The sequence below is a fragment of the Excalfactoria chinensis genome, chromosome 3 (assembly GCF_039878825.1).
Source record: "Excalfactoria chinensis isolate bCotChi1 chromosome 3, bCotChi1.hap2, whole genome shotgun sequence".
Classification (NCBI taxonomy): Eukaryota; Metazoa; Chordata; class Aves; order Galliformes; family Phasianidae; genus Excalfactoria; species Excalfactoria chinensis.
This window is the reverse complement of record NC_092827.1, coordinates 28,768,553-28,882,278: the sequence shown is the minus strand read 5'-3', so window position 1 is coordinate 28,882,278 and position 113,726 is coordinate 28,768,553. Positions and strand designations below refer to the sequence as shown.

General features: G+C 38.2%; 1 protein-coding gene across 4 annotated transcripts; it reads right to left on the bottom strand.

Annotated features, from left to right (window-relative positions):
* Positions 1-5,618: 5,618 nt before the first annotated feature.
* On the bottom strand, positions 5,619-102,291 carry MYO6 (myosin VI). 4 transcript variants are annotated; one of them, XM_072332161.1, is made up of 35 exons: positions 102,190-102,291; positions 77,510-77,648; positions 71,887-71,956; positions 67,181-67,254; positions 65,027-65,156; positions 64,118-64,223; positions 62,480-62,535; positions 60,017-60,114; positions 59,072-59,236; positions 53,346-53,426; positions 50,646-50,826; positions 49,057-49,201; positions 43,940-44,097; positions 42,829-42,920; positions 42,299-42,371; positions 40,853-40,980; positions 39,686-39,781; positions 38,681-38,854; positions 35,016-35,054; positions 33,932-34,025; positions 32,545-32,675; positions 32,362-32,439; positions 31,324-31,453; positions 30,415-30,505; positions 28,251-28,401; positions 26,342-26,550; positions 25,874-25,952; positions 21,124-21,284; positions 18,657-18,686; positions 18,183-18,221; positions 15,376-15,479; positions 13,950-14,081; positions 12,096-12,122; positions 9,813-10,031; positions 5,619-8,141 (listed from the first exon to the last, which is right to left on the bottom strand). In XM_072332161.1, exons 2-35 carry the CDS (start codon positions 77,624-77,626, stop codon positions 7,942-7,944), a joined length of 3,858 nt encoding a protein of 1,285 aa, XP_072188262.1. In that variant the 5' UTR covers positions 77,627-77,648; positions 102,190-102,291; the 3' UTR covers positions 5,619-7,941. The 4 variants fall into 4 exon arrangements, with proteins under 4 accessions (XP_072188262.1, XP_072188263.1, XP_072188264.1 ...); XM_072332162.1 differs by lacking the exon at positions 12,096-12,122; XM_072332163.1 differs by lacking the exons at positions 18,183-18,221; positions 18,657-18,686.
* Between the last annotated feature and the right edge of the window lie 11,435 nt (positions 102,292-113,726).

Genomic DNA, 113,726 nt, shown 5'->3' with positions numbered 1-113,726 from the left:
CAGTGCCAAATCCATAGGTTCTCGAGCACTTCCAGGGATGGTGACTCCACCAGCATTCTGAGCAGCCTGTGCCAATGCATCACCACTCTTCTTGAGAAAATTTCCTAATATCCAACCTGAGTTCTATACAGAGAAAAGCTCATTTTTCTTTGGAAGCTTAATGGGACAACAGCAGCAGTCATTTAAATATGAAGAAGGAAGGAACACCTGAAAGAAATTTGAAAGTTCAACAGAAATACAAAACAAAGGGGGAGTTTTAATAGGAATGATAGATTGTTTAAAAACACAGCTTAGTGCAGTGCAAACTGTTAGAAGTGAACTGACACAGCTCTCCTCAAGATCTGGTCATGGAAACGAATTTAGTTGAGAAGTTAGGCAACTACATGGAATAAACAAATAATTAGAAGTATTTGGCCATTTTTTCACCATAAGTAAAGTTCAAAATGAGTATCCACTTCAGAAGCTTTTGGTAGAATATGCTTTTAATGATTGGGAAAAAGATGACAGAGAAGTGGGAGGAAAAATAGATGTAGAACACAGCTTTTGTGAGCTGAAACTAAGAGCATCACTTCAAGATCACTTCCAAGCTCCTTTTGAGGGCACGATTTTAGAACAGAATATGGCAGTCCAATCAAATTTTCAGGAAGAGGTGGATATATAGAATTTTTAAGCCAAACTGAAAATGGCAATTTTGATAATGTTGTTTTGCTTAGCATTGCAATGTGTAAGAAACGTGTTTCGTGTCTCTGTGAAGAACTGGCTCTTCCTTTTCTGAGCTCAGAAGAGTAGAAATCCTTGCAAGAGGGTGACAATGGCAGGCAGCACTGTGCATGGTTAGCGCACTGGGAACACACTGCCTGTCTTGCTCAGCAAGCAGTCATATGAAAAATAAAACAACTGTGAGTCAAAGCAGAGTGTGACAACGAGCTAGAATGGGTGCATTCAAGAGGATGGGCCCCTTCAGAATGAAACAGCAAACGTCCTGAGAAAGTGATCCTGTTGACCTGATTTCTCTGCTGCCTACTTCAGTGTGGCATGTGCTCTTTGTTCCTTAGAGATGAAAGGTGAAAACACGAGCTCATTCAAAATGCAACATTTCTCTCATTTCTCTTGTAATACCTCCTGTCCCTGATGCTGCTGAATTTCCTTTGTTCAGCCACAAGGGTGCTGAAAAGTAAGACACTGCTTTCAGCTGAAAGAGTATTACCTCCAGCTGTCTGTAACATCTATTGTTTTTCAGTTGATCTGTCAAATGCTATTCTACCAACGTATCATTTATTTGTGATCATACACAGCACTTGGGGATGAATAAGCTTCATTTTCAATGTGTTATCTGGAAAAACTCAGTAATGGATATAACCCCAAAGACAAAAAAGAAAAAGAGATGGTACTAAATCCAATTCACATGGATACAGATGACTTATTTTGATGCAGTGCAGATCAAGCTTAATAGTCATTATAGATTCCCCCTCAGAAATATATCAAATGCCATTCTTTGCTCATCAAAACCAGTGACTGTCATGCAGCATCATCCACTGCAAGAGTGACTCTCAGGCACCAAGATGACTGAAATCACATTTGATTAGAAAACAAAGACTGCCATTTATTTTATTCACATGTCAGTCACTTGGATGATCAAGCAGACAGTACTCTGGATTAAAAAGGTAATACAGCACTTCAAGTTTGAGCTCCCCATCAGTTTCACAGGTCAGTGTTTCATTATCGCAATCGTGAGACCTGAAGCACCAGAGATGGATGAGCTGGACTCTCAGTTCACGAGTACCAGACATTAGGTTTCAGAAACATGTGAGTTTGCTCAGCACTGCAGCTGTTCTTACCCCAAACCAATGCTGACAAAGTAAACATCCCAAATCATAATTTATTCCAAGCGAGCTGCAATTGTGAATCCTGTAAACCCTTTAGCTAAGGCTTCTTTTGCAGCACACTATGCTGAAAAAATGCTCACAAGTACATCCTTCAACTTATGATGATATAGTCAGTATTTGTTATACACACACAAACACAGCATTGTCACACCAAGGAGGAAAAAATCATTAATTCTTCTCTATGATTTAGTATGTATAATAACTTCAGGTGTAGGACCAACTTAATTCTCCTTAGAAGGAAGTGTAGATGATCTGATATAAGATTTAAGTGAGTTCCTCACCATGAGCAGTAGTTAAATTACGTATTTTGAAATTCAAAATGCTTCTTAAATATCTTATGAGAATTTCTTTTGCAGGTATTCAGAATAAGGAGGTCTGCATTATTCAAGACTGGAGTTCAGGTTGATAACGCGTAACAAAAACAATCTGAGGATTTCTAAAGATGCATCACTTCCCCTTTCAAATCACTACACATTAAACACGTCATGTCATTACAGAAAAACAGCTTGACCTTGTTGATCAACTATTTGACCATGTCTAAAATTTGCCTGGTAAGAAGTAACCTGTGTTAAGGTGCGCACAGTATGTATATATCTTAATCCGACTTGTAAGAGCCTAGTGCTAGAAACAGCTTTTGCTCAGAAGTGACACTTTTTTTTGCAATACTGTATCATTACAACCAGCCTGGTAAAAATGCAGACAAAACTTTAAAGCAGACCTCCACCACTTTATTAACCTTGCTTAGACACACCACAGCAAAGCAAGTGGCAAACATGGAAATAAGAGCTGTCACTAGCAGCATTCTTAACTCTTACCAAAGGCTACATTAAAAGCATTTGGGAATGTTTTCATCCTCTCCCTGCAATACTCAGACCAGAAATCACACAGAAGTTGTAGTTGTTTTCAAGGGCTTCCCTGAATTTAAGGTTCTTGTGTCTCTGCTTATAAAAGTATACATATGTACTTATAATACTTCACCGGTTAATTCCTGGTGACAGAATCCCATCACGGCTGAGGCTGGCAGGGACCTTTGGTTCACCTGGCACAACCCCCACACAAGCAGGGACCCAGAGCAGGGTGCCCAGCGCCACGTCCAAGCGGCTTCCGAAGAGCTCAGGCCAAGTGTCTAATCCAAGCACTTCAAACTTTCTGAATAGGTGAAATGCTTGTAGTTTTCTTCATCCTTTAAGATCACGGGATTTACATTCCCAACTACCTAGGAAATAAATTACAGTCACGCACAAACATACTTTAAACTCAGTACATACCAATCATATTGAGAGGTTACTGTTAGTTTATCTAGAAGACAGACAACGAGTGCCCATTAATTATTTAATAGGCTTAACAATTCATGCTCTATGAATCCATAATCCTGATTCAAACAGGAGCATTACTTTACCTGGAACATTGTTTTCTTGAGTATTTCCATAGATGCGTGCCACCCCAGTGCTGTGTAACATTTAGTCACTGTTTGCTATTTGGCACAAATCAGAAGTTGTATTTACAGCTCAAAGTGAGCTTCTGCAAAGTTCATGGCTATACTGCTTGACAGCTCCTCATTCAGATGTGAAACTTTCGTGTATTCAGGACATAGCTGATTTCAACTTTAATTCTTTCTAGCTTTCAGTACCACACAGTTACCACAACAAAGAATGAACTTTACCTTCTTATACATCCCTGACAGTGTTTATAAATTCCAAATGACGGCACAAACAGGTCTCCTTACAAAACCAACAGAACTGGTGATTAGGTACAAATGAAAGCAACGCACCAAGAAAACAATATTAGGATTCCACAGCTGAAATTGTATTTTTACTTCCTCTATTTAACTAGGAAACACTTTAAAACAAAACAAACCACTAAAGACGCCGTTTTACACAGTAACTTCAATATGAAGCTCACTTCAAAAATACTTCTTACATGGCGGGGTGATGTCCCACGCCAACAGTGTTAGCTTTTTACAATTACTCGTGTAAGTTAAGATGCATTAAGAATGCTAAAGGCATTCTTTCCTTCTTTTTTTTTTTTCATTGCAAATGTATTTTTGTATGTGTTTAGCATCTCTCTCCCCGTGCCCATTATTATTAGTTTAAAAATTAAGTAATTTTAAGTTGCGTACTTTAATAATGATTGTTCATAAATGCATTTATCACTCTTAACTATTAATTACCAAATTTATTTGCTGGATGTAAGCCTTTTGTATTTCAATAAATTATAATAAAACCATCTCCTTGAAAATTTTGCTGGGATTGAACTGGTATTTAATCTCACACTAAGGTGCATCACGTTATCTTTAACATGATGTTAAACTATACTTTAACGGTAGTTCCAACCACAGCATAAAGGTACCAACATAAAGTTACGCCTAAAAACTATCAAAGACTGAATTTCTTCAACTGTATTGAATTGAAATATAACACTCTGATTCAGCCCTTAAAAGAGGCAAGTTTAATAGCCTTTTCTTCTTTTTTCTTTAACTCCAAACGTCTCACACATATATACGCAGCATATAGTTTCACTAGTCGCTGTTAAGAAAATGAAGCAGATGCAAATGGTAAATAGCATAGAAAACAATGTTTGCATTGATTACAATAAAGCTCTCACAGTAAAGCAGCAAAGGTTTAAAAAAACAATTGCAATACAAGGATACTGGTTTTAGAACAGAAGTTTTTCTCATACCTTCTTCTCATACCTTAATTTACCCTTACTTACTCCACTTAACTTTTTTAAAGCAGCAAGAGAGATACAAGTGAGGTTTCAACATGGAATGTATTTTATTTTCTTTGTTTAGATTTTCAGTACAGTATTAGGAGGTCATTTAAATACTTTAAAAATATTTCAGGGGGAAAAAAAAAATCAAAAAAATAAACAAAAAAAAACCAACCAAACAAGGGCTTCAATGACAAAAAGAAAAACCAATCTCAACAGTGGGTAATAGGCAAGTATGTAATGACCTTATGATCCATGAGTAGCACTCTCTAGACTGGTTACTAGTCAGGAACGTAGCCCAGTGATTCTCTTCCTCTCCTTATTTTCTGGAGTGTTTCACAAAGTTCTCAACTATAATGGGCAGCTGCACTGACAGGCAAGAGGAAATGTTTATATAAATGAGACACACAGAATCTCATTTTCCTTCAAAAACAAATTTTTTTTCTATTCCACAGAGCAATAGATCAGAAGGGCATTAGATAACATCACAGTCCCTAAGACCAGAGACTGGTTGTTCCAAATCATCTGACAGCATCACTATCTGACACAGTAGATGAGATGACAGAGAAAAGCTGGAGGAGTAGATGAATATTTTTCATTTGAAAATAATAATAAAAAAAAAAAAAAATAGAACAACAACAACAACAAATTGTTGCACAAAAAGACTGACAAAAACTAAAGTTGCATTGTTTTGATACAGAATGAACAAAGGCATGCTACTGTGCAAACTAGGATACCCTGATTTATGGAATGTATTTCTCAAGCACACTGCTCAACCAATGCAGAGATGGGGAATGCGCAAACTGAACACATCCAGCCACCAGTTCCTCTTCCACAACATTACAATCCGTTTTATTTCCCTCACACTTAATATTCATTTATCATATAACTAACACAAATTCCCATACACTCAATTCAGGCAAATAGCTTCCTTTCAATACCAGCCTGTAGACAACTTATTGTCAAGAAACAGCCTCAGCCAAGGAAATACTGGCATAATGAAAGGAACAGACTGGAAAAATTAAGTTAACAATTTTATTTAGAGTTCCCCAAAGTTATGTTTACAGACATTTATATATACACACAGATACATACTTAAGCATTTAAGTATATATATGTGTATATACATACAAACATACACACACACACTTAAGTACTGAAGTTCTTTGCTTAGTGTTCAGTCTTGTTAAGATCTGTTTTATAAATATAAGCAGAACCTGAACGCACTAAGTAAAGAATTTGAATCCAGATAGAAATAAATATAAGATGGGGCTTCTCGGCCATATCAATTCAGTGATTTTCTTCTCCTTGTGTCAAATATAAGATCAAAGCATTTGCAGTTTTAAGTTTCTGGAAACTGGAAGTTCTGAAACCTTCATTCCAAATTCAGCAATGCTTCATAAGGACATTTAAAGTCATGTAATATTGTGTAGATCTGCACACAACTTGCAGTCAACAGTATGATTCAATTCTCCTTTTATCATCCGGCCAAAACTTACTGCTTCAGTGAAAGGGGCATTTTCAGCAAAATGAAAACACGTTTGCCAGTTTGCAATCACATAATTAAAAAGCAGAAAGGGTATGCAATGGAAGTTGAAGTTCCCTGTTATGGCAAATTCATACAGAGTTAATGTATTACTCAAATACCTTCACATGTATTGCAGTAAGGAGTGCATTTGTAATAATATTTAGACATATGAATGCAAGCATAATTTATGGTCAGCGAGGACATATGTATCACGAGCTTCATCTGTGCTACAAAACTGTACCTCCTGGAAGTCATTAATGACATATTTATGTAGTTATAAAGTTTATGAAGGTTCAAAAGGTTTCAAACATTGTAAACTGAAAGGAAATTATTTTGTACTGTGAGCAAGCTCTCAATTTGTAGAGCAAGATTTCATTTTTGAATCAGGTTGAATAAGTAACAGAATATCAAGTTACTTATTATTTCCAGTTTTTAACAGAGAAATAATATATAATTAAGCCTACTTTGTTGAAATAATGGTCAGTGTGGTGAAACAATCACATAAGTAAATGGGATTCATCTTAAAACTGAATGAAATTAGTGATTTATATCCAAAAAATCTCTCACTGCTTAATTAAGGAACTGTTACAAGTTAGGACACTGACAAAGGAGATCAAGATAAAGATCAGTGTTTGAATGAGTACAATATTCTAGTATACTAAAATTTGTAGCTAATTCTTCAGCACGTAGATGATGCTTTATGTTAATGGCCAAATTTTTACAATATCTAACCAAAGGTACAGACTTTGTGCATCTCATTACAATTAAAATAATCAGGTCTCAGTGTTAAGTTATATTACCATCCAGGAGCTGACCAGATTTCCCTTATGCTATCCTTATCTGCCTCCAGATACAAGTCTTGGACAATTTTGCATGCTATATTTAAGTTACACTAGATGGATAAGTGAGCTGCCCAAGAATGGACATATTTTCTTAACAGAAATTTGGTCCCAAAAAGAAAAAAAAAAAAAAAAAAAAGGAAAAAAAAAAAAAAAAAGATTTGTATTTAAAGAAAAAATAAGGAAATAAACAGAAATAGGTGGTATAAGCTATAATGAACAATTGAGCAATATACTGTTTGTGTACAATATTACTCAGTATCAACATACATGAACTCTCTTCTCCGAATGCACAGAAAAAAAAAAAAAAATGTTTCTCTTAAACCAAAACAGAGAATGCAGTAGGAACAGTAACAGAACAGTAACAGAAACAGTAGGAGGTTGAGTCTGAAGTACAGAAGGATTTCCCATCACTTTCAGAAAAAGTTAGCAAATACAGACACTAACCAATTTTCAAATCAGGACATAAAATATCTCAGATTATATAAAAGTACACTCCAACTTCTCCAGAACAGAAGTCAAAGCTAAGGCCCCACAATTCCAGTTATGAGATACAGCATAAACTCTTGACTAGGCCACCACTTAAAGCCCACTATTTAGTATTTTGAAGAGGCAATTTTATAAAAAGATGGTTGCAATGCCATTCTTTGTACTACGTACCCAACTACTGATAGATCATTTATAGTTGTCGTAACAGAAACTGCTAAGAAAAATGCAGTGTATAAACATAATGCTGCAACCTACACTGACTGAAAATTCTTCAGGGTTCTCATACCTAGTAAAGCTGACTACACAAATTAAATATAATAGGGTACAAATTAACAAACCACATGATTAATAAAATCTGTTCACTTTATATTAAACATCTCTAATATGATTATAGAACATTTACGCCCTCTGTTGCACAGAGGAGCTCTTCCCTTTGTATCGTGGGCAAGGTTTCTCATCTTCATTGCTACTGTGCAAAATGACCATTTATTTATTTCAATAGGTTCTGCAGCATAGCCGTAGCATACGTAGGACGAGCTTGTCTGCTTTCAATTGCATTTTGAAGGTACTGGATACCTCCACAGCGCTCCCAAATTTCTTCAAACTGTCTCGGCAAAATTTCAGCACCTCGCTTTCGAGTTAAACCAGTCTCTTCAAGATTAAGCTCACACATATCCATATCATCCTTACCTGTAGATGTAGAGCAAAAAAGAAGAATCTTTGTAAAACATTTACATCATTTAAAGATCACATTAGCAAAATTCATATCTTTATTAAATATATTTCCTCTGTCAAGCTCTGGTTTGTTAATAGACTTCATAGCTTATAAGAGAACCATTCTTCAGACAGATTTCTACTCACAGGACAGAAAAGCAATATCAGAATAAACTACTTTTAGATGCTGAAATTGACAAAATTGTGGTTTAAAAATAAAAATTAAGCAAAAAGGAACAAAACCAAGACACCAAGAAAGATCAGCATCTCGATATACTCTCCTGAAATCCACTACAGGATGAATTTGTTTTGCACATACATACAGTTTTGCCAGTCAACTGTTGCTATAGTTTTGTTTTTTAAACAAAGCAAAGTGACTTGGAACTTAAGGCTTGATCAAATTGCCTGTACCCTTAATCTGTCAGCCTCCCATGCTAAACAAACTGGAAGTACCAGATGGTGCTTGCCCATGTGGAATCCAATGAAATGATGAATGTAGCTCACTGGCTGTATTTTGATCTTTCATAGGCGATCCACTAAATGCAGTATTCATGACAGCACTGCTACTTTTAGATAACAGCTTTGAAACTGAGCAGACAAAGATGGTATAATTAATTATATTAAAAATAATTAGTAGAAAACAAAGGAAGTTTGGTTGCTAGTAAAGCAACACTTTGTAAAACTAAACCAATGGATTACAGCCTTCTCATCAGTTCTGAAGTCAAAGACAAGAACTCAAAACACTAAACTGTAAACCAGTAGTTTTTTGCCCTTTTCATTATCCACCAGAAAAAGACAACACAGGAAAGCCAACAGTATCACTGGCTACATCAAAGAAAAAGCATAACTGGAAGCTTCAGGAAGGTGATTCTCCCTTGCTTCTCTGCTCTTATAAGACTCCACCTTGAGTACTGCATCCATCATTGGGGCTCCAGTATAAGAAAGACATGGACCTTTAAAGCAGGTCCAGAGGAAGGCTGTGAGGATGACCAGAGGGCTGAAACACTTCTCCTATGAAAACAGAATGAGATTTTGGGTTGGTTCAGCCAGGAGAAAGCTGTGGGGAGACCTTATATCAGCCTTCCAGTACCTAAAGGGACCTACAGGAAAGGTGGAGAGGGACTCTTTGCCAGAGAGTATAGCAATAGAACAAGGGTTAATGGCTTTAAACTGGAAGAGAGTAGATTTAGATTAGATATAAGGAAGAAAATCTTCACTATGAGGGCACTGGAATGGTTGCTTAAGAAAAGACATGGATGCCCCATCCCTCAAGGAGTTCAAGGCCAGGTTGAATGCAGCCCTGAGAACTGGATGGTCTTTAAGGTCCCTTCCAACAGTTCTATAATTAACCATCCACTGCCACATCCAGTTTTTATTTCAAATATTTAGGATTAAAATCCAACTTTTCCATAGCAGGCAACACAAACATTGTAAAAGCATTAGTTTGCTCCTAGCACCACCCAAATAGTATTTTGTGACATTTGGTCACTATCGACAGAAGTCACATATCTTCAAATTCTGCCCAGACAGGAACTGCTGCTGACAAAATGAGGATGCAACTAAGAAAACTTTAATTATGTGACTTTTTCTCTAAAATAAGTTGTCAACTCTGAACTTTTTCAACTGAACTCTGCTTTTGATACCAACCAGCTACAAGGAGAATGGGTGCCTTGTCAGGATGGAGTTCCATCTGTCGAGCAATCCATGGCCCATCAAAATGTGCATACCACCAACCCTTCTTCTTGTTCTGGGGATCTTTATATTGGTCCATGGGACGGATGAAGGGAATGCGGAAGTAACGCTGTTGTCTATTTATTTCAATCTCCTGCTGCCTCATTGGTAGCTGAGCTGTTGGGTTCTGTTGAGCTATTGCACAAAACAAAAGCCAAAAATAAGCAAGAAAACCAAACAAATATTATGATTTGCTAAATTAATTAGCAAAAACAATAACAACAAATCTGAGAGTCTCTCTGAATACAAATCTAATCAAACCTTATGCTTTGCCATCTCATATAATGTGTGTTCTTTCAGCTACTCTGACTACAGCATTGGTGAAGAAAGGACCATTTTAACTATTATACCTACATGTAAAACAATTGGTCAATGGCCTGAGGTAAGTTTAGAAGAAAGCAAACAGAATACAGCATTCTGCTCTAAATTAGTATTTAAAGTATAAATTTCTATGTAAAATTTCTTACCAACCAGAAACATTAATCAGTAGCTGTTCCAGATCAGTCTATTTCTTTGTAAATTAAGGTCACTGTGCAAAGTAGCACTTTCAGTTACAAAAATACAGTGCACCACTCAAAGACTTTTCTTTTGACAAACAAGGGTGTGTAACAGTGTTAGAAATCACTAGTTTGTTAATAGAAATTTGAGAAATAACTGCTTACTACACCAAACAGTCTTCAAAAATAACTTCCTAGACCGCTGCATACTGAACTCTGGCATTAGAACTACTCTCCGGCTGCTTTCTTTTTTAAAGGAACTGGTTATATCTGACTATTAAAGACAATTGATTGAATTCCTCTGGGAAATATGTTTCTGATAAGCATTTATCATGTGTGTTTTTGGAATCCCAAACATTTACTTGTATTTCAGACTCAGGAGAAAAACTTTCTTTTGAACAAAAGCAAATACTCTCTGTTAACACATCAGTGGATCAACCTTCTTAAAGTTATGTATACAATACAAATCAGTTTTAAATAGCAGATGCTTTTATAAACAAGATTCTTTCCATTAATAACTGCCTCTTTCAAAATTTTATTCATTTAGCTTTAGTGGCTTACAATAAGTACTCTGATTAAGAAATTCTGAATGTGAATCTATGTCATCTATACAAAAAGACATGAATATTAACAGCTTAGTGCTTTAGCATAAACAGAATAATTAAAAGTGAATTCCTTTTTTTGTATGTGTATATTTCCACTATATATGAAGAAGCAAATCTGATTTTTGAGTTAGAATTTAATATATGAAATTGATGATGACTTCTAGTAATGCATTTTTACATTTATGAACAGGACTGACAAGTGTACCTTGAAATTATATTACTTTTTCTTGAATCTGAGTATTTCTAAATCTGAAGAGAGGAATTTTGAACAGAAATGTATCACACAAACTACACCCCCATTTTTTTTGCCCACGTCTACATAAACACAACAAGAAAGCAAAAATGTATGTAATAGAAGAATGCTACTTTTATACATTAAATTTGAAAAAGCACATTTTATACGGGGATACAGGCTACAGGACACTGCTAATTGTCTGAACATCCAACAATATAATTTGAACATCACACTAAAGATCAGTGCTTTAGTATTGTCAAATACTTTTTGTAGTGTAACAGTAGTTGCTAAGACTTACTTCTAACCCTTTGCATACTTAAATTCAAGAGGAAATCTAGAGGCTGGAAAGCAGCCAGTAAAGACTAACTTTCAGCACTATGGAAAGTAGATCTTTACTCAAATGAAACCACCACCTGATAGTTAGTATGCTAGGAAAATAGCTGTTATATTAAATTGATTCCAGAGTTTTGCTACAAAATAATAATAATAATAATAATAATAAAATGTGCAGACAGTAAAAAAATGCTATTGAAAAAAAAGACTTATTTTGTAAAAAAAATAAAAATAAAAATTATATCTTCAAGTAATGAACAACAAAAGATTTCACTCTCCCTTCTTACAACACTTGAAATGGGAAAGGATTGCATGAAATAAACAGTAAAGTACATTAGAGTAAGTTATTACAATACCACATAATAACCTGCAGTTGAAGAAAATTGCAAAATAGTAAAATAGCATTTTACTTGAACAATTGAATTCCATGTAGATGTGTAGCAAAACACTGGAGTAAATAATGTTAGTACAGAGCTCTTGAGTGTTCCTAATCTTCAGAGTTAGCTAAAGTAACCATCTCCCCACTTACTTGAGTTGTTCAAAAAGGGTGCAAAATCTGCAAACAAATATTACATGTTGAACAAAATGCAGTAGTGCTGACCTTTAAGTTACAGTTTTGTTACCTATTTTTCACCAATTATGATATTAGACAAACAAATTATAATTTAAAAAGTATATGTGGAGCTATTTCTATTTATTTTCTGCTCACTGGCATAAATAAAATGTCTTCTTTGTTCAGGTTTCATAGATACCTAATTGCTTCTAGTTTCATCAGGATTTAATATAGAAACTGATTACTTTGCAATACTGTATGAATTCATCAGTACAGACTGCAATAAATGACCTCAAGTTAACACAGTGCTTCTAATTTTTTGTATTTCTGTTATGAAAAAAAAAAAAAAAAAAAAAAAAAAGGAAAAAAAAGGAAAAAAAAGATTAATTCCCAAACCTCTGTCAATATCAAAACTGATATTGATTTGATCTTTGATAAGGTCCTTTCCTGGAGTCCAGATCTCCCCTCCTCTCTCTTCAGGGAACAAAAGTTCTCTGAAAAGCCCATTCTTGGGTAATGCTCAAGTAATGCCTAACTCAGGAAATGAATCAAAAGAAAGGAAATGTTTTTGTATAACGACTGATACTGGCAATAAGCAATACACCTGGGATCTACACTGCCCATGTTCCAAGACAATGCCTTGTACCTAGGCTAATGGGACTCAAAAAACATCACCTCCTGATCTGCTCTCTTCTCTTCTACTCTCAATGCAGCCATGATCAAAGGATGAGAGGAAAGATCTGGCTGAATTATTCCATCAGTTTGTTGCATTTGTGTTCATTTCTTAGGTTCCTATCATAACAGATGACTGTTGGAAAAACAAAACCAAATCACCACTACCAAATTTAAACCACTCCATAAACTGGACACCTAATTTTCAGGTTTGGCAATTTCACACATGGTAACTCCTACACATTCTCATCAAATTTAAAAATCAGTCATAACACTTTGCTCTAGCAAATAAGCTCTGTATAAAAAGCAGAATGACAGCCTAATGAAAAAGCAGAAACCATGCAATATTTGTCATCCTCTTATTAAAAAATGCAGTATTTGTAGAATTCATGAAAGGAAAACATAATTTTATATGTGGAAGGTTTAAAATAACTTAGATGAGGAAATAATTAGCTCCTCTTAAAAACTCCCTAACTACTTATCCATATCTTAAGAAATGATAAAAGCACAAGAAACCACCAAGGTATCTTGTCTTGTCTGGACCTTAATGTAATAGTACAAATACACAGAACATGATTCCTTTCTACCTTGTGGTTTTTTTTCTAGCCCCTATAAGCCATACAGACTATTGGACTACTTATGACACACAGGACTATTGTGTTTAGAATCTCTAATCTACCCTTAGAGATAGTTTAAAAATATACCTATCAGAACTCTCCTTGAAAGCAGTATTTTATCTACAAAGGTCAGAATTAGTATGAACAATCTTCAAAACAAAGTCTCAAAAGTCCCAAAATGCAAACTGGAGCTTCGTAAATGGAAAATCTACCTTAGTCTTTCTTGTACAGCACAGCAATGAATGTTTCATAAAAATGCCAGCAAATGCATTACCAAATGAAGAATTGTTTTTAATTTTTAACAAATGCGAGTTGTTATCGAGAACGTATGTATTTTCATCTTCAGGAAGCATTCTATCTTCTGCAAAGTATTTGCCAGTTCAACCTTTTCAAAATATTCACCCTAATTCAATATGAAAATACTCTTGGGAAAAAAATCACCTTCAACATAACAACAGAAAATTTTCCTAGAAACATTTTCTCTGGAATATTCTCTGATAAATACTCTCTGTATTGTAAACACACAATTATCTCTTCTCACCATAGTCTGTGACTGATTTGGGAGCACGCTGTTCTGTTTCTGCATTGCGTTTCTTGTTCTTGGATTTCCAAGCATGATATACCTTTAGCCTTCTGTGAAACTCTTCTCTGCAAGCCGCCAGTAGTTCAATATCTGTCTCAAAAGCAAGAAAGGAAGAGAGGAGTAAGTAAAAAAATTGGAAGAACGATGATGCTAAAAGCACAGTATTTCCACAACTAAGGACAATTTCTTAAAATACTTTCTAGCACAGCTTTTGATTACTGATATGGTATTAAAGATACATACCTTGTTCTTTATAGAAACAAGGACCTAGCCTTATGGCCTAAAAAATCCCTTGCAGTAATACATATACTTTTGTCCTTAGAGATAAGGCAGTGCTCAAAGTAGCAGTGAAATGCTACGTTGACATTATTGCAAACAAAGTAGTAGAGAGGCAAATAAAATTTCACCCGTGAATTTTATTTCTGAAATTAAAAACAATAATCTTTTAGATCAGATGTAGATGCCTCTTTCACTTTGACATCTGAATTCTTTGTCTGCTTTATTAAAGATATTTTCATTGTATTGAATTTCATGATGCTAAAGACTGAACGATCACAAGATCACAAGAGTTCTTCATTAGTTATCCAAGAGGATCTGGACTGCATCCATTATAGATAAATACACATTAGCACCATGTATTACTGAACCTGCTATTTGGTTGAAACACATCATTGCAGTTCTGCATATGTAAATACAGGGACACAAAACTTGGAGCTAACTTTGCGGGTTTAAATACAAATATGGAGGATGGATTTCTTTCTGCATCCAGGGATTAATTCTCAGTTATCTTAAATCCCAAAAGAATCCAACTCTTCCGATCAGAAGTAAGATAAACTTTAAAATTTAATCAAGAAATAGCTCATAACTGTTTCTGTAGTCATAAAATCAGAGAAAAAAGGTAATTAATGTTACAGTTATGGGCTTCACAAACTGTTGCATCTTTTCAAAAATAAAGAATAATTTGAACATTCAAGACGTGAAGTATTTTAAACTGTGCTTTACACACACTTTTTGCTAACAGCAAGAAAATATAAAAGAAGAGTTGTTAGAGCCCATAAATTCTAGATAAAGCCTAGAAAATATTCCCTTTTTTGAACTGCATAAGAGAGAAATTATAAAAATTATGACATTTTATGGCTCTAACAGCTTAATATACTTAGCATATAATTAGTAAAAAAGGTAACAAAGCAATTTCTGTTTCCTCAGTATACATAGCAGCAAGCTAAATTTCTTTAGAGAAACAAAATATTTTTAAATTAACTTGATGTTAATTCAAACCTGCATAACTTCATGACCATGTTTTTATCTTTATTATAGGATGTAACACCTTTCATATAACTACAATCTGACGACTTTTCCTCTCAAATGAGAAGAAAAAACCTACCACAAGATGTGTTGATGGTATCACGAAGCTCTGCATATTTCCATTTACTCAGATCGTGCTTCTTTGCACCAGCAGCAGCTTTTGTAGCTTGAACTGCAGGACCTCTACAATTATTAAAAAAAAAAAAAAACAAAAAAAAAACAAACCAAACAAGCATATTTAAATACAAATGTAATTTTTACAGGACAGGTAAGTATAGAACAGGAATTGCTACGACAGTACGAAAAGAGTCTATAAGCAACACTGCCGCATTCTTACAATAGCAGGACTGATTCAGAAGGTAGTTAAGAAATTACTTTCATGACACTGCAAGTATGAAGAAAAAAACAGAAGCATTTTTTATGTACAAAATCTTTCTGTAAGAATAATCTGGTTAGCTGCCCAGAAATCAAGAGAAAGTGCCAAAAATATCTAGTGTTTATGTGTAAGAAAACACATTCTGTGCATCAGTATTGTCATGGTTTTGCAATGTTGTAATTTTGCTATCAGTATTCCACATATGGGTAACCTGTGACAAGTATGTCTGTACATCCCCCCTCATTTTCCTTGGTACTAGTCAAGATGCAGAACACAGACCCACATTAGCCATACACATTTTCGGTTCCATTATAAAAACAGACAAGGAAGGAAAAACGTTTCTGAAGTAGACAAGAAGGCATAGAAGGCATTTGTGCTGCTGTTTAAGAGTTGAAGTAAACCTTTGTTCAAGAACCGTAAAAATACTCCATGCTTCTGACAGAAGTTTAATTTGAGAAATCTATTTAATTATCTACTTATTTTATTAGGCTGCAGAGGGAAGAAAAAAAACCAAACATAATTATTTGTGGAGACACTGAGGAATAAAAACCCCTCTTGGAAGAAATGCTGGCCAGTACTAAAAGGCCCAACCAGAAACAGTCTTTCAAAGACAAATGGTATCTGTCATGTAAGTACTGCACAAGGAAGTTAACAGCATGTGAGAGACTATTACTAACATTTCCAACTTCTTAGCAGTACAAATAAATCAACTGTTTAACAAGCAAATGGTTCATACATATAAGAATAAACCTGAAAAATACCATTTCATTTTACCTTAAAAATGATGTAGATAAGGAGTGGAAGGACACTCCTGTAGGAACAGCCCAATGGACTGGAACAATACAAACCAAGATGAAAACACTACAGCATTTGGTGAAGATCAGAACACTTGTGTCTGCTGTTGAATTCTGTAGTGTTTAACTTGATTTTACCAACTTCTACCAACACCAATGAATAATAATATGAGGTAATTGTCTTTCTGTCTCTGAGAAGACTCATTCAGAAGACATTATTAAATCTTTAACAGAGCAGCAAAACCCCTGATGCAACATTTCACATTACAAATTCACAAGAAACAGTGGAAACCACAACTCTTTAGTAAAATTCTGTTTGTGATGCAGTATCTTTGTGGGGCTATTTTATTATCATTTACAAATCAATGAATATTATTTCAAGTTTATTTTTCTGTAAAATCTAAAGGTCTCTCACAAGAAACAACACTGCACATTTATGCCATATTTTTCCTTTTTAGTGAAGAGGATATAAATATATTTTCTATGAAAGTTTTCTCTGTATAGATATAGCAGTTCTGAATCTGGAGATAAAAAACACTTAAGTGATAGAATAAAACATCTGTTTAGGCAAATGTATTTCTTAATAGCAATTGATCCATCTCTTGAAATGTAATTAAAACTACAGAACCTTCATGTTTGTTGCAGCATCAGTTTAATTATGCCAGCTCACACAATTAATCTGAGCTGACACACGGCTCCCAGTTTACACAAGAAGTTTGACTGAAAAACTACCTCATCTTTTTATCAGTACAGAGTTAAAAGGCAATAACACTTCCTCATCCTTAGCACTATTCATGATTAACATCAAAGAAAACGTTAAACAGACAATTCCTTTCAAAAATCTCTGTGTCAATGTTTTGTTATTGTTAATATGCCAAAACATTAAAGGATTGCTACTAAATGCAATTTCCATTACCTGGCATCTAACCTTGTTGAACAAAGGATTTGACAAATCCTGAGGATTTTCCTTATTTAGCAACACTACCCACCACTCTTAAGTGTTTGCAACATAATTTAGAGCAGCAGAACTAGGCCATAAGATCTCTGGTTAAAGCAGCAATCTTTAAGAATGCTAATCCAATTGAGGGGCTTAGCTTCCCCTTTACAGTACTACTCTGCACGCTGCAGATCAGTGGTTTTCTACATGACTTTACATGTAACAGTCTAGCAGTAGGAAGAGAATCATGCTTGACAGTCATTCTTCACCACTCAATCTGACAACATTACATATCATAAACTGTATTTATAGATTTCATCATAGTCAAAAGTTTTGAGTATGTGAATATAAAAAATAAAGTAAAATTAGTCAAACAAGCATGCAGAAAGCATACAATTTTAGATCAACCATAACACAAAGCCTCTGATTTTGTGATTGTTTTAGATATTAAGGTTTGGTCATCATCATTGGAATTACAGCCATATATACACAATACAATCTGACCCTCTAAATTTGCAGTCTAACAAAATACCAGGGTTCTGAAACTTCTTTTTAATTGTTGTTTATATAATCAAGTAAATTAGCATCTAAAAATTACTGCAAAATCAGGTAATGATTGTTAATTAAAAAGGTGTTGATAAAGGAAACTTATCTGAAACAAACTGTTCGCTTATCTGCTTAAGACTTAAAAAAAAAAGATTCATTATTTTTTAACACATTTCATGTGTGATTTCTTTCCATTAAGTGTTTTATTCATTCAATATTTTCTTCTCACCTACCTAGACAACATTTCTGACATTTCTTTGGCCATTTGTTCCCTATAAAGAAATTGACATATAAGCATAAACCACATATATCAAAATTTTTAAAAAGCCCTTATTAACTGTGATAGTCTCTTGCCAGCCAAAGCTAATTCAAATGCAGAAGATAAACAGCAATTTATTTACAACATCCATTCTAATGCATAATACACACACGATTCTTTGTTAAGAGCAAATTAATCATATAAGGCTGTGAAAAAAATGGCTGTATGTAGAAAAAAATCAAAATAATTATGATCTTTAAATAGATGTTAGGTTATTAACATGTTTATTAGACAATTAGGGGATATGTGGATTTAAAGTTTACAGATGTGTTCTAATGAAGATTATTACAAGGTATTAGTAAATAGGAAGACTAAATCAATTTCCTTTGAATTAATTATTGTTACTTTTTTTCTGTTAAAGTATTCAAATGGAAAAAAAGTGCCATACGCAGTCATTTGCAGCTTTGTTCCATTGGCTCTGCAAACAGAAGATACTTTTGTTAGCCTATTTGCTTAGTTATCTTTCTAAGAATCTGAAGCAGGAAAAGGTGAGCCATGGTAGCCACTCCCATAATTCATCTTTTCTTCTTTTTTTCTTCAGAATTTTTTTTATGAGGTTAGATTAAAATAATTTAACAAAAAAATAAGAGGCAAACTACTTGTACATTTTATGTCTGGATAAACACACCACAAGAAATAACAACAATCCTTATTTAGCTGTCCTGAAAAGAAGATAGATAGTTTCTTCATGCAAGCTGTGAAAAGCACTGCACCTAAATACCACAGTGAAGATGTCCTTCCCATACTTACAGAAAAGTGATAGCATTAGATATGCTACAAATCAACAACTACTTGGATTGTTGGGACTATCCACACAGAATAGATATATTCATATGATCTTCAGTGACAGAAACGACAGAAACTTTTTTTGGTGCTTTGTATTATACGTTTCACTAAGACACATAAATTAAAGCATTCTGCACACATGAAATCAGGTCCTTAATTGATTTTTGTCCAAATGCTAAACACTTCAGGTAAGTTCCACTTATGTGCAGTAAACCCCTTGTAGACATATTTGCAAACTGTGGGATGAATAATAAAAACGGGTGAAGCTAGGAGAAGTCCTGCTCGCTCAATACAGAATAAAAAGCTGAGTCTACTGCCTTAACAAACAAAAATTCTTTGAGAGGAACCAATCAGTATATTTCTAAAAGGAACTGCTAATATTTTGGAACCTGAAAATATCTATGAAAGAAAGATGTTGAGAAAAAAAAGAAGTAAGGCAGGGGCTACCTGTTTTCAAACATGCCAACACCTAATTGTCACAGGTGCCTTAAAAAAATGAGCAAAGCACAGATGTACGTTTTAACTTGTACAGAGACATCACCCTGCTCTTATTAATTTCATACTATGAGTAGCACAACACTGAAGGAAATAATCTTTTCCTCATGCCAATGTGCAATGCTGGAATGACTCTTCTAATTTTATGCCCACACAGATAAAGGGAAAATTCACATGGGTAGAAAAGTGTCTACTACGTTGTTGTTTTTTTTTACAGATTTATGCCTAATTCTTCAAGAAAGGGTTTATGCTACTAAGTAAATTTGCTCAGACTACCCTGTACTTTCTCATCATTTCAAAGAGTCTCTGACCAATACACAGTAGAAAGAAAGCAGAAGTTTCAGCTATCAGTATGATTAGTCTACCATCCGTTCCTGGATTTCACAAGACAAATGATAGCATCACCTGTAAGCAGTAGGAAATACTGTGGCAAATGGGGCTTTGCTGAACTCAAAAAGTTTCTGAATTCTCTGAGCCCTTCTTTACCAACCCCTCCCTTCTTCCACCTTTGAGAGAAATCTGCCAAGTTGTAACACTACATGACTTTGGGTTTACCTTCACGGGGAAAGCATGAAAATATCCAGAGTGCTGTCTGTGAAGCACTTAATTTGGATATTCAATTGAGCATATTAAAGTCTTGTCTGAGACAATACTATAGCAGCTGTAAAACATCTGAGGGCAAAACCACAGTAATTTGAATCAAGGCATCTACAAATTAATACTGTACATGACAAAAAAACCCTACCTAGGTACGACACGTAGGCATACAACTATTAAAAGTACACATCTAAAGGAAATTTGATTAGCAAAGAGAACACACCTAGGAGCTTTAAATTTCTTACACAACCTTCTTTCAACTACAGCAAACCAATAAAGGTGGTCACATCACTAAGCCAGTGACATGATCATACTGCTGGGTTCTACATACAATTTGACCCATCAGTATCATTTTTACTGGACCTTTATGCCAAATTCTCACATACATTTTCTGGCTACAAAGCATCTTTAGAAGGCAAGAGATACCTTGCTTTGCAAGCAGTGTGGATCTGTACAGCAAAAAACAAGCAATTCCTATGACACACCCAAAAAATCAGACAGAAGACATTCAATTTTCAAAGCCACCCATATTACATATATTCATTCTGCTTTAAAGAAACAACCAATCAACAACAAGACACAGATATAGCTATTATTTCTGCCTTCAAAGAGGGCTTCTTGTTAAAATAAATTAAAAACATCAAAAAGAAGCAAAATTAAACACACAGATTCCTAATATACTACTGGAACCATGAAGTACTAAAAAGAGTACATTATTTCTACTTGCCATCAAAGAAGTTCCATTCTCTACTTTAAATAACTCATAAAAATCATAACTTAAAATCCTTGCCATCCTTGCCGAAATTCAAGAAATAAGTGAAAACTTCATTTCTATTTAGAAATACCTACTATATTAGCAACAGCAGTAAGCAAAGCAGAGAAACTCTTTAATACAAAAACAGATAAAAGAAGCAGGAGTTTAGTATTCTCAAAAGGATGAGGCCAGTGAGAAGAAATTTAAGTCTTAAACTCCATACCTGCACAATCCTACATCAAGTTTTGTCTCTTCAGTGCTGAGTTCTGCCCCAGTTTGGGCAATTCTCATTGCAAGTTCACGATCACGACGTTCCTGTTCAAGAATTGCCTGGTGCTGGGTTTCCTCTTCTCGTTCTCTAGCTAGCTGAGCCTCAATTTCAGCCTGTATTATGAAAACACATATAAAAACATACATTGAATCTTATCCAATCAAAACACAACGTAAGCAAATGAATAGCAAAAATACACCTAGTATATTTACAGCTTTAAAATACACTACATTTAGTGAATTAATGGTGTTAACAGTACTAGTATTTGCTCGACTCAAGAAAAACACAAGCTACAGACTGCTATCTCTAGATTCTCATAAAACCTGTCAGATCATTAATGTATTATCTATTCAGATTGAAGTGCAAAAAACATTCTTTAAAAAACATTACAGCCTTTCATATACACATATAATTTAAAAATATAATTAAAATTTGCCTATAATCATTAAAATTCTGATGATACAGATCCCTATGTTTATTCTCCACATCACTAACACCATATTCCTTTGATATTATGCAGTTAACACTGTAAGACTTTGCAACAGGTACTGCCTTGCACATCAGTCTGGGGGTTCATTTTGAAAAGAGATGAACGCAGGAATCTCTGCGGACTTGATCTGGGTTTGAATTTAAATGAACTGCCAAATTTCAACTTACTGCAGTGGAAAAATAATTCAAATACAACACCTCTGCAGCACAAAGCTGTAATTCCAGCTTATCATCTTTATTTAACAAAGGGTCTTGCGCACATAGTAAGAAAATGTGACCATTCAATTCCAAGTTCTAGAAGTCACATATGCCAGCTGTTAGTTGTGCCTTCCTTGGTGTCCAAGTTAACACAGGAGACAAAGTCACTTCCCACTCAGCATCACAAATTTGCACCAGAAAGGGAGTACAGAAACACCAGTAACTTTCTGCTATGAATCCCATTTTGAATTATCTGATAGTAACTACCACAAGAAGGAAAGATAATGAATAATTAACTATGTGGAAGAAATAAATGCCCTACTGGATCGTATGTCTGCTTAGTATCCAAATGCAACATTTTAAAGTGTAAATTGCATTCTGCAAACATCAACATCTCAGAAACAGAAACACAAATAAAGATTATGTCTAGAGAAGCTTATAGTGCTGGCAGGCCAGGCTTTTAAACTTTCTGCCAAGAGTCCTGTTTGCTTCCTGAGTGGACCCATCCTTTATGCTTCAAGATTAGCCAAATAGCATCTTGCTGCCTCTTTATGTTTAACTTCTAAAAGCCAGATTTGCCTACTCTTCTAATACTGGCAACAGCCGCAGCCACACAGCAAAGATCCATTTTTCATCAGTTAGGCTGCAGTGCTGGTGGTAAAAACTGCACATATCTTACACAGAAGTAGCTGAAAGGCTACTTGTAGCCTCTCACTACTACCAATATTATGAAGATGTTTACAGATAAGCTGAGGCCAAACACAGCCTCAGACCACATGTGACTTCTAATTAAAATAATAATAATAAAAACAAGAAAAAAAGAAAAAGAGCAAACTCACCCGGAATGCAGTATCAGCAAAAGACTCCTAACTCTAAACTCTGATTCTCAAGTGTTATATACTGTTAAAAGTCATTTAAAAACAAGTAGACCTCCAGTCCAGTATATCTGACCTTGCATGTGGACTAGAAACAGGTGGTTCTTTTAGCGATGTGCTAATTATGATATTCTCTTACGTTTACTACCAAAATAAATGACCAGACTGTCAAAGTTTTAACTGCTTACAGAATTTCTCTCATACAGATAAAGTTACAAGAACCACTAGGACAAGTTTTGTAACATGCTATTAAACCCAAATTCCTCTACTTTGCTGTTATGTTATCATGGAAGAATTCCATGCAGTTTTGGGCAGTGCCTTTGAGTACCACAAAATAAATAACCCCAGTCATTTTTATTCATAACATTTTCTTTGGTTTTCGTTTTCTTAGCAGCTTTCACTGATTTGGGCAGACATCTTGTCTTACTCCACAACAGCAACCAGAATACACTACTAGTTTCAGCTCTGGAATACAAAGAGCTGACCTGACAGACATGATAAATGCTCGCATTTCTTCTCCCATTTTCCTCTACCATAAGCGCACTGCAGCTAAGGCCTAGTTAAAAGGTTACTCTTCTACAATAAGCACGTGCTTCTTCTCTTGAAAAGTCTGCACGAGAAACTGAGCAGTATTAAGCCGCTTGAAGGCTTTCAATTTCAAAAAATATCCCTATTTTTTAAGGTATTAAGATGATTACTCCTGTCCCAAGTAACAAGAATGTAGCATATGGTGTACCACAACCAACAGCTTAATGCATATCACTACACAATACCTCTGTGAACAGAAAATAAATGAATAGCAAGTGGCAAACAAAATGAATTCAGTTTTAGCAATAACTACCCAAAATAGACATCAAAGAGTGATCTATAAATGGTGAGGTTAAAGAATGTTGCTAACACCTCTTCTTCCTGAATTTTCTCCCTCTATCTACCAAATCAACTCATTATAGCTACTTAAGTTCCATCAGGAATCTAGCATGCTCCCAATGCACAAACATTCTCCTTCTTGATGTCTTGTCTTCTTGACGATGAATCCATTACCCATTACTGAAGTTATCTAGTACATCCACAGCTCTCTTTTTTTTCATCTCTGGGCTCTCTAACACTGCACTCACATTCTATGACATGCTGGACATGCTATTTCCCTCTCACGCAGTCCAGGATGCCATTGGCCTTGTTTGTTGAAAAAGCCCATATGTTCACCATAACCACAAGGCCTCCTCTGCAGAGCTGCTTAACCAGGTTCCCCCAGCATGCCTCTATGCATAGGGGTTATTCCTTCCCCAGAGATAGGTTGTTTTTTTTTTCTTTTTAATATCCCTTTGTTAAACTTTATGAGATTCTGGTCAGCTAATTTCACAGAATCACAGAATCACAGAATTATAGGGGTTGGAAGGGACCTCTAGAGATCATCGAGTCCAACCCCCCTGCCAAAGCAGGCTCCCTACACCACGTCGCACAGGAAGGCGTCCAGGCGGGTCTTGAATATCTCCAGAGAAGGAGACTCCACCACCTCCCTGGGCAGCCTGTTCCAGTGCTCCGTCACCCTCACCGTAAAGAAGTTCTTGCGCACATTCGTGCGGAACTTCCTATGCTGGAGTTTCAGCCCATTGCCCCTAGTCCTGTCCCCACGCACTACTGAAAAGAGACCAGCCTCGCCACTATAGCTCCCACACCTTAGGTATTTATAAACCTGGATCAAGTCCCCTCTCAGCCTTCTTTTCTCAAGGCTAAACAGACCCAGTTCCCTAAGTCTCTCCTCATAGGGGAGATGGTCCAGGCCCTTCACCATCTTTGTGGCCCTCCACTGGACTCTTTCCAAGCCTTTTCTCTAGCCTCTTCATCATCTCTCTGAATAGTAGCACATCCATCTGGCCTATGGAACAGTTTTTTATCATCTGCAAACTTGCTAATGGCACAGCCAGCTTCATCATCCAGATCGTTAATGAAAACGTTACACAGTATTAGCCCCAGTATTTATCCTTAGAGTACAGCTTAAATGACTGGCCTCCAGCTGGCCATCATGACCTTTGAGCCAGTTTTCAATCCACCTCATTGTCCACTTACCTAACTCATACCACATCTGTTTTTTCTATGAAGACATTTGTAAGAACAGTGTTGAAAGCCCTGCTAAATTTGAGTTAAGTAACATTTGCTGCTTTCCCATTACCCACCAAGCTAACCACCTCATCAGATAGGGCTAGTGGATTAGTCAGGCATGACTTGCCTTTCATAAATCCACACTGACTACTCCCAACCACCTTCTTGTCCTTCACTATTTCAGAAAGGCTTCCAGAATTATTTGCTCCCATGCCTTCCCCGCAATTGAGGTAAGGCTGATGGTTTCCCAAATCCCCCTCCTTGCTCTTCCTAAGCCTGGAGTAGCACATGTCTTCTTCCAGAACTCAACACCTTCCCTGACTGCCATGACCCTTCAGAGGTCATCAAAAGTAACTTTGAAGTGACACTGGTCTGCTCCTTCAGTGATTGCAGGCACATCCCATCAGGTTTTTGGACATATGTGGATCCAGCTTAAATGTTCCCTAATCTGTATTTTATTTACTTGCTGCATATTTTTGAAGAAGATTCAGGGACCTGGAACTCCTGAGGGCAAGTTTATAAGTAAAAGCAAAAAATCCTTCTGCTACTTTTTTTTTTAACTTTGGCCTTATTGTCCTCACTATTACAACTGTAAGATGCCAAACAAATTTTTCTCACATCTTATTCTGCTCTCTATTCCCATTCAACAATGTCAGCAAACACTACCAAAAGAATTTTAGTAACAGTAAACTTTTAAATATTATCCTTTTAACCCTCTCTTATGTCTCGAGGAAAATATATGTGCTTAATACAAACAATTCCCAAGCAGAATCCTCTTTATGGGTTTCATTCACATGCACATTCTTCCTTATCTGAAAACTGAATTTAGATTATGCATTCTTCCTCTTGTAGTTATAATTCAGTTATAGCACTACTTCTACACAGATTGTATTACGTGAACCAAATGCAATACTGCTGTATAATTTGGAGACCTACTCACAAAATAAAGCCATTAGACTCAGTGCAAATTGTAAGCCGTAAAAAGATTTAAAAACAAAAGAAATAAAAACAAATCAAGAAAACCATAGCTAAAACATTACCTGAATGCGCTTTTCTTCATCTTCCCTCTTTTTCCTTTCTTCTTCTTCCTGTTTTCTCTTTGCCTCAATCTCAGATTTTCTATTAGAAAAGACGAAGAGGAAATCAAAACTTTTAATAAGTTACTAAAACAATGCAAGCAAACAAGTAATACCAAAGCATCCTCCATAAAATTAAATGACAGTCCAAGGGACTGTACAGTTATGATAAAACCCGTATTTAAATTCAAGGACTTTTGCAAGTCTGTCTGCATCATGAGCTGCACCATAAAATCATTTAAATACTCTATCCTGACTACACTTAACATTAAAATTGTTTGGAAAGGAGAGGAAATATTTTAACAATGAATAGGTCGCCACAAGCACAATTCAAGCAACTCTCTTTAAGCAGGGTAATATTAAAAATAACCCAATTGAGTGCTTTTCCTATTTTCTTCTTATTCTAAAGCCAGAAACTTATTTAAGACTCACAGACGCCTTTCTTCTTCTTCCTTCCTTCGCCGTTGCTCTTCCTCCTCACGTCTCTTTCTTTCTTTTTCCATTTCCTCCTGGATGCGTCGTAACCTCTCTGCTTCTTCCTCCTGCTGTTTTTTCTTTTGCAGTGCACTCAGAAGCTGCTCTGAGCTCCTAACTAAAGCATCATATTCTTTCATTATCTGTTCTCTAGTCATCACTGTGGTCTGCAAAATTACAATAAAAAGAGGGGGATAATATTCCTTTGCATTTGTAATTCACTTTAAAAAAATGTGTATTTAAAAATTACATTTGAGAAATGAAAAGCTTTGAGTGTTGCAATTAAGTTATACATATACTGCATAGTCAGTGAACTTAAGCAGATCCCTCCTTCCATCTTAAAGTCTTGCAGATGCACTGCTCTCCTCACACAAAACTGCAGTAAAAACAGTCTCCATTTTATCACTGCAAATAGTCACGAATTTTCTTTGAAACCTGAATTAATTTCTGAAACCTTGCCATTCTGTACCAGAAATTAATTCTTACTATCCTAAGATGAAAACTGATAGCCTCCTATTTTTCTGTTATGTTCTTATTGGTTATTTACATCTCTGCTTTTTATGTCACACTACAAAATAGATTTAATAACTCTTACTATGGACCACATTCTGACTAATGTATTTAAGAAAAAAAAAAGTTACTGATAATCAATGTGTCAAAAATAAATAAATAAATAAAATTAAAGCAGTTGTCTTCACTGCATGTTTTCAAATTTCACTGATAGCTACAGTCCAATTTCACCTTACACACTGATGCATACCAATCAAGCTGTGACATGGGATGTTTTCTGACCATTTTAAGGATGTATCATGATGATAACCAAGTTGTCTGAATTTTATTAGGAAAAAAGAAGTATAAGTTGACAGGTTAACTATACCACCATTCCAACAGTGATGTTAAAGATCAAAATATTTACACAGGACCCACAGAAGTCTATAACATAGGATGAAACATAAAACACACTTTTTTCCCCTAACGTTAATAGATTCCAGTCTGCTTTCATTTTCAACCCATGACCTGGGTTGAAAAGGTCTACAATGATCACCTAGTTTCAACCCCCTTGCTATGTGCAGCGTCACCAACCACCAGACCAGGCTGCCCAGAGCCACATCCAGCCTGTCCTTGAATACCTCCAGGGATGGGGCATCCACAACCTCCTTGGGAAACCTGTTCCAGTGCATCACCACCCTCTGAGTGAAAAAATTCCTCCTGATATCTAACCTAAACCTGCCCTATCTCAGCTTAAACCCATACCCCCTTGTCCTATCACTGTCCACCCTCGCAAACAGTCACTGCCCCTCCTGTTTATACGCTCCCTTCATGTACTGGAAGGCCACAATGAGGTCTCCCCAGAGCCCTTTCTCCTCTAAGCTAAACAAGCCCAGTTCCCTCAACCTTTCCTCATAAGAGAGGTGCTCCAGCCCTCTGACCATTTTGTCAGTGTGTTTTGCTGGTAAGAGACTACAGAAGCAAATTCAGCAAACTAAATTCCAGTTACAACCAGGTCTAAACAAACTCAAAACTGAAATATCTACTTCCTCACACTGTGATGCTTTTAGGTTCACTCCTGATTAATAATAAAAGCAGTAAGTGAATTACTAACAACACACATTTCACAAGATTAATATACACTCACTCCTCAAAATTCTCCAATTGTGATTCTGAAACACATAACAATACCAAAATCCAGACTTACTTCAGTAATATTCACAAACAATTTAAACAAGATGTAGCAGTGTTCACTCACTCCGAAAACAAATTATATTTCTATATTTAAATGTCTTTCCTATAAAAAAAAAAAAAAAAGTACTTTGACCTTTTAAATTAAGTTCTCAGAAGATTTCTATTTTTCTGATTAATATCATACCTTAATTTTGGTCATTGAAGCATCAATTGAATGCTCCAGCTCCTTGATCTGCTTGCTCGTCTCTGCCTTCCCCTCCTTCAGAGCACTTACTACTTCATTAAACTTATCAAGTCTCTTTTTCAGCGTACGGACCTTTATCAGACCATCAATGCTGTGAATGTAAGGCAGTTTATTTGAGATGTTTTCACAAGTCTGTATTTTTAAAACTACCACTAACATTCAACATTAAAAAGGTAAACAGGGAGACAAGTAATGCTTTCAGATAGAGTTCACCATCTTCCTGAAATTCAAACATTATCAACATGAACTAACTAAACAGCAGAGGAGCCTTTTACCAACAATCATCAAGAATACCAATTATCAGTGACCAGGTCATTAAGCACATGGGAAAACTGATATTTACTTCAAGAATCAGTGGTTGGGTTGATTGTTTGTTTATTTGTTTTCCAGTAATAAACCATTAGAATCATCACCACTTGAAAATTTTCAGTGGAGTTGAAAAATGTGAGTTGTGCCATTTACAGAGCCATAGGGCTGAATCAAGACAAAAACAAGACTGAATCTGGTCAGGGAATTCACCATATCTTGCAGCTTCCTAAAGAAGCAATATTGAATACAAATGATACAAGTCAAACTCTGCAGACACAGTCATCATAGAAGCCACTGAAATCAGAAATTTTATAGGAAACCCACTAATAAAGAACAGAGAGACAGATCTCTATCAAAGAGAAAAAGGTGTCAGCAATGCTTAATGACCACTTTTTTTTCCATCAGCATTCCATGTAATCAGATTACAGCTAATGAAATTATTTAATTTAAAGAAGAGGCAAAATAGGACACAATTATTATGATAAATAAGAAGTAGGCCTATAATGGAATGTATAAATGAGTAAAGGATAAAAATTCATGAGCTTAAATTGCAGTTAGAGATACTAAGTACTCCCAATAACTACACTTCCACTGAAGGATTTTACAAACAAATCTCTCTTAGGAAATGCTCAGATTTACAGAATCAGACAGTCATAGTATGGCTTGAGTTGGAAGGGTCCTGTAAAAACACCATCTAGTTCCAGCCCCCTGTAATAAACAGTGACAGCACCCACCAGCTCAGGCTGCCCAGGGCCACATCCAACCTGGCCTTATGTGCCTCCAGGGATGGGGTACCCACAGCTTCTCTGGGCAGCTGTGCCAGGGCCCCATAACTCTCATTACAAACAAAAAAATAAAGTATTTCTTGTTCCTAATTTTGTCTATACTGTTACTTAGGCTACTGGTCCTTGACAAAGACAGGTAGAACAGAGCACCTCTCAAAGCTCCCTTCTATCATAACTTGGCATCATTCCAGGACTTCAGATACAGTTAGTTATGCACAGTACATCTCTGTACTGGTTTCAGTTGGGACAGAGTTAATTTTCTTCATAGTGTCTGGTATGATGTGTTTTGGCACAGGGAAAAAAGCAATGTTGGTAACACACCAGTGTATCAGTAGTTGCTGAGCAGTGCGGAACAGACAAAGCCAAGGAAATTTCAGTTTTTCAGCTTTTGGTAATGTCCTGCTAGTGCAGGGAAGCTGAGGGCATAAAGAGCTGAGAGGGGACAGAACCAGGACAGCTGACTTAATCCGGCCAAAAGATATTCTATACCATATACGATCGTGCAAAAAAAATGTTTAAAAACTGGGAGGAGTTGACCTGGAGGACAGCAGCTGCTCAGGAGCTGGCTGGACATCAATCAACAGGCAGTGAGCAACTGCATTGTGCATAACTTCTTTGTAAAAAATATATATGTGTGTGTGTGTGTGTGTGTATACATGCATTTTATATATACACACACACACACACACACACACATTTGTGTGCATATACATATATATATGTGTATACACACACACATATATATATAACAATATATATATATAAATTATTACTGGTTGTTTTTTTTTTTCCTTCTTCATTTTCTATCTCAGTAAATAGTTTTTATCTCAACTCATAAGTTCCTCTTTGTTCCCAGTTCTCTCCCTCATTCCACTGGGATTGTGGAGTGAGCAAAAGAAAGTGTGGTGCTTAACTACCTGCTGGGTTAAGCCACAACAACGTCTTTTAGACATTCATAAAAAAGTATTACAAAGGCATCCATTTTCTTCAACCAAGGAATATCCTCTTACCGTGGTTTGTGTTTTCTCTTGCAAAGCCACATACGAATAGTCTTTTGTATTTTGATGCAGGCACTAGCTCGGTATTTTATCTTATTTTTCACTGTAAACACACAAGAAATACTGAGTCTCAATGGTTTAAACAATTTAACACAACTCCTGTATTCCTCATATAACTGTAGGCTACACAATGTATACTATGTGCACTTTGAGATCTGGGTCAAATTCATAAAACACAGCAGACAACAGAATTCACAGTCCTGAGTGAGAAGCTCCATACGGGCTCCCCCAGTAATAATTCAGCATAAAAACAAAGAGAAAAAAATCCCCAAGTCACTGCCACCACCGATCTTTATTTCTCATTGCTTTATTTCTACTCCTCACCACAAACTGAGCAGGCCAAGCACTTACAAACTGTATATCAGCAGTGCTGGGCACTTACTTGCTTATTGGCAGTAGTTGCAGGAGTGGAGATGTTTGCCCCATTATGCACATCAGTGCTCCCAAGCCTGCAGTTTTTGTCTAGAGGTAACCTTTATGCAGGTGCTTTCCAGGTTGTCAGATGAGAGTACAGCTATTGCTCTTTCCTGCTGATGTAAAAGTCTCTCCCTCCACAAGTCCTGTGACTGCTAGGTACTTCTGAGCAGGTGCTTACCCATACATTAGTGAGCATCCAAGGATATCAGATGCCAATGATGAGAAGATGCAACCCACCACTACTTTTACAAACCTCTGCTTGAAGCCCTTACATAGGTCCCCAATGTATAGCTTACAAAATCTCACCAGCCTTGAATGCAAATTACTCAAATTTCAGTACATAAGCATGTGCCATACATGCTCTTGGCCACATTTAAAAGAGGTTATCATTGCTTTGCTGTATTTTAAACAAAAACTTTAGTTTAATAAATATAAAATACATACATTTAATCACTGAGAGAGAACACCATTGAACTTTTTTCCAGCGACTGCAGATGAGCCAGTGATTGACCCTTTTAACTAGCTCTGCTAAGTGATCCGGATCAGACTTCATTATTTGATCAAACTCTGCAAACTAAATACAAAACCAGTTTTACAAATGAGGAGAACAGAGAGTGTTAGGTGTTATTACTAAAGAGCACATTAAGTTCAAAAGGTAATATATTTTTTTTAACATCACCATTATATTGGCTATCAATTAATTCAAGTGAGTATGTATGTCTGCCAACTTTAATGACAACAGGAATAAGTGCTGTTTTGTTTTTAATTCGTGTACAACATTTGCATTTTGCTTAATCTACCAATTCATCATCATTGAAAATATTTATTGCTTAATTTTATTTTTAAATAATTTGTTTACTCACTTCCTGAATACTCACTCTGACCTTCCACATCTACAATATGCCTCTAACTCTGTAATGTAGGAGAAAACACTTCCCAGTTTCTAACTTTTGTATAAAAGTCCATCTAAAGTCAATATTTACTGAAAATCCTGCTCTTCTACTTTTTGACATTTATCAGACATTAAGGACATTCTTCTAGGACTACAGTAGCTTTTTCCTGTCTGCTCACAATAGCTTTCTACTTTTTTTTCTGGGCAGAAGCAGCAATGCTTAGAATCATATTCCATCCATAACAATTTTAGTAAAAAATATTTATTCATTTGCTCTGATTTGCTCCTTTAACGTTCAACAAAATGGTCTTAAGTGACTGTTACAGCATCTGGACAACCTGTCGTATCCAAACATTGCTTCAGGAATACAGTAGCATTAGCAACAATACTATGAAATCAATTTCTAGTCATGTTAATATTGATTTTTTTTCAACAGATTATGAATATTGTTTATGAAAAACCCTGGGCAAATTTATTTTAGTTGGTTATACTTTCAGCAGCGCACTGAAAAACACCACCTTCAGAACTTTCTCCCTTCCAGTCCAATTTATTCTACAATTCATATCCAAGTTCAACAAGAGGAGCCTTACCTTGCCAGGTCTAAAAAACACCTTGGTTAACCCAAATTTGTAATCAATTTCATTTAGTCCCAGAGCTTTAAATAGTGCCTGAAAAACAGCAAGCAGTCAGGTTGATATTTTGCCACCTTCAAAATAACACAAGAATATATTTTCAATCCTAAGTAATAGCAAAGAAGAATTAATGTCTCTCACCTTGCAAAAGAGTCTGGGATCCAGTCGCGCCAATTTTTCAGGCAAATATTTCTTGTACATATTATATAGTTCATGAAATGAAGCTCGTGATGGGAAACCACCTTGCATCAAATCCAGAACAGACACCATTCCTAAATACATAGAAACACACGCACAAAAGTGAGCAACAGTGAAACTGAAAGACTTTGCTCAGAGACCTAAACAAAAATTTCAGCTGGGACTTGATTTAGCCTCTACTATGCAATCATTCACAAGAAGTTGATACTGAACTGATGAACAGAGTCTGTACAATCCCTCCCTCCCTGAGATATAAGTGACATCCAGTCATACAGAGCACGTTTTTGGTTTTTTTCCTGGTCGTTCTTCCTTATTAGCAGATTTGGTATTTTATAATTCATTTTTGAAGAAAGAAAGAAATGACGCCCAACCAGGCTTTTATTTTTAGCATGTAAATGATTTTTTTGAGATGCAGTACAAATAAAAATGCAAATGCTGTGCAAGAACATTTTGTGTTCTTGCATTACTTGTTATCAGCTGATAAGATGTAATTTTAATGTTCCAAATCCCGTGACTACATTTTAGTTGTGCCTAGCTAGCGCATCAGTAAAGCACAGACACAAAGTCAAGAAAAGGTTCAAATCACTTCAAGCTGCACAGGCCTTGCCAGGTTTTGTCCACTGCTTCCTAATGGAATTTACATGGACACATACATGGAAAAGTGGGCTTGTAAGACTGTTGTGAAACACTGTAATTGTCATCGTAGGAGAAAGGGGTTCTTTGTTGGATTTTTCTGACAAATTAAGTGAATTTCTGACAAATTAATGTGAAGAAATCCACTGATGAATATTGTACATGGAATTCTAACTGCTAAAAAACTGTTAAGCTTTTGTGCCAGTAACACAGAATGATAAACACACATGGGCTAGTCAAAACACCAGCTGCAGAAACTGGAAATATCTCAACTTCAAAAAGAGAAAAAAATTAAACACAAGCCACTAAACATACAAAAATACAGAAAAGAGAAAAAATATTGAAGTACTTCTGTGAAAAAACACCCTACGGAGAACAGCAATACCAGCACTTTCAATTCCTAAATAATCTTTGGGAAAGCTAATTAAAATCAATGGAAAAAACAGTTGATGGAAATTAGAGTGACTCTTACAAAGATCAGATGTTACAGCTGCTAAGATCAATTGCTTCTTGATGTTATCGACTTAAAAAAAAGAACAAATTGCAGCACACCTAAATAACTGCTCATGTGATACCTTCTAGAGATCAACAATTCAAACGAGGAAATAGAGCTTCCACCTCACACGTTTCAAACTTTGATCAATCTACAATGTCCAAATTAATAAACAGATGGAAAAATATCAGAGGCATACGCTACCTGAACACTGAAGCTGGGAGAGGATCTGTCCTCCTTCAAAATGGTGACTTGTCATCTTTAAATTAGGTTTGATGCAGCGAATAAAGCTAGATCCCTGTTATTAAAACAACAAGTTAGCAAAATCTAACATTTTGTAACCTCCTGAAATAAGTCAGTCATTTAAGAATCATGGTTGGGGAGGGAGGTGGCGGAAAGGGAAGAAATGAAATAACAGTCTTCTAAAAAGAAACTTTGGCATTCTTTTGCTCTCACATATCTTTTTTACAGTCTAGCCTTAGTCTTAACAAAACAGACATCAACTTTTGAGTTTTCAATCAACTGTTTTTGTTAGCACTAATACAATTTAGGACGTAGCAGCCCAGATCCTGCTGCGCTCATTGTATTCTCCACAGTGATATCACCTAAACACCTTAGTTCTCCAGAGATCATGTGCTACCAGTGTGCTGACGCTGCAATCATGCCAGGTGAACCTGACCTTCCTTTCTTGTATCTTTCAGTTCTTACAGTTTCTTTTGGCTCATGCCTTTGCTTTCCCTTCCCGCATATTGTTCCCATCTGCTCTTATCACCACATGTATTACTTCCATAATTTTAACCACTGCTTTCTCTGATTGCTCATAGTCATTCTCTCTTTAAGGGGGAGTGAAATAAAACATTCTAGTCATAATTGCTTTAATGCTGACTGAAGACAAAGTAATAATTTATTGCCTTATCTTCTAAACAAAAATCTCTAAATATTTTGCAAATTATTCATCAGCGATTAACAGTGAATGAAGGGAAATTAAACTGAAAAAACCAGAGACTGCAGATCAAACAGTTTTAATGTTTATTTGTTTTTTACCTATGTTGTAATTTCCATTCTACTTATCTTTTTTTTTTTGTTTTTAAATGATTTTTAGGTTTTGCTTTTTAAAGCAAGCAAATTAGTACTCATCACCTGCAGAGCAGGATACTTTAGAAGTGCCATATAACTGCAAACTACAAAGCATTATTTACCACTGGACAGCTACAACCTCATTTACATGAGATTATGGACAATGATTTGTTTCAGAAAATGATGGACCTGCATCTCTGTATATACTTACAGTACTGTGAAGCTTCTCAAGAAGCAAATTTAACTGAGTCTGTAAAAGAAAACAGGTATTTCAATTGTCTTGCCATGACAACCACAGAAACATACACACAAAACAGTGGTATGGCATTACTGCATGCACGTGTACTGTTAGTAAATCAAACATTCACATTTTTTAACAGACAAAATCGTGCAAGAGTACATGAATGGTTCTGAAGAAACTTCTTGTGTTTAACTGAACGACACCACCATGTTATTTATTCCATCAGTTATTTACTGTAATGTAATTGTCATAAACGAGTGTAAGTTTTTGTTGGAAAATAAAGGAAATAATGTCTTCATAATAAAGTTACAGAGGAAATGAGACTGAAAGCAGCAACTAAAAACAATAAAATTTGTGAAAGTCCAGATTTCATCATTAACAAGTGTACTTGCAGTTAAATAACACAGAAAACAGATTTTTTTTCATCTTTTCAAAGGTATTTTGGCTCAAAACTTTAAGTCAAAAGTTATTTCAGCTCATGTATCTGCATAATGTATTTTAATTCCAAACTTACACATTTTTAACTCTGTAGTGATGACAACAATGTAGTCATCAATAGTTCTAAACTACATTTACTTAAGCTGTATTTAAACATACAGTATTAAGGCCACGATCCTGTAATTAGCAGGATTAACGGGGAGCAAGAGTACAGGACCACCAGATACTTAGGAAACCAAGGGAAACAGTCACTATTGAATACAACTTAGTAGGGACTTAAGTATTACAGAACTATGTCAGAATAACAGTTACTATTTATTATATAGGTGTGTCTATTCTGCCACACAGATTACTGTTGTGTCAGCCTTTCTAGCTTACTAGCAAACATTAAGTATATAAACTGAAGTAAGATAAAATTCTATCTGTCCTAACAGATTCCTCATTTTCCATACTAGCACAAAAATGTGGAAAGGATCTGATTTTTGACTGATTTATTTAAACCAGATCTTTCAAATACCTCGAGTCCAGGAAATCACATTTGTCTTAGCAACATGCATCACCTACAGCTGTTAGACTTCCTTCCAGAGGATATAGTTGTATTTTTATGTTTCATGGATAAAGTTAGAGAGACAAGGAGTTTCACAAGAGGTATGACAAACACCAATAACCTCCTGCTCAGTGCTCACATACTCTTTATATCTACTCTGGATACAATTTTTATGTTTTCTTAAGTTGGAAATGCTTGATTTTGGAAAGGGAATTTATTTTCATTGAGAAGTATGGTTCTGTTTGAAGAAAAATACCCCTTCCTTATAGTCCATGACTTCACAAGAAATAAGCCATAGCCTCTTTCAGGTAAATTTCACTGATGATCACATGAAAAAGGCATATTGCTAAAACTACTGCTCTTTGAATTATCACAATTTAATCCATCATTAATGCATTAAGATAAAACCATCCCAAAGACTGCATGTCTTATGAACTAATTCATCATCATTTCATCAACTGGTTTCTGTGAATTAAAATTGGTTAGTTATAAGGAAGGGATGTTTAAAGTGCTTTGTAAAAAAACAAGTACCTTCACCAACTATAAATTGCTGTATTTAGAAGAATTCAAGACTTGCTGACATACTGACAAGGCTATGAATTCTTATTCTTACAAATATGCAATTTCTATTCAGATAACAGAATTTATTTTGGCAACACCTAAAGCAAAATTATTAAGGCTATTAGTGTTCATCAATAGTACATATTGTGTCTGGGAAGGTAACAATAAATGAATTACTGAAATTAACACATACATTCAAGATGCCATGGAAGTTGGAAACACCGAAAGAACTACAGATTGATGGGCCAGATCCAAAAAGGACTTTTAGTCACGTTCTATGTGCAGAAGTGAACAAGAAAGTCCAAAAAACCAATACAAAAAGTTCCTACACAACTGTCGCCTAACATAAAGTGATCCATTTTTATTTCAGCCTTTCTTGGACAACTGTATCTTTCACATTTCCACATTTACTGCAAGTGGGATGCTAAATCCAAGAGGAACTGAAGACTCAGATGGAAAAAAGTGGAAATTATCTCAAAGATCCCAGTTGCTTTAATTTGGAAAATGCAATTACAAAAAAAAAAAAAAAAAAAAAAACAATGAAGCCAGCTTCACACCAAGCAGCTGTGTGGTTGCAGAGCTTGCTTAGGAGGTGGCATACCTGCAAGCAATTCTGATTTTCGTTTTCTCTTCTGCTCACGCATTTTACATTAAAACAATTGCTGTAGTTTAATTCTACTATCACAGTGTAATAAGAAGGAGAAGAAAATAATCAAAGCAAAATTCAAGAGAGCAGGAGGCCCAATATTGAAGTTTAATACCAAAACCACTGCCTTATAAATCAGCTCTCTCTTCCTATGCTTACTGCCTCCAACAAAATTTTACTTTTCTCTATGCAACAGCCTATCTCCAGAAGGATCTCAGAAGAATTCCCTCTGCTAAAATGACCAATAACTTGGTGAAAGAGAAAAAATGTATTAAGAGATAATACACTGAACATAGATCTGAAGCAGAATGTGGTTGCCATACAAAAAGTGAGTGCTGGTACCATATCCTTCCTTTTCTTCCAGCTTCTGCATTTTTCAAGAACAGTTCTAAAAACTAAGCTACAGGATAAACAAAGCAAGAAGGAATTTATCTCACAGTCCCAATGCAATACATAACCTTTACATGGAACAGAAATGCAGAAACACTCTTTTGTTATTGGCAAGACCCCACTCTACTTGTAGGTTTTTGGATTGTCTAAGATATCTGCATTTACCAGGGGACTCTAGGCATGTAGGTTGGGGTTTTAAGTGCCTTACGTTAGGTAGCATACAGAAAATGTTGCAACACCTCATTTGAAGGCATGTAAATCCTTCATTGGATCTGGCCCAGATATGTTGAGCAGAGCTCTTGCTGAAATTGCAGCAGCTCTGTCAACAGTAAAACCATGAGATTGAAAAAGTTACCTGCGGCCCATGGTTGTGCCTGCTTTTCCTCTCTTAATTCCCCTATAGTTCTCTTTCTAGCCATCCTGAGCTGGAATAGTCCAGCTAAAATAAAATTGCTGAATGAGAAAAGGATGCAGAAAACATTTGGAGAAGACAAGGTATGAAGGTCAGCTTTACAACAAGCAGAAGAAAGGAGAAAATGAGGAGAAGCATCAGATTCAGGTATTGAGAAAGGAAACATTCAGCACAATGAACATATTTCTGTGAAAACCACGACTACTAATATTTTAAGAGGAAAAACAGTGGTTAGGTTAGGCACTGAATTTTGAGCATGATAAACTGCAGCCAATTCTTCTTACACAGTGCACAATTAAGACAGGATGGAAGAACATCTTCTGCCGCTTTTAGAAGTCCTGGAAGTCCACAGAATTCAAATTTAGATCTATGTGGCTTAGCAAAATCCTGACTTATGAATTACTGCAAAAGCTCTGTAAGAGCTATTATAAAAGATACTTTTGACAGAAATGGATAACACTTAACTTTAATGTACTGTTTTCTTTTGTTTCAGTAGGGGAAAATAAAATGTGTATTCAACAAAATTCTTATATGAATCTCAGGTAACCACTAGTTCTCCCATCCTTAGGTACTACTTGTTTCAGGTAATTTAGAAATGACATGTATTACAAGAAAATAGATAATATGCTATCTTATGTTACCTTGAATTTGTTTCCCACACTGATGAAACTAAGTTTCCCAGCTTTTTGTTTGGGATCCTTGTTGTTATTAGTGTTAGATTCAAACAGCTGCCGAACAAACTTGTCCTTGGATTCACATATAAGAGATTCAAGTGACATGTGCAAAGCATCGTTATTTTTTTCCACAAATTGTGTCTGAAAAATAAAAGCCAAGAAATAATAGCAATTAATTCTAGCTGCCCCAACGACTGAAGTCTTAAGGGAAATTAACAAAACACAAAGTTATACGCTTCATTCAAAAGGCAAGAAGAATAATTCAGGTAAGTATTTTCATGTTATTTCAAACTTTTAACTGCCTACACAAAATAATAACAGGCAGAAAAGGTATTTTCAAATTTGAAGGATATTACTGGAATCATAAACACGAATCATTATCCTAAGTCCTTATTTTTCCAGACGTCACACATCAGAATTCAGCATTGAATATTTCAATGTTTTTGTATGATGATTAATCAAAAAAACACACAACCATCCAGATTGAATTTGAAGGTTACAACTTCACACATTTCATATTCTTACATGAATAATTCTACTGCCAGAAGAAATGGAAAAGAAGTATAACGCATGGTTTTTAATGTAGAATAAACAGGCACTGAATATAAGGACAAGTAAGGCGCTGAAAAGCTACACTTCAGTGAAACACTTCTATGTTACATAGTACATTCCCCTCCTCCAGATGCAAACTTCTGTTGACATAAGATCTGTAGTAGTTCAAAGATCAACATATTTAATGTTGACTCTGTTACCTATAGATTTATAAGTAGCTCCTATACAAAATATGTCAACAGAAGCCTTTCATCTGAGAAATTAAGAGAAATTAAAATGTATGTTAGAACACACTACTTATGAATTGCTTTCTGATGAAATTTCACTGCTTTTTATTTTTTTTCAATTTTTTTTTAAACCAATAAACACCAGAAACTATTAGAAACCAAAACAGAAATAAGTAAAATTAAGTAAAATTACCGTCTCGTAGCATACTGCTCCTGCAAAATGTCGGATAATAAAGCCTTCATCATCTCTGATATTTCTGTGAACAGCCAGTTTAGACTTCCTAGGGATCTGGAATTAAGAATTTGAATTATAAAGAAGAACTGAATTACACCAGAAAGTGAGAAAAATTTATGACTAAGACACTATTGTGATTTTGCCAGGAACACTAAATGTTGAAAGTAATACTTCTTGCAGCACAGTTGTGGGGACAACTACAATTTCAGTTCAAACAAAAATATCTGAAATAAACCTGCTTTCATTCTCATTCACACACTTAGAGACCTCAAATTCAAAACAGAAGTGATCAGGACTGCTAAGATTACCTAGTCAACTTTCTTTTTGTCTTTCCTCAACATTTCCTATTTCACTTACTTTGCAGCTGGTGAGAAGTTGATGAACAGCCTTATCATATGAATAAGATTAGACTAAAGCTTCAAATGCTTTTAGAAGGTATATATGCAAACTGACAAGAACTTATTATTACATGGGAACCTAATTAAACAAGCTAAGGAATAAAATTTAAGAAAAAATAAAGCATTGGCAATTTTCTTTGGCTCTCTTTGCATGCATTTTTTTCAGCAGGAATTCCCCACTCCCCACCCCCCTACCTTTGTTTTTGGCATTTCATCAGAAGTTATGTACAAAAGTTGCAAAGATTTACATAAACCTCCCACAGAGTGTTGTACATTAAAGAATTAACAACAACAAATTTCACCTTGTTTGTTACTCATTTTCATGACTTAAGAGCTAGATACATATTTTTTTGCAAGTCAAACATTCATTGGAGCAAGCAATTTTGGAAAGGAACAACAAAGCAGATAATCTGATATTAAAAAAAATCTAAATTAAAATGTAAAATTTGTTTCTTTGTCGTGCATTACATACTAACAATCCTGAAATATAAGCAAAGAATATGGCTTTACTTACAACAGGTTATTAGAATTCCTAGAAGACTTAACAAGCCTTTTATGAACTTTTCAACAGACACAATTACCAAACTCATCCTTAACAAAAGCGTAGGATCTGTATGTGGTGTGGCATGGAATTTCTAAGGAAAGGTTTTCATTAAATCAAGTATTAAAATCAGCTGTTTCAACAACTGTTTTATTAAAAGAAGACAGCCAGCACAAATAAACCTACAGAGAGTCTGAAATGGTCCTTGTGTTTTTGGTGCACAACTGAAGTGAAATGTTGGTCACTTGGTTGAGGAAGGCGATTTTCTTCATCCAAAATATCCAGCACGCCTATTAATTTTGCTTCAATCAAATCTATTAATAAAACAAAGTATGTTTAAAATTGAACAACACATACCAGAACTGAACACTGCAAATGCAAAATGCTACTGATCTTCTTTATAACTATACTGGAAAAGCTGTTAACACAAAAATTTAATTCTACAAATTTGATTTGTTGATTTAATCAAGATTCTATAGCAAGTTCTAACTCTATCACAAGAAACAGAGGGCTAAAAGGTAAGGCAAGGACTGTTTGACTTTTACTATAGGTTTTAAGCTGAATATTGTCCTCTATTCCCATAAAGCATGAAAAAGTGATATGCACATAGGTTTTTATCATGTAATTGCTTGTAGCAGGTAACTGCTACCACTGGCCTGGCCCAATACCTTAAACATAATCATATTTTTACTGAAACCACAATTATTTTTCTCACTCACTTCAAAAGGCAGTAGAAAATCCTTTTCTCCTGACTATACAGCAACAGAAATAAAGCATAAGTGGCACGGTTTAACCTGGTCATAATTTTTTTAATTTACCTTTGCTTCATACAGTGAAGAAACATATAAAAACTGTGGTAGGGTCACATGTAAGGGGTTACAACATGTTAATAACATTTTTAGGAGCAGGCTTATACATGCATTACTAAATCACTATGAGAGATACGGTTTGCATTCATGAAAGCCACATATTTCCTGTTGCTATGTTATTATTCTCTCCTGCAGATATTTCTCTATTTCTTTATCACAGGATGGCTAAGAGGGTTCACTTGACAAGAGCTTTGTTGAGTTAAATCAGGGTTACCATCTGTACAATCCTATCCTACAAAGTGAAAACTTCTTCAGCAGAGCTACAGAAGCTTAGACAACATTTTGCAACGGATCTTGAGTTCTGAATCCTCTGCTCAGTTGGGACCAACTAGCTACCACAAACTACTATAAATGCAAAAGCAAGAAGAGAGAAAGAAAGAGAAAGGAAAGGATAGGAAAAAAATAAACAATGACAAGGGTTGTAGGGTGGGAGAGTTGTTTGGGTTTTGTTTTTTAATTCATTGAACTTTTTCTTCACACCCTTCCTCATTTTATTTTATATTTTGGGCATTCTGAATAGCTTTATAAGAAAATGCCCAAGAAATTAACTAGTCCCACTTACAGTTACTACACACTGTAGGACAACACAGATCCAATGGAAATGCAACATCAGAAAAAGTTAAAAGAAATTACAACATTTCAACAGTTGTTAAGAGCATGACAGTGCTACCGTAACCTTGTAGCCTAAAGCATGCCTCCTCTACTGTAAGCTTCTTTTCTACATGATGCTAATGAATAGCATGATATTTCAGGAAATACATACCTATACAGTCCTGATTATCTACATAGCGTACTTCATTAACTCCCAGGCCTTCTTTTTGGTAAAGTTCTTGTTCCTTTATGAAGAAAAAAAGGAATAACAGTAAAAGAGAAAACATCATACATGACACATATTTTTACCACCCACCAAAACAGAGCATGAATGAACACACATTTTAGAATTTCCTTGTACAGCTTAATATATTTCAACTTTGTGTTCATAATGATAGATACTCCCACTAAATACAGGATTCTGTACAGTATTTGCAAGCCCCATTTTAATGAATGTAAGATAAAGAATCCTTCATTGAATATGGTATCTTTTTTAAGGAGAAGAAGAAAGGAAGATGTTGCACTTAAGAAGCCATATTCTCTCCTAGCTCAACCCCATATCACATAGTAAGAAGACCATTTGTTGACTGACTTCTTTTAATCTGAACAAAGTGAGCAATCTCATGAAAAACAGCATTAGTTTAAATATCTTCTTACTGAGAGGAAAAAAAAAACCTCCCTAAACATAACAATATAACATACCTCTTTCAGAATCCTTTCGTTAAAAAATTGCTGCAGTTTTTCATTACAATAGTTGATACAAAATTGCTCAAAACTGTTGTGTTCAAAGTATTCTGAAAAACATAAGTTAAACCCCTGTGATAAACCAGCATTCCAAGAATTTATGTTAAGAGTAAACAAGAAAAGTTCCATAGCGCTAATACGTAAAGATGTGTTCTGATACATATGTGCTTCCTTCAATAAAGCAAAAGCTTTTACAGATCTTCAAGTTGCAAGCAAGACAGAGATAAGAACACTGCAACAGATCATATAAACACCTGACAGTTATATCTGGCCACACACCAAAGCAATGTGCATTACAGTGACGCTGTACCAATACAACTCCATGCGTCTATGTCTGGCACAGGACAGCAGAACTCAGAAGACCCAAAAGCAAAGGTTTAGTTTTACCCTGTTCTTAGATAACCTTAGCAGGGCTTTTGCACTGGAGAAAATATGCCCTGGTTTGAATCTTGGCGATCCAAAGATGGCAAAAGCTTTACAGGAACCATCAATGCCCACCACTGCCAGGAAGCAACTTGAGAGTACATACAATGACTTTGGTTGGAAGGGACTTTTAATATCACTTCCCACTAGACCAGGTTGCTCAATGCCCCATCCAACCAAACACCAATTCTGTCCATCTTCCAGGAACATAATTATCTTAATTCAAAGGCTTCATTTGCCTGTCTGTCAGCATGCAGCGATCCCAGGACTCAATGGAAACACAGCACGCTTGTTCAGCACCTTTCCTAGTTTTACTGGGCAGCCACAGTTCAGTTCCATTTCAAATTTTCAGTCTTTCCAAAAGCAGTGTATATATAGACAACACAAGAATCAGAAAGCATTAAAAAGCTGCCTTGTTTAACAACTGCACTCATTACCATCATTCTCCATCAAGAGAAACTCTACGTTCTTGTATCTCAGGAAATCAAGACTTTATCTGTTCTCTCAGTACTCTCTTAGGACCTTGTAAACCATCCCATACACAACCACCAAAACCATCAGACTCTTCATTACAGATCTTATTATTGAATATTTGGTGGCAATAATGGACTACTACAACATTCATTCACATTTTACGAATACTTACCAAAACCAGCAATATCTAGAACTCCAATGAAGAAAGAAGAAGTCTCAAATGGAAAACACTGGTTCACTCTGTTCACCACATGGTCAAAGAGATGACTATACACCGTTTTAGCCAAGGCATCACGAGCATTGTTTGCTTGTTCCACCTTCAAGGGTACCCTATAAAATAAAAACAGAGACCTTATATTCCAGAAATTGTCACTTTAAAATACTCAAATCAGGCCTTGAACCTTTCCCATCTTCTTAAGTTGAGATACAAAAAGTTGGAACCTAAATCCAAGTACCAGGACACAATGTTGCCAGTAAGACTAGGTAACTTCTATGTAAAAAAGAATAAATGATGTTTCATTATTCCAGTAGCAACAATATACAGACAATTTCATTCTCATTCATACAATAATCTGAGACTATACTGTTAGTAGCCAGAGAAAGACATCTAAAATACATTCATTTAGGAGCTGCCTAATTACAATGAAGGTTGTAGTTCAGTTTTACTATGAAGTCTTTGACTCCATGTTTTCATAAATACAATAACTGAAATTATGACACTGTAAATGAACTGATAACAAAACGAAACAAACACCCACATAGACCTCATGGTGAAATTTAGATGCAGTTCCAATGTAAGGTGGATTTTCTTCCAACACCAGAAAAACAATTTCTACCGCTTGTTATTAATTCATTCTATATTGTGACTATTTCTTACAAGTTTACACTGTAATTAAGTACTTAATGTAATCTGGAGTTCAGAAAGAAAGTCACAAGTTCATAGTGTATGAAACGCATGACAAAGTACCATGGGAATATCAGGTAAATACATATTCTAGCTATCCATATAATATCTATCTCGTTAAGTCAATATGACAGAGACATGCATGTTTTTATAAGGACATTTAGCTACATTACTTCTTGGACAAATATATTCCACAGAACTATTTTTCTTTTAAGTAGGTTTCCAAATAACAGACTGGAGTAGCAAAACTAAATGCAGTCACACTCTACACAGCTCAGGAAATAACAAACTCTGCAACTTTACAAATACGCAAGAATCTACATTTAAGCAATAACTCATCTGAACTATCCAGTCAATGGTTCAAGGTTTGAGGCTTGAGATGCGATACACACAGAACTGCTCTGTCGCCCTCCCCAGGCAGCTTTCTTTACACAAGAATATAGATAAGTAGATCAGAGAAGGAAAACACTACATAGCTTACCCATGTTGCAACATTTCCTTTAATTCCCAGGATTCACGAGAACTAAGTTAACTCATAATCACTATTTCTGTATTTTTGAAAGATGACACACCTGATGCAGAAACATGGGACTGATGGAGATAACTTTCTTTTGTGACCGATAAGACAGGGAACCAGATACTCTGTTCACTAAGGACACCTGAAGCTAGATTACATTAGATAGTAATTAGCTTTAACACACAATCTTGTCTTCCACTAAGGATCTCCTGACTTATCTTAGGGTAACAAGTAGTGACAGAAATCCTACCCTATAAATAGAAGGAAGATACCTTTACATTCCATTCTGATACATTTAAGAGATCAGAATGTTAATTCCCACGTGTCAGCAGCAGCCTATTGCATAATACATACAATAGACTAAAAGCACTCACACTTCCAATTCTTTTAACAATTCTGTCAAGTGTGTTAAACAACATAACAAATAGTTGTTATACTCCTAGAACACGTGCTTAATAAAATGGCCCTATTCTTCAAAAATATCATAATCTACCATCTTTGAAGTACAATTCCAAAGACTGCACAAAAGCCTATTGCTATCTGAAATTATCATAGTATGCAGCAGAAACTTGAGGAAAGAAAAATGTAACCCTGCAATGGTGGGGTTTTTTGCACAGTCACAGAACCACAAAATAATGCTGCAATTTCACTGAATCCGTAGGTACAGAACAGCGCTCTAACAGAACTGATGCTCAGAATGAGTGACTTTCCTCTGGTGAACTTTCCCTCCTTGAGTTCCTCCTTCCCCCTGGTCTGCTCACTGGCAAAACAGTCACTCTTCTCCTATTTCTTGTCTGAACAGAAAAAAGATGTATTTCTTTTCTTCCATTTCTTCTTCTCCCTCCTCCTCTATCCATCAGCTACTTGCAAAGAACGTGGAAGAAATTCTTCCAATTGCCTAGTAATCTGCAAAGTCAGTAAGAAAAAGCCTTGTTTAAGCCTTGTTCAAACTAATTTACTCCATAATGTTCCCAGAGATTCACAGAGTATGAGGCCTAGGAGAAAGCTCTCTCATGGGCTAGGTTTATGCTCTGGACAATTCCATGCAGTCTTCAAACATTTTTCAATACTTAATATGATTCAGTTTACTTATCCAGACCAAATGATCTGCAACTAAATATATGTCATTTGCCCACAGTAGTCACAAGTTAGGGGACAGAAAGAGCAGATGAAGCAATACCCAGGAGCCGCTGCTATTCAATCAGATTACCAGTTCACAAACAAAATGAAATAAACACTACCTAATAAAAAGTTTACTTAATTAAAGAATACTTCAGTACTATCACTACAGATGCACTCTGGTAGAAAATATCTTACTCCAAAAGGAGTATGAAGACTTGAAACGATGTCAGTAAAACATTTAATGCTGCAAATAATGCACTTTATGATGATGGAGCTCTGCTAGAAAGCCTCCATGGAAAGAGTGAAACTGAAGAACAGAGCAGAACAGTGCATTTACAGCTTATGAGGTGTACTGGACTTTGAACACAAACACATTATTTCTCTCTGCAAATATACTTTATGTGGATAACAAAGATAACAGCCAACAAGGTGATTATTAAGCTTTTTGGGGGAGACTAAAAAGGACACAAATCTAGTGCAACAGTCAAAACACCCTGGCAGGCCACTGCAGAGCAGTATTTAATAAAAACCACAGAGATAGCATTTAGCATCACTCTCCTACTGTTCTTTCTGGCTCCATTGTGCCCAGCAGAACAAAGCCTTTGTTATACTCCGAGCTCAGCAATTTCAGCTGAGCCATTTATTCACTGTGACCTACAAGGACTCACATGATCTGTTCTCACACAAAAAGTCCCCAAGAAAGAAAGCAAGCAATGAGTAGCTCTTTGGGTTGCTGAACAAAACACAACAATGTACTTGTCAAATTTCTAATACTGATAGCAATCAAATTGTTTCTAAATCACACTGCCATAGCAAAACCTGGTGGCTACTTAGTAAATATATGAAACAGTCCACTTAACTCTCCTTGTATACACAGTAAGTCATATGTGAAGAAGACACCATTATGCATTTATTAGCATATATTTGCTTTTAGCTGCACAAGTTCAGAAAAGGGTATAGACAGAGGCTTAGGGCATTCATCCTTTGAGATTGTTGAAGGAGTCTTCAGGTTTTTCTTTGCCTTCCACAAAACAAAACACTGGGGAAAACCAAGATCCGCTAGCACAAAAACACAGCTACTTGTGCTTGCAGGCTTTTGAAACAGTGCACTGCTAACTGTGCCCCAGGCTAATCAGAATAAATACACTGAACAGAAAATCTTTACAGGCATAAATTCAAGGTGAATTTGAAGTGGTAGCAAAAACTTTTTAAATGTATCAGAGTAAATCGGAATTATGCATAAACACTTCAAACACAATCAGACAGTAAAAACATCTGTTTGAGATGCCTTGATAAAGAAACCTTGCTTGATGGGGTCACTTGAGAAGTGGTGAGAGAAAAGCAATATTTGCGATTCACTTTACTTTAGTGCTTGATACATCCCACCAAACATTCTCAAAATGAAAAATAAAAGGCACAGTTTATCTATTTGCTTTGTGTACAAAATCCAAAAGCAATCTATTTCCAGACTGAGTCAACAGCTCACAAAAAGCACGTCCAGTGAGGTGCCATCAGAATCCATCATGGATGCGTTTTGTTCAAATCTCTCTGCTTAACACTTTCACTAATCCAGAATGACAAATTATGAGTGAGTATTTTCATTAAAACAGTCAGGTAATTCTGAATTAAGTAAGCAAGTAGGAAATAAAATTAGAAAGAAAACTATTTTTACCAACAGAAAACACGGTCTAAAATTCCACAAGACAGATTTTGCTAAAGAGAAATGTGTTAGTATACTTGGGAAAAATCAAAAATACAAATGTAAGATGGGGAATAATCAGATGAGCAGGGACTCAAAGAAATTTCAACAGTGGATCACAAGATGAATCAAGAAAAAAAAGTTACAAATCTCATTCCACCACGCATTCACGAGTAGCATCCATTGTGTATGACATATAACTATCTATAACTTCATCAGTAATACTGACAAAGGTTCTGCTGGGTTAATATATCAAAGACTGCTGTCTTTGAAAGACTTGCATCTTTCACTGGTAGACAGTAACAGGACAAGGGGAAATGTTTTTAAGCTCAAGGAGGGAAGGTTTAGATCAGATGACAGGATGATACTCTTTACACAGAGGGTGGTGAGGTGCTGGAATAGGCAGCCCAGAGACACCGTGCATGCTCCATCCCTGGAGGTGTTAAAAATGAAGTTGGATGGGGACCTGGGCAATCTGATCTAGTACCAGATCTGGAGGTTGGTGGTCTGGAACTTTATGTCCCTTGGAGCCCCTTCCAACCCACATCATTCTATGATTCTGTGATTCTATAAGGCACATTGACACAATAAAAATGGCTTTCATAGATTAAACCTTCTGGTATAACATACATAAGGCGGTATTTCTGACTCAGTGAAAGGAAAGCAATTTGATTGTCCCCCTGCATCAATACAAAGCTCTTGTGCACTCTTCCGATGAGTGAATGCTAATTAGTTTCCTAATTAAAACATCAATGCATTCAGCTAAACATAGGGCGGGCTTTCAATTTGCTCTAACCTGCTTAGCCCAGATTCAGGTTGACAGATTTCCTCAACTCCAGAAAAAAAAAAAAAAAAAAAAGAAAAGAAAAAAAGCAGCGTGTACTGAGATGACATGGTCATAAAACCAAACGTTGAAGCACACACTGCAGTTGCTCACAGCATCCCCCCCGCAGCGAGCTGCAGCTCGGCTCACAGCTTGCTTCTCATTGCTTTCCAGCCCCTCGGAGCCTCACTGCAGCTCCCCACGCCCGCCCGCCCGGCACTCACTTGATGACCGTTCCTTTGGCGCCCCCTGCCGTGGTGAGCATGACGCGCGTGGTCAGGCTGACGCGCAGGTCTTCCTCGTCCAGCCCCAGCAGCGCCGCGCAGCACTCCAGAGCCGGCTGGCTCCGCGCCTTCAGTGTGCAGCCCCCTGACAGCAACCACCACAGCTATATAAGAATTTACTCCAGAAAATGTGGGCTTGACTTTTCACATGCTGAGAAAAAGAACTATTCTGGTGCCCCTCCTCTGTGCTCTGACTTTCCACCCCTTCCCTTCTCTTTGTTTGCTGGTTTCCTGAAATTGCTTCTCCATTCACATTCTCACCGCTTTCACTCTGTCCCACCTTGCCTTATCCTTGCCAGTCCCAAATTCCGATCTCACAGCAGGCCCAAATATGGAAGCCGGCGTATAAGAGAGCCCATGAGACCACTTATCCTTCTCTACCCCCACATCCTCTCATCTTCACAAAGATGGCAAGATCATAAATAGAAACTGGGAAGGTTCTGATAAGACAGCCTCACAATGACAACCATTAAACAGTGAGAACAGGTTTCCTACAGAGGTTGTACAACTTTCTCTTTGGAGGTTTCCACATCTCCATGAACAATCCTAAGCTATGCAGTTTGAATTCCATGTTGGCCTCGATTTGACCAGGAAATGTTGGACAACAGATCCCTTCCCATCCAAAGGTTTCTGCAATTCTGTGGTGATTCTGCATTTGAAGGCTAATATCTGTATAATACACCTTTTTTAAATGTTCTTTGCTATAGCTTTTCTAAAAACTTTGGGACAAGCACAGTGATACACAAAGTAGGACTAAAAGGAACCAATCATGCTTTATCTTGCAACAGAAGATAAATATCTCCATGTTTGGGCTGTTTGGTTTGGTTTGTTTGTTTTTGACTGTGTTTTTTGTTGTGTTTTGTTTTGGGTTCTTGTTTGTTTTTTAACTACAGACATCTTTGTAATAAGTCTAGATCAGGAGTTTCTTTAGTGATCTGTGAACAACAGTTCTCAAGTTACAAAAGCCAATTTCAGTAGTATGGCAAGAATGGCCATTCCCAAAATAGAAGTTTCCCCTTCCTCAGCCTTCTTTGCTAGTAAGTACCAGCAACACTCATAGCAACTTGTTTTCTGAGTTAACATCTTAAAATGATGAAGTTTACATTTACCAAAAATTTTACTGCAACTTTTCTTCATCTCTCAAAAATATTAACCTAGCATTTGTGGAAGCCAAAGGACTTAGCAGCTTTCACTGGAGGTTTCACGGCTAACTTCAAGATTTTTCATGACATCAGCAAGAAGTTGGATTTATTTTATATATTATTACTAAAATTAAATAACAGTTTTGAGACACAAAATGTCTCTTCTTTATAGCAAACTTTGCACAAACAGTTCTTTGAACCATTTCAGTGAGAGCATTTGATGTACAGCTACAAAACTTGACGTCCAAATGGGATGATTTAAGGCTGAATTACCCTTTAATAGAAGGCAGCATTCTGAAGCAATAATTCACATGAAAAGGAATCATCTATAATCAAGAGCTATTTTCACTATTATTTTTACAGAAAACAATTTGTGTTTCTTCTAACCTGAAGTGCTCCCAGCTTCCTCAAAATCAATATTTCCAAGGTGAAGAACACCAGCCACTACTCGAAAAAGGTCAAGTTTTTCTGCATCATCCAGTCCAATCTTTTTCATTGCCGTGCACATTCTGTTGAAGTCTCCATGATCATCTAAGAGTGGATCCTTCAAGGACCCTGTCTTCAGATACTATAAAGAAACAAGATAGAGTAACAACAACAAAAATCAGCATAAGATATTAAAATATATGTAAACAATTATTTCCAGGCAAGAATAAATCATAACAAAATGCAATAAAAAGCATGCAAAACCCAAACTAAAAAGAGATTAGAACTCTTTGTACAGTACATGATTTAGGAGAACCCTGATTTGTTTTCACTTGTTGATACTTCAAGAGCATGAGCCTTAAAACTATAGTCTGTCTTCAGAAAGCAAATTCTTGAGAGTTTTAATAATGCAGGACAGGAAAATAGAGGACAGTCATTGGCAGAAAGGGAAATGTTTGACTAAGGAAGCTCTCAAAGTACTTCTATTGAGGAATATTTCTAGCCTTTAGCAACTGAAAGACAATGGAGGTCAGCGTGGTTTTGACAGGCCACGAGAAAGGGGTATAGGGCAAAAAAGAATTGGAAGTGTAAAGTATTGGAAGTTACTGGGAGTATCTGAACAGATTCATTTAGAGAAATATATTTGTTAATGTATGCTGGTGAATGAGAAACAGTAAAGTAGTTAGAAGTATACTACTGACTAAAAGAAGAGCTAGGTTTCAAAGTGTCAGTTTCACATTATGCTGGCAGTACTTCCTATTTTAAATACATCAGACCTGATTTTAATACTTGTTTTAAACAGTAGTGAAACATCCGCATGCAATCAAGAAGCTAACTGAACATGCATTAACTCATTTGAGTTTTCACAATCACTTGAAAATGTTTTCAGCTAAGAAGAACAAATGATTTAAGTAGAAGCTTTGTTAATGTCAAATAAGCTAACAATTATGTCAAAACCAAAACACCACATGCATCTGAAAAATTCACTTCACACAACATTTAGACACATTGATAAAATTAATCTACATGTTTTAATTATGTAAAATGATCACCTCATCTTCCTGATAAGGAAAACACAAAAATAATTTAAGTATTAATCAATTATTCCAGCTACTTTTGTTAAAATAAGCAATATTTTCATTAAATGACAGCAAATATAAATATCTGATTTCAAAAAAATAAACAATACAATGCATTTCCTGTTTAAGTGGCTAGATTAAGTTTTTATATAATTGAAATCTGAATCTATATTGCTCCTTCTAATTGACATCACTGTAATATACAGGTATTATAGCATCATATGTTCCACTATTTAATGGCTGATACCTATTTTCAAAATTACCCTATCAGGTTGTTATAGTTTTAAACAAACATTTCTTCCAAATTAAGTACTTCAAAGACATTTTATGACAGAACACCAAATTGTACATCTCATCTGGAACAGGAGCTGCACAAGTCCATCTTTGAGTAGCAATAGTACCTGAATGGTATTGTTTTATGCCTCCATAAATTGCCAACTTCACTACAAATCTTCATTTAAGACAAATTAGGCAAACTGTGGCAAAATCTCTCAACCCCCTCTTAGATTACACACTTAAAGAGCTAAATATCTACCAGCTTTGTGCCTCACACTATTATCAAATCAATACTTCTGTATCTCACTCTTCATCATCCCTGATTACAGAAAATAGCCTGCATTGAAGAAAAAGAAATTGGCATTACGTGCACAACGTTGCAACATATAAACACTATAAACCCAGAAGCAGACTTCACAATGTTGACTTAAGCAAGGGAAGTATCTATACGGCCTTTTTCACAGCTATGCACAAGCTATGTACAAGCTGAAATCGAAGTTCTCAATGGTAAGAGAGACTGTATGGTCACATGGGAGGGAAACTCTTGAGTCAGCTTCCACATGTAACTTCTTCCTCTGTTACTGAATCACAAGTATGGCTTTCTTTAAGCAAACTGTTATCTTCCAGCTATACAAATGAAAAGTTCTTATTTTAGGTATGAACGGATGAAAAGTATATTAGGGTAGAAGCATTTAAACTACCTCCAATTCACATAAAGAAATTAAATCTGATTTAATCATATAAGTGTCCTCAGGCAAACAAGCCCAAAAGGCTTAATCAATTTTTAAGAATGTAAAAGGAGATGAGAACACTTTTTTTCCTCCTGCTCCAAGTTCCACCCCCTTCTCCATCACGTCACTTTTTGTATGTCACAGTCCATAGCAAGGGACAACAAATAAAAGCAGTGTACGAGGAAGGGGTATTTGCTTAAAAATCCAGACTGTAAAAATGGCTTCAGAAGAAAATTACAATTTCTGAACCATTCCTGAAAGTATTTAGATTTTGAAAGAAAATGAGAAAAAGCCACGGGTCATTCTTTTGTTTTCTATGGAAGACATGCTGCATCATTAAGTGTTATATTACTGTAAGAATAAAAAACAAATGATTTTATGTACTGTTCCATTTGGAATTTTAAGATACACATTAACATATACTTTTAGTACTAAACTCCAAAACCTTTAGCAGTACCCATTAAGACCTATAAAGATGTGTAAAATGAACGTTTCATTCCACATTGTAAAAGTGTGATGATTTTCAACTCTGTGTGCACTGGTTAACACAAACTCCTTGAAGACACAAAACTTACCTCAGGACTCTTGCGATTCTGCAAAATCTGCTTGTCTGTTTCTTTGGTAGCAAAATACCTCGTACAGCCTCGATTTAAATACTGGAACAATAAAAAAGAAGAAAAACATACTTAAAGATAGGAGGGAGGAAAACATGCTGTCATCTATGCCTTGCTTTACATAGCTTGTTTCTATCATATAGCAATAATAATATAGCTATTCAAAAACATTTTCAAGCAATTAATTCTATTTTTTATATCTACAAAATCAGAGAAATGCAACAGTAACAAACGATTCCTATAATGGACTCTGGTATTACTTAAGAAAAGACCAAAAACCAGGAACCAAGAAAATACATTTCCTGGCCCATTTGTAATATCTAATTTTACTTCAGCAAAACTCATATGTAACATCAGATAAAATTCACAGTAATCTTTTTTTCCAGCAACATATAAGTTTTATATATTACAGTGAGGTGGTGAGAGAGGAAGGATCAAGGAAGCTTTGATAGTAGCTATAGCGTACTTTTATGGTCATTTTTTCTCATCAGAGATATATTTCTATAGATAGTCAAAGAGAAAACATAATAAAAACCATGTATAGTGTTAACCCAGTATAAATAGAAGTCTAAATCGGAATCTGGCTTCTGCTATCCATCTTCACATTGTACAGTAAAGGGAACAGGGCAAGCATTCAGATGAGTGGCACTTCTAGAAAAATGGAATCATCAGTTTTTTTCTCCTGAATGGTTCAACTGAAAACATGAACTCTGTCCAAAATTTTGGTGGGAGCTCTTTGTTTAAGGGAATTGAACTGATTTCTTGGTCTGCCCACAAACAAATAAGTTTTCAACTTCATGAACACAGATAATTTTTTGTTTTGATAAAAACTTATATACAGAAATCTAAAAAAAGAGCAGAAGAAAACTAAATGACAAATTTGATATTTAAAAACAAAAATTGACAAGTAAATGTTTCAAGTTGGCTTGCTCTTGAAATACCGAAAAGTTCTGTACATCAGCAAATAATGCAAAGCATGGTATAATTTAAATACAACAATATAATGCTGTATTACAGTATTAGTAAAGAGGTCCTAGAAACTGAGGGTGGGATGTAAAAAAAGGTCATGCTCAACAGACTGAAAAAATGAACCAGCATGGCATCCAATAATTCCCTGTGTCAAGAGATATTTAATCACAAGATAGCGGCTTTCGTTTGAAAGCTAAAACTTTGTGTAAATTTAAATCTAAGAGAAACTGTATTTTTAAGGCATGCAAATACATACCTTGAGAATATAACTTTTAACACCTAAATATCATTTAGATTTATGTTCTTTAAAATAAGGAAAAATAAAACAAAACAAACACATCCACACCTCTGAAGTTTAACACTCCACTATAACTTCCGTGACCCAATTATGATGCAACCTCAATTCTCTTTTGGCTATCAGGATCTGAAAAAAAATCAGCTTCTCATATTCATCACCTATGCTCTAGATACAGATTTACTGCAGAGCTTTACTTTACAATGCCACGTGGTGCAGTCAAAGCCGCCTGGATCAGCAACGTTCAGCACCTAGTGATTTTGAATCTCTTTAAAAACTTCTGCAGGGAAACCCAGAATATGAGCAACAAGGATGGCACACTTTTGTGCACGTGTTGTTCAGAGATGGGGCAGGTAAGAGCAAAGAGAGTAACCTACAACTCTTTGTAGTCCTTTGCATAGTAAATTAATGATGATGATCTTATGGAGAAGCACCCCCCATGAGCATTGCTGAAATCCAGGTAATAGTTCAGGCTGGTAAGCCAAATGCAGTTGCCTTGGTTCGTATCCCCAGAGAAAGCAAGCACTAGCACCAAGACAGCCAACTGCATAGGGAGGAGATGACAACAGATCACTTAAGTCAAGGGGAGGCATGGCAGCTGAGGGAACAAAAGAGAACTGAATCATCCTTTGTCTTTTAATACTGCTTCACTCCTATGTAAAGTGGGAATCACCTTAGATTTGAGATGGTCCTATTTTCAGATTAATACAATTAAGAGAAAACCGGCAGTGAGTAAAACATGCTTGTGTCATAGGGCCCTCACTGGTCCTAATTCAGACCTGGACTCTGATAGGCTACAAGCCATGTGCAAAATAAAGACAGTGAAGAAATATGTCTTTTAGGATGCAATATTCTAAGCAAGCTATTTAAGAATAGAATCTTTGTCTTGAATTTTTGGTGTTGCTTTTTCTGTTTGCTTGCTTTGCCAAGCCTCCAGAAGATTAACATTAATATCTAAACAATAATCAAACACCAAATGCTGGTTAGCATAGTATCTCTGCCTATGATTAGAAGTTTGATAGATGATATTTTCTCAGTAATTTCAACAAGACAGACGTGCAGTCAGCAAAAAATGATGTAAAACAGTAATCGAGGCATTATGATTCAGAGCCACATTTTACGACAAAAGTCTGGAACAGCAAATGTTTCAGTGAAAAATTTCAGTGAAGAACACTGAAAAAATAACCCTTACAAAAGCAGGAGAGATTTAGGAAGAAAAATTACCTTTTATGTTCTTTTTCTAAATATCTCCTATAAAGTGATATTTCATGCAAATATAGTACAATATGGCCAATAATTTTTAAGTATATTCATATTAATTTGCAGACAAAGATGTGTGAATACCAAAAAAGTGATCATAAATTTCCTTTTAACTAACGATAATCAACTGCAGAAAGTGAAAAAAAAAAAAGCAGAGTGGGCCTTTCACATGCAGCAAGAAGCACAGGGACGACTCATATACTAACAAATATTCCCAGCTGAAATGAGAGTACCTGCTGCAAATTTAGTACAAGCCCAAAAAATGATATTCAAGTCTGATAAGGCAGGTGTCACTGTAAGCTCTTTAGAGATGGAACAAACGCAGTCCTGCCTTCTGTACAGGCAGCCATGTTGTTCAGTACTCTACCGCACCAGCCTGATTTTAAGCAGGTAATAAGTGTGACCTTGATATCTATAATATCAGGTACTCTCATGAGCAGAGCTTTTGATTAAAACATTCCCAAGAGAGAGCATGTAGCATATTCAGTTACAGAATTAAAAATCTATTAACTACAAGAAATATGCATTAATGAAAAAGAGACTACTCAAAAATAGTTTCTGCTTAAAAACATTTAAAAAAATAGAATATTGAATGGAACAATTGGACAAAGTTCTGGATTTTGGGGAGTAAGATAGTCTAGTACAAAATGGATTATATGGAACTATCTTAGGTCTCACCTACATAACCACTACTTGGTTCAAAGGTATCAGGAACTTTGCATCCTTAAGGCTTCTGGCTTCACATTGAATTTTACTAAGTGCAGAGGACACCAGGTGAAGCAACAGATAAGCACAATTCAACAAGCTTTATTTAGAAAAATCAAGTCATAGAAACAAAAAAACCTATCAGTGTAGTAGCATAATGCTTTGTTAGCAGTATTCTTCGACCCACTTAAGCTAATAAAGATGACAGTCAATTGATTTATGTCCTTCTAATTCTACATGCTCTCCAGGTTTGTGTTACACAGACCTTACAAGCCCTGTGCAGCTATTTGCTCTGGGTACTTTAGAAATGCACAGTTCTGTTTCAGTGAGATTTCAAGTCAAGCATACCCCAAGAGACAATGGAAAGATGGAGACAAGTGACAGAACTTGAGCAAACAGCTAACTGAGGTCTACCAGTATGATTTGCTTTGTCAATATTCTTCTTTTCAACACAAGCCAACAAACTACATGATGATGTTTGTATATATTACAGCTCAAGAGTGTTTGTCAAAGAGGAAAAAAAAAAAACTAATATATTTATAAATCAATAATAAAATCGTAAGTCTCCACCTTACAAGTAAAATCAGTGATAGCAGTCTACAATGAGGAAAGGCTTAGAAATACCCCAAAAAACAGCAGCTTGCTTTGATGGGAAACAAAAGGGAAAAAAAAAAAAAAAAAAAAGAAAAAAAAAAATCAAGAAAACAATGAGAAACAGTTCCATAGTTGTACAGGTTGCATGTGGGTACAACTCTATTAGTTCATCAAGGAAAAAAATAAAAGAATGCAATAATCAAAGAGTAAAACACTGAAAAATTAATGAGAATTTAAAAATAAAGGAAGGAGGGTTGGAATCACACAAAAACAGGAGCAAAGATTTTAGACTGGGAAGAAGGGAAAAAAAAAGTAAAGGAAATCATAGAATTTGTCAAATGCTTTTGAATATAATTCAGTGACATCTGCAGAAAGTGAAGCTGAGTAGAAAGAAGGAAAGCTGGAACAAAAAGTTGAACTGAGGTAATAACACTATTTAGTGGAAAGATGGGAGGAGGAAAACTATGTAATGATAGCACAGAAAACCAGCCTGTTTGTGGAATTTCTGCTGGAAACATAACTCAAAATCAGGGTTAGGCAGAAAAAGCCACATGATCTCAGGAAAGGGGAAAAATGTCAAAAATAAAACATGGGGAGAAGAAGCAAAGGGAGTAGACAAATTAAAAGAACGGCCGCGCTGATTTGAATTAAAAGGTCAATACATAATATCCAATATCTCATCTTCAACCATGACCCGTATTTCACCCAAGGATTTTACTTTTCCTTTTTGAGCTGGGATGACAAAACAGGTCATAATTTACAAATATGGCAACATTACACACCACTTCACTCTCTTTTACATTCCTAGTTATTCCTGAAATTCTACTCTAGCTTTTTCTCTGCCACTGAACATTAAGCTAATGTTTTTAGAGAAGTACACAGAATTAATCGTATCTTATTTCCTTCCTGTTTAAGTTAATTTTCATGTAGGTATTGCTAAGAACACTATATTCAGTACTGACAGTATTTGTATTTTATTTTCTATTCCACGGCTGAGTGACTGAACCAGTAAATTGTTGAAAGACAGCAAAAACCCAGAAAAAATAAGTAGTCCTCAGGAAAGATTAAATTAGCAGATGAAAAACATATGGAAAAGCATACTTAATGAAGAGAAGTAATCCTGGGCAGAAGAGGTGAGCACAACCTTCAGGTTAAGTGGAGATAAAAGATTCAGCGCAAGGGATGGGCAAGTCTTATCATATAACCTCAAGTGAACAAGAATGGCAGAGGAGTACGAAGAGAAAAACAGGGAAACTGGGGAAATGCTAATGACAAATCTAGACAGTGGAGAAAGACAGAAACAGAACACAACAAAGTAGGAAAGACAAGTGATATGAAAGTACATGGATTTCAACAGGGAAGTACAACCAGCATGATTTGATCCTTGGTATGAAGTTTGAGATGATAATTTAAAGGACAGAATCTCAGAAGAAAAATATCACACCTTCTTTAATGCATGGTTGGAAGAGGAAGAAATAAAAGCAGTTTTCATCCAAGATTCCACAGAACAGTTGGATCACAATAAAAAAAAATTTACACCTTCCACTTCAGGAAAAGACAACAGCAAAATTGAGCAATTGGGTACGCAGTGGTACCTTACTGGAAAAAGCCAAGATTCCTCAGTTTTAAAACACAAAGGAAAACTATAGGAAGATATCCAATAAGAACAAAATGGCACACAGTCTTATGCCCAGATCAAATAGATTAAAAATAAAACAATAAAAAATAAAAAAGCTATTTTCTGAATTTTGTTGCAGAAAAGAGTTTTTCAAAGATAATAAACAGATACTTTAATAAGATCTATAAGAGAAGTTCATGAATGGCAGCAATGTAAAGCTTTACAACTGCTGACTCCGATACTTACCCTGAAGCTGTCAGGAGAGCTTAGATACAGTTTTTCTCTAATGTCTTCTGGAGCACCGGCACAAAGCCTGTAAAAGATGTGATAATTCCTCTCTTCTTTGCCTTGCACACAGATCCGAGATTTCTCCAGAAGATAATGTGATACGAATCCACCAACCACTGAGTTCTAGGAGGAAGAAATATTTTTCTAATTATTTGAGTGTTTTTTGACAATTTGACTGAGAGCTTTCCAACGTAAATTGTCTGATTGAGTGCACTTCAACTGACACTGACCCAAAGCTTAAAATATATTTGTAACTAATAGATACCAAGCTTAAAACAAGGAAGTTTCCTGTACCATAACTTCTCAGTGCATGTACTGTGCCTATGTACATTCCTCTTACCAGAAGGCTCTACTTCATAACCAAAAGGAAATTCTACATGCTTAAGTTACCCTATCTAAACTATATTCAAATAAAAATCTCCATAGGCTACACAGTGAGTAGAACTTCTGACCAAAAGAAAACCAAAAAACAACAGATCGATTTCAAGACTTTTTTCACATATATAATACTAATGTGAAGTCTCAACATTTCATACAAATACATAAAAATCAGAAATTCATATAAAATATTACAGCATTAAAATAAATGTATGGCAGTTGATATATATACGTAACTCATGCCTGTTCATGAATTAAAGGAATGCATAAGAGCAATTAAAGGTTGCCTTTTCCCCTTTGTGTGATGTTTGGATGGAGGCAGTTTTCCCACTGACTTGACACATTGTTTTCCAGCAGTGACACAGTACAGTGGCTTTCCTTTCACAGTGATAAATACAAATCAAATAGAGAAAGCAAGGACAGTAAGTATGTGATGTAAGATAAGTCTGTTTAACCTACTTCCAATCTAACATTTCCATTCTATTGCAAAAATCATCGCTATTATCTGTATCAAAACTCCAGTACCTTTTCATTGAAGTGAATTTCCACAAATTTTCCAAAACGACTGCTATTGTTGTTACGAATAGTTTTTGCATTTCCAAAGGCTTCCAGTAATGGATTTGCTGTTTATAAAAAACAAATATTTAAAGAAGTGTTAAAATGTGAATGATGAAGCACTAGTAGGAAAGGGAAAAATAAATTCATACTGATTATTCAGTTAGCTTATTGAGAATAAGGTGTGAAAATTAAAGGAAAAATATTACCTGTTATAAATAACTGATTTGGTATCAAATGAGTACAAATGGTACCGGATTTACAGTGGTGGAATTTACAATAAAGTGTTTAAATGTCACATCACATTGCAACATAATTGAATTAATACTGTAAGAAATTCAGAGACCATCACCAAAAATAATTCAGTGGTGTTCTTCTAACAGCAAGCAGATAAATAAATGATACATAAACTGTAAGATACAATACATGATTTGACATTTCCCAATGAGTTGCTGCTCATCAAATCTAAACTAACCATTTATCCCATGGACAAAAATGCCACTGAAATGCCACGCACGTTACATATTAGATTGATTGAAGAGGGGAGTGGGAAAGAGGATGCATTACAAAAGTTGTTTTCAAAACCACCTTAAAAATGCCCTTTCAGATTAGCTGGATTGGATTAATGATAGACTTTTGGTTTTTACTGGCTGCAGGTTTCAAGCACCTTAAAGAAAAACCCATACAGAAAGACCAGCAGCAATCTAATGTTTGGTTTATGTTTATACAAATCATGCATGGTTTAAGCAGTTTGAAAATGCTTAGTAGTTATGAAACACAAGGCTACTGACTGTATTTTGCTAACTCTGAAGATGAAAGAAAATCAATTTACTGAACTGCACTAACAGCAAACCAAATAAAATATCTGCAGGACATTTTAAGGCTTTTAACTAAAAAACATGCATTGGAAACTACGTGAGCAGAAACTCAGATCTAAAACTGACAACCATCTACAAATCTATTCCTACAACAATCGAACTCTAAGGGAACAACTACACTGGTCAGATGAATTAGGGAAGATAATACATTATTTGGTGGGACACCAGCATTAACTTTGTTTGGGGGTTTTTGTTCTGTTTTTAAAGCACAAGCTTTAAGCATATGCAAGAAAATCCAAGTCTCATTTTCATAACAATCTTACTAAGAGGCCCTGGTAACTGTTCATGTATCCAGATGCCTCATCTATTAATAGATTTGAAGAATGGCTTATGAATTTAAAAAATTGGCAGGAGTTCTTTCATATAGGATTAAGGTTCCTCTATTAATACAGATGCTGTAAGAACATTCATTGAAACGTGCTTCATAAAATTTAAAATTCGTCCATCGGATGCTGATTTAAAAAAAACAAACAACAACAAAAAAAAAAAACAACAGAAAAAACACTAAACAAATCACTTTTCTCAACATACCTTTGAGTATTTAATTACCCACTTGGGCCACTTTCTAGGTTCCTTTTACACACAGTGTTTTACACACAGTGAATTTCAGTAAGGAACTGGTTTAAGTAAACCAGTGTGCCCCCAGTGGCGCAGTGGTTTAAGCTGCTGCCTGCGGCACTGGAGGGCCCGGGTTCGAATCCCCCCTGTGGCGCAGGGGTAGAAGTGCCACTTCGCTACACAGAGGGCTCGAAACCCGGGAGTTGGACTCGATGATCTCTAAGGTCCCTTCCAACTCGCACGATACTATGATACTATGATATGATACTATGAACCTACAGCAGTAACAGACTAAAGACTATAGTACATCTCTTGAGTAATTCAGTGATTCAAATTCCATAAACAGAAATACTTAAAGTTTAAGAAAAAGACACTAAGAGTAATGAAATTCTGAAATGAATCTACAAGAAACTATAGAAGACTGAAGCTTTTTCAGAGTGGTTGGTTTTTGAGATGTGTGTGTCTTCTCAAACTTATTTCATGGTTAATCAAGAATTCCATGCAACATTGAAAAGGGTCAACCAAATAACCATAAAGAAATAAGTCTCTTTTGACCTTGTTCGGGAGCCTATTATAAAGACAGACACAATAAGGAAGAGATAAAAGTGTTAATCCAAATGACATGTCTTATGGCAAAAAAACATGAACTCTGAACTACATAATAAACCTCCCTCCTTTATCTGACTTCTCATGGTGAGAAGGAGGAATTACATCATCCTAATAGATATTAAGGAGAATGCAATCTTAGCGTTGTAGTCTAATACAACATAAAATCCAGTGTTGACTGTGTGACACTATGTTAAATAGAAGTAAGGCAAATCAGAAATTAAAGGATGTATTTTAAGAACTTAAGATCAAATTAAACTACCTAAATTACTCCACAGGAAGTCTGACAGTATTCTCATCCAAGCTGTTACTTACTGATAATTCAAATTAGAAAAGGATTTTATAACATATTTTAATTGAACCTTAAATTAAATTAGGCAAATTTCAATACCTTCTACAATTCTATCATCAATATCTTGTCCAGTACCATAGGATTCGGTCAAATATCTGTAAAGCAAGATAATTGCAAGTAAATGACAGAATTTTCTCATGAATTTCCTAAATTAAACACAAGTTCCATGCATATACGTTCTGCATTCACAGCCATCAATGTTAATAAAATGCCGAAGTGTAGATGGAAATATAGTAAATTGCAATGCGTAAGTAAGAATCAATTTAGCAATTGAAGAAAAAATTGAACACAAATTCAAAACACGCTCTTCAGTTGCACCTTTTTTGCTGCTCCCCCACTCCCAGCTCCCAAGTACAAGGCATGCTTCTGGAAATTTACAACTAAATCTGGGACACATTGTAAGCTGGTCTTGAAATAGAACCTTCCAAAAAAGTTCAGGAACATTAACAGAGCTGTATTGCTACCTTCTGCCTCCTGATGAGTACACAAGGAAAAAGCCTTCCTGTTTTAAAAACTCAATAACATTTTGTACACATGCTATGTGGGGGCAGTGGCAGAGACATGTAGCAGTGTTGACATTTGCCTGCCACGTAATCAGAACTTCCTCTGTTGAAAAACAGAAAAATAACATCCTTTGAGGACATTCCTCAGGGGATGCTCTCCCAGTGTGTGCTGTGTTTTGTGGGTTTTATAAGCAGGACAAAAGTTATGAGCTGTATTCTGTTAGAACCTTGCTGCAACTCCTACAGCTCTCCACTAAAGGTTATAGAGGGGCAGAGAACAGTGTGATGGAGAGATGGCCAGCTATGATGATTCTTCCTGGGATATAGAAGATAATACCACTACTATGTATATGATGCCAGGGAGAAGGCAATTAAAGATTTACACAGGGAAACCAGGTAAGGATGGGACAGAATGCATTTGAACTGCCTGCACTGTGCTTTCCTAGATAGTCAGGCCACTCGTATTAACTTCTTGAATTTAATGGAGCATTACTTTCCAGTTATAGTGTTCCAGAGTGATATAAAGCAGTTAAAGTATGACACAAATATGATCAAGATTATTAAAAACATCTAAGAGGAAGGCTGATCAGCAATATGACCCCCACATAGTTCAATATGCTTGATTCCGTATCTTGCATATGTGAGCATCAATAAATAAATAAATGAATCCCTTTATCAATATTTATTCAGCAAATTAGGGTTGAAGTATATTACAATTGAAATTGGCTCAGAAATTAAGAGTTAAAAAATACAGAACATCAAGCAAACTGAAGAAATAAAGACTGGGAAAACAATTGCACACTTATGGCAGAAACAAGGGTGTCTCGTAAGACAGTTAAAATGCCTAGCTTTCATTTTAATGACGACAATAGCAGACACATGATACCAAAACAACTGCATCATAAACCACAATAACTATATGATGTCACTACAAGTGAACTAAGGCTTCTGTAAATGTATAGCTATTGCCATATGTTCCATATGCCATCATGTCAGCACCTAAGTTTAACTCTGTGAATGTCATGAACTAAAGTGCATGTAGAAGCATACACATAACCTTCTGAATCAAGACAATGCTGTGCTACTGAGTACCTTTAATTAGCTCTGTCTGTATTTCAAACAAACACATCATAACAAGAGATTCACTGAACAACTCTGGCTCAAAAGTACAAACCTCAAAACAAATTTAGTGTTTTCTGTCTTGCCAGCTCCGGATTCTCCAGATACTATGATGGATTGACTCATCTTGAGAACTTTCATATCACGATATGCTTTATCAGCTTAAATGAAAGAATACATGAAACATGACAAAAATTATGCTTGCACCTCTCCTGAAACTTAAAATAAAAACTAAACAAATACAAACATGCAAACTCAGCATTTTCAAAGAAGTCTTTACAATTGAGCGCATTACAATTTATTGAAGTTTCTCTTTCAGTTACATGATAGCTGTCCACCCTCCAACACTGACACGTGATAGCTTGGACTCTTTGACAGCAAAAATTTACCAAACTCACCTAGGACAAAATAAAACAGAAAACATCCATCTAGAATTGAACATTTTCTGTCAAATGTGTTCACAAAACAGCCGAAAACCAGTTTTACTCTAACATAGTTTTAACTGGATGAGTAACACTTGTGACAAATCTTTTCTTAAGCGCAGTTACATTCAAAGTGATTTGTAATCAGGTTTGTACAAATAATAATATTTAAATGAGTTTTCTGCCTATAAAATAATCATACAAAAGGAAAATGTGCACGTGATTTGGCAATATAGCAAAAGACAAACGCAATCACTATATTTTGCCAGCTTTGTTTATGTCGTTCTTCCTTTATAAAATTGGATTATTTTTTATGATTGTAAATTATATTAAAACTGCTCAGACATAAAACACCAGAGGAACAGAACAATCAAAAGCAGCTGCCAAAAATCTTCAGACTGCATCTCAAGGAGGTAAAAATTTGCAATTTTAGTCACCATGTTTCATTTCTAATAGCTTACAGTAATTCAATCAAAGGTGCAGTTTACATACAACAATTTAATGCTCGTTTTATAAAAGACAAAATCAAACTCAATACATACCAATAGCAAAGACATGTGGTGGCAATGTCCCAAGTGATCTACCCTGGTACTTTTTAATAGCATCTGAAGAATAGAACTTAGGAATGTCAAAATATGGATTCACTGCAATAAGAATGTTGGCTACATATGTCTGTGAAGAGAAGAATTAACAGCAAACTATTACCTAGTATCCAACCAAAGTGGTTAACAGCAATTTTCTATTATTATTGAAGAGTATAGTCAAAGTATAGCAATTATATTTGCAATTTTCCCCAGATGGGATATGTTTTCAGAGTTCTTCTAATCATCTTTCCAGCACTTGTGTGAAAAAGCACTTCTCAGGAGAATTTCCTAACTGCTGAGCTGTGGAGCATGTCCCAAATTTGACCTTTGTCCGTCTCCTTTTAAATGATTTCCTACTGTATGAATTGCTGGATCAGGGATAAGGCATCACTACTTCCGCCTCTAAAGCAAAAAAGTAAGCTCTTGGCTAGTCTCCTCCAATGAGGACAATAATTTTTCAATATCAAATGGAAGCAACTCGGCAGGAAGGACTGACAGAATACTGCCTGGGAATGCGCTCAAGCAAGGCAATAAAAGCACTCAGCTGAAAGAAATTAGCTACAGCCGCTTCCAAAGTGAGAAATACAGAATACAAATGATCCGTAATTGACAAAGAATTTGAGGGGGGGAGGAAGGAGGAAAAAAAAAGGGCTGCTTTTTACTTTTCTGTCTGAAAAATCTTTTAATACTTTTGTTTTAATGATCAGATCCCATACAAGGATGGCCTAACATCTGAAGCACAGAAAAAAAGCAGATTAGTGAGAAAATGTATAAAGAATATCAGATAGACCCTCAGACTGAATAACTTATTTGGTTTATTGTTAGTGAGCACATCCCAGGTCTGAGAATTCCCAGATGGAGTCCTAAACACTATCACGAAATGCTGATAGAAGGCTGGATCACAGACAACGCACCGATTTTTTCAGATGTTTCTATTTTCATCATGATTTCAATATGTAAGACACAAGCACAGAGTTCTTCAAGAGCTGCGAGTACTAAAATTCGTTTTCTTTTCAGTAACAAGGCAAGTACTGTTAATCAGAACTAAACTATATATATATATATATAAACTATATGTATATATATATATATATATACAATTCCAACTATATCAAAAAGTTACAATAGGATGGTAATTAAGATAATCTGATCTGATATTTTCCCAGAAAATATATGTACATGGGACAACACAGTAGTTCTTGTTTAAAGGGAAGAAAAGTTTGATGAACCTAAATACTATCCTCCTTCATCATAAGTTCAGTTTATAGAGTTTATTCCATTGGTTTCCTGTGTCTGCCTCATTATTATTTTTCCAGTACAGCCTTCAAATCACCATTTTAATTCATTTATCTTAAAGACAGGGCTTTATCTTGAATCCATAAAAAATTTATAGCTCTGTAAAGTTAACTGCAACAAAGGAAAACAACTATACTTTCTTTATGCATATATAAGAAGGTATCATTCTTAATCATTTCATTTTAGAGCAGCAGACTAACAAAAAAGCTGTTTTTTTTTTCTTTTATAAACATTGACATTTAGAAATTGTGTAGACATTTTGCATTATCACAAGCCAGCTTTCTGTTAGAAAAAAAAGAAAGCAAATTCTTATCTTTCTTCTGTTTCACAGCTGTCAGTGTCAGGGCAGATGGCAAGGACAAAATGTAATTCAGTCAGAATTCATTAAGTACAATTAGGCAATCTGATAGCAATATAAAAGATTAAGATGGACATCCGAGCTAGGAGGTGTTGGAGACGGCACCTGTTTGCTTCGTTCAAAAATAATGAAGAAAGAACCATCTTTGTTAATAGCTACTGTAATGGTGAAGTAAGTTCCCTACAGGAATAGACATCTGTGGTACAACACTGTGCAAATGAATAGCCTTGTCGAAAAAAATCTATTGCTCTGCCTGGTACATTTAGCTACTGTCAGTCTGATACAGCTTTTAAGCAAGGTAGCAAAAAATGCCTAAAACCTCCTAAATTTATAATGGTACAATTTCTTTTAATGTTCTGTGATTGGAGAAAAATATTGATTTTTATTTTTTTGTGGGTTCAGGTTCTTTTGAAAGGATATTTATCATTAGACTGATTGAAATAACAGGTAATACTTACATAAATTCTGTCCTTACTGTACCGAACTTTGATATTGTGAAGGAGAGTGGCTTCATTTAAATACATAAGGGAACCTGAAAGTAAAAGAGTCATATAGCATTAAGGGAACAGGACCGCCTTTGTATACAGCCAAGCAACTAAGTCCTAGGATTAAGGAACATTTTACTTCCTCTCTCTTTGACTACAGTTTAATCCTATCATTCCTATTACTCTACTTTGTTGAGGCAGAACATTGCCTCAATCAATATACACTTTAAAAATTGTAGACCTACTCTTCATCGTACAACCTAAGTTAAAGTTGCTGAACCAAGTATTAGACTACAGGATCCTCAACACAGATCCTGCTTGTGAAAATTGTCGGCTCTAAGGTCCCTTATAACATCCTCGCAGGTGCTTTTCCCTCCATGCTGTTCTAAAGCATGGAAACCAGTGCATATCAAAATCCATCACACCAACTCTTTTATTCCTTCCATCTCCTCTCTGATCTCTGCAGCAGCGTCCACAGGGCAACATTGTGATGCTCTGCGTAAATGCTGGCTCCTGGAGATTTTTAGCTCTTTAATTTTCCCCAATGTATTTTCTAGAGACAGCAGGGCAAGTGTCATTGCAACATCAAGCACCAATGCAAGCTTTCACATCTCTAGGCCTCCTCACAGAAACTGCTTGAGGCAGAGAATATTTCCACAACAAAACCTATTTTTTTTTCTTTATACATTAATACAAAATAGCTGCAAATTCCACCAGTGCATCAGAAAAAGGCAAAGCAAGGCAGAGAACAGGCACACATACAGTTTCAACATGCTGGCAAAGCTAGGCCTTGTTTTCAGATATAAAACTCTGGAACGTGTTTGACAGTCTGAAATTACAGAGAGCACTACGTGTTATGCAGCCTCAGTTTTCAAATATGTCTGGTCATCTTTTCCTATTTGCCTAAAATTCGAGTGCAGAACACCATTTTGTCTTGTTACAACTGATTGACTACCATACTTATTATTCCTTAATGTATTAGTGGCACTTGAAAAGTTGTATACATTTGACTAATGTTTATAGAATATGCACTGTGTGATAACTGCAACCTCCTACTTGCCATGATGCCCATATATGCATTATCAGTAGACAGTGACCAAAAACACGTAGAGAGATAGTGTCATTTCTGAATTTGAGCCAAGCTGAACCAATGCCTCTAGGGCCTGAAGAGCCCCAGCAGAGAAAAACAAATCATAGAACCATAGAATTGCTCAGGTAGGAAAAGACCTTAAATTCCAGCTTATTTCTATGGATATGCAAGACAGACGGACAATTCACATTGCCTGTAGTCCATCTGCTCAGACACCTAACCCAGAAAGGAAGCTTGAAGCTCAGCAAGCAGCTCCTAACTTATCCTGCAACGTTCCTTCTATGACTCAAAAGATACTGGCAGTAGAATAGGGAGTGGCTGTGCCTCACATCACATATACCAAAACCAGTTTGAAGCAAAGGTCACTTCAGCAGTGGTTTGCAGCCTCCCTCTGGCTTGTGTAGCTTCACTGAATAACAGTGCTTCCTTCCCTAACTAAAATATAGCTTTACTTCAAATGACTGGAGGCATTCATATTTTTCAAAGGACCTCGCAGCTTCTGGGTTGTTTAGAAGAAACCATCTTCCTCTGAAAAATCTCTTGTACATACAAACCTGCTATGTCAGAGGCTCCTAGACCACAAATTGCACGGCTGCCCTAGCAGACCTATTTCTGCAGTCACCTCTTTGAATGAGGTCACCACAAGTGAAAGAGACATTATTGGGGGAAATGAACCAGAAACTTCTGCTTGCTCCAATGAATGTTGAAAGCTCCTTCTCCCTGTAGGTGTTCATGGTGGTGGTGGGATTAAATTTTGAACATTATTAGTTATGTTTAATCATTTTAATTCTCAATACTGAGTTAAGGAACTGCTGTACTGTAATCGTCTTTGTACACTTAAAATTCAAAAGAAACAACCTTCTCCCTTGACTGCATCTTCAGATGAACCTCATGTGGTTTGCATTATATTTTAAAGAAATTGGAAATTATCCAAAAATTGGTAATTATCCAAACAATGCAGGACCCCAGATTTCAATATTCTTAGTCCCCACTATTCTCTTAGCAAAAGGATGCCAGTTCTCATTAAAGGCACTGTACCTGCAGATTCACTATGTCATGAGAGCTTGTCTCGCTGTCACCTCAATGAAAGATGTGCTCAATAAAGCTTATGTCAGCAATTTCAAAAACACACATTCTTTAGAATAAACCCCATAAAAACATCCAGAGGCAAAGACAGTAACCAGAGAGAGAATTACTGTTATTCACAGAATCACAGAATTGTAGGGGTTGGAAGGGACCTCTAGAGAGATCATCTAGAGATCATCGAGTCCAACCCCCCTGCCAAAGCAGGCTCCTCGTTCCTAAACATAAGCAGTATAGGTGCCCAGTCACATATTTATTTACATATACAAAGTACACAGAAGTGAAGTCATAATACTAGGAAATGCCAATATCAAATCTATGCATGCTGGCTCTCCTGTGCATACAATAAAGGAGGGCTTATATGGAAGATTATGTTTTATCCTGTAATTGCAAGGCTCTGTGTCTGTTGGACACTTCTTAAAAATAATTCTTATCTGATATCCTGCCCTCCCCATTCCTTCCTTTTATGGCTTTCTTTTGTCATAAAAAAATAGAAGTTCCACATGTGGTGATAGCACTCTAAAATTGAGAACGCTTGAGGCTGTTGGGGAGTGGAAGAGGAATGTTAATCAAAAGAAAATGTAGATTATTTGTCTCTGTACCATTTGCAATATTAACATTTGAGGAAGGACTAGGTTCACAAAAAGGTTTTCTCTTGCAGCCAGCATATTAGAGATATGGAAGACTAAGGGTGGGGAAAAAAAATACTTCAGCAGGCTACTCCCTGGAAGGGAGTTAATCACTAAGGATAGGTTTGAATGGTAAATGTATTATTAACTAGTTCTTCAGGATTTTTCAAAACTATTATAAGGAGCGACAGAAAGCACCTAGTAGTTGGACAGTTTCCCAGTGATTTATATTTAACATCCTCTTCTTAAAGATTAACGACACTCAGCACAAATCACAGAATGGCTTTGGCTAGGACATTAAAGACCAAAATCCCTACCGCAGGCATAGTTGCCAACCACTAGATCAGTCTGCCCAGGGCCACATACAGCCTGGTCTTGAATGCCTCCAGAGATGGAATATCCACAACTTATCCAGTTCTTCTGAGAAAGAATAAGGCTAAACTTTGGATTCATATATGCTGCAAATAAACCCAAACTGCTGAGCAAAAGGTAGAAATACATTGGAAATCTGAAAATATTTGGTACAAAATATTTTTAAGTTTTATATTTTATTCAGTAAACCACAGAAGATATTTTCTTCAGTATGAAGACTATTCTAACTTAATTCCATAGTAGTTTGTTAAAATCTCAAATTACACCTATTATCTCATTCCAGTTTTCAATTCCCTGATGAGGACCACTCAGATGCCAGGACATCTCAGTACCATCACTGTGACAGATGAACACATTCAATGCATTTCTTTAACAACCATCACAGGCACAGAAGACAGATACCAACTTTTCAAAGTTCCTATCCACATTACATTCACAAAAATACAAACAAATGGAAGCAAAGTTGTCAGTTTGGTTCCACCTGTAAAAACACTGCATCATCTAAGTCCAGTCAGAAACCTCAAGTCTCCTTTTTGTGTTACTACTGAGCAGTTGTTACAGTTGTACTTCCTGCCATGGGATATAAATACTAGTCTGCAACAGAAACTGTGGTATTTAAATCATCTAAACAAATTTGTATGTATTTTAAATGAACAACAGAAGCTACTTTTCCCCACCATTCATGAAGTTACCAGTACTTTGGCCAACCACTAACCCTTATCAGAAGTACTCAATGGAATTCCATTCATCAGAACTTCAGGATAGGATAGTATCTGTGAATAGACTGGTTCACAAAAAGCAACGGTTCTATAAAAGCTGATGTTTTCTCACTCATCTGTCTTGGTACTCTCTCTCCTCACCCCAGATTTGGGTACTCAATTTATTTCTACCCAACAAACCACAGAATATTTAACAAGATAAATGTCCTGCATATCAACACAATGTGTATCACGAAAGTTCACTTCAAAAGTCCCTCTTCAACATTACTCCTTGGCCTGATTCAGTATAACCTATTTAAGTTTTCCAGCAGCCACAAAGGGCCTGGATTCCTGTCTCCAAATTCTGAAAGGTTATCTTGACATTTTCAACTGCCCATGCTTCCACAGGAATGCTACATGCTGGAGAATGCAGTAACATACACAGGCTGATAAAGTAACTAATTCTTTTGCTTTGCTGTAAAATATATATAGTTAGCTACTAAACACTCATTGCAGTTGATCAAGATGCTGCATATATATCTGGTCAGTCAGATGTGCCTGCGAATAACACATGTAACCACGGGTTTCCTCTAAAGCGCATGGATGAAAATTTAGAAATAAAATAAAATAAAATGCAATATATTATATTTTAAATGGGCTTACTTTCAGTTTAAAGGGTTAGTCAAGTTCATACACAATTTCAAGAGCAGAAACAAGACAAAGAGGAAATATTGTAAGCAAACAACATGCTTACACTTCCCCCCATAACCCCCAAATACTTAATTTATTTTTAAATCCATAACTTACAATTATCTTCCACATCTTTTTTGCTGTCTTCTTCAGCAGGAAACACTTGATTGATAGCAGCCTGGAAAGTCTGTTAGATGAAAAAATATTAACATTGTCAAAATTCCTTCAAAATAAGGACTTCAAAAATGTCTTATGTCATGTTGCAAGTAAACATACCACAACTAAAGTTTCTACCTTTATAACAGCTTTGGAAATTATACTAACCTACAGACAACAACTGCAGCATTTGCACTATTGCAAACTGCTGTAACGTAAATTCTTACCACAAAAATATTTGATGCTTTTCGAAAATTGCACATAATTGTTGACACACAAGAGACATCACCAAAAATAAAGATGAGAAAACCAACAACACTGCAAAGGGAAGAGAATTCTAGAGAACAAACAAGTCCCTTAGCTTTGCAATGAAGCAGAAAGAAGAAAAATGAAATTTAGTTCAGTGGAAGGACTGTCTTGCCATTTTCACATATTGTTTTAAAGCACTCTCACTTAAAACACGAGTATTCAGTAAACAATATTCTCTATATCCCCAAATCCTGTTGTAACTCCAGGTTGTAACCATTTTCTTCAGCAAATCAGTATTCAAGTAAAATAAAGACTTTTCTTCAGCCCCTGTACTCCAAAGATATAAAACCAGCCAGTTACCAAATGTTCATGTCCAAGTGGAAAAATTCATATTAAAAGCAACTTCATTTCTCCTTTATTCTCCAGAAATTATAATTCACATTCTTGTAAAAATGAAGGAAAAGCATCCCAGAATGCATGTATTACAGCATCTGCATGAAACTGCAGGATAGCATAGGTTAAGAGGTAGGATTTCAATTATACTTCTTGTTTACAGTATTAATTAGCTTGTTTGAGCCACCTAAGGAATGAACAAAAGCCCTGTTGTACCAATTAAACATGACAGCCGCCATGCTGCTACAGGCCTCTTCCCTGTGGAAATGCAGATAAGAGTTTAGTTTACTCTCTCTAATATTTCAAAAGACAACCAAACAGATAAAAAATGATCCTAATAAATGAGAAAATTGCTTGTTTAACTTTGTATCCAGCAAGACAGTACCGTGAGAAGCATCTCATATGAAAGTTTAAGAGAAATACAGCAATTAGCTCATCTTTGCTTCACTACAAAAGTAACAAATATGATCTTGTAACTTATACCATCACAAACATCCACACGTTTCAGCCCTCTCTGGATATCCACCAGACCACCTTCCTTCTAAGCATGGTGAAGCTATGGTGGATCTGAATGTCATCTACCTCAGCAATTTGGTTCTAGCAGTGCAGTGAGCCCTTCCCTCCCTCTTAATGCACTGAAGTTGGAATATATTACCATCATTTCTTCTGCAAGTTTGTTGACAATAAAGGTATACCACGCTGAGTGAAGATTTGATAGATCTCAACCCAGTTACACCACATCTACCTCAAGGAAGGAAGAGCTTTTTCAATCTCAGCTTTCTGATCAAAGATAAATCTCTATGAGCAATTAATGATAATTCATACTGACTGTCCTCCTTCATTGTTTCACACAATGGGAATTGTGAAATAATTGCTAGAAATTGCATTATTAGATATTGTGCAGGGACATCTTGTGACAAACCAGATGTCCTTCCCCAAGCCCTTCCCATCTTCTCTAATTTAGTGTAGTATCATCTCTAAATATTTAATGAACGTCAGAAGTAATAAGCAATATAAAGACAATTGTTCTCCTGCTGGATATTTTTTTTTAGATCAGAATAGTATAAACTAAGTGAACCAAGAATTTTACTCCTGTCATAGTTCTCCAGCACTTTATGCTTAAGGTGATTATTTCGTGTGTAGATAGAAGTACATTATTTAAAGGTGTAAAGCTCTAAATATTGCCAAATACCTTTAAAATCTAATCTATTAAACAGAAAAATAGGGAAGCTATTGCACACCTATCATTTAAAAAAATATTCATTGAATTTTTATTTCAAAATACAATGAATCAATTGACTTTAAGAGGAAAATGCTTTAGGTCAGAAACATGTTAAAGCATAGTTTAGGACAAACTTTCTAAACATTGAGAGGATATTATTCTTATAAACTCTAAAGTGGTCTCAGAAGGCAAAGCAGAGGATTTGTGTGTTTTTGTGCAGGTTTTTTTTTCCTCTTTGTAATGAGGCAGCCCTTGAAATCCAATGGCGGTCTTAACAATTCTTCCAGAAACTAGATGAGTGAAAAAAGATATCTTTCCGTTCAAGCAGGATCTTCTTTCCGCCATGTAACCCAATACATGTAACCATGCCTTCCTTTATGCCTTCCAGATACAGACAGGGAGACATCCCTGCTCTCAGCTGCATCTCACAGAACAACTTAAAGCAACACAAACCATTCATATGGTGGATAAGAGCCTGCTTTATTCACTCACGCAAGCTGCACTCAGTGCTAAAATAATGCCTTTGCTTGAAAACACTGAACTTTGGACGTTCTGATCCTTACTTTCAGAGCACATTTATTCATTTATACTTAACCTAGTAAAATGCCTTTCTGGTTATTCAGATCATACCAGGATAGGGGCCCCACAAAGCCTTCCAGAACCCTTCAGAGACTTTCTCAAGAGACATCAGGGGGCTCTCAGGTGAACACAACAAGGGTGTAAGCTGGTGTCTGCAGCAATATGTGCCTCCCCAGCTCTGCCAGAAACTCATTACTACAGTACCATGTGCATCCTAGAAAGGCCTCTCAAGGTGCAAGCCCCTCTGAGGCATCTCCCTAATCACTTAATTCAGATTTCCTACCTCTAGGAAAACATTAAACTCCCTGTTTGGCCATTACACTGGGATCTGCCTTTGCCCTGTTACAGAATCAAGCAATCCAACAGAAGCTATTTTCAGCACTTCCTAAGGTCAGGATTTCCGATAAGTTTGAAAAGTACATTCTGAGTACAAAATGTGTATGTGTAGCATCAGCCAAGTATAACAACAGGCTGCCTTCCCACTGCCTCCCTCCTGACACCCCAGTGTGGGACAGCAGGCAGGCTCGTAGCCTGATGGGACCCCACTCATTCACAAATTGCTCTCTAGATTCCCTCTCTTCTTTCCACTTTTTTCCGCCTTGAAAACCCATGATCTAGCTTTGAGGAGCAACTCCCATCACATAGCTCATGCACCCTCTCTTCGGATAACAAGCTCTCAACCATTTGCATTACTCTTACACAATACAGCCTTGGTTACTCAGATACACATACCTTCTTAGATGCCTTGATGGGGATAAGTAAATACTGTTGCTAACTCTACATAAGCTGCGGTATCTAGAAATGCTATTGCTGGTTCGTAAGTAAATCAGCATGTTTGCCAGCTACCTCCACCAGTCTGGGCTGGGCAACTCAGCTTCACAACACAAAGCAGACTGTGGCCACACATGCCCTAGGTCCTCCTTCCTGCTGCTGCTTGCTGCCATGCTGGAAATTTTCCACTTCTCGGCTGCTCAGGCGGATCCCCTCTCTGACCTAGTTTTGCATTACACAGCTCCACTGACATGGCTGAGGTTGCCACTGTAATGCCATGGCTCACTGTGGGCAGGGAGGGAGGGAAGGCTTTAGAACAACAGGAAACTGCTGCCTCACAGCATTTACTGTAGTTATTAACAATGTATTTTAATTAACCATTAATGGTATAAAAGGCAACAATCAAGAAAAGCACACGCGCACGTTTCCTTTTCAGTCAGTTATATTGGGTAAGATACCAGCTTCTCCAGAGAATACGTACGACACGATAATGACCCAGATTAAAAAATAATAATAAGTTACACTGCCCGGGTATGTTTACATGATTGGGTTACTCATCTCCTCCCTGTAATTATCACAGGCAGCTCTGGAGCTGCTGGATCACTTCTTACTGAAGAGCACTTTTGAGCTGTCATTTTGAGTAAACAAAGTTGATAAGCATGGGTACAAATGCTGACTGCTTCAAACCAGCAGCCCCAATGCACAAAAGCAGTGTCTTCTTCAAAAGACAAAAAGCAGTCAGAAACATTTCACTATAAAAGGAAACTGATGTCACTTTGGAAAGACTGAGAAGGTAATTAAGATAATGCTTTGCTCTACCTCTATGAATATAAGCGTGATACTCAGAAGTATAGGACAACCATAATCTCTACTGAATTTAAATGCCTAATCGTGAAATGTTTAGGCCCTTATATGAATGAACACAGACTGTCCACTGTGAGCCATGAAGCAAAAATAACTGTATTTTAGGATCCATTTTAAGAAGAAAAAAAAAAGAAGAAAAAAAAAGAAAAGAAAAAAAAAAAAGAAATAATAAAGGAAGAAAAAAGGAAGGAGGCAAAAGGGGGCTCCCGAGACAATACACATATTAGAAATAAACAGAGATTCAAGAATATCTTTATTGACTGTTTTTGTTTTCAATATGTGAACTTTTGCTCACATCAGAACCTTCTGGGGATATAAACACAAACAAGGCTAGGGGTCAACACCATTTAAATCAGTAAAAGCCTACTTAATCATAGCTTTGGAATATTTAATATACTCTTATCTGAACAATTTTGCTCTTTCCCAGATGGAAGAACGCATACTATTACTGAACCTACAGATCTTATCTCACACACAAAGCTATCAGATGTTACACTTTTTACTTCTAAGGAAAGAGAAGTTTACTTCCTGTAAAATAATTTGTTTTAAAGAAAACCTGAAAACATTCAGCTCAAAGGAAGAACTGCTGCGTAACCTTTTGATCTATGACAAAGCACTCTCTATTACTGTAGACATTGTGGGGGAAAAAAAGATACAAAAAAAACTTGCTTTTCCATACCTGCAGTTGCAGACAAAGTTGTTAGAAATAGCGTGCATGACATATTGAAAGACCAAATTACAACTTATAAAACAGTGTATAACCTTATTCAAGATAGTAAAAACCAGGATGCTGGCCATCTGAATTAGGATAATTAATAATAACAAGGCACTTCCTGTAAAAACTGACATTTAATTGCACTGTACTGAATCTGAAAGATGTCATGATAAATGATGCAGCTTGAACACGTTAATTAGGACTTCAGTTTAGAAATTGTATTTCTTTTGCCTTTAATTTAATGTAGCAATTCCATAGGACCTTTGATTGACATTACATAACACTTTATAGTACTCAAGGTAAGAGGATTCATCACTCAATCTTTAGCAGTGTAACAGAAAATTGTCTAGTCTAAGATAGAACCTAGCACACTCCTGCAGGACTCTCTAAATATGTATCTACCAGAATAAAGAGAAGCTAATCTCAACAACAGACTCTGAACCAGTCTCAAATTTAGAAACATCAAGTATACAGTACTGAATCAAATAACCACAGAGATTCAGTCACCCCATCCGGCTTAAGCACATATACACATTCAGGTAACTGACAGAAAGCATGCATTTCTTATCAGTCAGATATTTCACTTGCCCTGCAAGCTAAAGCAGAATGAAGTTCCTCAGTCAAACACAGCAGAACAGAAAACCTTTTCCCCGCTCATCCAGGCTGCATGTAATGGTGGATGCTGGAACAGATTTGGCCCACAGGCTAAACATATCTATCTATCTATCTATCTATCTATGCATATATATATGTAAGGTTTTTCTCTGTTCCTTCACTTATCAGACACTTACCTTGCCTTTCTGATTCAAAGGTTCAATAGTTAAGTAGTCAGTACCAATGTCCACAATCATGCCCATCTGAAATCCATCAGTTGGGTGTGGAGCCCAAACGGGCTTCCCGTCCTCCATTGTGGGAACTATCCAGTATTTCCTGTAACAAAAGAAAAGAAAAACTGTATACAAATCTAGTAAGCTACCAGGATTTAGTACACAGACATTAATTTATTAGATTTATTCCTGTTACCCAGCATGGAAGCAGCCAGACAACAGACTGGAGCCAGACTGTCAAGACACAACCTCCCAGCCCTTTTCCATTCACATTCCATGTGATACTTTACTTACAGAGGACTCGCTTAAGTTTGTGTAAAAAGATGATTTGAGGACTGAACAATTTTCTGGGTGGTCCACAGACTATTGCTAACTGCAGCTACTACTATGAAGGTATGAACAAAAACAGGAGCCTAGCTCAGCAAAGTGTGAAGTACAGGACAGATTTGAGACTTAGTTTATAGTATAACTGTGCACCTTTATAGATATGTATAAACACACACACAAATATATACGCATGCAGTGAGTCATACAACTAAGAGAGGCTTGTCTTTACCTGACCTAGGGTGCAAATACCTGAATTTCTGTCATGGGCACACATCCAGGCACGAGCTAAGCAGCAATGCAATCCATTCTCATTTGAGACAAATGAACGTACACACTTCTCACACAGCTGGGCATATGGCTCCTAAATAACCCTTTTATTTCTTACAAATACACTGATTTTTCATACTATTCATTTGAGACACTAACATCCAATACGGCAACACCAAAACTCTCCCTGAACTTTGGCCTTATTTTCTATAAAAACATGGTGTGAAAATAGTTTTAGATTATATTGGAATCTGCACTAGCCAGGCCAAATGGATACTAAGGCCAAGACATTCAAACCTTAGGCTCCTCAAGTTATGCAGCTAAATAAGTTCCCACTTAAAAGAAGTATTTGATTGCATGCAAATCTCATTGAACTAACCAGGAAAGCTGCCAGCATTGGCACAATCTGAATGGCTGATGGTGCCATTTTAAATATGCTGAATAAGTCCTTTTTTTGAAACCTACTTTAGAGTCCTTACCCTAATGAGAATAGGGATTCCTCACAGCTTGAAAAGCTCACGCTTCCTGGCTTTCTCTAATTTCCCCTCCAAAACTGATTCACTTACCAAAGTGACGTGCTTCCAGAATCCCAAAACTTGTAAAAACATTTGCCACATCACTAAGGTGGAACTTGCCCCTCCCAGCAAGAATCAAATGAGCCCGCAAGCCAGAAAGAAAACGCTGGCATCAAAGTCATATGCTACGAAACAAAGATCCCCTGATCACAAGCAGAGGCAAGGACGAAAGTCGTTGTCCCCCCAAGGAAGTTGTACAGATACAAGCCGGAAAAGACATCCTCATCTCGCTGAGAATGTGCCAGGACATGCTTCACATGACCTGCTTTTTGCTGCCTCCAAGGAACTTAAAAAGGTCTGAAGAGACAGCAAAGCCTTGCTGAAATTGCTTTGGGAATGCTGTAGATCTTAACATCTTCATTGTCAACACATAAAGCCGTCTGTCATTATCTTCAAGGTTAAATGACAGAGGATTTAAAGTAATTCCAAAGCAATGACCTCGGAATGCAAAGTCAAATACTTTTTAAAATCAAGTAATGTTCATAAGAGACTTTGAAAAAAATCATTGTAGCATACTTCATTTAGAGTAGATCTCTCTCTTATGTTTAAATATACTGATCTAATTAGCTAATTTTTTCCCCCTAGCATGCAGTTCAGGATGCATAAAGATAACAAGAATTTTAACACATGAAAGTTTATAGCATATTTCATTTGCACAACTCATGCTATTTAAAAGAATTGATGTAACACAGGAAGCCTTACAGTTTATTTTCCCCTATGGTTGGAGAGCTTTAACTTCTAGCTGCTCACAAAGTTTATGTGCTAAAACATCAAGCATTGCATTTGCCTCTTATTACTCCCAGCGTCTTGCCATATGCTGTGAACTCTGCATACCAGGACCATCATTAGCATGTTGCCAGCAACATGGGATACATCCTGTAAAACAACATCTGCAAACACTCACAGCTGGCTGCTGGCCATATTCTCTTTAGTGTAGGATATTGTAAATCAGATCCAAGCTACATCATTGCTCTGTGGGTTATTTCTTCCAGTCAGACCTGACCTCTGAGTATCACTGCCACAGTGGGTGCAGCTGCTAAACATCTGAGTTTTTTTCTGGGTATAACCAGGCCTTCATTTCTTCACAAGCCTATCATCTGCTTTTAAAATGCTACTTCAAACTGGCACTTCAGCCATATGTCGCAAACCACTAAAAACAAGGCTCTCCTCCGCATTCAGTGTATGGCCAACTCTCCAGATGTAACAACCTTGCAACAGGAAAAAAAAAAGCCAACAGCACTGCCAAAATTTCTGCTTCAACACGAATCCATTCCTTCCAGTTGGTATCTGGAGGCTTCTGTTTTGTTCACCTACAGAGACTTCTGCATTCTTGTACAGTCTGAAGCCTACTTGATGCTTTATTAACAAATGACGACAGGGTAATGTCATGAACTAAAAAGTCCTCATGAATGACAGAGCAATAAGTGAATTCAGCCACCAGAATGCAAAATGCACATTTGAGAAGAACTAATTGAGGTTTTACAAGCATGTAAGAATCTAGTAGCTGACTGCATCGAAATTAAAGTGTAGTAGTTATTCATGGGATAGCTAATTACTTTTAAGAAATACAGTCTTCTGCCTGAGTAGCATCACAAAACCAGTGGTTGTAACATTTTGCAGCACTGCTGAGCATCTCTATTAGCTGGGACCCTGACTGACTTCTGGCAGCACAAAATAAGCTGTTGAAACCTATCAGGCTGTACCTGCTCCTCTATCTACCTTCCCATCTGCCCTTGAGACTGATGCATGAAGTCTGTTCCAGAACCAGCTCTTGCACAGCCAGTTTCCAGCTTGGCATTGAGATAAGCTGAAGCACAGAGGTACAAGTTCAACTACCTGAGACAAGTCCTTTAGGAAAAGGTAACACCATTTTATTGAAACTGAAAGAAAAACGAAAATGAAAGAAAATGCTTTATTGATTAAAACACACGGATCGGAGAATGCAAACTAGCAGCAGCATTTCTGCTAATCACAGCAGGTTGAACACCTTAGAAATGCAGACCCAGTTCTTTCATTTCATTGCCTAGTGCTTACAGCTTCTCACAAGCAGGTGCCTTCACTTAATTTTCTCTGACACACTTATCTAGTATTTGCATTGCATTTACCATTCACATAACAAATACCTACTCTGCTGTAGTCTTTATTACTCAACGCATTTTTAAAAGAAAGTCAATACCTTATGCTTAAAGCAGAATAGAAATATAGTTTTATTTTCTCTGCAGTAAAAGTGGCAGTTCACAATTAAAGAACAATCCTGGATCTCAGTAAAGAAAACATGCAATTCTCTGCTTTATTTGAACATTCACAGCTCTCTTTCCACTTTCTTATGAGAAATGTTTTTAAAGAAGTTCTGAAACCAGAAGTTAAAATAGCAAGTGAACCCAGAAAAATATCCTGGAAGAACAAATGCTATGGAGTAGAAGAGGTGGTGTGGTACAGTCTACAGACCTGTGCAGTCTATCCTATACCATCTCACTATCCTTGTTTCTGAATTGCTGCTCTGGTCAGGTCAGCACATCTGCATCCCTTGCTTCGTTTCCTTCCTGTCCACCTTGAGAAACACCGGTATTTGTTACAAGAGGGTCCTGAGTATGAACCAGAGCATTGCAAAAACACACATCCACTTCATCTGCAAATATTTAAATGGCTGCTGCATAAAGAAAAGTTCTTAAGAGCAGACAAATTTACTAACTTAAATAACAAATGTCCTTCACAGGAACACAATATTTTTCCTATTTACCACTATTCAGAAAATACAGCAATATTTGTACTGTGCTGCAAACAAGAAACTCTTCACATTTTCAAAAAAATATATTGGTTCAATGTTTTTTCAAATGTGCCACATCTAATCAATTTCCATTTTTGTATCTACCCGCAACTTTCACAGAGCTAAAATGTAAGCCATTAAATCAGGATGAGATCATAAAGAAAGCCCTTATCATAGAATGCGTACCTAGTATATGCTTTAACTGAACTGATTTCAAAGGTCTGCATGTTGTTCATCTGTTATTCACTAAGTGACAAGAACCTCTGCACAAGGTGAGGAAAAAATAAAGACCTGTGCAGTACAAGAAAATCTACCAAAACACTTTAATTTTACAAAGCCTACCCAAAGGTGCTGGGGATGAGAAGCCCAGTGGAAAAACTCCTCTTCTGAGAAAAGAATTGACTCACTGGAGAAAGCTTCATTGCAGGCTCTGCCAACAGGCTTTGTTGGCTTTTTTGGAAACAATATCGGCACCAAAGATCTTTGTGGCAATCAATATACAAGAGGAAGAATGAATTCTGTACAACTCAAAGCTTATGAAACTCCAAGCCTGTGGTCTTTTGACTATGATATTGAGAAACTAAGATTGATTCATGTGAGGATAAACATTTGCTGATTTCTTCTGTGATTCTTGTACTTTTCAGCTTCTCAAGCTACCCCATCTGTCAAGAATACTGCTCTTCCTTTAGTTTTTACTAACAACATACACTGGTTTCTATCCCAAATCTCATTAATTAAAATAAACCAAGTGGAACTGCCTAGTAGATCAAAAAAAAAAGAAGTACATATAATCTACAGGAGTATTTTCAACTCACAGCAAGTAATAGCAACAAATAGAAGTAGCAAAACCCAAAACACAAAGTCAAATTTCAGTAACACTGAAAATGCAGTTAAAAATAAAGCTAAATTCAAAATTAAAGGAAGAACTCCTCAGTTATGTCCTGGACACCACTTCAGACCCACTAAACAGTGAAACTGAACTACTAACCAAGGCAGAAAAACAAGTTGGAAATGGGTAGCTCAAACCACACTCCTGAAGGCTGGGAACATCAACTTGGATTAAACAAGGAGAAGGGCACAGGGCATGCAGTGGGGAGACGCTGGGAAGTTCAAGACAGGTTTCATCATTCAGGTGAAGACTTCAAAGTAAAATCAAACCATATCACAACAAAGTAAAAGGACCATGAATGCAGAGAGGCACACACTTGCAGGTTTACCAGTAGCAGCTAGTGAAGTTAAGTGTGAACTCAGCAGTTTGTGGTGCTGTGGCTGAGGCACTAAGCTGCCTGTCTGCTAGGCCTGAACTCACCAGCATGCCCAGCCAGTTGCTTAGGGCGGGAAACATCAACCTCTCCAACCAGCACTGGAAAAGTTTATGGCCTCCCACAACACTTCTTTCCAAGCGTAATTGCAGGAAAAAAAAAATAAAATTATATATATATATATTTATATATTATATATAAATTTATATATATATATATATATATATTTAAAGAAGAAGGCTCTCTGTTGACTGAGGAAGCTTAGATTCCCTTCCAGTTGTGTCACTTCCCACCTCCCGCACCCAGCCATCCCCATCTCCCCAATGGTTCAGTCAGAACCTACCCACTACACTCTGATACTGGGCTATAGCTAATTTTCAGGTAATGTAGTGCAAGAACTCACTTGTTCAGTCCCCTTTAAGAATACATTCCCATCAGTTTTTACTTCAGCTTTTACCGAGCTGATCCAGAAAGTGGCTGAGCTAGACTGAATTCCAGTAGCTCACAAGAAGATAAACCCAACAAATTCATCAAGGAAGTCAGAGGCATATTTCCAGACACAGATAAAATAATAATAATAATAATTTTAAAACACTTTTGATTGCTTTTGAATATTTCATAACTTGCCAGTTCTTATGTTTGGGGTTGTTTGGGCTGTTGGTTGTTTTGGGGGGGTTTTTTGTTTGTTTTTTCCCCAGAAAAATACTTGAAGTAGAAACACTACAACAACCAGTGACACTATTTCATGTTTTATTCTTTTAGAAGAGTCATCCTCAGTCCTTGAACTTCAAGCAACCCTACAATTTCAACAGAGAAAGTCAAGGCTGAAGTCCTTGTTTTATTAATAACAATGTTCTCCTTGGCTGCACTGGAGAACAATTTAGAAACACCTCCAGGACTAGGGGGGTGGGTGACCTGTCACACACCAGCGCACAGCTCTCACTCTTCACTAAATCCCCTTGTCTTCTCAAGCTTTGAACTCCAGATCCCCAACCCTCTCTCTGCAGTGGAATAACACAAAACACAATAAATGAGTAAATTTGAAGAAAAGCAAAATGGCAACCCAAACTGTTTTAGCAGTTTGATAAATGCTTGTGCATATGCTTATATATGTAAATAACAACCAAACAAGACACCTATTTGCATTATAATGTTTTGTTTTTTAAGTCCAGCAATAGGAGAACATCGCCAAATGCTACCTTCAGGTACAGACCAGAGTGATAAATGGAAAAACTTACAGAAACAGTTTTAACCTTCCTTTTCGTTTCTCCATATCAGCTTATATATCCTATGAAAAGCATGGGTATAGCTTATAGGTGCTGGGCAGACACACAGTCTCAGAGTTGCCACTGATGAAAATTATTTGGGAGTATGAGACTGAAGGCATTCTCTCAATATAAAAGAGTCCAAGAACAATCTAAGACAGTCTTAGCAAGGGCAAAGCAACCCAGAGAAAGCAAAACAGAACAAAACAGAACATTTTGCCACTAAGTCCATCAGGTTTGGGGGGAATATCAGTATAACAGACCATTTACTATGAGGCAAGAACAAGAAACAGTAATTTCAATGAAAGACGGTTTATCTATCTCAAGCTTAAAAAAAAAAAAAGATATAGAATGTATGCTTGAAGAATAAGATCCATTTGAAATAACCTTTAATTCTACAGATCTAGGAGAACTCTCATTTTCAAAGAAGCCACAGTGCAGTAAAGACTTAGGCATCTGAGCAGCAACAAATCAGACAAAATCTGTTGTTAGTACCAAAAGGAATTTGGCAGTGCTAAGAACTGCAGACCAGAACAGTTCCCACATTAGCCACATCCTGACCACAGTTGAACTTTCTTGTTTGCTCCCTTCCCTTCTCTTGCACACAGCACAACTCTTTTATTTTTGGTAATATATTCATTTTCTTCAAGGGTTTCCCTAAGCTTTGACAGTGTGCCATGCAGATTATGGTCCCCAGACCACAGCTAATCTTGGGTGAGGCTTTGCAACAGTGCAAAACAAACGTACTCCTGCTAGCAAGGCTATTTTTTTTATCATGGGCTCAGTGTCTCTGGGCCTTGCAGCAGGTGGCCAATGCAGCTCCACTGCTCATCGCTTTTACAGAGAGCAAATTCTAAGAAATCTAGCTCTTCTTCACAAAATGGTTAGGCAGGCTGAGGTAGAAGTCCAAGAGTATTCTACTGATTTTAAAACCTCAAATCAGAACATTACTCCCAACCATTTAACAGTGACACCGCACAAAAAAATGCCTCTCTGCTCAAAAGGTTCCGTTCAAGTCAGCACTAACCAAAAATTACCAAGCAGCATTATCACAGAAACCAAGATTAGTTTTCTGTTTCAGTGTTATAAAATTCATAAAAGGGACCAGGTCTGGTCAAAGTCATCTTTTAGAGGGAACCTGAGGTAGCAGTAAGGCTATGGCTGCAGGCACTACAGCACAAGCACTGCCTCTTCAGAGTCAGGAGAGTCATCCCTATGGCTGGAAATTGTACTGAAGCAACCAAAGGCACACAGGATCACAGTAAATCTGATGTTAAAGTAATCTGAAAATAACGCATGCAGAATCATGACTAGCAGGATTGGCCCTCAAGCATAATTACAGATTCCCTGCAGAAGCTTATGCAGAAGGCAAACCACTGTGGTCACATGCTCTGAACACCCTATTTGTTTTGGCAAGAAAGCCAAAAGTAGAGTCAAGGAAAGCTTTCTGTCAAGTTGTAAATTCAGCCACAAAATGTGGTTCAGGTGTTTTTAAATTCAAAACTTCCCAAGCAATTACAGCTGAGAAAAAAATAAATCAAGAAGTCACTGTAGTGCTGTCAGTACTACTTCCCAATCTGAGTTTGTAACTCCAAGATTAGAGAAAGCATTAATCTATGACACTTGTGCTCTTTGAATAAGATATCTTTTGTAATCTGAAATGTAGGCTAACCTTAAAAGATTGGGAAACTCCTCTAAGAAATGAGTCGCCAAGTCCTGCCCCCACATAACCTTCATTCAGACTAAGTGGAGTAGCATCAATTCAAATGCCTAAAACACACCTATCCCATGACAGCTTGATGGCTAGATATTTTCAAGAAGGACAGCAAATCTAAATTCTGAATGAAACTGAGCCTCTGCTAAATAAAAGGTGCTGTAACATTCATGATCCCTTTTCCTTCTCTTCCTTCAATTACAGGAGTAGGTATAGTCTTCATTTTGCTTTCCTTCCTTTAAGAAATACTGATGGATTAGCATCCATACTACGTGCATTTTGAGGGGTTTACTAGCTTTACTCTGTACCAAATAGCTTTACCAGATCCAGTCTGGTCTCCTAGAGAAAACATGAACAAACAGCTGGGGAATATCAGGTGACCTCCATCCTCCACTTTATTTTCATCCAAAAGGAATCCTATTGGTGTGCCTGGAGCCAGAATGCAGTAAACGCAGGCAAGGAAAAGGCTCAACTTGTGAGCAAGCTCCTGAGATAGCTAACACACATATCTCTAATCAGCCTTCAACCAGATGTTAATAGTCCCTGGTATGGGAAAGGAAAGAAGTCGTAGACTGTTGCTCTACAATAATCAGGGCAGGGTTAGGGCTTCTTTTTTCTTTTGCGCTTCACTTATTTGCATGTTATCTTCAACTTGATCATAATTTTAATCGAATCTCTATTTCTGAATACAGTGCATTAGTGTTCATACAACATATTGCTACCAATCACATCACATTACTTCATCAGCAAAAAAAAAAAAAGGAAGATAGCTTACACTTACAAAGGAAAAAATAAATAAATAAATCCAAAAGGCCAAGTCATTCTTGTTTTCCCCTTCCTTGAGGAAGCACTATTCCTTCTACAATACATTTTGCCTTAGACTTACAAAGTTCAGGACTTCAAATGTATACTTATGTTAAAAAAAAACTGAGCTCACAGTGAGACTCCCCTTCAGACCTTATGCAGAAATCATGATCTTGACCTACAAAAACAACACAAGATTAAAACTACCTTCAGCTGTCTCTCAGTTGCCACAAGAGGATCCAGCAGCTCTCACCCAGGTGGGCTTTAAGCCATGAGCAGCCACCAAGCAGCTCTCGCAAGCCCAGCCCATCAGCAGTGTGCTGCCCTGACCCCACAGCCCCAGCTGCAGCAGGAAACCACTGTGTTGGGAGAATGCCCCATAGCCCAGAAAAGTGTCAAACTATTTGGACAACAGGCCTCAAGGTAAAACAGCCTACCTGCTCACTCCCCGCAGATGATGACATGAAGTGGAAACCTAACAGCAGCACATCTGAAGCGCAGGGAAGCTCTGTTCCTTCATGTCCAGACATAACATTGTTCAGTTTTTCTGAACAAAGCTGGTGCTTATTCAGCCTGCACGGAGCTTTAATCTTCATGCTATGTCTAAGCAGATTCCTCTGCTTGTCGGATGGATAAGATATAAAATGGGGCCCGACATGCCAAAGCACAGCCAGTGCTGCAGTTGTACAGTTTGATTCCAGTGTCAAAATTTCCAGTCATGACTTTCAGCTACATTATACAAAGTAAACTTCTCTTTCAAGTACGGGCAGTACATAATAAAAAGTAAATCTAAATAGTTTTTAAAACACATTGGAAGACAGAATTTTAAAAACATTATTAAAAATAACTATCCTTGAAAACCGTGTACAAGGCTCACACATGGAAACATCCAATTTCCACATACAAGATCAGCAAAATGTTACACAATCTTAGAATCACAAGGTTGGAAAGGACCTACAAGATCATCTAGTTCAACTGTCCTCTCATAACCATTGCTACCACAAGCCACTAACCCATATCTCGTAGTTCCTCATCCAGATGCCTCTTGAACACTACCAGGGACAGCGAATCCACCACCTCCCTGGGCAGGCCATTACAGTGCCTGACCACTCTGAAAGAAAACGTTTTTCCCTATGTCTAATCTGGTACAACTTGCAGCCATTTCCTCAGGTCCTGTTTATTGCCTGGGAGAAGAGGCCAACCCCCTCCTCATCACAGCCTCCCTTCAGGAAGTTGTAGAGTGCAGTGAGGTCTCCCCTGAGCCTCCTCTTCTCCAGACTAAACAATCCCAGCTCCCTGAGCCACTCCTCATAAGACTTGTGCTCCAGACCCCTCACCAGTTTTGTTGCCCTTCTCTGGACACATTCCAGGGCCTCAATGTCTTTCTTGTAGTGAGGGGCTCTTCTCCACTAACGATAGACACCTACACAAAAGTATATTCTAAATGCTCCCCCAAAAAACACCACTTCTACTCCCCTTAGGAAGATTCAGCCTGCTCACTTGCTGTGTAATGCTTGCTCACCATTAACTAAGGATAAGGAACTGTATTCTCCAAATATAAAAGTAGGGTACTTAATGCGGATCACAGAACGATTTGATCAATATGACCTCTGGGATTTAAATAACACTCTTCTAGACCAGCTGTTTTTAACCACTGGTTCAGAAGTCCCCAAAAGAGGGATCAAGAAAAGTAGTCTAAAGAACCTACGAACGCAAAGTTTGACAGAATCCAGCCACCCAACTGAAACATCAGAGGAGTACAAAAACGAGAAAGACTAAGTTGTTCTTATAGAGTGAAGAGAGAAACTTAGCAGCTGACTTCACAGGTTTAAACAATGTCTACACAAACAAAGTGAAGCTGAGAAAACTGAAATGGAACTGCCTATATTTGTGAGAAGGACCAGGTGTAGGTGGAGCACTAATGCACCAAACAGCCATTCCCACTTAGCACTTTATTTAATTAACATTCTTGAAGAAATTTCTAATTTTCTCATCAGCACTCTCAAGAAACAGGCGCAACTCCAGTTAATTCAACTTGCTGTACATCATTAGGATTCACATAGGTGTCACAAGAGGAAAAAAACAGACATAATTAGATCAATTCATATCAGTTACCATAAAATCCGTGGGTTTTGTCATTTGGCACACTGAAACCTATTATCCAGTTAATCAATTAGAGAAGAGGATAACGGGAAATAATTCTTAAGCACACTACAATGAAACTTAAATCTTCTTATACTTTTTTTGCTTAATTCAAACATCATCTGTGATCAAGAAGAGCACCTTTAAAGCCTTCCTCCAAGTCTAGCCCTATCTATTAACTGATGAGTTTCAAAATCCTTCATTTAAATATTTATTTTTATTAACTTCTAAGTTTTAAGGCACATCCCCTTCATTCTTCCAAGGCAAAGGCAGTGTATTTCCTTCCTGCACATTTTCACAACTTTCTGATACATCTCCAGTTCCACTGAAATAGAAATTCCATGAAGTTTTAAACAAACCTGTTGCCTGACAAAATAGGATAAGGATCACATAATCACATATTAAATACATACTCAACATGGAAAGCAGAAACATCTTTTATCACTGGAAATGCAATCACTGGAAACCACACAGAGACCAGCAATAGACAGTATTTTAAATACAATGGCAATGAATCATTTGGAAAATTCTCTTCTAGAATTACTTCCAACACAGATCCTGAAGTAGAACTATTTCTTTCCTTCTTCCTAGTTCAACATGTCTCAGTCAGTGACTCACAAGACTTCACACCCAGTCTGCAAAGCAGCTGCCTTTTTTTATTTTAAACACAAACACAGATGTGGCCAACAGAAATGTGTTAGGGCCTTTTAACAGTATGACTTGAGAGAATTTCTGACTAGTCCCAGCATTTGCAGATATTGCAAGTACTCACAAACGCTAACAGTGGCAATCAAAACTTCATGGAGACTGTCAGAAGTGTCACGCGTGACCTTCTGGTGACAGACGCATTCAATCAATGCATTTGTAATTACTGCTGACTGCCACACAGTTTAACATGAAACAGTTACTGATATATATATATATATATATTTTTTTTTTCCCAGCTAAAGAATGAGAAACATTGTCCTAAAGCAAGCAGTCATAGAAGCAGCTGTACGGTTACTGAAGACCATGTGATCTTTTGGAACTTATCTCAATGAACTCACCAAAAACAACCTATTTCCTTGCTTTCTGCAGCATCCTCTTCAGCTTTTCAGTACAGAAAGGACATGAAACCCCTGGACTGGGTCCAGAGGAGGGCCAATAAGATGATCAGAGGGCTGGAGCATCTCTCCAAAGAGGAAATATTGAGGGAGCTGTGCTTGTTTATCTTGGAAAAGAAAAGGCTTTGGGGAGACTTCATTGTGGTCTTCCAGTACTTGGAGGGAGTGTATGAACAGGAGGGCAAATGTGTGCTTATGAGTGCAGATAGTGATAGAACAAGGGGAAATGGTCTTAAATTGAGACAGGGGAGATTTAGTTTAGATATCAGGAGGAAGTTTTTCACTCAGAAGATAGTGATGCACTGGAACAGGTTGCCCAAGGAGGCTGTGGATGCCCCATCCCTGGAGGCATTCAAGGCCAGGCTGGATGTGGCTCTGAGCAGCCTGGTCTGGTGGTTGGCAACCCCTATAAGACTCCAACTGAAGTTCACTGATGCACACTATCTGAGACATCAATGTGGTAGTCTAAAGTTAATAAAACTTCTTTGTATTTTCATCAAAAACTTGAATTCCACAGGAGCTTAAATTGGAGCCATCACGAAATTCTACAGAGAAGGCAAACGTGATTGATTCAAACTCTTTTCTTGAGAACAGAAGTATTTCAAGTCTCCTTTCACAATGGACATTTCTTCACACTGCTACAGGATCCAAGCATTCTTCTGGAGGGGCGGGAAAGTACCAAACCCTTCATAGGTTTCCTGAAGTTACTGAATCTGTTTCCTCTTTGGAGCAGAAGTTTTCATCAGAGTAAAGCTCTTGTTTTTGAGTTTTTCATGGGAACTGGTACACTAAAAGCTTTTACATCCAGCTGTCTTACAGCACTACGTATTTAGAAATCTAAGATCATCTTAGAAAACATTCAAAACACAATGTGAAAGAAAAAAAAATCACATACAGAATAGAGATGTAGTACCATGAAGAACTCAGACGGTTAAATGAAGTCAGACACTTCCTGAGGAACTCTGAAAGCTCAATCCCTTTGTTTGGTATTGAGATAGACAATACAGTGGAAACAGAAGGTTCAGGCAGATTCCAGAGACCTGTGCAAAAAGCTTAGAGCATCTTGAGGCAAAACCTCGGGAATCATTGAGTTCAAAAAAAAAAAGCAAAGATAACAGGAAAAATCAGACCAATCATCAAGACCCAGACCTCACTGAATTAAAATAACAATAATAATATTTTTTTTAAAAAGCAAACAAACAGGCAAAACCAAACACAACACACACATCCCACAGACCCATTTTGGAAAATGCATCATCAAATAACTAATGAATCAGCATCCCCATCACACCATGTTACTGGAGACTCCACCTCTCTTTACAAAGACTCATGTTCCACCCTCCACAATAGCATACCTGTCTTCAATTACACGGGTATGCGTGCTTCCTTTTGCTGACTGAAGGACAGAACCAAGGTCTGAAGAATTATCTTATTATTTCTATTTAAAAATGACAATATTTAAAGGACACACTAAATTGTAGTTCAAAAAACTATATTTAAGCCTGCAGTATGTTTTCCCCAAAGTATCCTACAAAGAATGAAGCAGCTGGTATCTCTTATTAGACAGAAATAATATTAATAATATTTATTATCAACCTGCCTTTGTATTTCAGTATAGATGTTCTGTTAAAAGGAAAATACCATCTTTCAGAGTTTCTTTTTCATTTGGGTAACTTAGAAACAGGATTCACTTAGCTATAAATGCTTACATTGACAAGCTTAAAATAAATAAATAAATACACAATTTAAGGCTTCTTAATCAAACCCAATTTCTTGGAAACAACAAAGAAAACAAGAAATTCATCGAACCCCTTCCCAAACACCTGCACAATCTGTGGGTCCTTTCCTATACTCCTTTAAAAGACAAGAGTAAGAATGATGACTCATGCTGGCTAACCTCTCAGTCGCATGACCTGTGAAGGATAGAAACCTGAGTTTGCTAGGAGAAAAATGCCACTGCCTCTGGTCTGTTATCTGTTAACTTATTATGACTATGTGAAAGTGAAGAGTTAGCAAAATTTCCTAAGTTCAAATTCAAACTGAGAAGAAAAAGTATATTTCAAAGTTTATGCTAAAATAAGCTGGTTTTGTGGTGGTTTTTTCCCCCCATTTCTACTCTGTAAAATTCATTCAACTTTTATTAGATGCTGTAGCAATTAATTTATTCACACACCCACCATATGCTGTGTGACATGATGATCTTCTGATATGGGAGCTTTTAGTATTTTGACAGCATTCTGGAAATGCACACAGCATCCTGTTAATAGCAGCATAGCAAGCCACAGTAAGCCAGGCGTGGCTTCAAGAAGGAATACTGAGCCACCCAGGAAATGCTGTAATAACTATGAGAGCCTCCCTGTAACTTATTGCTGTAACACTCTCAAACCAACTTTTTACTGAGCAACATAATGGCAGGGAAGCATGGGACAGAGGGTTAATGTTTCACCTGACCTGCACCCTTGAATAAGAATACACAAAAGACAGGCCTTCTTTACTGTGAATGATTTTAGTCTTGCCTTGCACTCATCTCCCCTTCCTTCTAGGTACTCCATCTCACAGCCTCAGAATCATTCCTGCCGTCTAAAGAGCGAGCAAATCACATTTATAGTTAAAATGTTAGCTATAATCAAGTCAACAAACATGGAGAAGGCTGTATCGCTGGTGACATCTGAGAGGAAACATGAGAGCAGAGAGGGCCACATCCTAGAACATGGAGTGACACTATTCAAGCTAAGAAATTCCCCTTGAAATGCTCCAGACTGCTCTTGGTTTTGAGGAGCTTCTGGCACTCCCCTTCTCAAGCCTATCTCTAAAAATGCCTTCCCCTTCAAACATTAAGCTGAAGTGGAAATTAGCTTTAAAAGTAGATCTTTAGTTCAACATCACAGTACTTCCACTCTCAGTTTCTTTCATTTTTCCCTAAACAGGAAAATACTGCTGTTTTAGTCCAGGAATTCCTGAACATGTCACACACCAAAAGGCACAGGGAGTTCTTTGCTAGGATGCTCTTTGCACAGTGAAAAGTTGCTTCTGTTGACCTAGAACAAGATCAGTACAATATCATCCAGTGCAAGGACTCCTTGGCATGCTCAGAGGAGTCCCCAGAAGAGCAGCAATCCTCAACAACGTGCAGCAACAGAAAATACTCCATCCTATGGACTTAAGACATGGGCGAGAACCTCTCATAGCTGGTCTTGCAAAGCTGTGCCCAGTGCATGTGAGCTAAACCTTCTGGGATAGAAGCATTGCAAACAGCAAATGTCATCTCCATGTCACACAGCCTCAGGATGATGAGGAGGGGAAACTGCAGGTTGAGAGCTTCCTAGTAATTACAGCCATTGCCAATTCAGTGCTTACACATTGGCCATCTTCAACATGGAAGGCAGAGTAGAGAAAGAAATGGATTTTGATAAAAAACTCTCTTTCCAATTCTTAAATTCCTCTTCCACCAGCTGTCCTGCACCGCCTCTCCACTAAACCTCATTAGCCATAAAGTCTGTTTGGCAGGGAACTCAAAAATCAGCATCTCTTTCATTCTTTGAAAACTGTAATGCTGCAGCCAGTTTTACATGCTGCATTGTACAAACTCCATATGCAGTCTATCCCTGTTTACTCAGTCCATGATGAGCAGGGAGATTGTTAAGCTGCATTCACATCTGTAGCACTGATGCCACATAAATGCCTTTCATTTCCAGGAAGTTGTGAAAAACAAAAGGCAGAACAGGACATCCTGGAACTAGAAAGGTAAAGGCAAGAAAAATAAATAAAATAAAATAAAATAAAATAAAATAAAATAAAATAAATAAAATAAAATAAAATAAAATAAAAAAAATAAAATAAAATAAAATAAATAAAAATAATAAAATAAAATAAAATAAAATAAATAAAAATAATAAAATAAAATAAAAATAAATAAAAATAATAAAATAAAATAAAATAAAATAAAATAAAATAAAATAAAATAAAATAAAATAAAATAAAATAAAATAAAATAAAATAAAATAAAATAAAATAAAATAAAATAAAATAAATAAGGTGTCCTGGGAGCAGCCTTTAAACAGAGCTTCTTTAAGGACATCAGCTGACCCTGAAAGTAGAAGTATTCTATTCACAGGGAGCAACTTGGTGAAGCCACCTACCTAACATGGATCAAGATCACACCTTTGTTGCAGCCTGTAAAGATCCAGGTAGGTAATGGCTAAAATAATGCAGCCCAATCCAGATGATATGCCAGCAACATATCCTGGACTGTTTGCTATGTTTTCTATTGAGTGAATTCCAAAGAAGTGCTATCACATGCATCTGGGTCAAAATTTGACTGCCATTACACCCAGCAGTGCAGAGATGTGGTATCAGCTATCACAGACCCAATTATGACTCACTGCAGCCTGGAGCCTCACACCAAGTCATTCCCATTCCAGTTGGGTGGGTGCCCTTTGAGAAGACACTGGGTACTTCCCTCAGCTGGAGAAGGATCATTAAAAACCCTTCCACAGTCTTCTTCCACTCTCTCTTCCTGTAAGTATTGAACAATAACTGAAGAATTCAACAGAGCACAGTGAAACTGAAGGCTGTGTGTTTTTCCTTATTTATCACAAAGATATGCCCACCTCAGAGTCAGATCTGACACTACTAGTTAGGGTTCTGTGGGTATGCCTGCCTAGAAGACTTTCATAACAAAAGTCAGGCATGAATTAAAAAGGAAGCATCCATACAACCCTGGTGCACAGCTGTATCTTGTCAGCTGTAATTTCACCATAACATTCATGCAGTGCTTGAAGTGGCAGGTCCTTTTCAGAAGGCTCCTGCCTCACCTGTCCCCCCAAAACTTTTTTTTTGTCTATCGTAAAATGGCTGAGAGAAAAGAGAGACTGCTTGAGAGAGGATGTTAAATACTAGGAAAACATGAGCCAATTAGCTCTCAGAGACTGCATCTCAGCCCCATCACTCCAACCTGCTAAGCTCACAGGCCTCTCCTGCCTTGGCATCGTCCCTCAGCTCCCAAATGCTTGCCCAGAAGCGGCTTCTCTTCTTCCTGCTGGTCGCCTTCTCTCCTGCTCCTGCCTAGAACTAACCCAGCACAGTCACTGAGCAAACACGCCAACAACATAAAGTATCCTTTGTTCACTTTTGTCCCTCCCACAGGGATTCATGAAGAAACCAAGATTAATACGGAAAACAACCAATCTCTAATAGCTGGTTTTGTGTGAAATTAAATAGATTTCCACAGTTATTTGATGCGCTCAAAGTATATGTGAACTACCAATTTCTTACTGAAAAAAAATAAAAATCAGGGAACAATAGAACTGCATTCTTTTAGGGCATAAATACATTCTCCTTTTACAGAGCTCAGTAACTGATCCACAACTGTAACAGAAGGGTTTGCAACAGAAGCTGCAAAAGGCATTAAGAAACAAGTCTAGGAATCAGCTCAGTCTCTTAAAACCACCGATTAAATGATGACAACACGAACAGACGCACAACTCCTTATCAATATAATAAAAGAAGCTGGCTTCCCACACTCGTAAAAGAAACAAAAACATCGGTTCCAATTTAAAAGAAATTCAATACAGTATTTTAAGAATAAGTACACGCATAAAAAAAAAAAATAAATGGGAAAAGTGGTAAGGATTTAAATTGAAAGGGTATATGATCAAAATATGGCCTATATTTTTCATCACTGCTTTGTTGGTGAATGTATCCACATGTAATCAGCACACAGCACAGAAATCTCCGACTCATCAGATGCCATTTCAAGACTGCATTTATTTACCATGGGAAAAGAATGTTACAGGCCGAAGAAGAGCATCTATTTAGATGACTGCACAGCAAAAATCACGTTCTGTGGGTGTTGACCTTTTGAGTAAGACATGAATTGTACAGCATGATAGCACACTAAGAAAAAACACGTTCAAGATTTCTCTCCCTAGGTTAGTTGTGTTGATTCTTTTCCCTTGAAAAGATGCAGAACTTCAAAATCAAACACAGAACAGCAGGTAAAATGTGGTTCAGATTACAATCAGAACATGATGGGAAACATATTTGAAAAAGCATCCTTTCCCCAAGTGAAGTTTAGAATTCCTACTTGTGTAAATGACCAAGAAAATATTGAGATGTTACACTACTTTTCAAAGGCCCTTAACAAGTCAGCTGAAGGAAAAAAAAAGCTCCTTTAATTTATGACACTGGTACAGTGAACCAAACACGTGCTCAAAGTCCATATAATCTGAGATTGTGTGCCTGACAGTGAGTGATTTACAATGCTTGTGAAGACAAAGGAGAGCTCTAATTGGATTGCTCTTTAAAGACCAACATCACTACATCACCTCTGGAACTACTATCTTTCTATATACTCACATTTAAATGCTTTGTTCCTAACAATTCGGTTTTAATGCAGCCATGATAAATGAGCCCATTTCTATCCTGTCTTCTGGGAGCTGAGAAATTTAAAACAACTTTCATGCCATGACTACAAGAAGATCAGTTATTGACATTTGTATAAACATTAAAGCCTCAATGAAATAGCTCGTTTGCAGCTAAGAGCAAATAAGGAAAATAAAGCAACGACGCAACACACACGTGTATGCCCACAAATGAATACACAGCTGGTAGGTCTATTTTAAGGAAAGAAAAATTAAAAGAGGAGGAGAAAATGGGCCTGGCAGATTGCTCATCAAAAGGGAAGGCAGTGAGTAAGTGTTGGAGGAACAGCATCACTCCGCAGCACCCACACAAGTAATGCTCCATGCGCCACAACACAGAATGCCATGCATGGCCTGAACACTTGCTGAAGATGAGCTGTGTGAACGCAGAGAAATGACCAGAAATGATCCGAGTGGTCAGAAAACACGATAAAAATAACAACTTAAAAATTAGGCAAAGGGTTACATGAGTTTAGAGGACTGCAAAAATGCTGTAGTTTCATGAGGTGGGGTTAGCTGAAGCGGTAACCTCTCCTCCTCTACCCTGCATTTCTGTCACTGTGTTGCTCCCATTGCCCCATTCTCTCAGCTCCAGCACTCGCTGTGTCCCCTGCAGCAGGGAGATGTAGAGGGGATTTTCTGTTACCCCCTGCAGTCTGCAAAGACAGGTGCACAAGCACCCAAGCTGCTGGGGGAAATGCAAGCAATTACATCTTCCCAGCTATGCACAGCATTACAGCCCTAGACAATCATTAGAATTGAAGTCATTAAAATATTTGTTAGCCTTTTCATTCCCCTAATGCTTTGATCTTTGTCCTGGAAAATGCAGTGTGTAAACTCTGGTGTCTACACCAGGCGAGGTTAACGCATACACGAAGCCCAGACCTCGAAGACCAGATACAGAACGTTCCCTTTGCAGAACACTTCAGCGTCCCTTCCTCGGCGTACCCACAGGCAGACACCCACTGAGGAAATGGAAGATGCAGCAAAGCAGCCCATCTTCACCTCCAAACGTTTTCTATAAGATTCTCATCTCTACCACCTCTCCTGGAGAGTGGCTGCAATGTGGTGCACTGGAATAAATGTGGAAATGTTTCAGATGGGAGCTCAAAGTACTGTGTGCCCCCACACCATTGCCCAGCCATGACCCGACCTGGCCTGGCATCTGAGCAGGCCGCAGCCCTTCCACCACCAATTCTGTAGCAATGCGGTCATTCCAGCTTCGCCTCTCAGTCAGCTTTCTGGGCAATTAGGTACAAACCTGGCGTGACCAAAGCTTTGCCAAGTGATAACGAGGATTCTCAGAAGCATCCATAAGAACAGTTCCAATTCAGCTCAGGAAGCCACTGCTGTCACTCCAGCCACCCGTGAAGCTGAAGTGAGAGAGACGTTCATCAAGCACTGAACTGCCACACACTCTACTTTTTGGAGGATTACTTATGAATTCAGGGTACACTGAGATCTCCAGACTGGGAATTTTCTTGCAGTTGTTCTTAAGACTGGGCCCTGACACTTGAACATACTGCCCTGGCAACCCTCCATATACCACCCTATTCCAACCCACGGTTTGTCCGTACCATGTTATAGCACTAGCTGTGATGTGGCCTGCACAGCTTGAGCATGCCTTTAGGAGCTGAGATCCACATCAGGACTGCTGGGCAAGCACAGCCTGGCTGCAATTTGCTCACGTTACACTCATTCACTGGGAAAAAATGCTTCAGGGGCTCCCAAACCACCTTCCGTATCCACGGGTGACAGCAGGCTTCCATCTTGACCTATGACACACACAGCAGTGGCAGCACCAGCCTGAACTAGCTCCACTGTGGTCTGCCCCATTTTCGTATGCTATTCAAGCAACAGGGAAGTTGAGACCTCATCTACAGATAGCAACTCAACACATTCATTTACTTCATGTGTTATTTGCAGTATTGGCACTGATCAGAAACACATCTTTAAGTCTCAGTCCCCACTGTTTACCACAAATGTAACACAGCCATTCCCAACAAATCTAAATATACTGTTATGCTATGTTAAAATGTTAATCACTGGTCAACTTTTATTTGCCCATGCATAGTTTAAAAAGCAGATTCAGAATGAGGGTACCAAAATAAATGCAATCTACTTTACAAATGGTAATTACTATTTAAAAAACCACCAGATATGCACACTGACCATTCTTTAAAAGCATTTCAGAATACACAGGAACATTTGGACACAGACTATGAAGTGACATACAGTATATGCTACAGTTCGTGACAAATACCTCAGTTATTATCCCTCTGACTTTCCCAGTTTAAATCACTGTGTGGTTGCAGAACTACATTTCCTGCAGGATTACAGGCTGCACTCCTAAACCAGAGCACTTTGCTGTTGAACGCACGCTGCAATAATCTGCCTCAACGCTAGCAACTTTAAAACAAAATGCATTCAGCTGCAACAACAGATCACCAGAAGCAATCGAAACAACCTACTTCTATATTACAGAAGCTGGATTTCTCTTGAGCACTGAGAAGACTTTTTCTTTTTAAGCTCAGGTCAGAACACAAGCAGCACCTGAAGAACTCATCAGGCTCAAACCCCTGCACAAGAAGTTGTCAGAGCGTTCCTCATAGAGGCTCCATCCCTCTCCCAGTAACTTTTTCAAACAGCAGATTCCACAACCTCTGCTTGTTCCAGTATTTTCCCGAAGCACAACCACTGTTACTAAACCAAATCCTCGCTACAAACTGGCGTCCTCTTTTTTTTTGGTACTTACTGTCAGAAGAACAAAGACTCACCACATTTAAGACGGTATCGTTTTGTCTCCTGGTTTTAACTTCCCTCCATCAAACAGGGTTTGCTTGCCCTTTGTAGGCCGTGATTTGCAAATACATCTGCCCTTTACAGATCATGCTTTCCAAACCCTTCTCAAGTCTTGATGACCATTTCCAGAGCATAGCTCACATTTATCTTTCCTAAAGGGCAGCAAAAAAACCTACACACATTACTCTATTAGCTTAGACTTCATGCCAAATGTTAACAGACAAACTTTCACATCACTGCATCCTACCTTTTACTACAATCCTTGGCAACCTGCAGACTAATCCCCACAGCACTGCTGCCAATAGATGTGATGGGAGCTCTTTCCTCTGATCACAGCATTTTGTACTTGAGCACAGCCACCAAATTTATCAGAAACCCCTGTCGAACCCCTGTCCTCCAAAGGACAGCATCAAGGCTCAAGTATCAGGCTCAGGAAGCCTCCTCTATCTCCTTCAACTTCTGTGCTAACCCAGAACACAAAGACGATGACAACATCAGATCCGCAGGTGCCAGAACTGCCCTATGGTACTACTTGAGCTACTTGTTTCCATTTGATGATGACAACACATAACAGCTCCTTGAGATCAGTCACCACACTTAATATATACAGACACGGTCCCTTGGGTTCAGCTGCTAACAAATTCTTCATATGAAAAATAATTTCCCCCCAAGTCACCTGTTCTGGGTCAAAGAGCAGATCTGCTGCTCCTGGGTGCTGCCTGTCGCACTGCATGCAGCCCTGCACACCTAGAATGAATACGAAAGTTTGGTAAATGCATGACAGTGCTGTGCCTGCATCCCATCCCAGCTTCACCTGTGGCCAACCCCTGAGCCACAGCAGCTTTACAGGATGGGCCTCAGGGGAGTTTTCTTCCATGAATTCATCCGGTTGCTTTTTTTTGTCCCTTTGAGCTTTTGGTATCCACATGCTTCAGAAAGGATTTCCAAAGCTTAAGTAGCTACACATTGGATAAGTAAAAAACACCCTTTTGTTTGCTTTGAACCTGCCAGCTTAATCTCATGCTTTGGCATTTCGTACTGAAAGCGACAGTAAAGAATTATTCCCTCCTCACCTTGGCCACATCGCTCACATCACCATACACTGCATTTCCTCTACTAAAACCTATAACATTTCAAGGTCTTCCTCAGATCAGCATTATTAAACACCAAGAGAGCATGAAGGTTAGAGGGAGTCACAAGACTGCCTTTGCAGAACAGGCATGGGGAGCCAGGAGTTGACCTTCCTTATGGGACCTTTATGGTTACTGTGTCCAAACACCAATGGCACATCCAATACCACAGGATCATTATGGTTACTACGTCCATTGAATACCAGCAGGTAGCAATCCCAGACTCAGAGCTCAGGACAGGTTACACTCAGACACCCACCCAACTAGAAATACAGGGTGGGGGAAACTACAAGCTACTACTGGAGCGCTTCTTACTTCATGAAGTAAGTAAGCCTTGCAGCAAAATTCTCTACCTTTACGTTCACTCTGCTGGCTTTATGGCTTCAGAGGGACACAACTGTATTGCCACAGAATAATTTAGTAACTTACACAAATTAAAAGCACAGCCACTAAAAATATAGGCAAACTAAATCCTCACTTCTACTTTTGAAACCTCTCCTATATTGTTTTTACTAACCGGTGCTCCAACGATTCCGATATTTACCATCCCAGCCCAGCAATAACCTCTCATGCTTTTATTCCTTGCAGTTACTTTATAAAGTGTAGACTTCTAACTTGCACATTAGTACAGCTTCATGGCATTTGAGCAAGCATCATAAGGTGACATTTGCTTACGCTTATACATTTCCACAAGGAGATTTTTTTTATCATTTAATCGCTTCTATTGTCCTCCAGCCTTTATCCTGGCATTTTATTTTGTCTTTAGGAGACAGCAGAAGAAAGGCTGCAGGTTAATGTTAACTCCGGAGTCCATCCCTGCCCTTGGTTAATATGCCACACTTGGAATAAAGGAAGGTTGAACACAGTAGCCAACCTTTGTCCCCCAGCACCTGCTCGCCCAGTCCATAGGCCATGCTGAGCCTGCAGTGCCAGCAAGCTATGGGATGATATGACATGTTACTTCTCTCAACCGCTGTAGAAAAGGGCTGACAAGCAGCAATGTTTAAATGAAATAATAGGTAACAACCACGCATTCTTGCAATCTATAAGCTTTTAATTTGGGTAATTCAATTTATAGGTCTCTGGTAGCATCAGGTTTTATTAACCAGGAATGTGATCGCCCAGTATCAGGCAAACATCAGCACTACCTACAGTAACACTGTGAGCCGTCTTCAAGTGACAGCTAATGAAGAAGACACTTTTAATTCTTCCTATCTAGTAACAAACCTAGATAGAAGAAATTAGAGATGGGTTTCTGGCAGCATATCAGCCACAGGCACAGTGCTTTCCCATAGGCAGCCTGCCACAGCGCTTGGGCAGAAGCCCTCCCAGAGGAGATGCACTTCACTGCAGTTTAGACCGTGCCCAGTTTTGTCCGGACAAGACCGCAAAGAGTTTCTTTCCTTTACGGGGACCATCCCAGGAGCACAGAAGTGCTTTTGAAGGGAGTGTGGATAATACTCAGCGTTATCTGGCATGTGCGGCATTTTACAGAGCTACACTTAGGACAAAAAAAAAAAGGCAGCGGGAGGGAGGGGGGAAGTTCAATAACTTTTTAGTTAAGGAAGTAAGGAGAAAGCACTTTAGCCCCAGCAGCACCTGATAAGGAAGGTCTGGGATGAATTCCTCCTACGGGGAGCGCTCAGGAAGGCGCCCGTCAGCCTCCGGCTCCGCACGGCCGCGCCGCGGAACCGCCCGAGCCGCCGCCCCCCGCGGGCCGCCGGTACCTCCGCACCTCTCCTGGCCCCGCGTTCCCCGGGACAGGCCGTGCCCGGCTCCCGCTCCCGCACCGCGGCCTCGCCCGGCCACTCCCGGCTCCGCCAACTCCTGCAGCGGCACCTCCCGCTCCGCGCTCTGCCTACCTCTGCTGCCGGAAAACTCCGACAACCCCTCTCGCACACACCCCCACCCGAAGCCCCACTGCCGGGCCCCGCGGGAGCCGCCCGCACCTGCCCCGTGGCCGACCCGGGACGCTCCGGCGAGGAGAGGCCCCGCCGCCGCCGCCACCCGCCGCCGGGCAGGGGGATCCCGGCCTGCAGCGCGGCCCCGGCGCCGCGGCGTTACCTGCTGCTGCGGCCGCCGCTCCGCTCCCCGCTGCCGCCGCCGCTCCGCTCTGCGCCGCCCCCCGCAGCCCGGCCCGACCCGGCTCGGCCACCCGCCCGCACGTCAGCGCCACAGGGGCCGGCCGGGGGCGGGAGCTCGGCGGCGGGGGAGGAGGAGGAGGAGGAGGAGAAGGAGGAGGAGGCGGGTAGGAAGCCGTGCCCGGCTGCCGGCCTTCTCCGCGGCCGCGGCGGAGGTCAATGGCCTACGAGGCCGTAGGACGCCGAGGCCGAAGCCGCCCCGCTCCCCTCGGCCGCTCACCTGCGCGGGGCCGCCTCACCTGCGGACGCCACCGAGCCTTCACGGCTGGAGGCGGCGCTGCGGTGCGGGAGGGATGAGCCGGCGGCTTCTGGGCCTGCCCCACCAGCTGCTGTTCGATGGGGGTTCCCGTCGTATTTGCTAGGAGTGATGTTAAGTGCTTTTTTGTCTGTCTTTTTTGTGGTACAACAGAGACACGGACCTACTGAAGCGCGGCCAGAGGAGGGCCACAGTGATCCAAGGGATGGAGCACCCACCTCCTTATGAGGACAGGCTGAGAAGCTGGGGCTGTGCAGCCTGGAGAAAAGAAGGCTCCAGGGAGACCTAGGAGCGACCTTTCAGCATCTTAAGGGGGGCTTCAAGAAAGAAGGGGACAGACTCTTTAGCAGGGTTTGTTGTGACAGCACGAGAGGAAATGGTTTCAAACTTAAAGAGGGGAGATTTGAATTGGATCTAAGAAAGCAGACTTTTATGATAAGGGTGATGAGGCAATGGAACAGGTTGCTCAGAGAGGTGGTGGAAGCTCCATCCCTGGAGACATTCAAGGTCAGGCTGGTCAGGGCTCTGAGCAACCAGATCTACCTGTGTGTGTCTCTGTTCATTGCAGGGGAGCTGGATTAGATGGCTTCTGAGGGTCCCTTTCAACTGAAACAATTCTGTGATTCTATGATTCTTTAACTGTACTGGTTAAAAAAGAAAAAGAAGAAGGGGAGGGGGATGGGGGTTGTGTTAATCAACCATATAAAGCAGGGTATAAAATAGATGGTTTCTATCCTGCTGTGGAAAACCTTGAAAATTGGAGATCACTTAGAAGCCACTCTGTTCCTTCCACAGGAGCTCCCCTCGTGTGCACCCCGCTGTGCTCACTGCTATCACTGCTAGGCTGTGCAGCATACGTGCCGAGTGTCCCCTAACTTCTGCATCCCTTGAGTGGGATCCTGTCCTGTCTGGTGCTGAGTGCCCACGCTACCCTCAAAGGCAAGGGGCACTCAAAACACCTCATGGTTTATCTAATGAGCCCTGCAAGTGTCAACAAACACGCTTCAGTCTGTAACCAGCCATGCCTTTCTTGCCATTTGCATTACCTGGTTAGGCTCGTGTCCTGGATCACAACATAAATGAGATCACTTATCTCGTCACCCACGCTCCACTGTTTATGTTCACAAGACTGTGCTGCAGAGAGCTGGGCAGCACTGCATCATACCTGTGATGTGTGTCATGCAGCCCAGGACACATATAGCCACCCCTTCTTAAGCACCCACATGTGAGCTCTGTGTCACCTCCCCCACCCTGAGTTTTATGGGCATGCCTGGCACCACCCGCTTGTTGGCCAGCTGGCCATAAACACTTCACTTCTCTCCGTGCACTGTTTCACAAGTGGCACCGTTGTCCTGACTTCACATCGTTCCCTGGGTGGTTTCACAGTCACAGAATGGTTTGGTTTGGAAGGGGCCACAAAGCCCACCCAGTCTCAACCCCCTACTGTGTACAGTCCCAACCCTCACCAGCACAGCTGCCCAGGGCCAATCCAACCTAGCCTTGAGCACCTTCCATGACGGGGCACCCACAGCTCTCTGGGCAGCCGTGCCAGGGCCTCACCAGCCTCCTAGGGAAGGGCTCCGTCAGACCAGCAGGGATGTGCGTGTGAAAGTGGTGCCAGAGGACTCAGCACGCAAGTAATCCTGCAGCTCAGGCAAAGTGCGGGTGGGCGTAAATCCCATGTCCAGATTAACATTCCTGCCACTCACAGAATATGCCGGGAGCTTGCTGGGGCTTTTAAACACACCTGCAAGTGGCAAGTTAAATTTGACCGTGGCTTACTTATCTGACATGGCTTAAGAATGTTCAACCATTTTGAGAAAGCAAGTTATTGTAAACGCTGTCAAAAATCACAGAATCACAGAATTGTAGGGGTTGGAAGGGACCTCTAGAGATCATCGAGTCCAACCCCCCTGCCAAAGCAGGCTCCCTACACCACATCACACAGGTAGGCATTCAGGCAGGTCTTGAATATCTCCAGAGAAGGAGACTCCACAGCCCCCATGTGCAGCCTGTTCCAGTGCTCCGTCACCCTCACCGTAAAGAAGTTCTTGCGCACATTCGTGCGGAACTTCCTATGCTGAAGTTTCAGCCCATTGCCCCTAGTCCTGTCCCCACGCACTACTGAAAAGAGACCAGCCTCGCCACTATGGCTCCCACACTTCAGGTATTTATAAACCTGGATCAAGTCCCCTCTCAGCCTTCTTTTCTCAAGGCTAAACAGACACAGTTCCCTAAGTCTCTCCTCGTAGGGGAGATGCTCCAGGCCCTATAGTTTACCCATGTCATTGCCTGCTAGGGCAGCTCTTTGTACATTCAGCCTTACTGTTATCTGCAGAAGGTAGATAACTATCATCTGCAAAGGGGGGTATGGCTGGGAAGTCAAAATGTAAATTCGCTGATTGGATTAAACATATATATATATGTGTGTGTTCAATTCCATTATCAAAACAGGATACAGTGTCAGGAAATGGCCAACCAAATATTGTTGGTGCCAACACGCCTGTGATTGTTTGTGACCTGGAAGCGCTGCAGCCTTGGGCTGTCCCACGGCCTGGCTGCCCCTCCCTGATGAGGAGGAGGCATCGCTGCTCTCCCTTTCTTCTCCCTGGGAAACCTAAAAATATCCCAGGACACAGCAGCATCTGTTCTGTGATTCTCCTGGGAAAAGAGGGGAAGATTCACGCGTCAGTGAAATGTGAGCGCAGGAACTCGACCTCAGCAAAGGGAAAAGAAGATGAAAAGAGAAAGTGGGTACAATGTATTTCAGTGTTCCTATGTTGTCAGCGTAAGGAGGCGGGCCGGAAGCATTTCAGCTGTCCTTTGTAGGAAAGTTAAGATAGAAACGACAAGCTGAGGCTTTTTGGAACTGCAGGAACAGGATGGCTGGCTTGGAGACCCAAAACCCTTTTTGCTTAAGAGCTCTTTCAGACTACAGAGATTGATAAGGGATGGATGCAGCTCAGTGTTTGCAAGGGAGCCCCTTGTGCCTGTGCCATGATGCCATTCCTCCTACGTCTCAGTGCATCACATGAGGCCTCCATTCGGAGGCCCTAACACACAGGTGATGTTTGCAGCTAGAGCTCCCCTTCAGCAGCAGGATCACACAGCGCCTGTCAGGCTGCAGGGTCTGTGGTGATGGGCAAGAAACCTGTTAGCACAACCTCCAGCAAGTCTGTAGCTGGCACCAAACCAGGGGGTGTGAATAGCAGGTTAAAGGATCCTATGTGTCTTCTTAGGGAACCCTGGGAGGGTATAATGTACACCTGCATTTCAAAGACTATCACATAGTGTCCAGCCTAGTTACATTTCTAAGGAACTGAATTCTTTATAATTAAATTGATTAAGATTTACACCAACTAAAGGCAAGAGGGTGAAGGATCCCACTGGTGAGGCTGGAAATCTCCCTACAAATCTAGTTATCCTCAAGTTGTTGGTACTGTGAGTTAAGTTTCTCTCTCCAGGCTTTATCATGGAAGATTAAATGCAAAAATCAAGTCTGACGCTGACTACAGCCCTTTGCTGTAGGTATCACTTTAGACAGAAAAGCTTGTGCTTAAACTGTGCTGTAATTAGCTGGGTCTTGTTGTGGGTCATACGTAGCTTCGACTGTTTAACACGTTGCACGTAGTGAGTAGCATTCTGCCTGCAGAAATGTCTATGGGCACCGACTTAAGTCACAGCCAACAACTTAATGAGGCCAGGAGTTCATTTACTTTACAGTGCTTTGTTGACATACGCTAAATGTATATGAATGAAATGTTATTACAGCGTGTCTGTGTAACGTGGTCATGCTGAAATGCCTCGCAGCCTGTCAGTGTCAGCTGTTGGCATTTCCTGCCTGTGTCTCAGTTTAATGCCTTGATACTCCCTAGAATCGTTTTATAATTTTGCAATTGATTTATAAAGAAAAAAAAAAACCCTAAAACTATGGAATTCATCACCTCACTGCTCTCCAGTGTATTTCAGATTTACCTAAGAGGAGTTTCTTAATGTAGCTGCCAATTTAGTCCCGCCAGCAGAATTTATCTGTAATTTATCTGGATGAAGAATAGCTTGCTCAGATATTGCAAATGAACACCTCGAACAGGATTGAGGTTTAGCAGATGATGTTCAGAGACAGTTGGAGAAAGAACATTTTCTGGGATTTATACTTCCCGATTCCAGGAGGTTTCTCCTTTCAAAATCAGACTCTGCTTTCTTTCCCAGGAAGTTTTCTTTAGATAAGAGGCATTCAGTCCCATATCATGTGAATTATGTACTGGAAATTGGTGCGTAAGCCTTATGTTATCCACTCAGTTTCCCTAAGCATTATATGTGTATACATAAATCTCTTGATTTTCCCCCCTCTTTCTTCCCAGTAGACTTTGCACGAACAACCCTCGTGATTACAGCGGAGTATTTCAATAGCCTGACTTTTCCACAGGCCTTTTGGATTCCAGCCACTCCATTCTGGTTGCAAATAAATCAGATATTACAGCTTAAGGCAACAGCTTCTATTTGAAATCTTCTTGCTTCATTTCAGTTCGTAACAGTTTCTTCTCTCACGTTATCAGACTGCGTTACTTAAGGAAGGTTGATTGTTTTACATTTTCACTCCTTGCAATGTACAACCAGCTTCTGAAGCTCTCGGTTGGGAATAAGTCTTCCAAACCAGCCCCATTTTTCTGTTTCCTCAACTTAAAGGGTAATTAAATTAAGCAAAGAGATTGGCTACACTGCGAGTAGCTCGAAGCAAAGGAACACAGGATGGGCTTGTATAAATAATAGCATGGGACTACATAAGAGGAATCCCTAACTTGTCAGGTCGCAGAACCACACAAAATCACACAGTCATAGGGGTTGGAAGGGACCGCTGGAGGTCATCTGGTCTAACCTTCTGCTAGAGAAGTTTTCCAACAGTAGATCACACAGGAAAGTGCCCAGGTGGGTTTTGAGCATCTCCAGAGAAGGAGGCTCCACCACCTCTCTGGGCTGCTCATTCCTGATCATAGTATCATAGTATCATAGTATCATAGTATTGTGCGAGTTGGAAGGGACCTTAGAGATCATCGAGTCCAACTCCTGGGATTCGAGCCCTCTGTGTAGCAGAGTGGCACTTCTACCCCTTGCGCCACAGGGGGGATTCGAACCCAGGCCCTCTGGTGTTGCAAGCGGCAATTCTACCACTGCACCACCGGGCACACAATGATGTCTATTTGCTTTTTGTTTTACTTGCGTGACCAGATTCATTCTATAAACCCAGATGGTGAGGACAAGAAAATAAGATTGCAGTATCCCAGAGTAGTGGGAAGATATTCTTGGAGCCATCCCAGTATTTCAGGAGGCGCAGATTCCAGTCTTAATGCAACACGTCCATGTCCCAAGGGAAAGTATTTGCTTTTGTTTTGGCAAGATCTCTTCTAGCAAAGAGACCAGAGGCCTGTTCCCAAGGCTATAAAAGTAGCACGGGACTCACTGTCTCACATATTTCATCTGGAGACATGGAAGCATCCATAATGTAGGAATAAGAACACCGTAAAAGCCACACAGTAGCGATTATCATAAATGTTTTCCAATTTTAGCTTTTTATTAGTATTGTTTTTTTCCGCATCTGCATTGTGATCATTCACAAGGATTCACTTTTCAGTGGTGACCAGCTATGGTCAATGAAATAACTGCAGGCCATTCTTAAGGATGTAGATTCCATCCTTGATATCTATCTGAACAAACTTTGCCTTGTTCTTTGCAGTTGGGGTGCTGCATGGAGTAAGAATAACTCCTCACCAAAAGAAAAGCTGACGCAGCATGTTGCTTCAGCACCTCCCTGTATTCCTTTACAGCACAGTTACACACACACTCAAATGCCATCAGAATGCTGGGTGTGCTCAGACTGCCTCCTCGCACCCTTAACATCCACATACTAGTGAGGTCACCTCAAGTCTTGCCCTGAGTGATCACCTGCTGCTGAGCAACCATTGAGTTGCGTTTCACATCCACAGCACTAGCACTTCAACCCCATGTTGGTCCTCATGAATTCCTTAAGAATCCACAGATGTGAAACAGATGCAGAATGACATCTCAAGTGTGTACATCCAACGCATGTACTAGCAAACAAGTTGTTGTTTCTTCAGAAGCATCAAAATCACATGGATTCGGGGTTCTGTAACCACTGCCTGAAGCCTGGCATTGTCTTCTTTGCACCCTCCCTTCAGGTGTTTCTAGCCTCTCCAAGTCCCCTTGGACAGAACCACAACCCTCAGGCATATCAGCCACTCCTCCCAGTTTAGTAGAGTAGCACCCGCATGTTTGCTGAGGGAACACTGCTCCTTCAGCCACATCTTTAATGAAGATGTTCAATGAGACTGGACCCAGTAGTGACCCTGGTGCACTCTGCTCATTACTGGCCTCCAGCTTTGTGTCCCTGATCACTCGCTTCCAGGCCCCACCCCACAGCCAATTTGGCTGCTGTCTGCTCATCCAACCTGTATTTCATCACCTTCTGTGCTGTCAAAGCTGCTTGGAACATTGGAAGGAGGTAGCAGTGGTTATTTTCCTGAAGTGTAGGCTGAAGAATTGGGCTTTGAGATGTGTTAAAAGATTATCAGATGTAGTCTCTTCCAAGAGAGACCAGGAGAGAAAGCAGAACAGAAAGGCAGCCCCCTGGGGTTTGGAAGGAAGGGACAAGTAATGCAAAAAGTAGTATTGTGGAGTTAGTCATAGAATCATAGAATGGCTTAGACTGGAAGGGACCTCAAGGATCATGAAGCTCCAACCTCCCCACCACAGGCAGGTTTACCAACCTCCACATGTAATACTGGACCAGGCTGCCCAGGGCCCCATCCAACCCGGCCTTGAACACCTCCAGGGACGGGGCATCCACAAGATCTCTGGGCAGCCTGTTCCAGCACCTCACCACTCTCATAGTAAAGAACTTCCCCTTGATATCCAACATAAATCTTCCCTCATTAAACTTAAAACCATTTCCCCTTGTCCTGCTGTTATCTACCCTTGTAAAGAGTTGCTTTCCCTCCTGTTTGTAGGCTCTCTTTAGGTACTGGAAGGCTGCAATGAGGTCACCCTACAGCCTTCTTTAGGCAGAACAAGTCCAGGTCCTCCTAGGGACCATCACCACGACGATGAAAGTCAGAAAAACTCATATACAAAATACACATTAAAGATGCTTACAAACATAGGTACTCAAAATTGGGTAATATTAAACAATGAAATCATACAAGAAGCCTTAATTTGTCCCACTGGTGACTGAATGGAAATTTCTGCATACAAGTAATGTTTTCTCCAGATAGCGCCTCTCTCAGTGGATGCAGTCGAGTGTTCGGGGAGCTCAAAATTTCACGGTAAAGGCAACCATGAGCTGAGTAATTCCTGTTGTCCCATGAGAAGCTGTGATAAGGACAAAAAAAGAATCTCCTTACTAAAATACCTAAATAATGCCTTTCAGACACGAACACACAACTCATCACTATGGGAAAATCATATTGAAAATGATATTGAAATCGGGCTGAATTCACTGTGTCCAAATATTCCTCAACAGTCTAACAACAATTAGATTGATTGGCAGCAGCACGAAAAGCTCCGAATGACTGCACTGTAAGGGGCAGAGTGACCTCTGAGAACGTGAAGAGCTAATAAACTACTGCAAAGAACATTGCCTTTGTGGAACAAAAGCCTGGCTTTCCTGAGGGGTGTCTGGGGGGGGAGGTAAGAAAGAACAGATCTCTTTCTGATTAAACACCATCATTGGACACTGCCTGTACAAACACACACAACAAATCAACTCAGACATTCTGGAACCTGAATGTTACCTGCAGCAGCAGAAGCCAGCACCATTTCTGTTTGAAGTCCAGAAATTTCAGTGGCCTTGTAGGATGGGACGGAGCCGAACAACTTCTCACGGCCTTTTATTGCCCTTTTGTAACACTGACAGATATTATTACAGGATTGTTTACCAATCAGTTCAGCTTTCAGAACCAAATAACATTTAAATAAGAAACGTAATCTGTTTGCTTGCATTCCTAGCACCAATTATGTTTCACATAGTTTCATTTTCTGTTAGAAACTCAGCGTGGTTCTAATGTCATTTTTATGGGGCCAGCTTATCTCGCTTTCCTGTGCTGCAGAACCCACACTGCACGCGGTGTACTCCTATTGCACACTATGAAATACACTTCCAGGAGCCAAGTGATAAAACACAAACTTCTCCAGAACTAAAACAAGTATCCTGCTCCCTTTCAGCCTTTTTCACAAACAGCAAAGTCACCCTATAGCTTTAAAATCCAACTAATTAATTCCCAAGAGCTCCTATGATTAACACTGTTTTTCACCCAACATACACTGATGTTTCTACCCAGATTACCGCTACCTGTAAAATATGAGCTAGGAAGGACAAACTCTGATGCTCAGAGTCTGACTTAAGGCTGTTTGAGGAGAGTGGGGATTATAGGCTTGTCTGCAAACTGCTGCTGCATGTCACCATCAGTATATTTAGTAATACGTGGTTACACTTAGTACATTTCAGTGATGTCAGTATAGGTGCAAAACTAAACCAAGTTTCTGAACTCAGAAATACTGTTAAAGAGAGATGGTGAGGTATCAATGTATCAACACATTATCAACACATAATAAATTTCCCTAAGCTAAGCTGCTGGGGAAGTCTAAGCCCTGGGTTAAAGGTCAGGTTCTAGGCATTGAATGGCTCAGTAGCCTCTGGATACAACATGACCACGAGTCCAGTGGAAGGCAGCTCTCTCCTCACATGGGAACAGATGCACAGCTGCACCAGTAGGGCTCAACAAACCACAGCAGAGAAAGCAGTCCTCCTGCAGATTACATCCTCGGTCACCAGACTGGATCCGACAGAACAGACGCCTTTCATTGCATCTTTCTTTGAGCGCACATATCTGGGATAGGCACAAATGATTTAGTTTTAAGATAAGGTGGCAAAAGGGAAATGAAATGGCTGATACCTCATTGTTAGTTTTACAAAGTTACAGTTCCTAACAGCCGTTCTGCTGTGACTGCCAGAAATAGAAGAGCTGAAAGACTTTGGAGGCTGTGAGCCTCTGTGAATCCAAGCACACACAGCAGAGAGGTTCTCTAGAGGTACTGAGTATGTGGAGCTGAAGGATGACGAGGCAAGACTTTAAACAGTGACTGGAAACGTTTTCATTTGAAAATAAAATAAAATAAAATAAAAAAATCTGAGAAATAAAATATAGCGAACCCACAAACTATGGGAGCTGCTGCTGTTTGCTCACCATAGAAGGTGGTGAGCAACTCACTCAAGTTTCCAGAGGAGCTATGTTAACAGGAATCAAATGCAAAAGCTTCCAGTCCTCCTGTTCTACTTGAGGAGTTTACCACACAGCACATCAATTGAATATGTATATATGTGTACAGATCAATCGCATCGTTTCCTCATCATGATAAAATTTGCTTGACTTTTCAACTCTTTCTCTGCTGAGTGCTTCAGACAATAAATTCTTCCAAGACAGGAGTGCGGTGCACCCACAGTCCCTGTTGGAGCCTCTGCTCTTCGGATGCTGTGCTCGGTTATTTCCAGCAAGAGAACACAACGTCTCAAGGGGCTGCTGAGATGGCTCTTCTACTTTTGCAGCCAACCCGCAAACGTGCACCAGAAGCACATCCATTTTTCATGCTGAGTAATCCAAAACTTTTCAAGGAACTCTTTAACTGTTATTCTATCCAACGTGAAACACAATACCAAGAGATACATTTAATTAGGTAGGAAGCTGATACCCCGCGCTGCAGGACACAGCCGTACTACTCAATGCATTTGTGATCTTCAGGTCCTGCAAGGAAATAAACAACACTTTCCTCAAAGCGTATCTGTTGATACAAAAACACCTATTCCCCTCCCTGCTCCTCTCTGAATAGATCTGATTCAGGTAAGCCGATGGTAAAACTCCTCCTATGATTGCAGAATAACATCATAGCTAATCCCTACGGAATGAACAAACTCCTACCAGAAACACACGTAGCGGTAAACTAGTTAAATAAGTCAGCAATGTTTTAAATAACTCATTTTTTTTTTCTATTTAAATCACATTTTATTAAAAAAAATAAGTTTCCTATATTTAACACGTATATTAGCTTGCTGTATATGACCGAGGATCTCTAGACCTTTAACGTTAAAAGATAATAAATCAAACACTTTCTTCACAGCTTCAAAACCTGGGAGGGTGGAAGATGGGGATGACAGGAAGGAGGAAGAGGAAGAAGCAGCAGGAGGAAGAAGCACCAGGTCATTCCTGGCAAGAGAACCAAACAGTTCCACATCAAATTACGAACCTGCATCACAAACGTCAGAAAAAGGCAGACTGTTATACTGACCAAATTTGGATATACTGCATACTGTGAGCAATATAACATGGGGGAACTCTGAACTGAGCATACATTCCACTTGCAATTGTCTCTCTATTTCCAGGAAATGACTTTCCTCTCTGCAAGCCGTCACTGATTCACGTGTGTTTGTAAAAAACTATTCCAATACATCAGTTGCACTGGAAGCATGCAAAACACTGCAGGGAAACAATCTGAACTTATTGCAGCACTTATTTCCTTTATTTAGTTTTTACGGCAAGAATAGTAGACTAATTCCATGGAGGAAGTAACTCCTACACATGTCCCTTACACATGTAACTTGTAAACCAGAAGATTGCCCCCACACAGTTTGAACAAGAAATCCATGTAGGAGTCATCTATAAGAGACACGCGGTGCTTACATATGTATGGGGACCCAGAGTCTGCATTAAGAAGAGATGAGGGAATGAACAAGTCCTCCCTCGATCCCGTGGGGCACCTGTGCAAAAGGTTAACAGCCCCTGGCTGTATTGCTCTATGCGCAATCACTGCCTCAGTGAGTGAACTCTGTTTCATAAATGCCCTGGCGGTCATGTCATTAGCAGCCATGTTTTCAGGGTTCAGGGAGAATGGAATGCCACAGAGAAGCCTAAAGTAATGGAGCTTCAAGTACACTTGATCTCACGTATAAAAACTGGTTTTGGGTTACACAGTTCAGCTATGGGAGTCTCTGCTGCATCTGTTGGGGAGAAGGGAATTACACATTACACTCCCAGTAGAAGAACCAGAAGAGAAAGCACTGCGTCCAAGGAAGGATAGAAGGCCCCTCTCCACCTGTGAGACTCCACCCCCAGAAAGGGACAGCTTCCAGCTTGCTTCAA

Excerpts from the sequence above, each read along its gene's own strand:
- MYO6 (XM_072332161.1), bottom strand. The coding sequence starts at position 77,626 with ATGGAGGACGGGAAGCCCGTTTGGGCTCCACACCCAACTGATGGATTT. Across the intron at positions 18,222-18,656 it reads ACAAAGCTGCAAATGACTGC|GGAACAAATGGCCAAAGAAA; the intron begins GTATGGCACTTT and ends ATTTCTTTATAG. Across the intron at positions 10,032-12,095 it reads ACCCTTTTTGAACAACTCAA|CTCAACAGAACCCAACAGCT; the intron begins GTAAGTGGGGAG and ends TTTGTGCAATAG.